The sequence below is a fragment of the Phascolarctos cinereus genome, unplaced genomic scaffold (genome assembly GCF_003287225.1).
Source record: "Phascolarctos cinereus isolate Bilbo 61053 unplaced genomic scaffold, phaCin_HiC Scaffold_726;HRSCAF=1367, whole genome shotgun sequence".
Classification (NCBI taxonomy): Eukaryota; Metazoa; Chordata; class Mammalia; order Diprotodontia; family Phascolarctidae; genus Phascolarctos; species Phascolarctos cinereus.
In genome coordinates this window covers 68,791,895-68,936,073 of record NW_027556098.1, presented here as the reverse complement: position 1 = coordinate 68,936,073, position 144,179 = coordinate 68,791,895, and the positions used below count along the sequence as shown (strand labels likewise).

The 144,179-nt window shown below is 34.4% G+C and overlaps 1 pseudogene; it reads right to left on the bottom strand.

The window, feature by feature from the left end:
* Nucleotides 1–25,671: 25,671 nt before the first annotated feature.
* On the bottom strand, nucleotides 25,672–25,881 carry LOC110198778 (ATP synthase F(0) complex subunit k, mitochondrial pseudogene; annotated as a pseudogene).
* Between the last annotated feature and the right edge of the window lie 118,298 nt (nucleotides 25,882–144,179).

Genomic DNA, 144,179 nt, shown 5'->3' with positions numbered 1-144,179 from the left:
TTACCTTTTTTTTTTTCTAAGTGGTATGGAAGAAAATTACTCTAAATTTTCTTTACTTGTCCTAGAATGGAAAAGATAATCTCAACAGCACATGGCCAGCTATGATCATTGAGTTGTTGTAGGGAGAGATACAAAAATATACACACTATGGCTAGAACTTTTTTTCTTTGTCTAGGGATTTTCAAGTGTCAATCTGTCAGCAAGTACATCCTTACTGTGTGACCAGTGAATACTCTAAGTCATGCTCCTTTGGGAGGATGATCTTTGCCAAGGATTTTGACTGATCCCACAGAAATTTCATGTCTTGTATATAGAGTACATTCTTCTCTGTCAAATGAGTACATTTCTTATAAAATTTACGATCTCCATCTCCAGAGAACATCATCTGACTCACTAAATGGTAAAAAGAAGTTCAGTTTCATAGAACATAAAAAAAAGCAGCTGTTACTTCCTGCAGTGAAAGCACTGAAAGTAAAACCTTAAATATTTTGATAAAATAAGTTTTTAAACTTACATGTTAGGCACAGGATATAATACTAGATCAAGTCATAGAAAGATCCACAGAGATCCTGATCTAGGGAGGTAGGATAAAATAACAAGAGAGGAAAATAACCACTGTATTTAGGTTCAGGAAGCTTGGATTCAAGTGCTATTTCTGGAACTTACTGATTGTTTAATACTAGGACTTAGATTCTCATGTGTAAAATAAGAATGATCATAGTTAAACTATTTATTTCATAGAGCTTTTGTAAATTCAATTGAGATAATGTATTTAAGCACATGATAGAATACTGTATAAATGATTCATGTATTGAAAAGAGCACACAACAGAGTCAGAATGCCTCAGTTAAGTTGCTTTTATTCTCTGAGCCTCAGTTTCCTTATGGACAAAAGAAATTTCATTACATTCACCCTTACCTACTTTATGAATTTTTATGAGAAAAGTACTTCAGAAATTTTAAAATACTTTATAATAAGAGCTATTAATAGAATACTACAATCAGTCTGTCTTTTGATCATTGTGTGCTATCCTTCCAACAGCGCAGGGTGCAATCCATTTATACCTGATCCAATGTGATTTTTGCCCATTTTTGCTTTCACCAATACTCTACCCAACATACACGATCCCTTCCTCTAAGTCTTTTAACAGTCCTTGGATATTAACTAGTTATTTTTTTTTTCATTTCTATATGACTAGCTCACTTCCTTTCCTGATCACATAATTCCTTTTTATGCCACTTCTTTTAGGAAAGTCATCATCTGAATATGTTGCAGCCTACTCATAGGCAATAGTGTTTTTACATTGATTTCTGGGTCATCAAGAAGTTTGATTGTTTGGAGTCATTGACTGTTACTTGATTGTCAAGCACATAGCCTCATTGTAAATATATTGGTGCTAAGAAAGGTCATGAGGAAATTGAGGGGATTAGGGCAGCAAGTGGTTAATTGTGGGAATTGAGTGAACCACATTGACTCTCTCTTGTGATTCAATTCTGGAGTTAATTCAATTCCCTTTCTTTTCAACTATGAGTCTGGTCCAACTTCTGTCTTATAAGAAAAAAAATAATTATGGGAATTGAGAGAAAACCTTATCGTATTTTTTTGAACCTAGCCCTCCATAGATGGGAAGCTCTACCTCTCTCTGATGCTTAGAGACTCCTAACTAAGGACCTGGGTTATGCTGATCAGAAACCATATCAGATCCAAAGACTGATGCAAGGATTTTTCCTATAATTATACATCTCAAGCAAGCTATATGTCTTACTTGAAAACTGACCACATTATGATCAATCAGTTATTTTTTCCATGTTCCTTTGATTATTCACAGTAACTTGGGAGGAATGGGACAACTCTTTTCCTGATTTCAGGCAATTATGCCCATTCCCTCTCCCTGTCCCAAGTTGAAAAGTCTCTAATTTTCCTCCAATTAGAAATCAGATTACTAATTTATCCTGGTTGTTTTATTTTAATTGATTAATTGCTTTTTAATGTATAAATGCCTATCTCCCTCTCTATTTGGGGTTCAGTGACAGAGCTGAGGAAGGTGACTGGTCCTGATTTGCTAAGCAATTGTCATGCTTCGCTTAATAAATCAAAATGCTCAGAAGCTGAAACTTTGTTTCCTCATCCATTACCTACCACAGTCAATTGTCACTGAATGGGCACTAAACCGGTTAAGACCTGTTAAAGACCTTAGCTTAAAAAGTCCAAGGTCCCCCATTGCAGCCTGGGCCATCTCCAGTTGCCTTGATCCATATCTGGCCACTGGACCCAGATGGCTCCAAAGGAGAAAGTGAGGCTGGTAATCTTTCACAGCCCTCCCTCATTTAAATCCAATTCACTTACATGTCATGGCATCACCTCCCTAATGTCAAGGTCCTCTTTGAGAACAAAGGATAAACAGCAGCAAACACAGTCAATTGTACCAGCTTATGGTTATTAAAAATTCTATGCATTCCCAAATGTACTGGGCCTTCTATCATTATTCATCTGCAATGCCTGTCCAAGATTTGTGGACTATTGGACAAACTCATTGGCTATTCATGCAATTACCTCTCAAGATTTGAAAAAAAAATCATCCCTTATCCATTTGGCTTTTCTATATGGATTGTTGGGGCAATCGATTTTGAATGGTCAAGAATTTCATTTAAAAAGCTCTATTAAATAATAATAATAACCATGATATAAATACCTAAATTAACTACAAAGGACATATGAAGAAAGATGATATCTGCATCCAGAGAAAGAACTGGTAAAGAGATATATGTATGGAATAATTTTACACACACACACACACACACACACACACACACACACACCCCTATTTGTGTCAAATGGTAGCAATCTCTAGGGTGGGGAGGGGGAAAGAAAAAAATAAATTTACATGATAATTTTGTTGTATGTTTGGAAGGAATAGTAAGTAGCGCAGTTTCATATACAGTCATCTTTTATTATATTATTTTATGGAAATGCTAGTTTTATGCTATAAATTAAAAGAAAAACAATAATAGCATAAACAACAACCACAACAACAGGCTGCAGAGATGTTTTCAGTGTAGTGTTGTTCACTAACATGTGAAGTACCTCTCCATCTACAGGGGAATCTTCCTTACATTTGAACTCTTCAGAGTTGAGGAAAAGAATTTCTGAGTGAGAAGTAAATCAGGAAAAGGACAATAAAACAGTATCTTCTTCCAATGTCTGGCCAGTCTAAAAACTAGGAAACAAGCAGATAACCGGTTGCTCATGGTCTAATACATTTCCTTATCATTCAGCAGAAGGAGGTAGAATGCCAGGTAGATTTCTGTGACACTGGTGAACATATTTGCTGAGTCCAAATCTCATCATTTAATACCTTATTTGATATTGAAAAGCAAATTAGCTACATACAAATAATAATGTATGATTTTAATCTATGTACGCAAGAAACCTTGTTAGAAGACAGCCTTCAAGTTTGGGTGTCGCTATCTTGAAAGAAAATGCTTGTTTGCAAGCAACACACAATAAAATCAGGGGAACATTGCATTCCCTACCCATTTCCACTTCTTCATCAATTCTGTGACTACACTGCTATAGAATACGTGAAGATTCTCTTCCCGTATTTTCATGAAGGACATATTTTTACTACATGTGTTGATCATTCATATAGAGATTTTATAGAGATGAGAAATTAGTCATGTGTTAAAAGTTATTAATATCTTCTTGATCATGTTTTCATATACAATAATAATGCTCTTCCTAATAATTACATATGTTCTTGAGCTCCAATTAATTAGAAAAAATACATATTAATGCTTTATTCTTACATGTATTTGTTCCGTTACTACTGGTTTTCCTGTCCTTATTTTTTTAAACTGTTATTTCAACTTGTTCATATAGCACATCAACATCTGAAGTATTAGAATACCAATGCACATGATGATTTCATTGCCATCAACTTTAAAAAATTGCCATAGTTAGAAATGCTGACAGATCTGTTCTATCTTTGCATGTTCTTTTACTTCATCTATAAATGTTTTTGGAATGTTCTTAGTTGGGCAATATGCCATATTTTAGCTTTCTGCAGGCTTACTTTCTCTTTTACCAGTTTGATATTTCTTGAAATAATTGTAATCTTTTACCATCCTTCTATGTTTTTTCAAATGGGCTTATGATCTAAAGTTCTCTTATCTCCTATTGGCAAGGAAATACTTTTTCTTTTTCCTAGCTGAGGGCAGTTTCTAGATGTTTGGATCCCCTTATGGAGGCCACTGCTTTACAGCAGTTTGATTTCTGTATGAAATGTTATTAATGTGTATTGATCTTCCCTGCCCCCATCCATTTCCTACTATTTGGTTAACTTTACTTGAATTGGCCAGAGTTGCCTTCTTATATTCCACAAAGTTTTGTCTTCTTATTTTTTATCCCTGCTAGCTAACTATGGCTTATTTTGACCTAGGCTTTAATGAAATTATGAGCTGACTGCACATATAGCTATTTATTAAATGCTTCCTATGTCAGTAACTCATCATGAAGGTATAGCCAGTTTTGCTTTTTTGTGATAACTGTAATCCACCATGTTCAGAGGCTTTCATCTCTCTTCTCTAAGAATATGATCATGATATATAAACATAACAATTCCAAAAAGTTCACAGGTCTTTGACCTCTATCATTTCATTACTCTGAACCAAATTTTCTGAACATTCTTGTCACGTTTCCCTGAGGCTTACAATTTCATCGAAATCACTGAATATCAGTATATATGTTAACTTGGGTTTTGACAACTATGTCAATTTCTTTGCAGAATTTCTTTATCTTACAAAAGATGCACTGCATATACACTGGAATAATCTTCAGGTTTGCCTTTTTTTATGCTTATAATGAGCACTGCAAGAAAGTTAGCCAAGGTTTCATTGAGACAATCTCTCTCGACTGTGAGCTCCTTGAGAGCAAGAACCATTTTTTAAAAATTTTATTTTACCTTTTTGTACATCACAAGTGCTTAGCACAGTGCCTGGCAAATAGGTGTCATTTCTAGCATATTGTGCAAAATTTCTCTAACAGTTGTAGGTCAGTTCACTGGTTTTTGGATAAGAATCTCATATTTAGAGTACCAACAGCTGAATTCATATTATAGTCTCAAAATTATGTGATTCTTAAGATTCTTTTGACTCTTTTCCATCACTCCATCACTATTCCTGCAGAATCAGAGGGTATCCCAAAGGAATCAGGATAATTTACAATTTGTATTTATTTCAAAATTGCTATGGTCAAATACTTATTGATTAAGTATCAACCTACTGATAATAACCTTCTCCAACCATAGCTTTCCTGGTCTTCAGACAGTGAATACTGGTCTGCAGCTAGGGCTATACTCAAAGCCTCTTTAAGTTGTTAGAACATCACAGAATTAATTTACAGACTGTTGGCATAGCCAATGATTACTTACAGTGATCTCCATAACATGATAAGGCATTAGAAAATTACTTTCTTGGAGGTACTGCTATTATAAACATGATGTATCTCGCATTTTAAGTAAGGCTATCAAGCAAGCAGAAAGAAATACTTATGCCTAGATAATTTGAACACTTTGAAAAAAATGATTGTTTAAAAGAAGTGAATGTCTTAGGGTATTTTTAGTTTTTTTTTTCTCTTTCCACCTTAGTGTTTCTGATACTTATAATGGTGCATTGACAGTAAAAACATAATAACTCCTTCAGATATACTAGGACAAAAGGAGTTATTTGCTTCATAATATCAGAAAGGAAAGCAGCAAATTATGAGTAATATAAGTCCATTGGCACATTTTGTCACTTCTAGTTTTCCTAATACCCATAGAGTGACAGAAAGCCACTATCAATGAGGAATAATCTAGATGTGGTATTTGCTTCTTTATGCAGCTGAAAGTGGTACCAATATTACTTAAAATATGTGATTTTAAAAATAGAATAAATAAGCATCATGCATAGCCTATTAAGCACAATTTTCTAGTTCAATTATTTCTAACCTTATGTTGTTTCTTTTAAGTAGATTTAGAGAAAATATAGTTATTAGAAACTGATGTGACCCAGTGTAGCTTGTGAACATAATGGGCTTTATGGAATTATGAACTTGAAATAGATTTTGAGAAGGCTTTTAGTCAAGTCACAATCATACCTTAACTACCCCTGATGAATGAGCTGAATGGGCAGCCATATTATTATGAAATATCTCCAGGGAAGAAGATTCTATAACTTTTCTCAGTAATTCATTCTATTTGAGATGTCCTTCCTGAGCCTGAGTTTCTTCTGTTACAATTTGACTGTTATTTTCTTTTAATTCATCTACGGTAAAGATTGAGAACAGTCATACTCAATCCTCCTAACAGAAATTTTGCATGTTTTTGAAGAATGATTATAATTCACTCTTTAGTCTTTCTCTTTTCCCCAAGCCAAATAACCCAATTCAGTTAAACTTTTTGGAGAGATTGAATTTTCTAATCCATTTTGCACCTTCCTTTTTCTATTAACTCTTGAAAGTGCATGTTTAAAATGAGATACAAAGTATATTACCTAGCAAAGTCACAATATTCCAGTATTAGTGACAAATATATAATCAATACAGGCAATGTAGTATAATGGATAAAGAAGTGACCAGAGTTAGGAAGACTGGAGCTCATGTGTCTATGGCACATGCTGGTTGTGAGATGCTGGTCAAGTCACCCCTGTGCACCAGAGGTGTCAGCTTCAGGCAACATCTCCTGGTGCTGCCCAAATAAAATTAAAATGCAATTGGAAAATATTTGACAAAATAAATAAAAATACAACAGAACAAAGCTAACGTTAATATGTGATTTTCTAAGCCAATCCCCATCTGCAGGGATCCTAATCTATGTTTAGTGGCCTGTTTCTATTTGAGTTTGACATCATTACTATGAATTAGCAACTAAGGGTTTAAGTTGCACAGCCATTGCTAATATAAGTACTTAAGAAGAGGGAGTTTCTTATTTGGGAGAATTGAGAAGGTGATTTTGTAGCATTCCACAGAATTTCCAACGCTCCTCCCCCTTACTAGAATATGTCTTCTCTTAGGGAAGTGACATTAAAAGAAAGGCTTACCAATACCTTCTTTACAATTTCTAGTCTTTGCAAGTTGCCTAAAATTCTGAGAGTTTAGGTATTTTACCAGGGTAACACAGAAGGTATGTCTCAGAAATGGGACTTAAATCCAGGTCTTTCCAGCTTTAGAAACAGCTCTCTCCACTCTACCATGCTGCTTGTCACTATTGTATTAATATGCATTTGTAAATTAGGAGAGTTTTCACCAAAAAAATAATAAAAGAAGGTAAAAGCCCACAAATATATAGGGGCTTCCAAGTGTCTTAGTTCAGTTTTAATTTTTAATAGCTTCAACCCCCATTAAGACTTTTGGCATATCCTGTTCAGCAGAAGCACCAAAGGGTTTTGTTTTGTTTTGTTTTTGTCTGTGAAGGGAGTGTCTGATTAAGACAGAGGACTGGAATTGGACTAAGAAGTCCAGTTTTCCAATCTCTGCCAGTTATCTGTGTGAGCCCAGCCAATTCACTTGCTTCTCTGTCTCTTGGTTTCTTCATCTGCAAAATGTTTTTGGAGAGTGACGAAACAAGCACTAAATTCTCTTCCAGTTCTAAACTTCTATAATTTTTGGTCCCTGGAGAATAAAGAATCAATGAAAAATCCATGGAGTTATATTGTAAACTTTCAATAAACTCTCAGTGATTCAAGCCTGATATATATATATATATATATATATATATATATATATATATATATATATATATATATGTATATATACATATATATATACATGTATATATACATATATACATATATGTATATATATATGTATATACATATATACATATATATGTATATACATATATATATGTATATACATATATATATACATATATATATATATGTATATATATATATATATATATATATTGCCCTGTGAGGCCACACTAAATTATATGTTAACCTGAAAATATTAAATGACAAAATTCTGAAAAAATCTTTCTGTACATTAATTACTAGGTAGATTTACCAATTTTAAGGGCAGGTACCCTTTATCTTTTGGCCAACAGAATAGTGTTTGATTATTTTTATAACTTTTCAAAAGTATTTTTGAATTGTGAAATTTTAAAATTCACTTGCTTATTCTTTTTATGATGTTGGAATTACTTGTTAAAATTCATTTGTAATTAACAATTGGCCTATGCTTTATAACATATACAACTTTGGGCTAAACAAGAGTAACTTTTTTTTAAACAGTGACACATGAACATGTTTCATGTTATATAATTTATGCTTCATATTTGTTATGAAATATATTCACTAACTTCACAATATACACAATAACCTTATCATTTATAATTACTCCTAAACCAAACACATATCGTGGTCCTTCCTTATCTTTAACTTCTTAATATATTCTTCCCACTTTAAAATGTACTTCCATGGCCATTGTGGCAACCCCCTTTTCTCTACAGATATACCCATTTCATTCTCCATATTGTAGAAGTATTGTAAAAGTGAATGCATAATTACTTTATAAAATATTGTTAACAAATCACAGCATGGTGCATGCAATTAGCGTACAGAATTATTTTAAGCTCAATATAATAGTTATATAAAGAGATCCATATTTCCTGAATTCTTTTTAATATAGTCTACCAGTCAAATAAAAATCTACTCTCCTAATCTGAAAATTGTCTCATGACAGAACTACTAATAGAATCAGAGCCAGTACTTTTCAGTTCTATGATTGGTAATATACTACAGCTGTGGCACTGGAAAACACAGTGAAGTTAGGATTTTCCCCAAAGTTATATACAAGTGTATGAAATCCTGTAATTATTGGTATAGTGCACTTGATATATAGACAGCACTTAGTGCTGTCTAATCTACTCAGTATTCTAATTCAAAAAGGATTATTTCTATGGCCCAAGACATATCTCTTTTTTCCAAAATTTGGAAAACTTTTAAAAATACCATTAATTAGAAACATAAACTCATAGGTTAAAATATTTTTGCAAACATGTTGAGAAGATAGAGTTGGGTAGATAAAGGAATGTGGTGCAGTGGAAAGAATGTTAGACTAGTTAGGATAGATTGAGTTCAAATTTGATCTCTGACATTTTACTTTATTACCTTGACTAGGAAGTCATTTAAAATCATCTCCCTCCTTTGTAAAATGGGGATAATAATGCTTGAAACACCTATTTCATAAGATTGCTGTAATAAAATACACAGAGGCTTCCTAAGGTCTTTTAAACATTCTAAGTACCATATAAATGGCATCTATCATCATCAAACAATCATCATCATCATCATCATCATCATCATCATCATCACTGAAATAAGACATTCTCCAATCCTCCCCTCACTGATTCTTCATTGAACCTATGAATGTATTGTTCTAATTAATTACATTTAATAAGCAACTTTCTATATATTCTGAAAAATATGATGTGTCTTCTTATATGTTTTCTCTTGGTCAACTAATATTACTGTCTAAATTGGAACACTGAAGAGATTAGATAGCACCAAGTTCATGTATATCACCCTAATATATTTCACAAATATAGATTTTATTATTGTTAGGCCAGGTTTTTAAAATTATCCATAGGTCATGTGCAACATTAATGTGAAAGGGAAAACCCATCTTGACTTTACTTTCAGGATAGATTTGTACAGGTCTCTGCTGTGCAATCAGTCAGATTAGCAAGCTGATCTTTGAAAAATGTCAAAGTCAAAATGAGGAAGGAAGGATGAGGAAATAGCCTGTACTAATGTAATGGCTATACCCTGTACCTTATAGTCTTATAGAATTACTTACAGCACTGAAAGTTTTAAGTGACTTGCCCAGACTCACACAGAGGAAGTCCTTGAATCCAAGGCCAGCTCTTAATCAACTACTCCATGGTGACTCTCTTAGGGTGGTGGTGGTGGTAGTTGTTAGGGGAAAAGGGGAGGTAACTATTATTCACTCAGAAGTTTGCTTTTTTTTGTTTTGTTTTGTTTTTGTATTTTGTAATGCACAGGAATTTGTAATTAGACAATACCATTTTGGTTCCCTAAGAAGAAATGAATTTAAGGACATATACTGTGTCTGGTATCTAGAACAGAAAGTCAGAGCATCAATAAGCAAAATTAGGTTGCACGGTAGATAGAATGTCAGATCTAAAGTCAGGAAGACTCATCTTGAGTTCAAATTTGGCCTCAGATACTTATTAGCTCTGTGGTTTTGGTCAAGTCACTGAACCCTTTTGCCTCAGTTTCCTCTTCTGTAAAATGAGCCAGAGAAATGGCAGAACACTCCAGTACCTTTCCCAAGAAAATCCCAACTGTCATCATGGACAGTCAGACACAAGCGAATATGACTAAACAGCCACAATAACCACCCACCACAACAAAAAAAACTACTTTTTTGAGAAAAGTTACTAAAATCCAATAAAATGGCAAATAGAATAGTCATTTTTTCCCAGTATACCTACAATTCAATACAACTTACATCATTTCTTAAGTGGTAGAAAATGAGGCTATTCATGGAATAGTTAAGGATCTTGGAATTTGGAGTTCCATGTTGAAAAGAATACCTTTCCCTAGTCCAAGAAGAGATGAGATCTGTGGTTTAGGCAGGACTAGATTATGCCAGGTCATAAAACAGTAACAGGGGCTATGAAAGGAAAACTAAAAGAAGCTGATGGGCAGCAACAATGATGGATCATTTTTACTCATTTATTTATTGCTCATTCATCTTCCCACCCCTATTCCTACTCTGTATAAGAAGGAAGAGAGTCCTAAAGTGTGGGGAGCAGAAGTATGACCTGAGGGAAGGTAGTGCCCAAAGCCATGGTATTTGCACTTTCCCAGGAGGAAATGTCTTCCTCAGTCAATTTATGCTCCACAGTGCCATCTTCTGGTTAAACAAATAAAATATATTGTCTGGTTAAATGCTGAGCTGACTTTTGACAGTTCCCCTCTTCTTACAGGATTCTCTTAATGTAAGTATCTCATTAGTCATTTGTAATTAGACTCAAGTACTGACAGAAGCCCAAAGGGAATGTTCACTGTGAGCAAAAAGGTAACATTTGAAACAATATTTTATGCAAATATTAGACCTATGATAAAAAGTGGTAGGTGACAAGGCAGTTTTCTGTTAGAGACATAATTTTTACAAAAACAAAGATGTATTTGGCAATTTTCTTCATTTTTCATATTTCATATGAGGTCTCCCTCCTCTCAACATTTCCAAGAAGATCCTCAACACCATATTTTAAAATAGCTGAATATATTATAAAGACAAGAAAGCATCTGGTTAGTTACAAATATATGCTATGCTGAAACTAGGAACATCAAAATACTGGACCAAATGGACTTGTCTATGTAAAAGCCAATTCAGAAAGATATAATCCCAGCTTCTACATCATTGAAACAGCTGCAAAATTGAAATGGCACTCTGATTTTCTAGAAGAAAAAAAATATTGTAACCAGAAGATGGTACATTTAAAACATTTAGATACACAATTCCTTAAAAAAAATATCCAAAACAACATTTGGGACAGATAAATGTGCAAAACATATCTATGATTCTAGAAGAAACATTTAAAAGACAGAAGTAAACATTCTTCCAAAGACTAATCAGGTAGGAAAGATTAACTAAATATCACCACCACCATCATCATCATCATCATCATCATCACATCACCATCTTCACTGTTGTTGTCAATATCATTGTTGTCTAAATCTTAAATAGTTCTCATGCATCAAATGGCATTAAAACAACTCTTTTTAGAATTATTACTGCTGGTTTATAGAACAGACAGCATATGAAGACAATTTGGGTTAGTTATATACATCTTCAGTGACAAATAGTACAAATGTATATAACAGAAATGATAATGCATTCTTTGAGCTCATATAGTTGCACATTCACTTCAATGAAACAGTGGAATATTAAATTGTTTCCAATCTTAAGAGTAAATCAACTGGATAAATATATTGATACTTTGGACATACAACTACTAATATCAAGATAGAATGCCAGGCCTGGATTCAGGAAGACTCAACTTCGTAAGTTCAACTTCGTAAGCTCAAATATAGCCTCAGACACATACTAGTTGTGTGACCCTGGGCAAGTCACTTAACCCTATTTGCCTCAGTTTCCTCATCTGTAAAATGAGCTAGAGAAGGAAATGGTAAACCACTCCAGTATCTTTGCTGAGAAAATCCCAAATGGAGCCAACAAAGAGTCGGACATGACTCCAACAATTGAACAACAACAAAAACCTAAAGATACTAACCAATTGGTATACAGAGATGAAAAACAATGCATTTGCTATCTTTAAGGGGTTTATAGTATACTAAAGGAGAGGACAATATACAATTATTAAGTAAAATATGATACAAGCAAAGAAGAAAATCCAGAAAACATGTTTTAAGGGGAAAAACAGATAAAGGAGAGAATATTTTATAATGCAAAATAAAACCTCATCAAATTTCCAAGCAAATCATTAAAATTTTCCTATTCTTATTCTGTCACAAAGATTTATTGATACAAATTAACCATTCAGTAAAGCCGTCATTCTCCAAAATGAAAAGAAAATCCATATATTATTCTGCAAAAGACACAAAATAACAATCGTTTCATATAAATCTCATTTTTTAAGGTTTTGTTAGAGCTAAACTCTTCCCAGGGTTAAAACATGCATTTAAAAGTTTGAGAAAGTTGATAAATCTAATTTTTAAAAATCAAGTATCTGTCTTTAAGTTTCAGAAATATAAAGCAAAATTTGAGGTCATTACATACTACACACTCTACTGAAAGTTATCTCCATCATGCATCAACCTTTGGTCTCACAACCTTTCCAGGGTTGGAATGGTAGAAAGAGTACTCAAACTACAGTCAGGAAATCCTGGATTCAAATCCTGTTTCACACTTTCTAGGTATGTCCCTGAGTAAGCCACTTAACTTATCCTGCCTCAGACAGCAATTTAAGATATGCTTACCTGCTATATTACAGGTAGGTTGCGATATGTATTGGTTGCGAACGTTTCCACATTGAAAATTCCCTATCTCAAAGAAAGTACAGATGTTTTGCCTATTCCTATGCCATAGACTTCTAAATTTAGGCTAGAAGGGACCATAGAAGCCAATGAATTCAACCCCTATCATTTTGCAGATTTACATGACAACTCCACCATTACTAATTAAATATTTAAGGTACAATTTGAATTTTGGTTTTCTTGACTCAGAGACCACCAAGTTTGTATCCTTCTAGTGCAAACATTAGCAGACTGCTTCCTCATACTTACCCTTTGTACCTTTGTCCTCAATAGGGACAATGGAAAAGGGTTTTTTTTGTTTTTTATAAAGAATCACTATTTTTAGACCATCTATAAATACTAACTTAAAATGTTGGCACTATAAATGTTCAAAAAAGTGAATTGATATACTAGTACTAGAACTGCACAAAATCAATATTGACATTCTCATTATACATGAAACTTGAAGCTATAAAATATTTGTAGCTGTATATAAGGCTCCTAGATTCTCCTCGGAGATGTAAATAAAGCAGATAGTTTCACAATGCTTCTCAGGGTAGTAAAAAACTTGCTATGGCCACCACCATCTCGCCTTGCAGTGCTCATGATTAGAATAAGAAAAAAAGGACCACTGTAGAAATAATTGTACTTTATATGCCTATGTACCTGTAGTGGAGGATAAAGACATAGACAAAGTCTCCTAAAAACCTGATATAAACATTGAAGTTCAGTACATTCAAAATAGAAATGAGTACAAGAGTGGGTGTTTAAAAATATTTTGGAAATATAATTCAGGACTAAGGAATGAAAGAAAGTAAAGTTTTGTACAATACTTGGAAGCCTTAGGTCTATAGTTTAAGAGTACTTTATTCAAGAAGAGAATTGAAGAGTTGACATAATGACCCTAAAACAATGTCACAAAAATGAAAATGGCCATATTTTAATAGACAAAAGTGATTTATCATTGATGTCGAAGTTATTTAAAAATCAGTCATTTGTGTGAATGGAGACTACCAACTTATTTATGAAAAAATCAAAATCAATGTCATTACTATAAGAAAGTATAAACCTCAGAATAAGAAAATATACGCATTTATATTAGCTCTAATGTGACCTAACTAAAATGTTGATTCTGAAAAATGGGAAATCAATAAAGATTAAAACATTCAATCTGATAAACACTATTTCAAAGAAAAACATGAAAAACACAAAACATATATATATAACAAGGGGATCAAAAGGGCGCAGAAATCATCTCAGCTAGCATATATATGTTTTCTTTACCATGTGAAGAATATTGGTACCTGGGAAAAGATTATTAAGAATAAAAATCATTATTATATAAGTGAATTATGGATGATTTCTAGCAGAAAAGCCATATAAATTGTGAAAAGCACTGAAGGCAAATATGAAAGAGCAAAAAATAATGTAGTGAAACTCAACTAAGCCAAGTCATCCTAACCAAATTTATAGATATAACTGGAAAGACAACACATGGATACAAAACAATACAATGGTCAGTGTTTCTATAGTGATCTATTCTCATCACTGATAATAGTAGAACAATTACTTCTAATTTCTTCTGTCCCAGTATAGGATATGCTATTGAAAAGATGAACCAGACATTAGAAGAATTCCTTCCTGGATGAAAAAAAAAATTACAAAAGCTCTCAAGGATGAATTTTCTAGATATATCATACCATATGTTATATGGTTATAAATAACAAAAACTAATCTCCAATCAAAATGGTCAGTAGTCAAATGGCAATAGAAACATATTGAGAATGAATAGGCTGCAGTATATTACTACTAGAACCTTGTGTTCATGGGTACGCAGAGATCACTGGATATCAAGCAACAAACATTTTTAAGTGCCTACTTGGTACTAGACAGTCGGTTAGGAAATAGGGATCCAAAGACAAGAGGGAATCATCCCCTTCCCTCGAGTAACTTTATTATTTTGGGGGTGGGAAATAACATGTACATATATAGATATATTTGAAATAAGTATAAAGTGATGGCTGGGGGTAGAGTACTAGCACCTGGGGACATCAGAAAAGGTTTCACATAGGGGTAGTTGAGTTTTATCTTGATCAAAACCAGTGATTATATGAAGAGAGGTGAGACAAGAGGTGAGAGTACAGTGTTCCAGACATTGTCACAGTTTGGGCAAAGCATGATATATGAGCAACAATCAGAAAGTCTGAAGGTTGTAGAGTCGGTAAAAAGCTAGTAATGTAAAATAAGGCTGGAAATCAAAGTTGGAGCCAGATTGAGAGGGGCTTTAAATGCCACATAGGAGAACTGATGTTTCTAGAGATAAGAGATGCTACTGGAGTTTATTAAGTAAGGAAATGTCCTTGTCAGACCTGTAGTTTTGGAAGATCATTTTGACAGAAGTTCCTCGATGGCTGGGACCATTTCCCTTTTGTATGTCTATTCTTAGCCCCTGGGCAGATACTTGAAGTGCTACATTTTTAATGGAGATTCCAATGCATTGGGCATGATTCAGTGGAAACTAAAAGATATGGAGTCAGAGGACTTGGGTAAATAATGAATAATAATAATAAACTAGCATTCATTTAGCACTTTAAGATTTGCAAAGTACTTTATAAGTATTGTTTTATCCTCTCAACAACCCTTGGTGTGTGGGGGGGTAGATGCTATAAAATTATGTCCACTTTACAGATAAGGAAACTGAGATACAGAGAGGCTAAGTGACTTGCTCATTGTCACATAGCTAGACATTTATCTGAGGCCGAAATTAAATTCAATACTTTCTGACTCCAAGTTCAGAACTCTATTCATCTGTGTGGCTTTAAGCAAGTCATTTCACATGGGAATCAGTTTTATGATCTATAAAATGTGGGGGTTTGACACAGATTACTTCCAAAGTGACTTACTATTTATGACATGGAGAAAGATGAAAAGGCTTGAATCAATTACACATCTATTGAATGAACAAACGCTTTTATCTGTAGTAAGACTGATTTAAAAACCATCCATATATATTAGGTGGCAGGGAATTTTATTCACATATAGGTCTATGCTTAATTATGTTAATTGGACTTCTTAAAGGCTGTTAATATTTTAAGTCTTTAAGCTATTTGAGTTGATAATATTTTATTTTTTAAAAAATTCTTTTAAAACAGTAGATTCAAAGAAAGCTGCAATATACATATGGTACATATCTTAACAGTGACATTATATTTTTCTTTGACTGAAGTGTTGGGGCATAACAACTGGAGCTAAAGACAATGGTCAACTTATCAAATACAATTTATGTCACAGAAGAGAATCAGGATTAGCTACATGAAAACATGAAATTACACGAAACCATTTATCAAGAGTCTTAGTAGGTGAAACTATAGTTATAAATGGAATGTCTAGAACAGACAATTCAAATACGCATTTGCTATTCAAAACTCTTAAGTGCAGCTGAAACCAGATAACCAGATAAAAAAGTACTAGAGAAATATTTAAGAAAATACAATAAAATAGCAACATATTTTTAAACAGTCACTATATTCCTGTAGGAATCCTTATGTAGACATCAGTGGTCCCTTTTCTGTTTGTTTCACACCACTCCTGTAGAAACTCATTTGAAATTCAGAATGCCTATAAACATGTCTCTCATTGCTTAATAAATGAATTCATGGAAAGATTCCTGGAAAGTGAATGGCTAAATACTGATTTCTCTTTTTAAAACTGTCTTCCTTTATAAATTAGAAATGTGATTTTTTGAAAAGTAAAATATGGCTGTAAGACATTTTATTTACATATTTTAAAAGTAAAGAGACTTTTAAAATGTTCATTGTAAAAAATATTACATAGAAATCAAAATTCTGTTTACGCTTATAACAATAACTTAGTGGTCTAAAGGGGAAAAAAAGCAATTCTAGTCCTGAAAAAGAAACAGTTCTAACTATATAGAACAATACTAAAAACTCATTCATTCTCTATCAATCTTTCTTTCCCTCAACATGCTATTTAGTAAACTATAACACAATAGTTTACACATAAGACTTTTCTCATATCCTGAATCTTTGCACTCTGTATTTCCCATTTAGAAATCAATAGGCTAATCTGGTTCATCGAAGGAAGAGGCAAAGGTTTAAAAATTCAACAATAAATATAGAATATATTTACTAAAACAGCTACAACAATGAATGAGGTTAATTAGAGGAGCAAACAACTATAGACTCTACATCAGCAATAGAATAAATTATCTTTCACTTAACATCATTATTTCATTTGGCAAAAAATGACACTTTTAATAAACCTTTGTCTTTGAATTAACTGGTTTTATAGTTTAATGCTGACTTACAATTAACTTATGTAGGGAAATCTCAGGTAATCACCATTTTCTCAGTTTAACCCAAGACCCCCATTTCTGGTACCATTATGCACACTATTCATAACTCCCATTTCAACTGCTATAATTAATTTTTAAATGTTGCTTTTAGCAGTCAGAAATGGAAATACATGGTGAGAAATAGAAATCATTTACATTAAAGATCCATTTGTGGAACTGAATCCATACCATATAAAATAATGAAAGGTTAATTGGATTCCTTAAGTATATCATGGTGCAAATTGAATCTTGTGGTTTTTCAAAGAAGATTCACTTAATTTTCTCCTAAGAATTGTATTGATAGGTAGGGAATGCCAGACTCTGAGAAAATAACAATTTTGACAAAAACCCCTTTTTTAAATGAAAAGGTATTCATAAACCTTAATAAAAAGCATTATTTTATGTAGTAATTAGAGTGCTATATTCCTAATTTCCCTACAGAAAGGCAATTTTGGGGAAAAAAATTAAGCTAAAGTTGTACCACCACACATTTCAAATATATCAAAATGTGCATAATGCCTTACCGTACTTTTCTAAAAGAAGCAACTACATTTTATGAAAAAGCCTACTGATAACCTCAAGATGGCACATCTCATATATAACATGAATGATGAAAATATTTCAATATTATCTTCAGGATGGCTAATTAATGACATAGCATACTGAGATTAGGGGTGGGTGAAAACTCTACCTAAAGCACTATTCTGATGTCTCCTCATAGGGAGGCATTCCAATGCACTCTGACAGACTATCCTAGCAGAACACAACTTTTAGTGACAGGTCCTACCAATTAGGAAGGCTTTGAATAAGGCCCCATAAATGAACTGTATGTCTGAACTATGAAATTAGCCTTAGCTATAACACAGCATTGGATATGAGATGATCTTTTGGGTCACAGAAATTTATGAAGACCCACCTGTTCAGAAATGCAATATATGAAATTGGGAGAGGATGGACCATTTCACAGTTTTAAAGAAAATCATATGATTTATTAATTGCAAAATCCAATGGCCTTTTTAAAATCCTCATTCTCCTTGACCTCTTTGCAGCCTTTGAAACTATCAATCACTTTCTCCTTAATAATCTCTTATTTCTAGGCTGTTGCGATGCTACACTCTCTTGGCTTTCCTCCTACTTATCTAACTACTCTTTCTCTGTCTCCTTTGTTGATATTTCCAGGTCACTTCTAGAAAATGTGAATGTCCTCAAGTGATCCTTTTTAGGACCTGTTCTCGTCTTCCTCTATATTATCTCACTTGGTGATTTCATCAGCTCCCATGGATTCTAATATCATTTCTTATGCATATGATTCTGATATCTACTTATCTGTCCCAAACATCTCTCTTGAGCTTCAGTCTTTCACCTCCAACTGTCTATTGGACATCTTGAATTGGAAATCTCAGAAGTATCTTAAATTCAACATGTCTAAATCTTAATTCATTATCTTTTACCCAAAATTTTCACCTTTTCTAACTTCCCTATTATATTCTAGGGCTCCACTGTACTCCCGGCCACCATCCCAACCACCCAGGTTCACAACATAAATATCATTCTCTACTCTTCATTCTTTCTCATCTCCCATATACAGTCTATTGAAAAGTCTTGTGGAACATCTCTCCATATGCCCTCTTATCTCATCTAACATCACCACCAAGCAAAGTGGTATTCTTAAAGTTCATTTCTGACACCTATTCAATGAATTCTAGTGGCTCCCTATTATATCTAGGATCAAATATACTATTTTATTTTTTTCAAATTTGATGTAAAAATAGTTTCCAACACTTATTTTTATAGATTTAGAGTTTAAATTTTTCTCCTTCCCTTCTTTTCCTCCCTCCTACCCAAGATGGCAAGCAATCTGATATAGGTTATACATGTGCATTCATGTCACATATATTTCCATAGTAATCATGCATGAAAGGAAAAAAAAACAGAACAAAAGGGAAAAACATGAAAAAAAGTGAAAATAGTATGCTTTGATCCGTATTCAGACTCCATAGTTCTTTCTCTGGATATGGATAACATTTTCCATCATGAGTCTTTTGAAATTATCTCGGATCACTGTATTGCTGAGAACAGCTAAGTCTATCATAGTTGATCATTGTACAATATCAGTGTTATTGTGTTCTGCTTGACTTTTAAAGCATTTTAACCCAACTTCTTTTCCAGTCTTCTTATACCTTACTTTTTGATTCAATAACACTGGTCTTCTTGCTGTTCTCACATAAAACACTGTTTCTGAACTCATCATTTAATTGGTTGTCCCTTCATGCTTGGAACATTCTCCCTTCTCACATCTACCTCCTAGTTCTCTGATGTTCTTCAAGATCCAATCAATAAAACAAACAATTTATTAAGTGCTTAATATATGTCAGACACTTTGGGGGATAGAAAAGGCAAAAGAAAAGTAAAAAAATATTTACTGGTCTGAGGAAGATCAGTTTAATGTAGAAGACAACAGGCAAAAAACTATGTACAAATGAGATATGTGTCCATATTACATATATATTTATATACACATATATATAGAGAGATTATATATAAACATATATGTATGTGTGAATATATGTTTGTATATATATATATTCATATAGTTATATGATAAACTGGAAATAATCACAGAGGGAAGTTATTAAGTCTAAGAAGGAACAAGGAAGTTTTTTTTCAGAAGGAATGGACTTTAAGATGTCAATAAGACATCCACTTTGAGAGTCTCATCTAATACATTGTCTCTGAAATTATCTCCAAGTAATACTGTGTATGTTTTATTTGTATAAGTTGCATGATGAAGACTGAAAAGAACAGAAATGCAATTCCAGGATTAAGTAAAAACTCCTCAAGCACAGAAGTCTATCTTTGATGCCACCACTGAGGAAGATTTGTGGGAATAAATGTTAGCTACTATTCTTTATCTTGATCTCAAAAAATTAAGGACAAAACCAAAACATCTTTAATTTTATTTTATTACTTGTCATCCATAATTGACAATTAGGAATTTTAGAGGTGGAAAATCCTCATAGAGCTAATACACAACTTGCATTTTACATATGAGAAAACTAGCACTCTTAAGGGTGGAGTATTTTTTTCCAAAGTTACACTGCAAATTATTTCCAGAGTCTACATCTTACAGATAAATATATGTCAATTCAATTTGACATTCTCTCACAGAATGATTTTAACTCCCATGCCTACAATGCACTATCTCTTTACCTGGACTTTTTAGAATCATTAGTTTCCTCTAGAGCTTTCCTGAAAGGTCACCTCATGACGTTTTCTTATCTCAACCCCAGCTGCTAATGCCCCTTTAAATAATATTGTTTATTGGACATGGCGGTGATATATGTATACAGACATACACACAGAGAGACACACACACACAGATACACACGGACACAGACACACACACACACACCTCTGTGTGTGTGTGTGTGTGCGCGCGCGTGTATGCTATATTTCCCAAGACAACTCCCTGAAGGAGGAAAATGTTCTTTCTTCATTTTCTTTTTTTGTCTTTGTAAGCTTAATTACCTAGCACAGTGCTTGGAAAATCACAGACATTTCATAAATGCTCCTTGATTGGTCAAAGTATGCGATGACTTTCATCATGGAAAACAGAAGATACAACTTTTTTCTTCTATATTGACATAAGTGGGAAGTGATGATGGCAACAAATTGTCTAGTTAGATAAGACAACATAAGCATTACGTGTTGATTTATTGATTTTCCATTTCAAGATAATTTAATGGGAAATATTCAAGCCACGAGTGAAATAATCCTGCTGATCATCATGACTCTTACTGACAATATAATTTTTGTATAATTGAAATAGACAGCAGTATAAGAGCTTCTCAGAAAACGTACTCATATAATGAAAGAAGTGAAATTAATTTTGAACAATTAAGGATTTTTAGAGTTCTTCTCATTTTTTTCTCCACTTTTTTCTACTTGCCCATCACACTGCAGAATCTATGTAAGGTTAGATGAACAAGCTTTCTGGATAGTGCTTCATTATTATAGATATTTAACAACATCAGGGTATAACTAACGCATGTGGCATATACCAAAAATAGCCAAGAGGTGAAACTTTTTACCTATAAAATTGGCAGAAATGATTAAAAATGAAAATAGTTAATACTGGATATGCTGTGGAAAGACAGGTACACTAATGTACTCTTGGTTGAGGCATGAATTGGTGCAATCATTCTGGAATGCAATTTAAAATTTTGCTAAAGAAGTGACTAAATTTTGCTGTATGTTTTGACCTAGAGATCTCATAAATGGATACAGAACCTAAGAAGATCAAATGTAGAAAGAAAGTCCACATATATGCCAAAAATATTTATAGAATTGTGTGTTGTACAAAGAAATGGAAGGAAAGTAGATACCGATTTGTTCTATGACTAAATAAACAAACTGTGGTAAAGGAACATAAAACTATGTTGCTGCTATACAGTAAGAAGATCACAGAAAAACAAACGAGGAAGGCATGTGAAATGCTTCACAGATCATAAAACAACCTACACAATGATGATAACAGTAAGTAAAAAGAACAAGAAAACTATGGAAACTAAATTAATTATAATGGCCAAGCCTGTCTCTCCAAATCGATGAAAAAATGTAGCTCCCTCCCTTCTTTGTAGAGGCTGAAACTATAATTGTGGAATAATGCATATAATTTCAAATTCAGTTCACTTTTTGGTTCATTATTTTGAACTCTCTCTTTTGCTCAAGCTGACTCTTGAAAATATAAGTGATGTCAAAACAAAAAAGAAAATTTCAAATTTCAAATTTTTAATGATTATTAGTGACATCAGTTTATATTTCTTTCTTTCTTTTTTGTTTTGTTTTACCTGTTTTAAATGTTAGGAACATATTGATTTCATAAATGAAGCTAGATAACTTTTTTTTCTCATTGATTAAGGGAAATTTATGGTACATGCATATTAATAGCTCTTTAAACATTTGGCATAAATCTACTTATTAGGTTTTTTTCTTTGATTTCTCCTCTACCACTTTTTTCTTTTTGAGATTAGATTGTTTACAATCCGTATTTCATATTCTGTTGATATAGGTACTTTATATTTAGTAATGACAATGTGGCATACTTAATAAAGAACTGGTCTCAAAACCAGAATTATTTGGGTTCCAATCCTGCCCCTTGCACATCTAAGCTGTGTGACCCTATGCAAGACACTCATATTCTTAGTTCTCTAGGCAATACTTCATTGGTAGAGGGAGTTTCTTCCCACAATTGAATCACAGGTCTAGTCCATATCTCCATATTTTACATGTAATCATTGGTTTTTATTAAATTTTTATTTCTGCAAGCAGCAAATGATTAAGTAGAGTAGGTTTTGATAAATTATCTTTCATTACTTCTCTGTTTTGAATACATCTTATTAATTTTTAATCTCATCATTTTAACCACCTTTCCCCCACTTTGGGGGAGATCAGGACAGGAAAAGGTATATCATACGGCCAGTTATTGATCTTTTCAAATTTAAAATCAATGAACAGAGGGTTTCTTCTTGGTGTTTTTTTTTCCCCTTGTAACTCCAATGACTAGCACACTGCTTGGAATATTGTAGATGTTTCATAGATATAATGGCTGCTTTAGCAGTATCCCAAACATTGTAGTATATTATCTCATTGTTATTTCTCTTTCACATAATTGTTTCTATGATTCATTCTTCAACTCATTCATTGTCCAGAATGTAATTTTAAGTCTTCATTTATATCTGTATCAGATGGTGTTAATCTCCGTATAAGTTACAATTTCACTATGTTATGGTAAATAACTAATATGTTTATTGTTTCTGTCTTTGTTTATTCATATTTTTTGAGTTCCATAACATAATTGTTTTTTTAGAAAACTACTATGTGGACCTGATGAATTTTTACTCTTTAATGCTCCCATTTAGGAAATACCATGACTTTCTCAACTAACATTTCTAAAATTTCTTGAGTTCTAAATATTCTTTTTTTAAAAAAAAATTTTCATTGAAGAACAAAGTATTGGGGCAGCTAGGTGGCACAGTGATAGAGTACCAACCCTGAAGTCAGGAGGACCTGAGTTCAAATCCGGCCTCAGACCAAACACTTGGCACTTACTAGCTGTGTGACGCTAGGCAAGTCACTTAACCCCAACTGTCTAAAAATTAAAAAAAATGAAAATTTAAAAAAAGAACAGAGTATTTATTCAATCATGACATAAACTTTCATCATTATCCATGCATAAAGATGGCAGACTCTCTTAAGAGAAAAGTCACTTTATTCAATGGGGAAAATTGTCTTTCCATGATCTCATGGACATGACTGTATATATACCAATATTTACTATATGGCACGAATAATCTCAAAAAGAGGTAGGGCTCATTGCATAGTGGGTGGGATTAATAGAAATCCAAGTCTAAAATCATACTCTTATATAAAGGTACTATATCTGACATAAATGTATGTGTGAAATAATATGCAAATTCCTACCTCTTCCACTTCCTGTCTACTCTCTATGCCAGTCAGATACATTTTTGGTCTGAGAAAGGAAAAACATGAGGGTGGAGGGATAATGAACAATGTATAGCCACCCAGTATTCAAGACCATTCTATTTTCTTCCATCCTTGCCTAATCCCTTAGATCTACAGCCTAGAATGTCCCACCTGGACAGGTGAGAGAAACTCAGGGGTGTGTGTGTGTGCGCGCGCGCGCGCGCGTGTGTGTGTGTGTGTGTGTGTGTGTGTAGATCATTTCCATCTCACACAGCTTGGGTGAGAGGAGCATGAAGCTCAATATATGTCATAATTAGGCTTTATACAACATTTAAAATGCACTTAATACAGATTCCTCACACATGGAAATAGAAAGACAGAATAGAATAGAGTAGATTATTATGGTGTCAGTGATTTTCAGTGAAATAACACTTCCTGTACGAGCTCCAGTTTTAAGTGGGAGAAGGTAAAAATAACATAGTTCCTGAAATTGTTTTTCTTTTTTTTCCCCAAGGAGCCCTAAGATGAAGTTGAAATTCCTCTTCATGCTTCTCTTGAGTCTTGTATTTTGAAAGTCAAATTTTCTATTCAGCTCTGGTCTTTTTTTTTATCAAGAATGCTTGAAATTCCTCTATTTCACTGAATGTCCATTTTTTTCTCCTGAAGGATTATACTTAGTTTTGCTGGGTAGGTGATTCTTAGCTGAAATCCTGTCTCCTTTGCCCTCCAGAATATCATATCCCAAGCCCTGCAGTCCCTTAATGTAGAAGTTCCTAAATCTTGTATTATCCTGATTGTGTTTCCACAATACTTGAATGGTTTCTTTCTCGCCGCTTTCAATATTTTCTTCTTCACCTGGAACTCTGGAATTTGGCTACAATATTCCTAGGAGTTTTCTTTTGGGGATCTCTTTCAGGAGGTGATTGATGGATTCTTTCAATGTCTATTTTATCCTCTGGTTCTAGAATATCAGGGCAGTTTTTCTTGATAATTTCTTGAAAGATGATGTCTAGGCTCTTTTTTTGATCATGGCTTTCATACAGTCCAATAATTTAAAATTATGTCTCCTGGATCTATTTTCCAGGTCAGTTGTTTTTCCAATCCAATATTTCACAGTCCTCTATTTTTTCACCCTTTTGGTTTTGTTTTACAGTGTCTTGATTTCTCAAAAAGTCACTAATTTCCACTTGTTCCATTCTCATTTTTAAGAAAGTATTTTCTTCAGTGAGCTTTTGGACTTCCTTTTTCATCTGTCCAGTTCTGCTTTTGAAGGCATTCTTCTCCTCATTGGCTTTTTGGACATCTTCTGTCATTTGGGTTAGGCTTTTTTAAACGGTGTTATTTCTTCAATATTTTTTTGGGGGGGTATTCTTTAGCAAGGTGTTGACTACTTTTTCACTATTTTCTTGCATTATTCTAATTTCTCTTCCCAGTTTTTCCTCTACTTCTTTTACTTGTTCTCAGACTCCTTTTTGTGCTCTTCTATGGCCTGGGAATGATTTATGCTTTCTTGGAGGTTTTGGATGTAGGAACTTGGACTTTGTTATCTTCTTTTGGTTGTATGTTTTGATCTTCTTTGTTAATAAAGAAAGATTCTATGGTCTGACTTTTTTTTTGCACTGTTTGCTCATGATCCCAGCCAATTACTTGAGTTTTTTTTTTTCTTCTGAGTTCATGTTTTATTTCAAGACTTGCAGATCACATGCTAAGTTGACAGGAGGTCCTTCAGCCAGGGAACTTGATTATGGACAAAGTATACACATACACACATACACACACACACACACACACACACACACACACACACTGGACTCCATTTATGTTGCTTTCACTGCTGGAGTTTTTTTAGACCTTGCTTTGAAGTGAAGTATGAGTAAAGTGATTCCTCTGTAAGTGGCCAGCACACAATTCTTTCTGCCATTAAGGGTGTATGAATTGAAGTATTTCTCAAAACCAGTGAACTAAATACTGACTGTCTGATTCTGGACCTGCCATCATTGAAATCCCGATAGCTGAAGCCTCCACTGCCACTGCCCTTCACTGTCTACTGCCACTGCCTCAACCCTGACCCTGAAGAGCCAGTTACTTGAATTTTAAACTCCTTGTTAAGGTAGGCCTGCTTCCAGTGTCGAGAATGTACTGTCCCAAGCTTCAGGGGTTTTGTGCAACTGTTTTCACAAATATTTCTAGGGACCTGTAAGTTTTCAGTTCTTCCAAAGTGGTATGATCAAGGGTGAGGTGTTTACTCCTTTCTGACCAGAGCACTATGAGTGACCATAAGCACTGTTTTCTGCTTTGGAACTGTGAGGAGGATTCTTTCATCACCGCCACTACAAGCTCCACCATGCCAGAACTCCTCCTCGCCCCAGGGTTGCCACCCAGAACTGTGACCCAGATCCAAGCACAGGCAAAGCAAGAGATTCCTGCCTCAGTACCAGCAAAGAGATCCCCTGCAATCCCTCTCTGATCAGCCACTTGATTCCCCCTCTATCTGTGGCCCAGAACTTCCAGAAGTAGCCGCCGGCCCAGGGCTATGCCTGGCCTGGGCCTAAGCTTCTCTTTCACCATGGTCACAGACTTTTCCTACTGACCTTCTAAGTTGTCTTTGGTGTTTGTGGGTTGAGAAGTCTGGAAACCACCACAGCTGCCCATGACTCAGTACTCTGAGGGCTGATCCAGGTTCACTGAGACCTGGCATTTGCCTGCACGCCCATGCTGAACTGCGTTTTTCTCCCAGCCTGGTGCAATAGACCTTTCCAATCAACCACCCAGATTGTCTTGGGCTGGAAATTTATTTCACTCTGTCTTTTTGTGGGTTCTGCTGCTCTAGAATTTGATTAGAGACATTTTTACAGGTATTTCGAGGGCTTTGGGGGAGAGCTCAAGCAAGTCACCGCTTTTACTCTGCCATCTTGGCTCTGAACTCTAAATATTCTTTATCTTTTAGTTTTATCTTTATCTGAGAGAGGAACATTAGCATCTCCTATAGTTAGAGGGTTACTAGCTCTTCATAATTAGTTTAACTTTTCCTTCATGAAATTAGTTGTAATATTTTTTTTGCAAGTGCATGCTTAAATGCATCTACTATTAATTCAAAAATTGCCTCCAATGATTTGGATTACAACTAATTCATGCCTGCCTATATGTGATTCTTGTCCATGTATTCCCTCGATTTTGCCGCAGGGATCACCCAATGTAGTAATGAACTTCATTTTTTCCCTAATATTGAAAGAGTACCAAAGGAGAGTTCTAGCTGTTACTCTAGAGCTGTCATTCTTCAATCTTGTCAAATGATGCATGTGGTTAAGTAACATTCTTTAATGATGCAGTTTTCCCACCTATATCACTACTTATTCCTTCTTTATCCTCTCTCTTTCTTTCTCTCTCTCTCTCTCTCTCTCTCTCTCTCTCTCTCTCTCTCTCTCTCTCTCTTTCTCTTTCTCGCTTTCCCTCTATCTCTCCCTCCTTCAGTGAGGGATTTGGTTTTTTGAGTACTAAATTTTCATTGGTAGATTTGGATTTAAATCACCCACTAAATACCTATTAATTCTATACCCTGGGCAAGTCATGTAATGCATTTGAGCTTCATTTACATCACCTTTGAAATAGTATTAGTAATCACAATTACTTCGGGGGTATTGTGAGAAACAGTGAGGAAATATTTTAAAAAGATCAAATCTTAAAGCATTTTGTATCTGCTATTTTAATTATTGTTATTCTCTTTCTCTATTACTGATTTTATACATCTTACACCATTCACATTCTTCCCCTGTTGTGCCTCCCTTTTGGAAATATCAAGTTATGGAGGAAACAATGTTGAATTGAAGCAGTATACATGGTGGGGATCTCTATATATCTGGGCCCAAAAGTCCAGAATTAGCCCATGATCACTAATTGTTAAGGCCTTTGAATAATCCACCTTTGATTTTATGTCCCTCCCACAACCCTGTGTACTGGCTATCCCTAGGGAGCTACACATCATTCTTGGAGTGGTATGAACCTTGCTTTGAGAGAGTGATCTCCTATATCTGGCTGTGTCCCTGATCCCAAGAGGGAAGACCTTTTAATGGCCCTGTCTCTTACCACAGACAAAGAAAAAGCTCCCACCTCCTATGGCGGTCTTCATTTATGGTACATTTTCACTTCTCCTTCAGGGGCAAAGTGTCCATTTTAATTTCCCATATCCTAGTTCCTCCCCTACATTGCTTTTATCTTATTTATAAATTGTTCCCAAGACTTTCAATAAGCTAAATAAACATCATTTTTCTGTTTACCTCTGACTGGGTATACATTTCTCACTTTCTTTTGTATCTTGTGTCTGCTCTTCCCACTGTATTGATTTCTCACAATGTTATCCTTCTCACAAAGGATTGATTCACTTGAAGGGGAGTCTATAATTTAGTCCACAGTATAACTAATTCAGCTCTTCTTTCTCTTCTCTTGATTCCTTAATGTCATTTTAAATCATTAGTCCATTGTGTTTTTTTTTCCTTTTACTTTACCCCTAAATTGAAGGTCTTAAAAAAACCCAGCCAATTAATATGGGAAAATAAATTTCATCATTATATTTTCTGCTTTCAATTAAGTTTTATTTTTTAAAAAAATTAACATATATTTATCATCTTTCTTTACCATCCACTCCTCATTTTAGGAGAGGTGTGGGGAAGAAAAAAAGGATCCTTGTAACAAATATGCATAATCAAACAAAACAAATTTTCATGTCAATTATGTCCAAAAATGTGTCTCATTTTAGACATGTTAGATCATCCCTTCTCTTTCAGAGAGTAGAAAGCATCTTTCTTCATAAGTCCTCTGGAATCATGGTTGATCATGAATCGATGAGAATTCTTGATTCTTTGAAAGTTGTTAATTTGACAGTATTGTCAATCTAAATTTTTCTCTTGTTGTCCTCTCTTCACAATATATCAATCTCTACAAGTCTTTTGAGTTTCTGCCTTTCATCATTTCTTATGACACAATAGTATTCCATTATATTCATTTACTATAATTTACTCATTCTGTAATTGATAGATACTCCCTTTGTTTCCATTTCTTTGCCCCTAAGAAAATATTTTGTACACATAGGAGATTTTCTTCTTTAAAAATTTCTTAGAGGTTATAGTCCTGGGTCAAAGGATACACACACACACACACACACACACACACATACACACACACACACGTGTACATATATGCACACACATACACATATATAGTGCATAGTCCCAAATTTCTTTTGCAAAATGATTTGATCACTTTACAGCTCCATCAATAGTGTGCCTGTTTCACCACAGCCCTTTCAGCATTGTTCATTATTATTTTTGTTAACTTTGCTAATATGGTGGGTATGAACTGTAATTTCCGAGTTCTTTTAATTTAGATTTCTGTAATAATCAATAATTTGCAATTATTTTAATATGACTACAGATAGCTTGCATTTCTTTCTTTGAAAACTGACTGTTCATATCTTTTCACTATTTACCAATTGAAGAATGACTAATCTTTTCATGAATTTAACTCAATTTCTCATCTATCTTGGAAATGACAGAGAAATTTACTATATTTCCCTGCAGTTAACTATTTCCCTTTTAATATCATTTAGGTTAGCTTTATTTGTATCAAACTTTGTAATTTTATATAATCAAAATTGTTCATTGAATACTCTGTCATCTCTCTAAACTTTGTTTGGTTCTTACATTTAACTTTTCCTCTTTTCATAGATTTCAAAGATAATTTCTGTCTTGCTCTCTTTTATTTATAACATAGTCTTTTAAATCTAGTCATGTATCTACTTGCAGCTTATTCTGTTGTATACTATGAAGTCTTGGTCTAAACCTCATTTCTGTCCAACAGCTTTTCAGTTTTTGTCAAATAATAAGCCTTAACACAGTTGTGGATTCAGTTAGTCTTTTCTGGATAATTGTACTTTTTACATTTTCCCATATTTCTCATTTCTCCCCTCTCCCCCATATTCTCACTTAGAATATTCTAGTCATTACTGGCTTTTGCTGCTGCTGCATAGTTTTTTTTAATGAATTCCTCAAAAGCTTCACTTGTTGAAGGAACATCCTCCACCCCTCATCGATGTTTAAGCTCATTTTTGTTGCACATGTTATTTGGGATGATATATTGAGCTACATTTGGGGTGGTGGTGGGTAGATACACTGAGTAGAAGTTCTAGATGTTCAGAGTTTTTGTTATTATTTTATGAGGCTTTTTACCTTGTGGAATATTTTTGTTTTATCTTATGGATTTAATGTTGACATCTAGATTTGGCATATTTGCTTTCTTTTGAAATCATGTTGGAATGGATAAAAAAATATGTTGGAAAAACAATTACTCCATCATCTTGCTGATTATGATTTTCCTTTTCAAATAGAAATATTTGCTTGTTATCTGCTTGTTTAATTCCTGCTTGTTAATCTTAGATTAAAGATATTCAGTTTCCTTCCCCTATGTTTTTCAGTCTCAAATTCTTTGTGCCTTCCAAAATATCTAAAGGCATAATTGGAACTTTCAGTAAATTGTTCTATTGCTAATTAGCTAAAGGGAAGGGGCCAGAGGATAAAGATGCTCTCAAGAACAAGAATCCTTTACATTATTTGCAAGTATCACACATGCTGTGTAATATTGTCCTTTTGAGATTATATTTTTCTTTCTTTTTTTTTTGGTGATGCAATCAGAGTGTGAAAGTGACTTGCTCAGGGTCACATGGCTATTAAATATTTTTCTTGAGGAGCATCAGTGTGGTGAAAATTTGAGGACAATTGTGGATATGATCATAACTCCATCAAAGGTTTATGTATTAAAACTATTCAGACAGATAGTAGGTGGAGTGGCCAGAGAGCTGATCTTGGAGTCAGAAGACCTTAATCAAAGTCCTGTCCTTGACAATATGCTATTTGTGACAGGGGCAAATCCTTTATTCTCTCAGTTCCGGAGTTAACTCACCAAAACTTTAAGTGCAGGTGATTTGTCAGTCTGCATTGGTAAAGAGAATTACCCTGACAATAGTTCTCTAGACTGATAAAATTACAGGCCTAGGCCCCAAGTTTAGCAATGTAAGAAGTTACTTTGACTGTGTAGGGTCACTGCTATAAAACATTGAGGAAATTGGGAGGAAAGTGCTATTTACATAAAAATGTAATTGGGAAGTATTTAACAAAATAAATAAAAATACAGTAAAACATACTATTAAGGAGAGTGAGTTAAAAGAAGAATCCTAATTATGAAATAAATAATTAATTGTGTGGGGAAGAAAAAAAGACATTTTGTTAAAGTAAAAGATATTATATTTTCAGAACTGGAAAAGTTCCAAATATCAGTATTTTTGAAAAGGAAAATCACAAAGGGAAGCAAGTCCCACCTCCCCATTTTACAGATGAGGAAATAGAGTTTCAGACATGTGATATACCCAAGATCACATAGCTATTAAGGATCTGTGTTGGGATTTGAACTTTTAAATTGATGTCTTACGTGCACTCTAAGATATCATGATATGAAGCTACCTAACCATCACCATCAACAGAAGGACCAGCTTGACTGAAATAAAAGCAGGTGAAAAACTCAAGTTTATTAGGAACTGGAAATAATTATACTTAGTTATTCATTTGCAATGAAAACAGAATTTTATTTGGCATATATATTCATTTCCAAAAAAGATAAAGGAACTTCTTAGCCTATTCCTTTTTAGTTAGAAAAAAAACCAAACTCGTTTTGTGTCTTGTTTTTGCAAATAATAAGTTCTTTTTGATCTGATTCAATCAGATAATTCTGGATTCTGAGTCATTTTGAAATGAAGACAGAGCATCTGTGTTGTCTCTGGAGACAACATGAAATATGATAACACAAAAATGAGGATTGAAACAGGTTCCTTTCAGTGAACAAAATTAGGGTAGCCAAACTACGTACATGTCCAGTTTGAGGTAGCCATAATTCAATATGTAGTATTCCATCTGAAAGCTGATATGGAGACAAGGTCTTATGAGGGCATGTTATCCTTTAAACTTTTGTCAGTGGCAACTAACGTTCTTATTCTTAAGTCTCCTTAATTGGAACCAAGTCACATAACCAAAAAATACTTCAATTGATCAAAATAGAGTTGGAAACTCAGAAAGACAAACTGTTCAGAAAATGAGATGGAGAATGTTATGAAACAAAAACACATTAATCTTGGTGTGGCTCAAAATAAAGACATATGACCCCAGTATTTCTGCTGGGGCACAGGAATCTCAGACTTTAATATGAAACTACTGAGAGCTAAGTGAACCTAATACATTAAACACAGATTTTAAAAATAGCAATTTTTTATCTTTTTTCAGAGATACAAACTGCAGTAAGTACAGCAGCAAAAACAACTTCAGAGTTCCCAACACATCCCATTGACACACCAACATTCTACTGGGATCTTTGAATTTTGATCCTTCACAACAGATGACAACAATATTTGTCATGGAACACAAGGAATAAAGAAGCTGATGGTGACTATTTTCCCCTTTGTATAGATCAAATTTCTTATTCTTTTTTTAAAAAGATATTTCCTTTTTTTTTTCTTTTTGGTGAGGCAATTGGGGTTAAGTGACTTGCCCACAGTCACACAGCTAGTTAATGTCAAGTGTCTCAGGTCGATTTTGTACTTAGGTCCTCCTGATTCCAAGGCCCGAGCTCTATCCACTGCACCACCTAGCTGCCCCTAAAGACATTTCCTAATAATTCTCTCTCCTTTCCCCTTTCAAAAATGGAGATTTTTGCAAAACTAACCAACACATTAAAAAACTGAAATCATCAATAATAATGTAGTATACCCACAATGCACATGCCCTGCAAAGAAAGGAGGGGATATCCCTTTCATATACCTTTTTTGAGCCAAACATGGTCATTATGATTTCTAAGTATTTAGTTTCAATTGTTTTGCTTTTATTGCTCATTCCTTTTACATTATCCTATTCATTATGTCTATTTGTTTTATAGGCTCTGCTTACTTCACTATGCATTACTTCCTAAATGTTTTTCTCTGTATTCTTCATATCCCTTGTATTTTACTACACAGGAATATTCTATTACATACATGCACTTCCATGTTTTTAGCCATCCCTCCTCTGATCATTATATCCTGGCTTCATGTTCTTGGCTACTATGAGGTGCCTTTTTTTCTGCTATTGATATCTTTGGCCTATGTGCCTAGCCATGCAATCTACGGACATTTTAATCACCTTTTCAGCATAGGTCCAAACTGTCTTCCAGAAAGCACCAATAACCTGCTCCATAAAAGTGCATTAATGTGCCTGTCTTCTTGCAATTCGTCCAATATTATTATCATTTTTTTTCATCTTTGCCAATTTGTTAGGGTGAGGTAAAGCCTCAGAATTGTTATAATTTTGAATTGTCTTACTATGGATTTTTCAGAATATTTTTGTGACATGGCCATTAATAATCTCCATTCTTTAAAAAAACACTTGGTCATATCCTTTGGCCAATTATCCACTGAATAATAGCTAGGCTTCAATCTCCTGTATTTGTGTTAATTCCTTACATATCCAGGTTCTTATGCTCAATGTTATTTGATTTGTGATATATCACAGAAAGAGTCGCATTATTCATTTGTTAGTAATGCCTCTACATAACATATTAAAAAAATGTATGAGTATAATGAGACAATTGCTTATATTATTTCATTTAAGGAAGTCGTGTGTGTGTGTGTGTGTGTGTGTGTGTGTGTGCGTGCACGCGCGCATGTTTGTGTTTATGTGTGTGTGGCATGTTTTAGCTAATTGTTGGAACTAACCTTTTTTGATAACCAAGTGCAACATTTTTTTGTGTGTGATAACAGACCTTTTCTATCTTTGGCCAGATCTTTAGGGCATCTATCTAGCTAAACAGAGACAAATTTAGATATTAAGCTTAAAGTTTAATCTACACAATGCTGAAGGTCTGGATATTCAGAACATCCAGATAAGTTTGATTTGAACAGACTAAATTTTTTTTAATTCTCATATTAATATTTGGGAATATTCATCCAAATTTTCTGTCTAATCTAATTAATATGCCTCCTCCAATAATATTAAGTGGTTAACTATGTAAAACTTATTACTCATTTTTTATCACAATTTTTTGAATATTGTTCTTCCTGATACATTTAGGATTAGGGAAAAATCACAAATGTATGCTTTTAAAGATTTAATTATCACATGCTTATAAATTTCACTATTTCAAATTACAGAGTGAATAGCATTTTAGAAATTCTAGCAAGCTTTCAATTACCAGTGTACTTTACTAAGGCAATAGTTGTTTGCGACCTAAGTGACATTCTGAGATTTATAGTTTTGAGAGAGAAGCATTCCTTTGTAGCTCTGAGGGCATTTGGACTAGCATGATCTTTGAGCCAGAAGAGTGACTTGAGTTATATAAAAGCATTTTTACAGGGTCACACAGAGCATAGAAGAGAACAGATAGAAAGGAAGGGACAGTTAGATATCCTCTGGATAAAAAGTGCAAATCTGTTTTCCTTAACTGGAAAATATTGCTGGTACAGGTGTGGATCAACAGCAGAAAATGAACAGAGAACTGAAAATAGATCTGAGGAGGATGACAGGGTCTCTGTTGCCATCTTGGAAAAGCTATTAGTACTCCGGCTGAAGCAATTGGCCATATTTAATCTTCAAGGAATTATGGAAGGCTCCTTCCCCATTCCTGCCCTGCCCCCCTGCCCCACAAAGTCTGTTTTCTTCCAACATTTATACAACATTCCTATATGGTAACAGACAACATAATATAATTGCTGCTGTATTATTCTACTTAAACATTTCCTGTATCCTGAACTTGCCTTAAATATAGACTAACTAGGAATTAGCTGAAGATATATATAGATTTAAATTAGAGCAGGGAATCAACTTCTATCTAACTGTTAAGAATTTTCATAACTGGCCATCCAAGTATAGGATACTAGGATTGGAGTCAGGAAAACTTGAGTTCAAATCTGGTCTCAGTCACTTACTAGTTACATGACCCTAAGAAAGTTAACTAACCTCTGTCTGCCTCAGATTCCTCACTTTTAAAATGGGAATAACAATAGCATCTACCTCTCAGTTTGTTATGTTTTTCTTTGTACCTTATTAATACTCAACTAGAAAACCTGAAAATTCACAATTTCTGCTTGGCAAAGAAATAATTGAGTATAGTTTCAGTGATACACACACATACACACACACGTATATATAGACACATGTATGTATGTATGCACATACAAACACATACATTTATACACACATACATACATTTTTATGCTTATATACATACACACACATATATAAATCAAGTAGTACTTTTACTTTTCTACTCGTAAAAATTTAGGGGCATGTACTGTGTCCACATATTCTAGAAAGTTATAATTGCTTAAATGTTTACACTATAATATAATAAAATACCTAACCTGAAAGAATTGACAGCTGTCCTTAGAACAGATCCTGAGCCCCTCCTACCTCCTTCAATTTTATTTTCCAATACTGACCAACTATTTACCAATTGTCCAAAGCTTTGTTTTGCAACATTGGGCCAAATTGCATTAGCTTAATCAATCAAACCCTCCTATTTAACAAGCCTAAGCAAATAAACAGAACAATTTTTCTCCACTTGAACACTACCAATATAGTTTATGTAAATGATCAAGGAAAACAACAACAACTGTAAAATTTAAGTTTAATGAACAAATTTATTGCATTTCTGTACAGATCAGAAAGTATGTTGGGGGGGTTTTTTGTGTGTGATACTTCACAGGAAAGACAATCGTAAAACACCTAATTGCTAAGAGAACCAAATATATTCCTATTATTCAATAGTGAAAAGCATTCCTTGTTGTAAAAAAAAAAAAAACCTATCCTAATAGATGTTACCTTATTATTTTAAACTAAACTAGAAATAAAGATGAGCCAGAATTAGGATTTTTAGTCAGTGTAGAATAATGGACTTTGGGGTCAGAAGAATGACTATATAGTCCTAGTTCTTTCTTTATGTAGCTTTGAAAACATTCAAATTTCTTTTTGAATCATAAATTTTGACCATTTTAAAGTTGAAAGGACCTTGAGAAATCACCTGGTCTAACCCCTTTCCTTTCTATATGAGTTAAGTAACCTGTCTGAAGTCACACAACTAAGTACCCTGACACCACAGGAAAAGCAATAAGAGCTCAGATCTCGAGGTTCTTAGCTGAACATTCTTTTATCTACACTGGCAGTTTTCAAAATTATTGTTCTCAGGACACTTTTGTTACTTGAGGCTCCCAAAGGGTTTTTTTTTTTAATATGGGTTATATCTATTGGTATTACTTTATTAGAAATTAAAACATCTGATTTTTTAATTATGAAAATCGTTTTGACCTCACTAATGCCCTTAACATTTCTCAGGGACCCTGGGGATTCGCAGATCACACTTTGAGAACTACTGCTTTGCAAGTGTCTGAATACTTTTTTGTCTCAGTTTCTGTGTCACCAAAATGAGGTGGTTGAACAAGATGACTTCTGTAGCCTCTTCCAAATCTAAACACTTGAAAAGAGAATATAGAAAATATTTTTTTCTTTTATGACGTTATTGGACTTATTTCTCTTTAGCCTCATAGGAAGACCCTGAAGATAATGGCCAATATAAAACATCAAAATTCCTGATCCTTTCATTAAACACTCAAAAAAAAAATTCCATAGAAGGCAGTACTGTAGCTACACCAATTAGATGGGGCAAGTTTCAATCCCATAGGCCATGAACGAGAGTTGCCAAGGGCAGAGTCATACACATGATTTCACTGGCCTAAAATGTCCTTTCTTCCTCACTTCATTAATCTATTTATAGAAGTTCCTCAATGAAAAATTTAAAAGCTCATTTTTTCCCTAACAAAGTTCTCTGATTAGCCCTTCCGCACTATAACAATTCTTTGCTTTTTATTGATTTCCTCAGTACTCATGTACATTATTGATATTACAAAATCCTAACAATATTTATCAATACTAAAACCAAACTCTAGGCTCCTGGGTGCACAGTTAGAAAATATATTCTTCTGGGACACAAATGTATGTGCATGTATATATATGCATGTATATGCAGAAAGAGTAATATACACAAATACATGTGTTCACATACATATACATACATAACACATATCTGTGTATATGTTTCTTTGGGATATACATACATATGTAGGCATGTGTGGTATGCATATGTTGGAAATATACATACATATACACAAAATATATATGCATACATACATACATACATACACACATAAATATGTTTACAGTTATTTAGTTATATTAGGAAGTAAAATGAAGGGGTTAGATGATAGGATTATCTCTAAGGGCATAAATTCATAAATCCATATTTATTGGGGCAATAATATTTTTACATAATACATGCTATATAATTTCTGTCAAATAAATATGAAATTATTATTATGGAGAGTGGGAGAGGCATGGTCAAGTGCAGGATGGGGACATTAAAGGAAAGATCATTTAGGAGTTGGTCTCTGAATTGAGTTGTGAAGGAAACTAGGATTTCTAAGAAGTGAAGAAGAGGACAGAGTGGAGGTTTGCCTGTGCCAAGTTAGAAAAATGGGAGAACAAATACACACACACACACACATGTATAATACATACATGTGTATATATGCATATGTGTGCATATATGAGGGTGAGCAAGAAAGTTAATATAGGTCATAGAGTTCATAAAGAGGGAAGGATATGTAAATGGCTTTAAATTTCCAAAAAAGAAAGAGTTACCTTTGATTCTGTAGGTAGTAGAAAACTAATAAAATTTACTAAGCACACAGGCCTATGCTTTAGGAACATTATTTTGGCAGCTTTGTGGAGGATTTATCAGAGGTTATGAGACTTGAAGCAATTAGACAATTAGGAGGCTAATCAAATACCAGGTAAAAAGGGATGAGGGCCTGAACTAGCCTGGCAGTCTGTGAATAGCGAAAACGGCAATGTATAAACCATTTTTTTATGCTACAAAAAAGTCTTTATATTTAAATTTATATTATAACAATCACTCTTTTGGTTTCTTTCACATTACCTTTTTTTGGTTCTTTTGATTATTAAAACATGGCTATCAACACATACACACACATACACACACACACACACACACCTGCCCTGCTTCACAAATAATATTTTGCAGACATTAAATTTATCTTAAGTATGTATTTGTGCTTTTTTCAACCTTAGTTTTTCTCAATTTCAAAACTCACCACTCTTCTTTCTAATGGCAATTTCAGACCAAAAAAAATTGTATAAAAATGACTATTATTACAATGTTTTTTTAACCATTCAGCATATTACCTCATACACACATTAAGGGATCCCCAATTTTTTTTATGATTAAAATGTTATCTTAAAATAGCTTCATGCCACCTACAAAAGGAAAAGCTCTCATAAAGCAACCCAGCTCTACAATTGTTCTTATAGACAAATCTGATTCTTTCATCCTCACACACAGTCTTTCAAATCATCCAGCATACCACATTATAATGAATGTTTTGTTAGCATTTCTCACACAGATGATTTGACATTTTGCAGCTACATTTTTAATTGGAAAGCACATTCATACTGTAGATTTTCCACATTTCCCTGGTGCCATGCAGTCTACATTTTTGCTCTCTGAAATAAGAATGAGTTGTTTCTTGCAGTCAAACTAAACAGAACTACTATACAATAGAAATACTGGTTGAAACAATCAAATAATTCCTAAGAGAAGCTTCACCCTAGAGATTTAAAGATTTAGCATTTCAAACTTAAGGAAAACTATAAATCTTCTATAAATGTGAAGTATTTCAGAGTACTATTTGTCAAAGTGTTAAATTCTGCCATTCATTCTTCTGTTTTTGTTTCATTTTCTGATTATCTATAAAGAGTAATATGTAGTGGTTTGCTTCAAAATGCAAAAGAAAAGCCTTTGTAAAAGCTTTGAAAAGTGTTAAAATATTCAATGAAAATTAACTCAAACGTGTCCTTCAATTGATATTGGCAAAACTAAATCCTATTCTGCTAGGTTTGGATGATTAGAAGTGGAAACTATTTCGTTAGAGATTCCAAAAAGGAATAGATAGTCTAGACCCTTTCCTTTTGCAGATAAGGAACCTTAGGCTGAAAATGGGGTCCAGAACTTGGCCAGTATTCTTGTTAAAGAACATCTCCACAAGTGATAATGCAACATGCTTTCAGCTCATACTTCCTACTTCTACCAGAAACATATTTTGCACTGTTATCGATGTAGTAACATCCAATGGATTCCTCCTAATGTTATAATGCATCAGTCTGACATTAATGTTCACTTCTGCTATTTGGGAATCCCAACTGTGTGGAAAGCACTCTGTAGATTCTTAGTCCATACCTGATCCCTAGGTTTCATGATAATATACATACAAACTGAATCGCTTTAATACTTTGAACACAACTATTCTGAAACCTACAAATCACCTCTCTGCTTGGTTGCACACCAGTGGAGCTGCTCTTTGGATGCAGTTGCAGGAGATTAGGGAGAGAGAAGGAGAAAAGCATACATTGTTTAGGGGTGTATACCACTGGCAAGCAGGCGCTCTCTATTTTCATTTAGTGCAAACACTACTTTAATTTTCTTTAATTAAAAAAGAATCCACTACAGTAGCAGTGTGATGAATATAAGGGCTTTTCTCAATATAGCAATTAATTTCCAAAGCCTATTTTGTGTATAGAGTTGATCCTCCTAATAATTGTTTTTAGCATCACATTGTTTTCGCTTAGAAAGGTCAGAGGGATTCTTTGTTTAAACCAATGATATTTCCTTAACGGGCTGGTGGTGATGCTAAGTACGCCATTAGAATGTGCTAATCAGAGTGGTAGACGCAATACCTCAGAGAACGATTCTTTGAATGTTCATTCCTGGACTAACTTTCCTCCTGTTTGCTCATTTTAATGCGTATAACATTAGGTATTCACCAAAGTGCATTTCTCATTCACTCCTCACTATATGCCTTCTTTTTTTCCCCCAAAATTATCTGATGCAGAGTAGAGTCAACTATAAACTCTTGTACTTCAAAAACAATTCCAGTTACAAAAAAATCATGCATACCCAATTCAATGCATATGTATATTCATAAAATGTGTATGTACATAAATGTACATATGTATTATGTGTTTATATGAATACACACAGGCCGCTATTATCTCTAACAAGATAGCTAATATACTATCCCACCTTATCATATAAGCATTCCCTCTCCTGTTCCCTCCAATTGCCACATTCACCCAATAGTCAATTTTATATAAACATAATTTTATTTTCCCTATGGATCACGAAGATGAGAAGAACAGTGCTATCACTAAAGATGCCAAGGGCAGCAAATGAACTACTCACGACAGTTGCGTTACTACAAATTCCTTGCAGCATGAGAAATCAAAGATTTTCTTTCCAGACCTGACCAGAAGGCCTCTTAAGGATTTGTTTACTTCAGGCAGCTTCACTACCTGATAAATACTTCGAAATAAAAGGACAGAGAGGAAAGAGGGAGAAGAGGAGGAGGAGGGGGAGCGAGAGAGTAAGAGAGAGGAACATTTTTCTTTTTTCCATAATGTTGTGAGCCTGTTTCCCCTAAACAGTATTATGAATACATAATTCACTATGGTGTCTGCGCAATGTTTTATGCATGATATTTTAAGAGCTGTATAAAACATAATATTAAAATTCTAAAGTGAAAAATAATAGCATCATGGCTCATTACATATTGTACTGTGGTAGTCTTAACTGTGAGTAACAGAACACCCTGTCATCCAGTTCTAAAAGATCTGCTTTGAGGTTTTACACAATACCATTTATCTCCACAGATAAAACTAGACTAAAGTGTTCCAGTTCTGAAGTAGCAGACCATCGATGTTTAAGAAATATTTTCATAAACTCATCTAAGAACTAGCTGCTTTCAAAACTAAATCTTCGACTACAAAAGTTAAAAAAAAACTGTATAAGACAATATTTCCATGACAGAGGTTTCTCATGCTTACTAATAATTTTTTTTAAACAACATTTCATGACCCCCATTAGTAATGCTCTGGTGCCACTGTCTTCAACATTCTTGTTAGCTTTTTTTAAATTATTTTTTATGGTAGAATTTTGAAAGCATCTCCAAAAGCCTGTTGTACATGAGAATTTTTTCACAGTAATGAGGATGGAAATTTCATACCCACCAAATGATCATTAACATGCTATTACATGATTTCAACTCTGTTTAGTGATGACTAAGTGCATATGTCAGGAAGTTCTGGAACTCCATTCTCTTCCCTCCCATACTGTTCCCTTCGACCAGAGCATCTTTAAGGACCTTGTAATATTACATTACATTAGCTGCAAACAACTATTTTACCATTATGCCATTTACTTTACATAATCACTCCTGCCCATTCTTTGCTCAGAACAGAGAAGGATCATCTGCCATTAACTGTTTGTTCTGAATTTAATTCTATTATCCAGCACATGTTCAATTAAGACTCATGCTGGGACAGGACTCTCTTGACTTTTGTGCCGGCTTATTAAATAGACAAGATGTTGTTTTAGGAACAATTGACAAATTAACAAACATGCACAAAGCTTTGGAGACAGACTAGAATAATACCAGGTTGACTCTATTAGCATGTTAAATAGATACAAAAGGGAAAAATAAAATGCGTGAAGAGAAATCCTACTTAGAACTCTTGTGTTTCAAAATAAGCACTGCTGGGTAGATATCAGCCAACCATAAACACTTACATCTAACATGATAGTAACGACATAGAATTCCTTCCAAATTAAATCCAATATTCATTTCTCAAAAAAATATGTTCTTAAGCATCTTTAGGAAATATTGATATATTTAAGAGATCAGTAATTGACTATACATGGAGGAAGATTTTATTCTTTGCCTTTTGACTCCCATTTTCCAATAACATACAACCCTCCCAATCCCCCACCCTACCCTCCACACACCAGCATTAGTGAAAACACTTCAAATGCGGGTATCATTTCCAGTGTTGCAGAAATCTTCAAGAGAGGATTGAAAAAAATAGAATAGGAACAATCACTAATTAAAAAAAATAAAGATAAGGCCTGTTGTAAACTTCAGTACTTCCTATAAAAATAGAGATGCCATTCAAGAGGGTTATCACCACCAAAAGCTAAGAACAAAATTGCAAGGAAGTGATATTTTGCCAGAATATTGGACATTTTATATCAGTGTAACTATTCTTTATTTTATTTTTTAGGCAATTGGAGTTAGGTGACTTGCTCAGGGTCACAGCTAGTAAGTGTCAAGTATTTGGTCTGAGGTCACATTTGAACTCAGGTCCTCCTGACTTCAGGGGCGGTGCTCTATCCACTGCACCATCTAACTGCTCCAATACAGCTATTCTTAAGGGTCACTTCATAAAGTTAAAACTCTTCCCACTTCCCCCATGGCTCCATAAAAAGAAGAAAAGTAATAATAATAATAATAATAATAATAATAATAATAATAATAATAATAATAATAATTAATGTTAACAATGATAATAATATCATACATTGCTATAATATTATTTTAATAACAGCTAGCATTTATACATCACATATCAAATGAAATACTATTTGAAAAGTGCTTATCACAGTACTTAGTACACAATAAGTGGCACATAATTAGCTGTAATAATAATAATAATAATTTTTATCACACAATTGTTTTTACAAATAACTCACTTTTTTATTGCATTATCCAGTGCTGAGAGGTAGGTGGTATTGTTTTCTATACCCTTTATAGATGAAGAAGCTGAGTCAGATAGAGGTTAAGCGACACACCCAGAATCTTATAAATAGTAAATGTGTTTGGTCAGATATGAATTTAAGTCTTCCTGCCTCTAAGTCCAGTGCTCTTTCCATTGTACCACCTAGGTATTTGTACATCTTTAGAACTGCGAAGAAGTAAGCTAAATTTAAGTTCCAATACCATTCAATATTTAATTTTACAGTTAATTAAAACTTTATTTTAAAAAGACAATCTTCAGGACTGATTTATACATCTTAGTTAAAACATAGTTTAAAAGTTTTTAAAGGATGAAAGCAATTCCTTATTACGAAGTTAGCTTTTATAAGTTTTTATTTAATCTTTCATAAAAAAAATTATGGAGGTGATTAAAAGCAGTACACTAATGAAAACTAACATGGCACAAAGTGTCCTTAATATATTTCATATTATTATGTATTATCATCTCTATGATTTATATTTTTCTTGCTTTCTGAAGTTAATAAGTAGTATATAAATCATAAACTTCTCCCATTAAAGAAGGCTTATTGACAGGCATCACTTAACTCTTGGAACTCAGTCAATGCAGCCAGAAATAAAGGTGATGGCAGCATAACTAAAGGGGCAAATTGATCATATACAATTAAAATTGAATATATCATATATGAACCTAACATTAAAAGGGGATTGAAATGGAAAAAAAAACATTCTTCTGGTGAAAAATCTAGTTTGTTTATTAAGGTACCTGGTGAATATTACATTATATTCTTTATCGCATGATACAAGGCAGCTAGCAGGTACAATTTATAGAGTGATGGACCTGAAATCAGGAAGAACTGAGTTAAAATCTTGCCTCAGATACTTAGTAGCTGTGTTATCTATTCTGAGCAAGTCATTTAACTTCTACTACCTCAATTTTCTCATGTGACAAATGGAGATAATAAAAATCACCTACCTTTTGAAGTTGTGGGGATGAAATGAGATATTTATAAAGTGCTTAGGACAGAGTATGACATGTAGTAGATTCTACATAAATGTTTGCGAACTAGTAGCAGTAGCAGTAGCAAAGTGCTTTGCAAACCTTAAAGTTATCTATTGCTTTTGATTTTGAGATATGATTTTGAGATGCTGGCAGTTTCTTTAAATGTATTAAACATATATTACTTTTTTATAGTTAATTAAAGGGCTACTAGTGGTTAGCTAGCTCTGTAGCCTACTAAACGAGAAGAAAATCATATAGGATACCATAACTATTCAAAGTTTCCTGGTCAAAATTTCTATCAACTATGTCTATGAAAAAAAAGATAAAGATAACTCAGACACATTTGAAATATTTATTAAAAAAATATTAGAAGTGGAAAAATTATTTTATCTATGCCAAGAAAGTAGTAAGAATTATTTTGCTATGTATTATTGAGAGAAATAGAACTACAGTTAAATTTTTCATAATTATTTATAAAGCTCCAGTATTGGGGGAGGGGGTATTTTAAAAGGCAACATTTTGCTACATCTAACTGATTACACTAATGATGTGAGCTTTCTCATGAGGTATTTTTTTTAATTCCAATGTGAGATTCTTTTACCTGCAAAATCCTTTGCTACTGTCTATACTTCATTAAATTCTATCTTCAAGGTCCAACTTTAACGCCAGCCATCTCTGGTGGCTCCTGTCTCTACCTCTAAGGCACTTACACTTTTGAATTGTAATAACTTTTCTGCTTGTCACATTTCCCCTATCTCTTCAGCTCCTCAGCAGCAGACTCTATACATTCATCTTGGCATCACTTACAGGCTTCTTTGTACTTGGTAGGAACTATATATGTGTGTGTGTGTGTGTGTCTGTATATGCATGCACATATATACATATGTGTATATATAATGTGTGTATGTTTATACATGCATATATAACATGTGTAGGTATGCACATATATGTGTGTGTATGTATATGTATCTATACACACACAGACTCACCTATTCATCATTGTTATCATGTCTTCTGGAGCCACACAGAATAAATGTCTTTGTACTCCACATGATAGCCCATGTGTGTATATAGATATACGTGTGTATATGTATTTGTATGTATATTTGTAAATATTGAACAAATGGATGAATGAGGAGAAATAAGAAGAGACTGAGAAAAGCAAGAGAGGCAAAAAAAGTGAGGTATGATTCAGAAAAAAATGCCTATAAGATTGTCTTGATCAATGAAAAATATTTAGCTTTAGATCTCTCTGGCCACTAATTTCTGAAGTGCCAAAACAATTCAAGGGCTGATTGATTCTAACTACTTAGTAGTTATACCCAAAGTGTAAGCCCTACCTCAGATATCTATTTATTTAGGTTATTACTGAGAGGTGGTATTGTGTAGTGGTAGTGCTGAAAAGTTAGGAAAATCTGAGTTCAAGAAATTCCTCTGATGCACATTATTTATATGACTCTGGGGAAGTTACTAAATCCCTCATTAATCTGTGCAGCATTGTAAAACTATATATATTAAAGAGAATGTGCTAAACTTCATTGGTAGAAGGAACTTCCTCACCTAGAATTCTATAGCAATGAAATCAGAGGTCCACTCCCTATCCTTTGATTGATTCAAAAGAGTCTGGGATTTGAAAAGAAATTGTCTTCCTTCGATTCTACCTGTGAAACAGATTAAAGGGAAACCTTGAAGAAATTCCAGAATTGGTTTGCCCTCCAGAGCATTATTATACACTTGCTTTTAGTGAAAGTCTCTGTTCTCATATTTTTACCAGACATAGTGAATAATCAGTTAACAATTCCTTATGACATGGTGTACTGAATTATAAACACTGTTCTCCCTCTATTTTTATTTTGAATGAAACTAAAAAGAAATAAAAGGCATTGAGAGAGAGAGAGAGAGAGAGAGAGAGAGAGAGAGAGAGAGAGAGAGAGAGAGAGGGAATGAGGGAGAAATAGTGAAAAGAGCAGTACTTTTAGTGTCAGAAGACTTTGTTTTTAATCCTGTCTCTACTTACTACCTGTTGACTTTGGACATGCCACTTAATCTCTCTCTGGTCTTCATTTTCCTTCTGTAAAATGAAGCGGTTGAAACAACCAGATGAACTAGATGGCCTCCACTGTCCTTTCCAGTGATAACCCTGTGATCTTCTCAGTTAATCAGACAACTGCACAAGACGCTGCATTAAATGCATTCACATCATTTCAAATTTCAAGTTTGCCAAGTGGGTCCAAAGTAAGCCCTGATAGAAAACAAGTAATATCAACATAGTTCTACCAAAATAGATGTAAAAAAAATTCAAGTGTCATATTACTTCATTTAGGATTCCTTGAATTAGGTGACACAGTTCAAAAATCAAGGGATCCTTGGGTAATACTGTTGTCCTTTGGTTAAGTTTTTATAAGCAATCAAAAAATTTTACCCACAGTGCAAGGAGAATAAATTTATATGACAATGGCAAGCTTTTACTTTATTAATTTTTTATATAGAACAAAATTAAATACTAATGAGTTTTATTTAGCAGTGGAACAAAACAAGCAACTGAATTAGTAACTTTTTTCTAAGAAATGTTTAAAACATTAGTCTCACCATAAATTCTTTGAAAATAGGTTGTAAGATCTATTATTGTAAGGATGTTATTGTTGTTCTGCCATTCAGTTGTGTCTGACTCTTCACAACCCTATATAGAGTTTTCCTGGAAAAGATACTGGAATGATTTGCCATTCCCTTTTCCAATGTATTAATAAGGCAAAAAGAGGTTAAGGGTCTCACAGCTAATAAGCGTCTCAGGCCAGATTTGAACACAGTCCTTCCTGATACCAGGAGCATGCTCTATCCATTATGCCACCTAGCTGCCTTATGATACCTTTCATTTTCAATGAAAGAGATGTTGCCAGGATTGATGCTTCCCTTCTCCACTTCATTCTTTATATAACAGCCCTTTACTGGAAGATAATCAAAATAACCAGTGATGGTCTTCTTTTAAATCAGCCTTAAACAAATGAATAAATGGGAAAATGGCATTACTTTATCTCTTTTAACCATAACAAGAAATTAAGATATGATAGTCTAAGTACTTTTAATGGAGAGGGACAATTAAGCAATTTTGCTGAGAATAGAACTATCTTGGACATTATCTGATAATCTGAAGATTTTTTAATGCCCAGACATGCATTTAAGTACACATGTGATACACTACAGTTTGTGAAGACTATACTGCACAGAATTGTTTACCATTAAATTTTTAAATTGTGCCAATGAGAAAATAAGGCTTGACTGCTTAAGAATATGAATTGTAGCTTAAAGGAATACCAGCTTAAACATTATATTTATTGTTCATTCCACATTATGCATTTTCTTAAAGGGTCTAAAAGAATTATATACATACATACATATATATATATATATATATATATATATATATATATACATACATACATACACACATACACACACACACACACACATATATATATATATATATAAACATAATTAGTAAACAATTATGAAGCCCCATGAAATGCCAAAATATTACGGAATGTATTGTAGATTAAAACTATTTCTTTGCAATTTATAAGTACCTCAGAATTCATCTAGACCAACCTCTTACCTGATACCTTCGGAGAGTCCATTTGAAGACAGTTTTAATTCTTTGAAACATTTTATATTGAGTTGATATCCCTTTACCTGAAATTCTCACCTATTCATCATTGTTATCATGTCTTCTGGAGCCACACAGAATAAATGTCTTTGCACTCCACATGATAGCCCAACTCATCAGTACCACTGATTTCATATTTGAGCTCTGCTATTTGCTACAATGGACAGATTGGTGGTGTAATGGATAAAGTGCCAGGCCTAGAGTAAGAAGACCTGTCATCTTGAGTTCAAATTCAGCCTTAGACACTTATTAGCTGTGTGACTCTAGGCAAGTCACTTAATCCTGTTGGCCTCAGTTTTCTCATCTGTAAAATGAGTTGGAGAAGGAAATGGTAAGCCACTCCAGTATCTTTGCCCCAAATCGGGTCATGAGGAGTCAAACACAGCTGAACAATAACATTTTATTACCATTTTGATGATACAACAAACTTAAACACAATGGGTCTCATTTCTCTCATCTATTAAATGAACTAAATAATATGTTTCCTTACATTTTTATACATTTTTTCTCTGCACAGTTGAAATTGATATTGAATAACTGATTGAGCACATACTATATGTAAAATACAATTCTAGGCACTGTGGTGAATATACAGAAGAGCCTGCCTCTGCCCTCATGGGGTTTAAAATCTATCAGAGACAAGTCAATAATATGTGAAAAAAAATGATAATAAAAGAAAGTAATGCATATACTTTATCCCATCATACTTTTATATCGTGTTTTAGACCTTCAACAAGATTCGTGCCTCTATTTGTATGATCCTAACACTTTAACTATATAAAATTGGAATGGACAACCTCAAGACTTAGTAGATTCTCTATTATTAGAGGTGAATTTGGAGTTAAAAAACACCAGGGATAATAGAGAAGGCAAATTCTTGTTCACAAATAGGCTCAATTTCATCATTTCTAAGATCTCTTGTAAGTCATAATTATTCAACCCTTCTTTTCATCCAAATGTTGAAACACTTCTTTGACATCACTAGAGACCTCCTAATTACTCATTCCTCTGCTCTTTACACTTGTAGCATTTAATACTATGGAATGTTCTCTGTGAAATTCTTTCTTCCTTGAACTAGATTATACTATGCCAAAAAAAGGTTTTCTCTCATCATTCTCAATACTCTTTTGCTTTTTTTTCTTCTTATCTTTTCTTTGGAAAGAACAGTGGACTTGGAACAAGCACATGATAGGATTCAAATCCTGCTTCTGACACTTAGTAGGTGAGTACTTAGTGGGTAAGTCACTTAACTCTCTGAATCCTGAGCTTTCTGTGCAATGACCCCAAAAATAACTCTAGCACCAACCTCATATGGTTATGGGGATCAAATGATGAACTATGTATAAAATGTCTTACATATCTTAAATCACATATATAAATGTCAGCTGATGTGATTACCTCCCCCTTCCTTTCAAAAACCAGCTAAATTCCTACATCCTCCATGAAGTCTCCTAGCACAGACTAGTACACAATAATCATATCTTCATTTGAACTAATATTTATTGTAGATGCTTCTGATACAGCAAATATACATTGCCCTATGCTATTACTTGAATCATTGTCTCTTAACTGTCATTTATTTTCCACTGATTACTGAATTATCTCTATAGTAGATTTTAAACTTCTTAAAGGTAGAAGTCAGATCTTTTTTCACATTCATCACAGAATAGTACGTTAAACATAGTAGGTGTTCAATCAGTATCAATTTCAACTATACAAAGAAAAGAGATTAAGAAGTAAGAGAAATGCATCTATTTTTTATATATTAGACCTTCAACAGTGTTTGTGCCTTGAAGGAAGAATCAATGAAAACAATAAAAGTAGGTTATTTTTCAAATACATTTTCCTAATACATATTATAGTTGAAAAGCAAATAATTTTAATGTGTACATTATAAAGTAGAGAAAGGCAATTATATAGAGTTTTCCAAAAGTTTTCATGCAGTTTTAAGTGATTACAGCTTAAATCTTCACTAAGACTTTGGGGAGATCCTGTAATTGCTTGTATATCTATAAGGAAATGAATAACTGTGAATACACAATAGAAAGCATTTATAGTTGGGATTAAAAACAGAGAAAAAGAGATGGCAAATTGTGAAATTATACAATAAACACCTGGCTACATAGAGGCTATAGTAAGACAAGAAAATAGAAGGAATAGTAGAGATTGATTAAAAAAAACAATTGTGCCCCAATGGATATACTTAATATGGTGGATGAACGCAATGAAGCTTCCACTGAAGCAAGCTACAGCGGTGAAATACATACACATACATACACACATATTACATTATATATAAACACACACACACACACACACACACACACACACACACACACACACACATATATATATATATATATATATATATATATATCTACATGCATTGATACTATTTGCTGGAATTATTGTTTTGCTAAAACCATATCACCTGAAAAAGTTACAATTTGTTTTACTGAAAGTTTGATCTCTTACGACTCAGCAGATGAACAGCAAAGTGGTACTCTAAATATCATATCATTCTGATCAACAAGGAGGAATACACTGTTGCTGGGCTAGTGCTAGAAACCTTGGGAGAAAGAGACTGTACTTGGAATAGATTTCAGAGAAATAGCCTGAATCTTTTAAAGGAGACATATGATCTATTCAGAGGAAAAGAATTGATTTATTTCTCTGAACTTTTTGAAATCTACTTTCTTTACATCAAAAGTACACATCTGACATGTCCTTTCATAGTTTTTATAACTATAAAATCTCCCAAGTCTCTTTTTCCCAAGATTCACATCAATTTTATAGGAGTAGGGAAAGAAGAGTGTTATTTAGGCTGTGTGGGGCCAGATTTTTTTCACTGTAGACACTTACCAGTAAAAGAACAAAAAGAAGGAGAGAATATACAGGAAATGTCTTGGATTGTCAGTTTTTGCTGCATCCATGTGCTCATGCATTGATAATTAAGTATATAAAACATTAACAAAATATAATTTTAAAAGATAAAGATGAATAGTGATACTAGAGACATGCATACAACATTATTTGCTAAAGCTGTCATTTACTAAAGTTTACTGAATGTATAATAATATGGTCAGACTTGCACCATAAGAAAATAATTTTCACAATTATTATGAATGATGGATGGGACAGGACAGATTTAATGTAGGGAGAACAATTAGGAAGTTCAAACAACAATCTAGATGTGTGCTGGCAAAGCCCTCCATGAACATGGGTGGTAGCTGTGAGAACTGAGTTTAGGGCATGCTAGACATATGAAAGTAGAAATTAAGAGATTTGGTAGCTATTTTCATATGTGGTGTGAAGGAGAGAGAAAAGCTAAAAATGACAATGAGGTTTTAAAGGTTGGTGACTAGAAGGAAAACTCATGTGAGACCATATTGTTCTACTCAACAAATTATATTAGCTCCCTGTCACCTACAGGATTGAATATAAAATCCTCTGTTTGGCATTTAAAACCTTGGTAACCTGTACCCTTTACATACATACCTGCATACATACATACATACATACACACACACACACACACACATTCCCCAAAACCTTTCCAGTCTTCTTACACCTTATACTCTATTCTCTATCCCCAGGTACTTTTCAATCCAGTGCCACTCCATCACTGGGCATTCTTCTGACACTGGGCATTTTCACTAGCTGTTCCCTATGTCTGGAACCTTCTCCCTCCTCATCTCTTTCTCCTGGGTTACCAGGATTCCTTTGTGTCCTGGTTAAAAACACATATTCTACAGGTAGCCTTTCCTTCTTAAATTCTTCTTAATTCTGGTGCCTGACCTTTATCAATTATTTCCAATTTAACCTGTATATAGTCTATTTGTACATAGCAGTTTGCTCACTGAATTTTCCCACTTCATTGTGAGAAGATCAGGGACTGCTTTTTACCTTATTTTGTATCTGCAGTGCTTAGCACAGTGCTTGCCATATAGTAGACGATTAACTTTTAATGACTGATGGAAAAATTTGGAACACAACAGTTTAAGGAGAAAGATAATGTAGTGAGATCTAAGATGTGTCAAAAATGATCTTTGCCTGTTCAGTCTATGCCACTCATTCTGTCCTATCTATAATGAACAAAGAAGAGGTATGTATAATGACCTGAAAGCAGAAGATGGTGACAGAGTGGCAATCACTGAGTAATACAATTTGAATATGGTAAAGAGTACCAAAAGTGGGTAATAAGGCTGGAAATGTAGATTGAAGCCAACTGTGGAGACCTTTGAATACCAGGGTAAGGAATTTGTATTTTTCCTAGTAAATAATAGGGAGTCACTAAAAAATAACTATGATTGCTGCTAATGGGTGATAAACATGAATATGTGTTGGTCTAACTCATGATGGGGCAACTAGCAATTGTAGCTATAACTTCTTCGGGAGAAGAGTTATAAAGATGGTAGGAAAACTCTTGAGCATATATTCTGAAGCCAAGTTTAGATTTATGGGAGATTTTCTTCATGTTTCAAAAATAATTATAATGCTACAGCTGAAATAAAGGAAAATCTCAGCTATTACCCAGTTTGATGGTTCTTGTCTGTTCTCCTGATACTTGCCTTGTGGACATGTCATTAGCATCTCTACCAGAAGTCACAGTAAGAAAAGCTTGAAAATCAAAAACTTAAATCCATCCAGTATTGCTACTTATGGAAGATCGTAGGACTTAATTATTCAAACAGAAGTTTTAAGCATCTACAATGTGTCAGGCATGGTACTAATGATTGGAAATACAAATAAAGTTGAAATCAGTCTATTATTTCAAGAATTTCACATTCTAATGGAGAAGCCAACATGTAACTAACTATATAAAAACAAATTATATATAAGATAAATTGGGGGTAATCTCAAATGGAAGACACTAAGATTAAGGAGGACTACAGAACTCTTTTTCAAAACCTGGGATTTTAGCCAGGATTTGAAAGGATCCAATGTTGCTAGGAGGCAGAGATGAAGAAGGAGGGGCATAGCAGACAGTCATACACTTTGTTATTGTTGTTGAATTGTTTCAGTTGTATATGATTTTTTGTGACCTCATTTGGGCTTTTCTTGGCAAAGGTATTGGAGTGGTCTGTTATTTCCTTCTCCAGCTCATTTTACAGATGAGGAAACTGAGGCAAACAGGGGTAAGTGACTTGCCCAGGGTCATACAGCTAATAAGTAACTGAGGCCATTTGAACTCATGAAGATAAGTCTTCCTGACTCCAAGCCAGCACTCCATTCCTTGTGTCACCTAGCTGCTCTGATTAATACATACACACTTGTGAAAAACATATATTTTTTGAAATTTTTAATTGTTCCATTAAAGGAATGTTCTAAATTGGAACACTCCAGAAATATAAGGACCTTCTACGTATAAGGTACTATACAGGGAGGTGGGGTATTGAATATTGCCTTTTTTTCAAGAATTAATTAAATAAGTAATAAAGGTTTAACATTTGAACTGTCTTTTGGTTATTTTAATAGCTACACTTAAAACTAGGCTGTAAGTGAGAGGCAATTCTCCATTAAATTACCTATACTGTACTATACTATCTCTGAGGAAATGTTAGAGAGTCAGTCACAGAGTCAGGAATTGGAATGTCTTATGGGAAGAAAAGTAAGTAGTTCAGAGTCACTGGATCTAGTACCTGGAAGGGAGTATAAGGTATGACAACACAGGGAAGGTAGGAAGGGGCCAGTCCTAAAACTTAGAAAAGTTTTAAAAGCCTGAAAATTTTGTATTTCCTTCTTGAAGTAATAGGGAAACACTGGATTTTCTTGGGTAGGTTGGGTGAAATGGTTAAATGTGTTGTTTAGGAAGATGTTTAATAGCTGAATGGATAGAAGCAGCAAGAGATTAGAAAAAAAAACAATGTGGTGTAGTACAGGAGTGAGGTGTTAAAGGACTGCATCATGGGAGTAACAATATCAATGGAGAAAAGGGGACAAATATGAAAGATGATAAGAAGTTAGTACCAACACATCTTGGCAACAGTATATTTGGAGGGGGTAAGAGAGTGAGGAGCTGAGGAGGACACCTAATTTGGGAGCCTGGGTGCCTGGGAGAGTGTTAGTACCAATGACGGTAGGAGAAATTTTAGGAAGAAGAGATATTTTAGGTAAGATAATGAATTCAGTTTTGGACTTGTTGAATTTAAGGAGGCCATGGAACAGTCAGACTGAACTATCCATCCGTTAACTGAAGATGTCAGCTTTGGGGTCAAGAGAGAGATAAGAGATAAAGTCTGGACAAAATAGATACGAGAGTTATTTGCATAAAATTGACCATTGAAATGATAAGATCGTCAAGCGAGATGGTATAGAGGGAGAAGAATGAGGAGAATAGAGCCTTGGGGGATCCCCACAGTTAGCAGGCATGAAAATCCAGCAAAGGAGACAAAGGGGAATCAGTCAGACAGGTAGAGGAGAACCAGGAGAGAGGTGTATATCAGAAACAAAGAAATCTAAAGAGAAGAATGCATAAACTTTTTATCTAAAGGAGACATCAGATTGAAATCAATGCTTGGTGGTGAGCAAATTTGGCAATTTGGTAATATTAAATTTATCCAGGCTATACCACTTCCCTTCCACCATGCCCTAATTAAAATATTCAAATGACCACTGTTTAATCAAACTTTTAGTTACTCATGCTAATTCTCTTATTCTCATTTTCTATGGTTATAGGGGCTCAGTTATCACACTGACAAACCCAGACAACTGGAAATTAATAGATGACATAGTTGAAAATATTTGAGATGAAATGAAAGACCATCCACCTAAATTTCAAGAAATATTTGATAGGTCTCAAATTACTGATAGTTAAACCATTCTTTCAGTTTTCCCCATAAAAGTCTCTGTTACAGGACCAAGGTTTCCCTGATACAGCTTCCTTCATTCCACCCATAACATAGGGAGTCCTAAGCCCTTCTTCTTTCAAAATATTTAGGGAGTTGCTTTCCAGAAAGAAGAGAAAATTGCCCCTGGGAACTTATTTGTCTTGGCTTCCCTGGTGCAGTTTCCTGATCATCTAAGAGCATTAAAGCCTCAGCCATGTGAATGTTAATCCTGGTCCTCTAAGATTTGGTGGGTACCTAAGACCACTTGAATCCTCATATCCTAATGAATCAATGATCTTTTCTATTTTTATGAGGAAGAAGGAGAGGTTGCCTCTTCCAAAGCTCAAGTTAAATGGCACTGTATCTTTATTGTATATCCTTGTCATGTTAGGGCAAAATAAACCTCATTATTTTCAACCATTCAATGACTTACTAGTGTCTCATTTTGTCCCCAAACTGAACATGAACTGAGAGAGTGATGGTGTTACAGTTGTCTCTGACAGCCCATAACATGAATCTGGGAGAGGTAATAAATTTTGTCATTTACACCAAGTAGCACTGACAAATTAGTTACATTAGTTAGCTCCCATGAAGCACAAGATAAGGTTCTCAGGTAAGCTGCAGGTTAATTAAGATTTGATTAGAGTAGGGAGGAATGTTGTAGAAGGAACTGGAAGATCAGGAAAGAGTCCCTGGGTTAATAAGCAAGATTCTTAGTTTGAGGCCTTTATATGCAGTTGTTATAGAATAAAAATAAATAAATAATACAAACAAAACCTAAATAACTCAACTAAAATTTTCTTATATGTTGTTATCAAATCAACACCTCAGATTACAGTCAAACTGTAATACAGAACATTATTTTGCCATTTAGGTAGTAGGGCCCTTTAAGCCATGGAAAGCAAAAGTCCGTGCTTAATCTTGCCCCATACCTCTTTCCTCCTAAACCTAACAATAGTGAAATGTACTCTTGCATAGCTCAGCGTAGCCCGTACCTCCAACGCAAATGGATAAGAAAGCTTGCAATATAATTGCTTTAGATAATTATGTTTATACCAGAGACCAGGACACCTGGTCTGGTTTGTGTGATCTCTGATCCATAATAATGGGGTGCTTGGGTGCTTGTGCTTGTACTTGTGCCCCAATTTCTGCCTAGTCTCAGAAACACTTTTTCTAACAACCATTCCCCAGCCCAAGGACACTGTGCCTAGCAGTTATTCATGCATGGGCCTCAGCATGACCCTTATCTCTCTCCCTGTACAGCTACACAGAGCTGGGCTGCTCAGGCCCCAGCCCTCAGATCATGTCTCTGGAAGCCTCCCAATTCCTCAGTAAGTTCCTGTGTTGTGAGAAAGCTTTCCCTTGTTGCAGAGCATTCTCTCATCAAGACAGAGTGTCCTTGACCAGCCCAAGAACTCTTCCTCTTGCCAGACTTCAAAGATCCATCCCTGTCCCTGTCCTGTATACTCCCTGTACTTTCCCATCCATAGCCCCAAAGACACCTGCATCTTTGGATTACCTCATCAGTGTTCCTCGCATTTCTTTCCCATGCTCTTTTCTATATAAACCCTAGCTCGACCCCTGATGGGGGCTGCTTGATTTGGATGTAAATACCCCTGGCAGTCGCGCGCTAATAAATCCACATCTTAAATTGCACCTGGATCTCACTCGCTGATTTCTTGGTACAACAAAATTAAATCAGTCATGGTTGCTGAGTAGAAGTAAGGTTACCAAAGGGTAAATTGTGCCTATATAATTTTGCTGCAGAGTAATCCTTAGATAAAACAAATTCACATGATCTAAAATATTGTAATCTATTCATTTAGCCTCCTCACCCTATAACTTTTTCCCAGAGAAATGAAAATATAGTAAAGGTCAATGATTGGAGAAGTGCTTCTTCCCTTCATCCTAGTCTCAAGTGAAGCTATTAAAATAAAAATCAGTCCAATTGTTAAACCTTTATTACTTATTTTAATTAGTGCTTGTAAAAATCCAATACTCAATACCCATCACCCAATATAGTATCTTTCACTTAGAAGGTCCTTAATAAATTTTTTTTTAATATTGAAATTAACTCCAACTTCAGATAATTCTTTAAATGGAGCAATGGGAGCAAACATATTACATATTTTACAATATACTATACAATTTGGGTGAGGAAAGAAAATATAAGGAAAACAACTTAATTATACAATTAGATGTGCGTGGCTTTTAGAATTGCAAATCACATTCATTTTTGACAGAACATTAAAATACTTTAATCCAGGCCATTTTGCAGAAACCTTGCTGGAAAGCACTGAGAAATTATATGGGTTGGATAAGGTGCGCTTTGGATGTAAGTTGGTTGAACATATTTTTCATTTGCTAGGTAAGAAAGAATCATGTTGAGAAGGAAAAAGACCAAAACCTATGTTTTAGTGAAATTAATCATACAGGAATGCACAGGTTAAAATGGAGGAAGAACAACAAATGCAAAGATTTAGAACCAGATATTATAAGGAAATTGGATTTGAAGTTTTCAAAAGAAAGCATGGTTCAATGGCTAGTCAATTTTTCAAAAATATTTATAATCAGTCAACAAACATATAATAAGTATCTATGAGGCAGTGGATTAGGCATTGGGGGTAAAATGACAAAAACAAAACCGTCACTGCCCTCATAAATTATAGACAGGAGGCAGCACGAACTATACATATTGTTTTATATATATATATGTGTGTGTGTGTGTGTGTGTGTGTGTGTGTGTGTGTATACACACACACACACATATGAATATAAAATTGTGTACAACATAAATATTACATAAACAGGCAGAATTAGCTAAGGGGAACAGAGAAGACCTCATTATGGTAGGCTGTATTTGAGTTGGGCCTTAAAGGAAATCAAAAATTGTTAGGGGAAGAAGTAAGTATGATACATATTTCAAACACGATGAACAGATTATGTAAAATAACAAAGATGAGAAATGTAATGTTGTGTGTGAGGAACAGGAAGGTCAGATTTTTTTGAATACTAGAAAGCGTGGAAGGGAAATGTGCACGATAAGTCGAGAAAAATAAGTTGAAGCCAGGCCTTGCAGAGTGTTAAATGCCAAACAGAAGAGCTTCTGAAGTTTAATGACCAAGGGATTAATTGTCACATTTGGATCTGAGCTTTGGGAAAACCACTTTAACAGCTGTGTGTAGGATGGATGAAAGATAAAGGACTCTATAAACAGGGAAACCACTTAGAAAGATCTTGCCAGGAAAGAGGTCAGAGGAGGTCCTGGTCTAGGGTGGTGGCTGTGAGAATAGACAGACAAGGACCAACACAAGACATGTATAGCTACAGAACTAAAAGGACCTGGCAATTGATTTTGCATGTGAGGTGAGGGAAAATAAGAAATCAAAGATGATTGCAAGCTTGTGATACTTGGTTAGTTATGTCCAATACAGTAATAGGAAAGTTTGGAAGAGGAGTATAGGGTGAGATAATGAAATAATGACTTGCTTTGTAGGCATGCTGAGTTTAGGATGTCTAGGAAATTACTGTTTTCACCATTTTGAAAGGTCTAATATTAATTTCTGATGAGGTGCTCAGAAAACAGACAAGAAGTCATAACGGAACCCAAGGAAATTAAGGAGAGTTCCTAGTGAGAAAACTTGTGAAAGAGATCGCATAAGAGAAAAGGGCTCACAATTTATCCTTTGAGTACAAATAAATGGTGGGAGGATATGAAGGATGAGAAAGGAAAAGGAACTGAGAAGGAGCAGTCAAAAAGGTAGAGGCAGCAATGCCATGACAAAGTAGAGAACAATGACATAATAAACCAGAAAGGAAAGCGTACGTCAAGGTGGTCAAGACTGTCAGATGATTCAAAGAGGTTAAAAAAAAAGATTAGAATTGAGAAAATGTCATTGAAATTGTCAATTCAGTGATCGCTGTTAACTTTGGAGAGATGCTAAGTGATGAAGACTTCAATAAATATATATAGAGAACTATAAAATAACATAAGTTATGTATATAGTTATAAAATAACTCCATATATGCCACCATTAGATTATTCCTCACTCTAACATTTCACACTATAGTCATTTTTGTTTTTGTTTTTTAACATGTCCTCATTAAGAACAAAATAATGAAAATTCATGCTATTGGATCATCCTCAACGTTCAGAGAAGTTGGAAAATTCTCTGTCTAACAACTCAGGATTACTTATGAACTCAAGTCTAGCCTAATTCCCCTCAATATGACAGAACACTAGAAATCTCAGGCTAAGGAGAGAATTAGGAAACCTCCAAGACTTTTAAAGCTATGTCCCATTTTTCAAAGACTCTTGGTATTGCTTGTTCTGGATATGATTCCTCTATCTAAAAATCATAACAGTACTTTGAGGTAAAGCTTCCCCTCCCAAAGACAGCCCACTTTTTGGATCCCAGCCTCCCACGTAGAGAAGCCATTTTCCTATTCCTTAAGGAAGTCTTATTATCATATGTTCATTTACTCAGAGCTAGAATGGATATCAGAGGTCATCTATTTCAACTGCCTTATTTTGCAGAACAAGAAGCTGAGGTCCAGAGAATTTAATGGACTTGGCCAAGGTCACACAAGAAGTAAACAGTAGAGTTGAAATTTGAATCTTCATTGTCTGACTCCAAATCCATTAATCTTTCCTCTATGTTGCGCTGGCATCAATTTCACAGGCTACCTGTCAAGAGCATTTTGAATAGTGGCACCTTGTTGATCCCTTTTAGTATAATAGAAAGAAGTACAGCATTCAACAGAGATAAGAGAATGTAAATGTTACTACACTCAGACCAGTGGAATGGAAGAATACCGTGCCTTGACAAAGAGACAGGGTCCAAAAAAACAAACAAACAAAAAAGGCGTAGCAGGGTCAAAGCTACCGACTTTCAGTATATAAAATAATAAAAATATAGAAAGAAAAAACAGCAGCACAGCAGGACTTATAGTACGGATAGCAGAATCCTAGGAAAGGCAGGAATAGAGAGCAATGACAGTAGACCACCTGAGGGGAGCTAGAAAACTCAGGTTTCCAAAGAACAGTTGACTAACTCACTTGGGCCTTGTTTGTTTGGTTGGTTGGTTTTGATGCTATATATAGCCTAGTCATTTGACTGTTTGCTTAAGTAACCAACACTTTCCATTGGAGATCAGGGGAATAGAGAGAAAATGCATTTATTTAACGTTTACTATATTATCTAAAGCCATTCTAGGCACTGTGGATACAAAGAAAAGCATTCTAGATAGCCTAAACCAGAAGTAAACTCAGATCTAAATTAGGGAAGAAGATAATTCACAAAGGGGAGCTGGAATGGGAGAAGGAGGGTGGCATGGTTAGAAAAGTCTGGAAGATGCTGTAAAGGCCTGAAACTGAGAGAGATAAGGTCAAAGCCTGCCTATCGATGGCCAGTGAGGTTCTAGGTAGGAGAGGAGTACAATTTTATGGTTGAGAGAGTGGAGAGGTGATAGTCTAAATGATGTAATATAATAAACATTTCTCCTGAAGTGGGTTCACTAGGAGAGAGTCAAGTCCACTAGCCTTCATCACTGTCCTAATTCAACAACTGTAGCAGTAATAAAGTTTCATAGCCACAATATGGCAAAATGTAGAGGAGGTCTGGAAGGCATAAGCACATAGGTGGCATAGTGGTTACAGTGAAGGACTTGGCATCAGAAAGATCTGCATCCAAATCCTGCCTTGGACACTTATTAGCTGTGTGTTGCTGGATATATCACAACCACTCTGAGCTCCAGTTTCCTCATTATCTGTAAAATGTGGATAATAAATAAGGAGCAAATGAGGTGATATATCTATATCTATACATCTACATCTACATATATATTATATATAAAATTTATGAACATTAAGACATTATGTAAATGTAAGCTATGATTATTGAGATAAAACTAACGACTTACAACATTTTGAGATTTGGCAAGTTAATTTGTTATTCTCTGGTACTCAGTTTCCTCACCGATAGTTAAAGAGTTTGGACAAGATAGGCTTCTTTTAATTTTATATGAAAAGAATATTGAGTCATATAAAATGCCTTAGACTTCGAGTCAGAAAATCTGGAGTCAGGTGTGGCTCTGGGATCTCGGAGAAGTCATTTAATCACAGACTTAATTTCTTCAGCAATAAAAGAGTGAGTCAATATTTGTCCTACCTCCAACACAAAACTGTTGCTTTAGAAACTGTAAAGCAAGCATGTTTGGGTTATTGTTAATAAGTGCTCTTTGGATTTAGTTTTTCAACTTACTAGTTATATATCCACATAACTATACTGTCCATCAATCCACCTTTATCCATCTCTGTAAAAGGGTTATCATGAAGGATTTGGTGAACATATTCGTGGTTGAAATCCAGTTACTCTGTATTTAGGTCATTCCTTCTGACTTCCCAGCCTATTAAGTCCATCAAAATATGAGACAAAGGTCACTATGGCATTACTGTTCCTTTAGCATGTTCTAATTTTCTTCAAATCTATTACCATATTTACCTTTTTATCTTTGTATAGGGAATGGTTTTTTTCTTTTTTTCTTCTTTTTTGCTCTCTTCCTTTCTGAAATACTACGTAATCCTTTAAGCTCCAGGTCAGTTGCCACTTTTCTTTTTTTTTTTTTTAATTTTTTTCCTGTGAATCTCTAGTCAAAAAGCAGTATCTTCTACCTCTGAACTGTTGCATTGCATTCTTTGTATCTCCTTTGTGGAACTGAGGGCATTCAACTTAATATTATAGTTATTTGTGCACGTCATCTCCCCTATTCATCTATAAACTGTGTGAAGTCAAAATCATAAATATCTTTGCCATGTACCTTTTTGCACTAGAAACTGGATCCTATACAAAATAGACACTCAATTTTTATTTATTGAAAGAATCAATATGTTGGTTTTAGTGAATGAATTCTGACTCAGAATTATTATTCCTTTCTTTTCTATGTCCTCAAAACCTATTTCCTAAATAATTTATTCTAAAGTTTTGGTAAGAAATATCAGGCTTACAAGCTGATAGCTTTCAAAATCTACCTTTTTAGACAATTAGTATAATATTTACCTGTTTTCAAGTTTTGTATTATCTTTCCTATTTTTTTCATGATTTCCCACAGATTGTAGATCCAGTTTCATGATAACATCTTTAGCTTCTTTTAGCATACTGGGGAATCATTTGACTTGGCTGAAATTTTTTTTTTTTGCATTTTTAAAGTATCCAATTACACTGTTATTATCTACTGACCTAACTTAGACTTTATCAACTCATCACTGCTCCCTGTCCCTCTGGGGAGTAAGACCATGAACTTCAATCTTTCCATTTAAGGGGGGAATTCACCTAACATTTCATTTCTCACCTGGTTATACTACTTTGGGTCTTCTTTGTCTTCTCTAACATGCCCCTGCATTGGGCAACTTCCCTATTTCCCCTCCTTCCGTTTCAGCTTTCTTTTGTGTGTTGTCTAACCCTACTGGACTGTAAGTTTCTCAAAAAAAGGGTGCTGTCTTTCTTTTTTTTCCTATCTGTATCCCTAGCACTGTGTGCAGTACCTGGTACATAGTAAGATGAAGAGGTGGCAACCAGTACAAGTGAATGTATTACCAAACCTTGGAGTGCCTGCCCTAATGAAGTTGCAGGTTTTGTCTCTATCTCTTTCTCAGTGGAGGGTGTTGGTAGGAAACAAGCAGATATTTGCAATTGATATTCAACAATGGAATGAATGTTTACCATGCCATAATTAACTGAAAATGTAGCAAATCTGAAATTCTCCTCTGTTTATACTTTATTATTATTATTTTTAATTTGGTAGTACAAAACATTTCCTCACAGGTTCTTTTACAAGGTGTCTCCTGGTTATGTGTCAAAATGATTTAAGGCACCTTGAAAGACATAAAAATAAAATAACCTTGTTCAACAGCCCCTTGTCATAAATATTAGGTGAGGCATAAAATGGGAAGATGTATGTTCATCAGTTGTTCATAATTGTGATAGAAGAATCCATCACATTTTCCAGCAAAGAGCTGAAGTTAAAGAAGAATTCCAATTAAATGGTGAGGTCTACTAGATATTCTTTTTAAAAAATAATGTTACATAGAATGCATCAAGTCACAGAATACAACAAAAACTTACAAAATAAATCTATAGTTCAAGGATTAAGCATTCAGGAATGAACAGATGAATAAAAAATGCTTATTTGTCCATATCACAATATACGTTTTGATTGACAACCTATAAAACTTGTGTATCAATGTATATATCTCCTACAGATAGTATTGATGAACAACGATTTGGACCAAGAGCTGAACAAGAGAAGACAAGATGCATTGCCTTCGGGAAATTGCAAAGCTCTTTTAATGACCTCAAAATTCCCATGAAAGCAAAGGGCTCACCCTTTTATTTTTTTAGTAGAAACACCCCTTTTCATGTTGCTATGTAGCAATGAAACATGACATGCAATAGCCTCCACAGAATTAAAAAATGAAAAATATACAAAGGACATTGTAAAGGGACATAATTGTATAAGCAGGCTACATCATATTGCATACAGATACTAACTGACTTCAGCCCTACTGCATCTGAGAACTCCAAAACACAAGTGATTCGGTAGCCCCCGGGTGACAGTACCCACATCAGAAGCAGGGAATGTAGTCATTTGACACAATGTCTGGCTACTTATTGTTTTTGAATACCAAAAGAGTAACTACTAATTTCCTTAGATTGAATCTTCAGTATTTCTGAATGTATCTTTAGCGGGACAAAGTGTACCTTTTTTAATAGCAGGGGATTTAATATGTTTTTTTAGAAGAATGACATGTAATTGAATAATTAAAATGATATCCTATTCATTTTAATAAGGCTTACCTTATTGTCATTGAAGAATTTCTGAAGTATCAACTTATTTTTCTTTCTTTTCCTAAGTTGATGAACAAAAGTCTTCAGATGAAGAGTAAAATAGCAATGGTAGTTAAATTGTATATATTTTAAAATATTATTATATTTGGAATTTAACAGAAAAAAATCATTACCAACAGCAAATATAATTTTATTAATAATAGCTAACATTTATATAGCACTTTAAAGTTTGGTTGATTATTGATAGTGTTACTTAAAACACTTTGTTTTCATTTGGGAATCTACTTTACATTTTAGAGTAACATCTCCTGTGGATAAATGATTTGCCATTCCATTGACATTTTTAATGAAGCCCTATTTTTAATTCTTTGAGGCAGTAGTGGATTGGCATCCTGTACTTCAAAGCAACAACATCTGTGGTTCTTTGGAGTTCATAAAAGACATGAATAACCATAAGCTATTTAGTTTGGATAAGGGCATCACACTGTGGCCTGCTAGCTAAATCATTCAGATTTCTTGCTTTGAAAATAGACTGTCAACCCCTTGAGCTGACAGAGTGCCTTGGGATTCATTTTCATTGTCTTAGAGTTTCTATTTTTTCTCAATATGGGGAGAGGGAGATTCAAATTCATCAGTGGGATATAGTTTCAATTTATAAGATGTTAATGTTGCAACAAGGTGTTAACTTGTGAAGCATGAATACTTTTCTTTTGGTCATAAGGGATAATAAGATAGGCCCAGCTGAAAACAGGCCATGCACTGGGTGCTAAAAATAAACAAACAAACAAAAGAATGAACAAATGAATGAATGAATGAATGAACAAAGAAAAAAAGTTAATAAATAAATAAACGCAAAGTTCGGCTTGTGTCGGTAGTTCAAATTTCAGATAACAATGGAGGCAGGAGCCAATAGTTGCAAAGAATCCAGCTATTCACCTCTTGGCAGGAGAGGGGAGAATTTGTTTTTCTCCTGCAAAATTCCCACTAGACACAGTATATAACAGCTGCTCTGCTTACCTAGAAGAAGATAGGCAGTTCAACAGCTGAAGAGCCAGCATAAGAGACTTTGAAGCATATCTCAGGGAACCAAGCCACACACAGACACAGACAGGCAGGCACTTACAGATGGAAGAAGCTTTGAGTAGTATGGTGCCTGATTGTAAACAAGGGATACAGCTTAAGGGCTTAAGAGAGAGCAAGGCCTGGAAATTAAGAGCCAGGGTTTGGAGAAGAGCAGATGCTAGTAACCCAGCTAAGTGCCCTGCAGAGATACTGCTCACTGTGAAGTCTCCAAGTAACAAGGATTCCATGAGGAAAGAAAGTATTGAGTTCCACCCCTACTCTTTTTTTAGGGCAGAAATCAAACCCTGTCTTATAAGGCTACAATGTCCACTGTTTGCTTCTCAGCTGGGATGACAGGCAAGCAGAAGAGTAGGACACATCTGTCTCCTTACCCTTTTTCCAACTCCACCATCCCTCTAAGCCCCACAGAAACTCCCCCTCTAGAACGCAACCTTTTCCAAGAATATTCTGACCAGTGGCAGAGTGGATAGGGTTCTAGCTCCAGGCTGGCCAGCAAGCCAGTTCCTATGATGTAGCTACCGCTAGTGCTCCTAGAGGGGGTATGGGGTTAATGGAAGGAAGTTGATCATGGGTTCACAGAGGAAACAATGTTGTTGCTGCCTTTGGGGACTTAGGGAAACAGAGACTCAATACTTTGAGTTATGTGTAGCCTTGGTCATATGTGTTCCCTATGTGTATATTTTAATACCACTGTACTCTAGATTTGTGGCCACTCTTCTGTTGTGTATATTTTCTGGCAGAGTGGGATACTATGCACCAATATTAAATATCTTTCTATATAACAGTTGTGCTTTATATTATCTGGTTTTATAGCTTTATTCTTTTTTTTTTTTAATACTGAAAGAAGGATGTTTTATAGCTACTGTTCTAATTATACCATCTTATTAAATGCCTTTGCTAAGAGCTAGTTTTGTCTACTGCCTCACTGCTAATGAAAAGCATGCCATTGGAGGCATGAGGATTATAATGTTTCAACTGGGTACTCACACTCTCCTCTCCCTTGAATTTAAGATTAGCTCTGCCCTCTGGGGACCAAACCATAAGTATAAATTAGAGAAGTAGCCCAGAGTGGGTTATGTATCAGACCTTATCATGGAAATTCTAAGGAAGAATTTTTAATATCTTAGGCCTTGTGTGAAACTGAATCCCTGTCTAAAGCAGTAATGCCTTCTCCTGTCTTTCTCCTAAACCAAATTATGCACATTTATATTTTCATAATTTTGCTCATCTTAAGATTGAATAAAACAGCTTTCAGAAAAATCTACCTGCAGCATTTTCATATGAAATTGTTGGTAAATAAAAGTTACAAAGTTATAAAGAAAAGTGATAAATAGGACTATATTTGATTGTATATTAAATAAATATTTGAAAATAAGAGAGGAGTATTTAGATAACAGAACTTTTTGAGTCTTAGCAAATTCTATAAAAGACCAGGGAACATATGATGTAAGGAAAAGAAACCAAAAATATATCGAATAAAAACTTATCTAGCATTTTCAAAGACAAAGGAAGATGATTTTTTTTAAAGTAAATTTTTTTTTGCTAAGGTCAACTTCAAGAGAACATCAGATAAATATAGCTTGCTGTATATATTCAATAATATTCTGTGAAGAAATTATGAGGGTGTCCATATTTCTCCCCATATTTTCCCAAACAGCGTAATGGGAAGGCTATGCATATTTGTAACACATTTGTGTACACTTCTCTCTCTGTTCCTGCCAAATGAATTATTATTTTGGTGGAGGTTTTCTCAAAAAGGCATTATATTCTGACTGTTACTTTACTTTTAAAAAGATAGCAGAGATTTCTTCTATTTTGCACACGAATTTAGTGTGAATTAATACAGGTAGGTTCTATGATTAATTTTTTCCAATTGTTTAATTTTTTTACTTAAAATTATATTAACATCAGCTGTGCATAAATATAATTTTTTTCCTCTTCAATCCATTAAAATAGATTTAACTTGAAAAGGCACATGGAGTGGGAACAAGAATAAGGCTAGAATTGGGAAAAGACAATGGTGGAGTTACTGTGAAACAAAAAACAAATTACATGATTGACTATGCAACCATTAATATCTCTCTAATGAGAATATATTTAGTTCTTGATCTTGAAAGGAATTGAGGATGTGAATGCTCACGGGGCGTATCAGATATAATTCTGGTATAAGTCCCTCATTCTAGAGCCAATTCTCTCTCTCTCTCTCTCTCTCTTTTTTACAATAAATTTTTACTTTTATAATTACATATAAACACAAACATTTAACATTCTTTTTTTAAAGATTGTGAATCACAAATTCTCTCCTCTCCCCTCCTCCCTCCTTGAGAAGGCAAGCAATTTGATATAGATTATATATGGGCAGTCAAGAAAAACATTTTCATACTAGCCATGTTGCTAAAGAAAATGCAGACCCCCCAAAAAAACCCAAACAAACAAAAACCCAACAACACAAGAATAACAAAGTTAAAAAAAATATGTCCTTTCAATCTGCATTCAGATTCCATCAATTCCTTCTCTGGAGGTGAACAGAATTTTCTTCATAAGTCCTGAATAATTTTGGATGATTGCATCATTTAGAAAAGCTGAGTCATTCACAGTTGATTATCATATAATATTGCTGTTACTGTGTACAATGTTTTGATTCTGCTCACTTCACTTTGTGTGAGTTCATGTGAATCTTCCCAGAATTTCCTGAAAGCATCCTGCTTGTAATTTCTTATAACATAACAGTATTCCATCACAATCACATACCACAATTTCTTCAGCCTTCCCTGAATGATGAGCATCCCCTCAACTTCTAATTCTTTGCCACCACAAAAAGGGATGCTCTAAATATTTTTGTACATATAGATAATTTTACTTTTTATTTGATCTCTTTAGGATAATAGACTTACTAGCAGTATTGCTTGCTCAAAGGGTAAGCACAGTTTTATAACTCTTTGGGCTATAAATTTATACCCTTTTAGATTATAAATTGTTCTCCAGAATGGTGGGATCAGTTTGCAACTCCAATAGTGCATTAGTGTCCCACTCAAGTTTTTCTCACATTCCCCCAACTTTTGTCATATTTCTTTTCTGTCATATTAGCTAATTTGAAAGATATGACATAGTACTTCAGAGTTGTTTTAATTTGCAATTCAATAACCAAAGTGATTTAGATCATTTTTTCCATGTAACAATACACAGCTTTGATTTCTTCTTCAGAAATATGCCTGTTCACATCTCTTGACTGTTTATCAATTACAGAATGACTCATATTTTTAAAATTTGACTCAGTTCTCTATGTATTTCAGAAACAAGGCCTTTATGAGATAAACTTGCTATAATCCCCCCCCCCAACCCCAGCATCCAACTTTCCTTCTCATCATGGCTGAATTGGTTTTGTTTATGTAAAACCTTTTTAAATTTGGTATAATCAAAATTATCCTTTTTTTTTGGTGAGGCAATCAGGTTAAGTGACTTGCCCAGGGTCACACAGTTATTAAGTATCAAGGGTCTGAGGCCACATTTGAACTCATGTCCTCCTGACTCCAAGGCTAGAGCTCTATCTACTGTACCACCTAGCTGCCCCTAAAATTATCTATTTTATATCCATAATGTTCCATATTTCTTGTTTGGTCATAAATCATTCCCTTTTCCATAATTCACTTATGATATCACCTTTTATGTGTAAATCATGTACGTGTTTTGACCTTAACTCAGTATTTATTGTGAGATCTTGGTCGATACATAGTTTCTGCCCAACTGGTTTCCAGTTTTCTCAGCAATTTTTGTGAAATGTTGAGTTTATAGACCAAAAGTTTGAATCGTGGAGTTTATCAAACACTAGATTACTATTGTCATTTACTACCATGTATTACGTACCTACTCTATTCCACTGATCCACCACTCTATATTTCTTAGTCAGTACCACATTGATTTGATGATTACTGCTTTGACTGTTAAGCTACCTTTTTTCATGTTACTTTTTTCATTGATTCCTTCGATATCATTGACCTTTTTTTCTTCCAGATCAATTTTGTTATATTTTTTGTAGTCTTATAAAATATTTTTTTAATAATTTCACTGGTATGGTACTGAATAAATAAATTCAGGTATAATTGTGTTTTAATTATATTGCAGAGCCAATTCTCTTAACACTACACAAGGAGTCATAATATGGGAGTTGCAGTTCTGCAAGTGAAAATGGTACCTTTGGGTTGTGAGAGGTTTAGGAGTCCCAGGGATCCAAAAGTGAATAAAAAGAAAAGATTATGTGGGTACATGAATAGACAGAGACAGGAAAGGTAAAGGATGAAGGATGTACCAGAGGACTGCTCCTACTGCCACCACAGATACAGACACGAAATCAAAAGTGGAAGAAATAACGTGGGATGAGACAAACAAGACGTAAAATCTACTGGTAGCCTGAGTTACAGAGAAAGAAAATGGTGATGATTTTTCTTACTTGTCCCCTCTCATCTTCTCTTTCTCCTCTTCCAAGGAAAATGATTTTATATTCAAACTCACTTATTTTCTTTAAAGTTATCTTTATAAAATCTGTTAAGTAGTTTGAATCTGACAGCTACATATAGGACTGTATCTGATTATATGATTTATTATTATAAGCAGAGAATTTTAATGGAAGGGAACACAGTGATTTGTACACTATGTAGAGACTGAGAAAGTTACAACTGTAAATTATATGAGATTAAACTGAATTGCTGAAGCAGGGCAAAAAAAAAGCAATATTTTCTTTATCCTTGAGAAATGAACTCCAGGAAGAAGCATTCTATCGAACAGCTAGTTCAAGAATTAAATGAAAGAGAATTATATTTAATTATTATTAATTTCCTTGAAATGTCTCAAATATAGAGATTGTTTGACTAGGCAAGTAATCTTTTAACATTAACAAACAAATATATGACTTCTGCTTCTGGGAGCCAAGATGGCAGAGCAAGAGGTGAATCTTTCTTACCCTCCCCTATCAACCTCTGAAAGCCCAGAAAATATCAACCCAGGAAAAACCCTGGAACAGCCGAATCAGAAGAAAGATGGGGTGCAGCAGTCCAGTAGCCCAGGTAGCTTGAGGAATTAACTGGAAAGGCTCCTCTTACCTGGAGGAAGGGGAGCAATACAGAACAAGAGGCATCCCAGCAAGCTCGTGGAAAGCCCCATCTCAGCATACTAGGAAGAGATCCTGAAGCCCAGGTGGTGGAGCAGGCAAACACCAACACCTGGACCCCCGAGTGCCTCATTGAAGGTGGGGGAACTGGTGGAAACTGGCTCAGAAAACCACCAGGTGCCTCAGCAAAACTAAGGGAAGCAGTGCTCCAAGGAGCCCCAGGTGGATAAATACCCTACAACATCCATCTGCAAGGAGCTGAAGAAAGCCAAAGGAAGGAAAGGCCTCGATGAGCAGGAAATCTCCAGAAGCCACACTTCCCAATTCCACCCCTAGAGTTCCAGTGTTGCTGATTCCAGCCCAACACCAGGTAAGCTGCCAGAATCCTACAGCCTCCAACTGCTAACTTTGGAGGCCTCAGCACACAAAGCCATTGACCAGGCCCTAGGCTCCCAACACAAGAAGCTTGGGTCAGTGCCCTCTGCTCCCCAGCAGGAGAGCCCAATCTCTTTAAAGGCCAGGAAATAAGCAAACACCATGAGAAAAAGAAATGTATGACAGATTCTTATTATGGGAAGAGTGAAGATCAAGGCAGAAATCCTGAAGAAGACAACATTGTCAACAAACCCACATCTGGAACTTCAAAAGGAAAATATGAATTGGTCTGAAAGCCAAAAAGCCTTCTTAGGAGAGCTCAAGAAGGATTTTAAGAGTTAAATGAGAGAGGTAGAAGGAAAAAAATGGGAACAGATATGAGAGGTATGCAAGAGAAAGTCAATAGCTTGGAAAAGGAAGGAGAAAAATTAACTGTAGAAAACAAGTCCTTAAAAAATACAACTGACCAACTGGAAAAAAAGTGCACTGAAGAAAACAAGTCCCTAAAAATACAATTGGCCAACTAGAAAAAAAAAGTACACTGAAGAAAACAAGTCTGTAAAAAATACAATTGGCCAAATGGGAAAGGAGGTACAAAATATAGTAGAAGAAAACAATTTTTTAAAAATTAGAATTGAGCAAATGGAAGCTAATGACTCTATGAGAGAGCAACAATCAAACAAAAACAAAAGAATGAAAGAATAGATGAAAATGCAAAATACCTCATTGTCAAAACAAATGACCTGGAAAATTGATCCAGGAGAGACAATTTAAAAATTATTGGTCTACCTGAAAATAATGATGAAAAAAAGAGCCTGGACAGCATCTTTGAGGAAGTTATCAAGGAAAACTGCCCTGAGGTCCTAGAACCAGAGGGTAAAATAGCCATAGAAAGAATCTACCAATCACCTCCTGAAAGAGATCCCAAACTGAAAACACCAAGGAATACAGTAGCCAAATTCCAAAATTACCAGATCAAAGAGAAAATACTGAAAGCAGCCAGAAAAAATAATTTAAATATCATGGAACCATAGTCAGGATTACACAGGACCTTGCAGTTTCTGCATTAAAAGACTGTAGGGTCTGGAATATGATATTCCATAAGGCAAAGGAGCTTGGATTACAACCAAGGATCAACTACCCAGTGAAAATGAGCATGATCGTTCAGGGGAGGAGATGGAAATTCAATGAAATAGGGGACTTCCATACATTCCTGATAAAAAGACCAGAGCTCAACAGAAAATTTGATCTTCAAATACAAGACTCAATAGAGACATAAAAAGTTAAACGGGACAGAAAGAAACAACATATTATTAATAAGGGCATACTGTTTACATCCCTACAAGGGAAGATGACACTTGTAACTCTTGAAAACTGTATTGTTATTGCACCGTGTTAAAGGGGTATGCAAAAAGGGGGAGAGTATAAATTGACTTTGATATAATAATGAAAAAAATCTAATCAAGTGGGTTAAATGGATCTAAGTAAGTGAATTAATCTGATTTAACTAAGAAAATGTACTGAGAGAAAAGGAAAGGAGGAGGCAGACAAGGGTAAATTACATCCCAGGAAAAGGCACAAAAACCTATTACAGCAGAGGGAAAGAAGAGGGAGATGAGCACTGTTTGAACCTTACTCTCATCAGATTTGGATCCAGAAGGGAATAACATAATCAGTTAGGCATAGAAATCTAACATGCCTTATGGGCAGTAGGAGGGAAAAGGGGAAAGAAAAGGGAGGGGGCTAATAGAAGAGAGGTGGGACTGAGGGAGGTGGTGCCAAAAGCAAAACATTAGTGAGGAGGGAAAAGGAGAAAGAAAGAAAAGCATAACTGGGTGGGGGGAGAGGATGGAGAGAAAGACACAGATAGTAATCATAATTATAAATGTGATATATGAATGTAATGGAATACTATCATGATATAAGAAATGACAAAAAGGCTGATTCAGATAAACCTGGAAAGACTTGTATGGTTTGATGCTGAGTGAATTGAGCAGAACCAGGAGAGCACTGTACACAGTAACAGCCACATTGAGTGATGACTGACTTTGATAGACTTAACCCCTTCAGCAATATAAGCATCTAAGACATCTCCAAAAGCCTCATGATGGAAAATGTTATCTACATCCAAAGAAACAACTATGGATTTTGAATGCAGATCAGAGCATGCTATTTGCTATTTTTTTCTTCTGTTGTGATTTATTTCCTCTTTCTGGTGTTCTCTCCTATTAGTTCTAATTCTTACTTAAAACATCACTAATATGCAAATATGTTTAATAGGAATGTATATGTATAGCCTATATTAAATAGCACACCATCTCGGGGAGGGAGGAGGAGAAAAATCTAAAACTCAAAAGTTTATGGAAGTGATTGTTGCTAAATTAAAATAAATAAATAAAAAAATTTTTTAAAAAAAGAAAAAAAATACATCAAAAAAATCATCCTTGGACCTGGATGGCATCACTATTAGAATAGAATATCAAATTAGCACTTTATAAACTAAAGATAATTTAATATTAATGCTCTATTAGCATATATGAATATGACTATTTAATTTAAATTTAATTATATTAAGTTCATTTTAATTTTAAAATTGAAGGAAGAAAATTTTGTTGCTTACTTGGATCAGGACTGGATATGTCTCTTTGATATTTAGATCATCTTTTAGATTTATAAGATATTAGAGGATAAAAGAGAATTTAGAGGTCATCCAGTTTACTTCCTCATATTCACAGAAATGGAAACTGAGGTTCATGATTAATTTGTCCATACAGTTAGTTGGTAGAAGATGCAGACATTTAAATAAGAAGTTTCCTGACTAGCCTTTCCAATATATTAATAGATCAATACAATCAATTTCATCACATTTTGAAGATTTAAAGACTAAGTACAATTATAATTGTTACACTAAGAGTCAGGAAGACCAATGTACAACTTTTGACTTAGGCATTTACAAGTTGTTAACCTAAGTCGTGTAAACTTTTGGATCTTTATTTTATACTCATCTTTAAATGGGGATAATGAGAGCACTGATATTGGAAATTTATAAAAATCAAATGAGATAATGTATCTGAAATGCTGTACAAAACTTAAAGTTACATAAATGTGAACCATCGTTACTACTACTATTATTGTTACTCTTTATTTTTTCAATTATCAATCATTTTTCTGCATTCTGCATCTACAAAGATGATATTCATAATCTATATATACAAAGAAATTAATAACCTCATAACAAACAACTACAGTCAAGCAAAATAAATCTCCATAGAAGACAGGTCTAAAAAAAGTTTATATGTTTTTGTATATAACTGCTTCATCATTTCTCTAGTATAAGAAAAGCATTATTTCTTGTCATTAGTCCTCTAGAATTATGGTTGATTATTACATTGATTATAGTACTTAATTCTTTCATAATTTTCAGTTTTTTTTTTTTTTACCATATTGATGTTATGGTAAAAAAAAAAGTTCTCCTGCTTTCATTCACTTCACTGCCAATTCTCAGATTTTTCCTACAGTACAATACTATTCCATTGCATTCATAGAATTTGCTTAGCCATTTCCCACTTAATGGGCACCACCTTAGTTTCTGTTTATTTGCTACTTCAAAAAAACAGCAGCTATAAATATTTCTGTACATATGGATCTTTTTTTCTCTTTAAATGATTTCTTTGGAGCAATAGGCCTTGTAGTGGTAAAAGTAGATCAGAGGATATAATTCTAAGTTGCTTTCCAGAATGGTTGGAACAATTCATAGCTTCATCAGCAGCACTGATGTATCTTTTTTTCTGCAGCCCCTCCAACATTTGTTGTTTTCCTTTTTTTTTTCTGTCAACTTTGTCCATATAAAGTGGAAGTTAAAAGTTGCTTAATTTGTACTTTCTTCTTATTAGTGAAATGGAGAAATTTTTTTTCATATAGCTAGAAATAGTTTGGATTAGATCCTTTGGAATGTTTATGTGCTTTGGCAATTTATAAATTGGGGGATGGTTCTTATTCTTATAAATATGAATCATTTCCTTATATATCTTGGAAATGAGTCCTCTTTCATATTATTAGCTTGCTGCCCATATTTTTCCTAGTTATCTGTTTCCTCCCTCACATCAGCTGCATTAGATTTATTTGTGTCAATAATTTTTAAAATGTATGTAACTAGAATTGTCCATTTTGTATTCTGTAATTTTCTCTATTCTTTACTTGTTTATGAACTGCTGTGCTATTCATAGATCTGTAATGTAATTTCTTCATTGCTGGTTGAATTTCTCTGTGATGTGACCTTTCATGTCTAGGTCATATAGCCTTTGCAACTTAGCCTGGTATGTGGAATGCAGCATTGATCCAAACCTAATTTCTGTAAGACTCTTATGACTTCATTGTTTTTCTCCCCAGAAGATTTTGTTAAATAGTGAGTCTTTACTATAGTAGCTTACGTCTTTGGATTTATTAAACAATAGACTACAATTTTTTTTCTGTATGCTATGTAGCTAATATGTTTCACTAACCAGTCTGTCTGCTTTTAAGCCAGTATCTGTCGGGTTTGATGATTATTCCTTTCAGTCATGGTTTGAGATCCAGTACTTCTAAGCCCTCTTCATTTCCACTTTCCCCCCCATTATTTGCATTTATGTTCCTGACCATGTGTTTCACTAGGAGAGAAATTAGGTAGCACAATGGGTAGATCACTAGTCTTGGAGATCTGAGTTCAAATCCAGCCTCTGACACTTACTAGCTGTGTGACTCTGGGCAAGTCACTTAATCCCTATTTGCCTCAGTTTTGCATCTATAAAATATGGAAATACTATAGAAGGAAAAGTCAAACAACTCCAGTATTTTTGCCAAGAAAACCTCATAGACAAAGATCATGGAGTCTTGTAAAGTTAGACATGACTGAACAATGGCAACAACAACAAAAATACTTTTTGCAATTCTATAAATTAATAATTTGGTGGTCTGATATTAAATGATAAGAAATTAATTTAGTTAGGATTACACTTGCATTGAATTGTCTCATCCTATTCATGAACAATTAACATCACCAAATATTTTTGTCTGCTCATTTCTACAGATAGTTTTGTAGTTGTATTCATAAAACTTCCTTGTATATCTGAGTAGATTGTCATTACTATAAAAAAAATACCATATAAAAAATATAGGAGCCTTCGTCCATGAAGTAAAACCTCCCAAGATCACTTTCTCTGGCCATGTTTATAATTTGAAACAACAACAGAAAAGAGTAGATCTAGGTTTTCCTTGATTGCTTAAGATTTATTACACATATAGGTATTTATCCTTGTGATGAACAATAAACAAATTAGTGTGCTTTTTTCTCTCATAAAGTCAATGCCAAGCCAAAAACAAGGTAAGATTACATATTTTTGGGTCCTTATTTTAAATTATGTGTTCTAGGAGAAGTTGAATCAAATCATGATGTAATATTAGAACAAAATGATTTTTGGGATTTATAATTGTTTCCATCTTCTGAGGAATGACAGGCTGCCTAAAGAATAACTGTTTTCCATTACATTGGCAAAACTAAGAGTATATTGAACTTGATTCAGTATGATCTCATAGGAAGAAATTGCCTCTGCAACAATAAACAAGTTCCCGTCAGTCTTTTCATTGGATGGTCACATATTCACTTCAGCAGGTTAACATACTAGTCATAATTTCCTAAATGAAAATGCTAGGGAAAAATAACAGTTATCCCTTATTTTGTAACAATGCATTTAGAATGATTTAGATGTATATACATGTATGTACAACATACTTCATCTTCTCACTCAACATGAGCGATACACACACACACACACACACACACACACACTATTATATAGGCACATATTGAGTTACATGAGGTGGTCATCCATTTACAAATATCTATTTACAATGCTTGAAAGAATTTTGATTGAAGGATTATTACTAAATTAGAAATCTCTATTACTTGAATAACCTTCGCTACCCTTAAATAACATGTGAAGATTGTTATGTAAAACACTACATTTTTATATCTTGCAATAGTGACATTCTCTTATTGGAGATTAGTTATTTGAGTTTTCTATATGTAAATATAGTATGCCAGATGGCTTTCCATTTCACACCTGAATGAATTTTTATATCACTCTCTGTGGAAATTAAGAACAAAATAAACACCTTCAATTTGATTGTTTTCTGATTTGTTTATTTTGGCCTGATAAAATAAATCACATATAGTCTAGTTATAAAACCATGACATTCAAGGTCAGTTGCCCTTTATTTCATGAAACCCAATGCTTTAAGACACTCCTTCATCAAAAAAAAAAGAAAGAAAGAAAAGAAAAAACAAAAAAAAAGTACTTCCTCCAAAAAAGACATTATGATTTTCCATGGAAAATAAACGTTATTTAATTCAATCGTTGTTTTCCCCTGTCAAGCAACTCTCTAAAACTTAGCTACTGTTATAACTGAGCTGTGATTGCTTTTGGAGGAGGGCATTTTTACACTGGAAATTACCTACACTGATGAAATTATACATCCTTCAATATTGATATAACTTAGCTAAAAAAAGTAGCTCATTTTTCTCATGCCTTAAAATATATAGGATTCTCTGTGACTTTCTTAAATCAAGTCAGAAGAGGAGGAATAAAAAAAGGATTGGCAAGTTCCTCTCCCAATCTTTCCACCCCTTTTCTGTATCCTAAAACAAACAAACAAATAAATAATAGTGGATCAATACAACAAAAACAAAAACTTTTTTCTTTATATTCTGTTTGGTTTTGAATCCATAATATGGGGAAATTTCAATTATCTAAGGTAGATCAGTGATTGAATTATCTTGATCCATATATGTCTTATTTCCCCTAATGACTGAAGCCAAAGATTGTGGCTTGTTTTTATTTATTCAACACATACATACTTAGTAAGCAACTCTATGAGTCTAACATTATCCTAGGTGCTGTTGGTATAAAACAAAGCATTTATCCCTAGAACAATGATTTGCAAAGAGCAACTGAATGGATATAAAGATAAGAATATGGGGTTAGGAAAAGGAAACACAAATATCTATAAACTATGGCCTTCTTGATATATGACAATTATTTACAAGTTAATTCTATTAGATAAAAGATCACAATTGATGCTATAATTTCTGCCGCTGCCATTTATCACAGCCTTGGTTAAGATATTTGCATTCCACTTCAGATTCTTCAGTGGAGAGTTCACTTTTGAACTTTTTGGCAGGATGCCTATAAGGTATCTAGTGTGGCTAGGAATTATCTGTCTCATTGATCATCTCAGCTACTTTGGTGAATTTGAAAAGTAAGATAGGGACAATGCTAATTATGTGATGTATTGACCAGTTGAAGTTCTTTGGGATGAAGGTTTCTGTGTGGAAGGTGAATAAAAATTCATAGTGAAGACTGACTTAAGTTTTTAACAGATGTCAATAAATCTATTATAAATATAACAATGAGTAGATGAAATCATTCAGGAAGCAGATACAAAAGGATAACAATGGAGTAATGATGGAGGCAGGGTGGGAGAGGACAGAGGAACAGAAAGCCAGAGCAAGAGAGAGGTAGAAAGTGAGAGAGACAGAGATGGAGAAAGAAAAATGACAGAAAGGGAGACAAAGAGACAGAGAGAACAGGACCCTAAATGACACAATAAATTGCCAAAAAGGCAGGCAAACCAGACAACAGATGTACTAAGCCAAATTATGGGCTGGTCTTGGGCAAAAGAAAATTAGGTGTTTTATCATTATTATCTTCCCAAATCTCATTGGATACTTTCTTACACCTTCTAAAGCTCTTCTCCTCAGGTATAGACTGGCCTTTTATTGGATTAAGCTTCCTATTTGGGCTCTCCCTACAAATCTTCATTTTCTTGTGTCCTATTGTGCAAAGTTTTCCTTCACCTCTACCCCTCCCTATCCATGGACAATTTCTATCCCAATCTACTGATTTCAACCATGACAGAGAAAGTATCTGAAACTAATACATACTGAAGTATAAATAACTGACAATTGTAAGCCTCCAATGAGTGCTTGTTCCGTTTTTGTTTTTCAAAAAAGGAAATTGCTCTTGAAGAATATAACAGTGAAAACAAGAAGATATTTCTGGTCAAGAGAGCATGACAACAAAGGTAAGGGGTCTGAACCCACAGCTTAAATTGTGGAAGATGTTGCTGGTCTTCCCGTTTTTTTTCCTTTCTCCTAATTTTAAAGGACAGATCCTCTAATAGAAAGTTTGCAACCTAGGTTCTGTGAAATAGATTGATAAATACATACATACACGTATACATACATGCATACACTGCACGTGTACAAATGTATTTCACTGTACTTCATAATTAATTTGTAATTATAGATATTTATCTTTATTAATTTAAAAACATTATTCTGAGAAGAGGTCTATAGGCTTCACCACACTGACAAAGGGATCTAAGACACAAAATATTTTTAAGAACCCCTGATCCAAGCATTTCAAGTATTTCTGAAGTAAATCCCATGGCAGCAGCAGTGAGTACTTCTGAGTGACAGCAGTAGAAAAGGAGAAGACAGTAGAAGGGTTTGTATGTATGAGATCCTTGTAAATTGGGGACTGTCTCTATTTGCCCATAGCTTTTTACAGGCACAAGTAACATGTCAGTTTGGAGCTAGTGCTTTTTACTGGTGTTATTTTCTTATGTTTCATTCTATGTAGTACATGTTTAATAGTTAATGATGAAATATCTTCTATTAGAAATATTTTGCTGAGGAAGTGTCAAAGCCTCTATTTCACAGCTAATACCCTTTTACCTGCCATATATTTCATCTTGGGCGAACAGCATGATTTCACACATCTTAAGAGAAAAATAGAATCACAGAGTCATAAAAGGCTGCTGTTATTTGGAGACTAGCTTTCATGACTGTAGGCAAATATGAGTGGTAGATGCATTTTTACAAGCACCATATTCTACTACAAATGCACAAACAATAATAAAGCAGGCTCTTGCTTTTTATTAAAGTTTCTACTGTGTACATTCTTAAGGTGGCATTACTCATTACTTATCTAAGTTCACAGATGTTGAAAAAGGCATAAAATAACAGATAAAGTATTAAGCACACTGAGATGTGCAAACACAAGACTTAACATTTGTCAGTCTCAATTAAACCAGCATTTAATTTTAATAACCTGTAAGCTTTTAAACTTATATCACTATATACCATAATTATATTGAAACCAACAATCCTTGCTGGGAAGAACATTGATAAAAACCATTTAAATAAATAGAATGATGGGCTTATAGCTTCAAGGATCCAAACGTAAAGTTGACACAAAAAATACAATTGTAAGTTTGACTTCTAAAGCATCTAAATAAAACAGTCAAAATGTTGAAAAATAAAATAACAACCTTTCACAAAACACAAAACATAAAAACATAACCAACTAAACACACACACACATATAGATCCCCAACAGGCTCTCCCCCCAAAAAATGTAAAAAGCAGTAGAAGTTTTTCTAAGACAGCTGTAGTACAGAACAATCAAAACCTGTATTTCACCTTTGCCTTTTATTCTCCATTAATTATATTTATAGAGTTATGCTTGTGTATTCGTGTGTGTGTGTGTGTGTGTGTGTGTGTGTGTGTGAATGTGTGTATGTACCATATATGTGTATATGCACCTATGGGAAAGCCTAGATTATTTAGCAAATAAGATGATCAGTAAATACCTTCTGTTTGCAAAGTCATTATTAGGTATAAGGATGGATTATAAGAAACCTTCACAATTTAGGCTTAAAAATCTTTAAGCACAAAGGAGAAAGTAAATAGAGATTTAACAGAGAATATAACATAGCAAAGTAGTTGTTTGAGTAAACTATATGGATGAAAGTAGAAAGATTTGCCATAAAAATTAAGGTGGGCTTTAAATAATCTAGTGGCCTGGTTCATTTAGATCCATGAGGTAAGACTAAAACACTTAAGTAGCGAGGTGACCCAGTGGATACAGTATGGGACCTGGAGTCAGAAGACCTGACTTCAAATGTGACTTAAAAACTTATTATCAATGTAACTCTCTCAAGTCGCTTAACCTCTATCTGTTTCACTTTCTTGTTTGTTAAAAATATGCCCCTTTTGGCCTAATACAACATGACTTCTACAAGAATACCCTTCAGATATCTGAAGACACCTATCATATTCTACCTCCTCCTCAAGACATCACCCCCCTCAAGGCTAAACATATCTTATTTATTTCCTAAGTGTATAACATACTTTTGAGATTCTTTATTACCTATTCATTATTTTATGGAAATTCTTATAAAATATGTGGGGATGCTAAATTTAAAAAAAGTCAAATATTAGTGGGCTGCATTGTCTCAATCTGTAGATAGCAATGTTAGTTTATAGAATAAAATACAAAAAGTGGTTTCAAAGCAAAATCATTACATTTTATCATCTATGTTACAATGAGATTAAAATGAATAATTTGTTCCTTGCTGAGATAATATACTTTTTTGGCTTAATAAACAGAAAAAAGGTTTTACTTCACTTGACATCAGCAGAACCTCATTGCTGTGGTGCAGCTAGACAAGAATCAATTTTGAGAAGAAATATAGTGCAACAATGTGGAGTCAAACTGTATAGCCAATTGATGATTTTTACCGTTATAATTCAGTCACCAATCATTTGTCAAAATGAGAATAAAGCATTGTTTTTTAAACTCACAGCCACCACTATACTTCTTATGTATCTTTTCCAAACTATATCATTGCATATAACTATAGAAGAGACATGATGAAAGAAAAGGATGTTAGATTTAGTGAAAGAAGCTGGGTATGAACCTCTGCTCTGCACCATATTAATTAGGCAACTTACTTAAGCTCTTTGGCCATCAGAGTGACTTCTGCAGTTATTTTTTAATTCAAATTCTATGATGTGGTGATCTTTTTCTAAGTAAATTCAACCCCCCATATGCTTCAAGAATCCCCTTTTATCTAGCCTCTGCTGAATTCATGCAGCAATATGGAATTCACTACTTATCAAAGTAGCCTACTATACTGTGGACAGCTTATTAGCATGTGACTTTTTAAAAAGAATTATTTATTGGAAGCTGCAGATTTACAGGGGTTCTTAACCCTTTTGGTGCCTGTAGACCCTTTTGGCAGTCTGGTGAATTCTATAAATTCTTTCTCAGAATAATGATTTTAAATGCAAAAAGAAAAAAAAGATAGGATTACCAAAGAATTAAATTATTTTAGAATAGTTATTTATATATATATGTATATGTATTTGTGTATGTATACACATTTATTCACACACATATATGCATGTGAGTATATACACATATATACATAACTATATGTGTGTATGTATGTATATATACACATACATACATTTACATAAATGCATATAACTATATACATACACACATGGTGTGTATGTATACAGGTATGTATTTCTGTGTGTCTGTGTGTGTGTTTGTGTGTGTGTGTAATATAAGTTCAGAGACCTCAGGTTTAAGAACCCCTGATGTGGAATCAGTACAAAGTAAATTCAGGGAAAATAATCTAAGGACTATACTAGGATTTGGGTTTCTATCCACTCTGCTCTGTCAATCTTTCCTTTTCTCAGGGGTTGGGGAAGTAGCAGAGGGGAGAATAGTCCTTTCTTCTCACTATGGCTTACTTTTTCCAGAAGAAGGATCCTCAATATTGACTTTCCTGATAGAGTGTTTTGGAACATAGGAACATAACACCTATAAATGCAGTGTATTTTAAATGTAGTCATATATTTTGAATTAAATCAAAATAACATCTAAGGTCTTTTACCAATTTAAAGCTATGATCACAATCACTTAATTGCGTAATTCAATGAATTTTCTAAAAAAATGTTAAAATCTTTAATGACTTGTTTCTGAATTCGAATAAAATTTTAAGAATAAGGACATATTCTCTGAACAAATAGTATGAAAATTCATTTATGATGAAAAGCTACCTTTAAGTTTAATGACTAAATACTTATAATCTCCATAGCATACCTTTTGTCTAGTATGTGGGGCTCAGTTTCTCCACCTGTTAAATTTGGATATGAGACTAGTTGATGTCTAAGATTCCTTCTAGCTCTATAAATCTATGGTTATGTGACTCTTAAGAACTTTTGAGTTGTTATATATTATACAAAAAAGTAAATAGAATAGAAATAGGGGTCAATCCTTGGAGCATACAAATACTTCCCACTGGTTTCAGTCCAAGAGACCAAAGAGCAATCCAAGTCTGCTTATTTGTGGCCGCTATGACATAAGAGTTTGCAATAAGTGATGATATAAAGTTCCCTAATTGTCTACAAAGAAAAAATTATGACACAGAGGTTGCCAAATCAGGTATGTAAAAACTCAGTGGAGTATAAAACCCCACTTATTTGATGTCAGCTTTCCTTTATCTCTGAGTCCATTTGTCTTTAGTGCGTCTCTGCTCGCAGTATAGGCACTTCCACTGATAGCAGGCCATGACCCCTCTGGTGGGCACTATAGCCATCTATGTAATTCAGCTCCAACTGCCAATGGAACCTCTCAACACTAGCAACTAACAGTTCCTGACCTCATGAGATCATTTGTATACCATCATGAATACTCACTTACAAAAAACAACTAGGAAAAAATAAAATTAAGATACTGGCAGACAAGTGCTCATGAGCACCATGGAGACTTTGAGGGGAAAAATTGTATCAGAAGACAGGACAGCCTCTGTCCCCGACATCTCTTGAGGCAGTTCAAAGTAGATCTTTTGCACCTCAGTGATATAATGGTGTATCTAACTCAGTGGGTATACCCACTGAGTTCCTGCTGCTCAGCCCCTGAATTGCCAGTTCTCTAGGTCCACAAAAATTGTAAAAAAAAAAAAATTGTCACCACCAATTGTAGATCGTTGCCTCATCATTCCTGGAAACAGCTTCACCCCAGTTTTGATGTCTTCACTTGACCTATGACTAGTCAGGGGAAATCTGTGCATACCCCCAAACCAGATAGTCCACCCTCTTACATTTAAAATAACAACTTCTGAATTCTACTAAAAGCAAAACATTTACAGACAGGCTTTATAGTAATAAAACTTGGTTGTTGATATCTAAGAATTCAAAAAGAAATCTAAGTATCATTCCCTAGCCATGTATCTAAACAGCATTTTCCTGTTATGATTCTTTGTTTATATCTGAAAGATGAATTACAAAAATATATCCAAAAGATGTGAGGTACAGACTGATTTTTTACTTAGTTAGATGGAGTATGTCAGAAAACTATACAGTAATAAAATATGGTGGGTCCCTGAAACAACAAGCTTACTTAAGAATTGGAAGTAAGAATACAATTGCAGGGCACATAGACTCTTCATGGTCTGCTGACTCCTATACTGGTAAACTGAAGAAAAGTATACATATAGTTTGCTTGAAGAAATGGTTTAGTTGATTTATGGATTTTCTGTAAGTTAAAATGTAGTATAATTTTCAGATCAATGAAGTTTTGTGGTTTTGATTCCTCAATTATGGACTACAAAAAAAATTCCTACAATATAATATACTTCCATTCATTGTGAAAAGGAGATCAGAAAATTGAAGTCATAGGAGACCTGTTCATAAGAGTAGACCATTTTCAGGAGATAAAATTGTAGGGGAGACAAAAACCATTTTTTTTTAAGGCTTAGCAACTTCCAAGTGCTTCCTTATAGATGAGGAGGTGAAGGGTAAACAATGGCAGTGTTAAAACTTATACACTGAATCTGATTTCTCCTGTCAGTAAAGATGTCTTCCCATGTAGAATTTACATTTCTCTAATGCACTTAATAGATAATACCGGGAACTACTGAACAATAATAATAAGAGTGATAACAGCATTTATACAGCTCATCAAAGTTTACAAAGTGCTTTAGAAACATTATCTCATTTGACCATCAAAACAACCCTGTGGGGGAAGTGCTATTATTATCCGCATTTTACAGATATGCTATGAAAGAAACAGTGAGGGGCTGTTTCTACCTAGACTTTTTGTCTTCCTTACTGGTTAGCAGACTACCCATAGCAGGTGATTAATAAATGTTGAATGATTCTTTAAATGAAAAAAAATCTTTAAAAAATGGTTCTATCTTAATTAATGAAGGATGTCTCCAATGGGACCACATTTTAAAAGTAGAGAGAACTAAAGTTTCAAATTGAATATGCCTAAGGACAGAGAGAAAGAGAGAACATAAGCTTGAAAATCTACTGATGGAAAACAAACAAACAACCATCAGTTGCTCATGGGTAGGCCGAACCAATATAATAAAAATGACAATTCTACCTAAATTGATTTACTTAATCAGTTCCATACAAATCAAGCTACCAAAATTTATTTTATAGAGCTAGAAAAAAAATAATAATGAAATCCATCTGGAAGAACAAAAGGTCCAGAATAGCAAGGGGATTAATGAAAAGAAATGCAAGTGAAAGTGGCCTTGCTGTACTAGATCTTAAATTGTATTGTAAAGCAGCAATCATCAAAACAACTTGGTACTGGTTAAGAAATAGAATGATGGATCAGTGGAATAGGTTAGAAACACAAGACAGTAGTCAATGATTATAGTAATCTACTGAAGACCCCAGATTCTGGGATAAGAACTCACTATTTAACAAAAACTGCCGGGAAAACTGGAAAAATAGTATTGCAGAAACTAGGCATAAACTGACATCTTATGCCATATACCAAGATAAAGTCAAAATGGATACATAATTTAGATATAAAAGCTGATACTGTAAGCAAAATAGGAGAGCAAGGAAGAGTTTACCTGTCAGATTTATGGATAACGGAAGAATTTATGACCAAACAAGAGATAGAGAACACTATTAAATGCAAAATGGATAATTTTGATTACATTAAATTGAAAAGTTTTAGCAAAAAACAAAGCCAATGCAACCAAGGTTAGAAAGGGAGAAGAAAGCTGGGAGACAATTTTTAAAACCAGTGTCTCTGATTAAGGCCTCATTTCTAAATTATATAGAGAATTAAGTCAAATTTATAGGAGTACAAGTCATTCCCCAATTGATAAATGGTCAAAGGATATGAAGAGGCAGTTTTCAGAAGAAGAAATTAAAGCTATATATAGTCATATAAAAAAAATGCTCTGAATCACCATTGATCAGAGAAATGCAAATCAAAACAGCTCCGAGGTACCACATCACACCTATCAGATTGGCTAACATGACAAAACAGGAAATGATAAGTGATGGAGAAGATGTGGGAAAATTGCAACACTGATGCATTACTGGTAGAGTTGTGAACTGATCCAACCATTCTGGAGAGAAATTTGGAACTATGCCCAAAGGGATATAAAACTGTGCATATTCTTTGACCCAGCAATATCACTTCTAGGTCTGTATCGCAACGAGATCATAAAAATGGGAAAAGGACCCACATGTACAAAAACACTTGTACCATTCTTTTTATGGTGTTCAAGAACTGGAAATTGAGGGGATGCGTATCAATTGGGGAATGGCTGAATAAGTTGCGGTATATGAATGTAATGGAATACTATTGTTCCATAAGAAATGATGAGCAAGTGGACTTCAGAAAAACCTGGAAAGACTTACTTGAACTTATGTTGAGTGAAATGAACAGAACTAGGAGAACATCGTACACAGTGACGGCCACGCTGTGCAATGACCAACTTTGATAGATTTACCTCTTCTTAGCAAGGCAGGGATCTGAGACAACTCTAAAAGACCCATGTTTGAAAATGCTATCCACATGCAGAAAAAGAACCTTGGAATCTGAATGCATACTTTTGGCATTTTTTCCCCTTCTTTCTCATGGTTCCTCCTATTGGTTCTAATTCTTCTTTGCAACATGATTAATGAGAAAATATGTTTAATAAGAATGTATATTTGGAGCCTATATGTCATCATGGAATGGAGGGAGGGGAAAAGAAAGGGAGAAAATTTGGAATGCACAATCTTATGGGAGTGAATGTTGAAATCCAAAAATAAATAAATTAATTAAAATACATACTGGAGAGAAACACTAGTTATAGTCAGTAAAATTGATAAAAGTTGGTGTACATACATATAACAGAACAACCATTTATATAATGATTTAAGGTTTGCAAAGCACTTTATATACATATGCAGAAATTAAACACAAAACAAAGCAAAAGTAGCCCTAAAAAAAAATAACCGTTTTGACCCAGGATCAATAAGAACAGATTCTACACAAATGAGACATGTAAACATGCATGTGGTCAAATGAAAGGAAGAAGATTATATATAAATCTTATAATTTTGGTATTTTTTACAGTTTTTTGTATAATAGAATTCTCCAGTTTAAGTCTTCAACATCCCTTACAATGTTGGAATGGCACTGAATCATTATTCTTCATGTTTTTGCTGAAAAAGTGTGAGTCTAATGTGTTATGCCCCTTCTGAAGGTTTTCTTAGATGATACTGTAAGGCTTTTATCCGATTTGGCTTTCAAGCTATGTTGTTTAACAATTAAACAAATAAACAAAAAATCCCAAACAAAACAGATGACTCAAAGTAAATTTCAATTGAGAGTCATCATTTTCATGCCTTCCATAATTAAAAACAAGCTAAAATTATAAGCTGCCTAGTGCCAACATTGAAACAGGACATCTGCCTTGGCACTCTCTTGTGAAAAACCTGAATGTAAAGTAAGAAGGATTTCTAATCCATTTAGAATAGCCAACATTTCTATTGAAATGCTCATAGAAACAGCAGTTTTAATGAATGCCACCAGACCAATTCTTGTAATCCTTTGGGTGTTCTCATATTCTTTAACCTGAACTCTACTTCTTTTTCTTTTGGTCATTCATTACTTGTTTCTATTTTCAAATCCATGTATCCTATGATAAATTTTCATTTTAACCTCTTAGATTTTCAAAGCACAGTAATATTTACATTAAGTTAATATGAATATAATCTAGTCTTTCTCTTTCTGAAAAATATTGGATTCAAATGAAGAAAAAATTCTTGAAGAAACACTGAGAAAGATGACAGTTGATTTAGGTGAAACTCTGACATACTATACTTTTCTCTCACTGCATGTGAATATTAATTGAAATAGGAAATCATCTTTGTGTTTAGGCATTATTTCAAAAACAATGAAAATCTACATGCATATTATGTTTGGTCAACATCATTAAGGAGTTTTCTTAAATATACTGTCATCCATTTTGGTGTTACGTGCAAGTTTTCACTTTGAATCCAATTCTTCATCTTCTAATTAGAAAGCCTATGCTATGGTGATGGCTCTAACAATGCCCTTATTACAAGATTTCCCCAAAGCAGCTAAATGGTACAGTGGAGAGAGCACCCGATCTGGAGTCAGAAAGACCTGAGTTCAAATGTGGTCTCAGATACTTATTAGTCATGTGGTCCTGTGCAAGTCAGTTAAACTCTGCCTCAGTTTCCTCATCTTGTAAAAAAAGAGTGAGGGACTGTTTCTGTCCTAAACTTTTTGTAAGGATCAAATGAGATAAAAATTGAAAAACACTTAGCACTATGTCAGTGGACATAGTAAGCACTATATAAATGTTAGCTATCGTTATCTCCAGAAGATCATCCTATCCAATGATGAAGTATAAGGTAGTCAAAGTCTGGCTTCCAACACTCACAAATATGATAAATCTAGACATGAAAGCACATGGATTTTCCTACCCCTTATATTTTTTTCTTGCTTTATGTATGTATTTTTTTGTCTCTCACTACTTCAAACCTCACAGTGAGACAGAATACTGAACTATAATTCTGGTTTTAAAGGAGAATAATAGATTAGAGTTGGAGAGGTAAATGCCTCACTGCACCCTCTCATTGTGAATAAACTTTGATATGGCTACTAGCAACTGAGAAGAAGTGTTACATCATATAACAGAGCTAGACGAGGTCTTCCAAATACAAAGTACCTTCTCCCTTTACAAATAAAGAAACAGAGGCTCTGAAAAGCTGTGGCTTGCCCTACCCATACAGCTGCTTAGTGAGTGAGTTAGATTTAGAACACAGTTCTCCTGTGCTCTTATTTATACCCTCTTTAAACATCCTTGTTTACAAAACATTTTATTTCTTTCACTGGAAAAAGAATGCTACACTTTGATTGCACTGACAACTGTTTGATCTCGACCCTGACAGAAGCAAGACTGAACCAAACTCTGGGAAATATATACACATATCTAATGGCTGTAACAGTATTCTAAACAGTTGAGTCTTTACAGAAGATATGTTTATATAGTGAGATATTTGTGACAAGATCTAATAAGAAAGTGACTAGGTAGGTGATGTCATGATATTAAATGCCCACAAACATTTCAGGAAGGAGAGGAAATCAGAAACTTGACATTTGGACACTGAAAAAGGTTCACTTTTTAACTATTTTTGAAATTTCTTATTTTATAAAGGAGATGACGGAATATATTTGATATAGAAATTGAAAAGTTAGCTTAAAGTGCTTTGTGGCACCAAGTCACTTTTAAAAATATTTATATTTTCTTTTGAGGAACAATTTCCAGTTCTTTCAGATTATTAATTATACTTCATCATTTACATAATTCATGGTTTTAAATAACACATCTACATTTACATTCATAATTCTCTATCTCAATAATGATATATAGTCTAAATATAATAATATTCAGTCAAAAGGATACAATCACTTACCAGGTTGACACATAAGACACTTCCAAACACTGCAGCTTTAAGATAAAAACATGATTGCAGTGAAAGTTTATAATGATTTTTCAAGAAACTCTTAGATTTGTCAATGGGCAAGACTTGAAATCACAAATATTTAAATATTATAATTTAATTAAAATTAGTTTCTGTATTTGGGAGAATGAAATTTAAAAAAAATAAGAGCATTTGTTGTATTTGAGGGTTTTCTAAAAAAAGAAATTATTTCTTTTTAATTTGCCTGCCTTTAAAATGCATTATATCTTTTAAAGGTCAGATTTTTATTGAAAAGGGCATTTTATTTTACAAAAAGACACAGAATTTGATTTGGAAGAGACTTTAGTTGCAATATGTAAGTCATATGCAAAAGGAATCCTCATGGTATCAAGTCCCTGCTTGGAGATCTCCACTGAATGAGAATCCATCACTTCTTGAGGCAGGCCATTCCACTTTCGGACAGCTCTATTTATAAGGAAGTTTCTCCTGACATCAAGCCTAAATTGGCCCATTTACAACTTTCACACACTGCTCCTCATCCTGTCCTCGAGGGCCAAACTGAACAAATCTGATCTGTCCTCCACATGACAGTACTTCAGATACTTGGAGAGAGCAATCAAGTCCCCCTTGACTTTTCTAGGTTAAACATCCCCAGTCTCTCAATACTAATTTTATTGGGATTCTTTCAGGAACCACAAAAACTTCCTCTGTATTCCCTTTATTAAAAATGTATATAGACTGCTGTCATTGGCTAATAGTCTTGCATGTGTTTTTTTCTCCCTGAAAACAATTATTTTGTTACTAAATAAGCTCATTTATGGCTTTAGAAATATTGAGAATTTAATTGCTGAAACTACAAGAGAGAAAACATTTCATAGCAAATTATTAAGTAAAAAATGGTCCTTTGCCCTTACCAAAATATTCGAGTAGACCGTAGTTATTCTATGTAGTATTAACTCCCTTTTTTTTTTTTTGCACAAGTAGCTATCAAGAGATTATGCCTGGAAACTTATCAACTGTTATTAGGCACTAAAAACGCTTAGACATAAAGGCTGTAATAATACTGAACTGATGATTAAATAAATACCTTTATTTTCCCTTGGATAAGGTGTTTCTTTAAAACATGGGCTACATTAAACTGCATACCTCTAAATTATTAATTTGTAATTGCCTAGAGGATTTTTTCTTTTTAGCAAGCATTGCATTTATAAATTCTCCATATTACTTTTCTAACTTCGCTAGTAATTATTTAGTTTCAACATTTATTCATTAAACTTTCATTAAGCACCTACTGTGTGCAAGGCATTGGGGACATAACAATTTATAATGCAGAGACTATGTTCTCAAAGTGCTTACAAGGCGTATATCCATGTTTCTACCATCATCAGCAGCAACATCATTTCCAAAGAACAAACACTAAGATTCAAAGCCATTCATCCCTAAATGAGTTTAACACTGTCAATGTGAGACATGGGTGTTTGGGTTTCAGAGAAACAAACAAAAAAAAAAGAACATAGTGGAGAGTAACAGAGAAGAATGCTTTATAAGAGGGAAGAGTGGTTATTGTCCTTGTACAGTTGTATCAGTCATGTCCCTCTATCTGTGACTCCGTGTGGGGTTTTCTTGGCAAAGATACTAGAGTGCTTTGTCATTTCTTTCTCCAGTTCATTTTTACAGATAAGGAACTGAGGCAAATAGGGACAAGTGACTTGTCTAGAGTCACACAGCAAGTATCTGAGGCCAGATTTGAATTTATGAAGACAAGTCTTCCGGATTCCAAGCCCTTTGCTCTATCCACTGAGCAACTCAGCTGCCCTAGGGAAGAGTGCAGTATAGAAAGCACATTTTCAAAAACCCAAACCCCTGGCAAAAAGTTGTCATCAGAAATCTCTACTATTTCAAGTCAGTTTTATGAGGAACCATGAAGTAGTCGAGCTGAATGGTTGCTTACAATAGGAAGAAAGATAAATTATAAGAAACACAGTATTCTGAATATTTAATGGCTAGTAATGCCCATGGCATTGATAATCACAGATCTTTCTTTTGATGATAGTACTTCATTTATAAAACGAAACAACAAAACCACTCTAAAACAAAAAACAAAACAAAACACCACAGCTTTCAAATGGGATTTAGATAATTTTGAAAAGAAAATTATTTGTGATATAGATTTGAACGACTCAGATCTTGTCAACATCAAGGCAGTGACAGCTGGATTGGTAGGAGCAGTTTGATATTATAGACAGTTGGGGGGGAATTTTTTAAATATCAAAAACTAGAGAAATGTGAATGAAGAAACCTTTTCACAGATGCCAAATAGGTATGACTAATTCAGTTAATTTGCATGAATATGTTTTTTTTTTAAATGGGATTGTTGATTAGATAAGGGAAATTTGGAGACTTAATTTGAGTAAAATGTAAGTCTAAGTCAAGAGTTTCAAATATAAGCAAATCTTGAGTTACAGTCTTGTTAGACACATAGAACATAGTCAAAAATTACCAATAGTAATACAAATACTAACAAACTGGTGGAGAGAGGCAGTTATGTTAAGCAAGAAAAAGAATAGCTAAATTAAAATGGAAAAACTAGAAACAGAAGAAAAAGAAGGGAAATGAAAGGACAGAGGAAGCAAGCAGAAAAGATGTGACATGAAAACTGGAAGGAGAAAGAGAAAGGACACGTTGTTGGCTATCCACCAAAAAAGCATTCTCAAGCAATTCTGTGTCACACTTTTGGACAAAGGAAATGACTTCTTTCAGCTTTATGAGGCTCGTGGAACTGGCAGTTCAATTTCTATGCATCACCTAAATGGATACATTGTGTAAAGAGAATAAAATATAATCAGAGATTTTGAGACTTTTTCAGATACATGAACTTTTCCAGAAAAAGGAAACATGAAGCTTAAACCAGAATGATTCACATACCAAACTTCTACAATAGACAAAGGAAATGGTGGGTGTAATGTACACCATAAAATAATAAAGATACTGTAACTAGTATCTTTAATTGAAACTCTTCTAATATTGACTACTATATTTAAGTAAATTTAAAATGATTTAGTGCTCCTTATTCCCTACCCCCTCAGGGTATGGGAAGATGCTTGTACAGAAAACTGAATTAAAAGCTTCCCCAAATGTTTCACCATCTTCAATCATTCTTTTGAATGATATGAGTGAAGACCAACCACCGTGCCAAATTGTGTCAAATTGCATGTTGCACTTGTATCACAGGTGTCGCGCCAAATGCTAGGGTTAAGGAATTGAATCAGATCTGGTTCATTTAGATTTCTGACCAAGTGGTTATAGGGAGAGATGAAAAGATTTCTTCTGTATCTGTCATGTCACTCAGAATAAGAAGCAAATGCCAAATGTCTATTAGAATCAAGTCTATGAATTAAAGTGACTTCTTATTAATTTGGTAATACAGAGATCTACTTTTAAAACTGGCAAGAATTTCTTGTTAAGTTAAAATGGCTTTTAAGCAAACAAATACGCAGAAGGATCCTAAGAAGAAATTTCTGCAAACATAATGCTGCATTTCTCCAAAACAAAGACTGCAGAACATCACAGTATATGCAATTCTCTGCGAAAATGCTATGAAATCCAAATTTCAACAGTAACTGTCAAGATGCATCCGTAACTCAGTCCATCAGTGCAGTAAAACATCTATATGTCTATCTGCTAAAATGAAGCCTATCTTGAACTCTAAAAACTAGGAACATAACAGATTTCATATGGGAGAGATCTGATTGAAGTGAGTTTTTGGTTTAGGGAGTATTATTTATATTTCTTTTTTGTTTTGTTTTGTTTTGCAGAGGGGTGGGTGGGAGAGGGGAAAAAGCAGCCTGAAACAAAACAAACTAAAAATAAAATTCACCTTTGAGACCTTAGCTCTTCTTTAACCATAATATCAAATGAATGTGAACTAAGACAGAAGAGAGACTCCATTTTCAAAATTCTGCTTTTTCGTGTTTTTATTTTCCTTTAACTTTTTGACATCAGTACTTTTGTAAACACTATCAGGTTTAGAAAACAATGGTCTTTTTTGGGTGAGGAATACAATTTTCACTATGTTTCTTATACTGCCATATCTTGAAACGTGGTTGACATTACCATATCGCTCCAAGAAATGTTTAACCCATTTCCAGATTAATATCTAGTTATTCTTAGGCTCCCGTATATGGGACATACTTATTTTTAAATGGTGCTCATTTCTAGTAATTATGAATTTTAAGTATGGTTATGAAATAACATGTGTTTATCCCCCTAGTTAGTGAGCACAGGAGTAGCTAGGTGGTGCAGTGGATAAAATGCTAGGCCTGGAGTCAGGTAGACCTGAGGTCAAATCTGACCTCAGACATTTACTATTTATATGACCCTGAGCAAGTCACTTAATCCTGTTTGCCTCAATTCTTCATCTGTAAAAGGAGCTAGAGAAGGAAATGACAAATCACTCTGGTATCCCCAAAAGGGGTCATGAAAAGTCAGATGCGACTGAACAATACAAAAAGAGAACACAGCTCTCTAATGCTGGGCTGGGTTTTGAGGTCCCAGTCATGCACTAAGAAAAGTCATTCTTCCTGTCTCCTATTATGTTCTCATGCTGCAAAGCAGGCACCATAAAGAACAGGGTCAACACCATAGATCTTTATGAGATATAATATCTTATCCTGCAAATTTCATATAATCAAAACAAAACAAAACAAAGCAGATGTATGGCAAGGAATGCTCCTTCTTGTGTCTGACTCTTTTTTTTCCCCTTCAGAACTCATGCTATTGGAGTGAGTACAAGTGATAAAATAAAACTGAATCACCCATCTCTCTGCTGGAGCGTTTAGAAGCCATCTCATTGATGGTAGATAAAGGTGGCCATGGGCAGCCTGCTACCATAAGATGACCTCACCCTTTCCCTCCTCTTTTCCTCATGCACCCTCAAGTTCCTCCAAACATCAGCTATAGCTGCACATGAAAAACCTCACCTTGCTCTCTGAGGGCTAAACTCCAGTTAATTTCTTTTCTTTTCAAATTCGGAATAACTATAGACCTCAGGGTCTTTGTGGCCAGCCACTTCTTTGTAGAGGTTAATATACTAGTATTTGTCCAAGTATTTTACTGAGTGAATGTAGAACATGAAAGGAAAAATGAAAATGTTATATTATCTTCTAAGATAACTTCTCAATGAATCACCAAATGATCAAGGCTTCTAGGGAGATAATACTTATACTGAAAAGTCATGTTAAGGCAAGAGTGTCAATAAAAACCATATTTTGCAAGATTTAAAAAATCCCCTAAAAGTTTTTTTTCTTTTTTTTTGGCAAGGGAGAGGTGAGTAGAACAGTTCCTATGATTTCATCTGTGTAGGGAACCTTCAGGAAGGAAATTTCCTCCATAAATGCAGATCTCTAACACATGTCGTAGAACACTTTGTGAGTGAAGAGAAGGTAAATGACTCCCACGGTTTGCTGTTACTTAGTCATTTTAGTTGTGTCCAACTCTTTGTGACCCCATTTGTTTTTTGTTGCTGTTTTTGTTTTGGCGAAGATACTGGGGTTGTTGGCCATTTCCTTCACCAGCTTATTTTACAGATGAGGAAACTGAGTATTTGAGGCTGTATTTTAACTCTATTCATTATGCTACCTAGCTGCCAGTCCCATGGTCAGGTCCTACATAGGATACATTCTAACTATGGGACTGGCAGCTAGGTAGCATAATGGATAGAGTTAAAATGCAGGCTCAAATACTCAGTTTCCTCATCTGTAAAATGACTCTTATCACCAGCCCTCTCTTCTATATCACCTTGCTTCTTTGCTCACAGTATAAGAAAAAAGGAAAGAACTGAAGCCTCTATTTCAAAGACAACACCTCTACCGTAGTTAAATCAATTTTCTAAAGTCTTATGAACACTAGAGTAAGAAACAACAGAAGAGATGAAATACCTCTTTTCTAATCATCTTGAAATAGGAAAAAAAAAAGCAAGAGAGTAGGTAAGAACAACCAAAAGATTCCAGAGCAGAGAGCAAAATAAATGTAAAGCCTCTAGGACACAAATGAAACTCCTGGAGAATGCTTTGACTTCAGCTTAAGCCAAAGCAAACTAGCTGCAGTAATTGTGTTTGCACACACAAAAAGGAAAGTACTGTACTGTATCTATGAAATGATTTACTTGACTTGTAGTTGCACACCCTAATGCATAAGGAAGAGGTGCCTTGATATCTATTTCCGGTAGCTGTGATTTCCTGAGAATTGGAGCTAATTGCCTGAAGAGCTGGAACAAACTTTCCTCTTTAGACAGAATTGTTTGAGAATAGGGGATGCAGGAAAGGAGCCAATAGGAAGAGAAAAAGCAATCAACCTCCAGGGAAAATGTATCAGGTAAGGAGGCTAAGCTAAAAATAGCTCAGCAAAATAATAGTATAAACAATAGGCTGGTGAGCTGGATATACGTTTCAGAATAAGCAGCTCCCAAATCCTGAAAGAAAACACCCATGACCAGATATGCACATTCTGGCCGCCCTCTATCCCTTAGCTTAATAGTCTCTGACAAAGAAGGCACTGTGGGTGCTGAAGTTCCCAGTGATGGTATCATACCTTCCCCTGTGCTGTCTTGCACTGACTGAATCTAATCTCGCACAACATCACATAGGATGACAGCAGCATACAAAGCAGGTTGATGTGGCACATAAACTATGCATGCCATTTCAGGTTTTCTTTGAGAGTTTTGGCAGTCACTCCTCCTCCTCCCACCTTTTTATATCACTAGAAAAAAAAAAGATAGCCAACCATCTTCTCTAGGATACAATCAAGTGCTCCAAAAATAAAGCATCATGCATCATGCATAGAAACAGCCTCAAAAAGGCCATCACTCTTCCCCTTGGTCACTGAAGACAATCTATTTGGGGGTCACCTCTTAGAAGCAAACTAGAAACCTAGAATATTAGCATGATCTTGGATACCATTTTAAAGTGTTAGATTTCTATTTTGAGATCCCAAACAGCCTTGATTCTTGAAGCTTTTTATATTATCATTAATCTCTCCTTAGGTACTCTCAGAGTTGTGGAAGGAAGGAAGGAAGGAAGGAAGGAAGGAAGGAAGGAAGGAAGGAAGGAAGGAAGGAAGGAAGGAAGGAAGGAAGAAAGAAAGGAAGAAAGAAAGAAAGAAAGAAAGAAGGAAAGAAAGACAAAACAACTTTTAGTATTCTAGTTATGACAAAACAGCAATTTTTTTTTAGAAATGCCCATACAAGGAATGCATTAATAGTGATCTATGTTTCTTTTCTAAAGGACAGATGAATACAACATTTGCCTGATATGATTGTATTCTTATTTTCTCTCTTTATATCTAACAGATTAAGGGTTTTAAAAAAGTTTTAAAATATTACTCAGGTCAACACCATAAAATGCAACTTCAAATGTCCTTCTCAGTGAATAAAAAAGAATGCACTCACATTTTCCAACTTTATAGTCATAGAGAGTTGGAATAACTTTTGAAATTATCTACTCTAACCCCTGCTGTTAAACAGGGGGAAATGGAACCACAAAAAGATCACAAACTTGCCCAAGATCACACAGGTACTGTCCCTAGGTAAAAAACCCAGCCCACTCCTCTGCTTGCTACATTATTAACCGCTACCAAGTGCAAGCCTTCACTAACTGTAAGCACAATGCAGAGGTATCAATTATGAATGTTTTATAAATGTACCCCCAAAAGAGTTCAATATACTTAACAGTTCCTTTTTTTTATATCTCTTGCATCAGATTTCTATTTCTATTATTTTATAGCACCTCCATTGTAATCAGCAATCCTGAAGTTCAAGCCCTTTCAATGAATAATGGAGAAAATTTGCAGATAATATTTAAGGCTTTTCTTTTTAGATAGACTATTCACAGAATCACAGAACCTTACACTTAGAAGACTGTTAGTCCAACTTTCATCTGGTCAACAATCTTTTTTTTTTTATGATATTCCCAGTATTTAAAAACCTCAAGTTTAGAGGGAGTCCATTAACTCTCAAGGAAGTCCACCTCATGTCTGGAGTTAGGAAGAGGCAAAGGGCTGCTCACATGAAAAAGGATGACTGGTCAGTAATCAGGATGCTGCACTGGTATGCCAAAAATGTCAGGAGAAAATAAGGCAGGTCTCAGTATGTTGAGTGGGCTTCTCCATTGCAGCACATGAATGGATGGCTTTCAATATGCATTGATTTTAAGATCACCCAACTCGATCAGATCACAGATCCATCTGAATACTGAGAATACTTCCATCTATCCAAAACATATTTGCCCTTTGCTCCTAGTCCCACCCTCTGGGGCAGTACAAGTCCCAAGCAGAACATGCTCAATCCCTTGTCAGTATGATGGCCTTCCGATACTTGACGAAAACTTGAATCTTCTCTTTTTTCAGACTAACTAATCCTACATCCTTCAACAAATGTTCTTATAAAATGTGACCTCAGACCCCTAAGGTAGTCATGCTTGATTTTTGAATGTTTGGGGGACTCTGATATCCTTCCTGAAATGCAACATCCAGAACTGAATGTCATATTAGAGATTTGGCCTGACCGGGTCACTATGCAAGGGGATAATTATAACTGTGTTCTTGATGCCATTTCTAACCTAAGTCTGCATTGTTTGTGTTGAAGTGTTTGAACTTTGAACCTCCAACTTGTTTTGCGCATACCAAATACTAAAACCCGAACATTTCTTTACTTGAGCTTGGAAAGTATATTTTCAAAACAAATTGTAAGACTTTACCTTTGTCCCTATTGGTGTTCATTTTTATTGAATTCTATTTAACATAGTAAACTATTAAGTATTTTTAGTTAGTGTCATCCAACACATTAGCTTACCTCTCAATTATTCATGCCATCTGAAAATTTGATAAACATACCATCTAAGTTTTTATCCAATCCTGGATTAAAAAAAAAAGTATGCATTTCTGAGGCATCTACTAGAGGCCTACATCCAGAATGAAACTGAAACACTAGCCAATAATTTTTGAGCCCTTTTGTTCAACCAGTTCTAAATCATACCTACCCTCATCTAACCTACACATCCCCATCTTATCTGCAAAGTCTATTGTTTATACTATTATTTTGCTGAGTCATTTTTAGCTTAACCTCCTTACCTGATACATTTTCCTTGGAGGTTGATTGCTTTTTCTCTTCCTATTGGCTCCTTTCCTGCATCCCCTATTCTCAAACAATTCTGTCTAAAGAGGAAAGTTTGTTCCAGCTCTTCAGGCAATTAGCTCCAATTCTCAGGAAATCACAGCTACCGGAAATAGATATCAAGGCAACTCTTCCTTATGCATTAGGGTGTGCAACTACAAGTCAAGTAAATAATTTTACAAACATGATATTCTTTGTAAAATTATTTGCTGAAAATTATATATTCTACATCTACAGCATTTGTTTGAGCTACCTGTTTATTATTCCTGTATCAAATTGGGGAGGAAAAAAAAAGTTAGCCTGGGGGGACCTGTGCTTGATGAAGCCAGATTGGCTTTTAGTGATTACTGATTCCTTTATCTAGATATTCATTAACCACTCCTTTGAGAAGTCAAACTATCTGGTGTCTTGTTTTCAGACTCTACTCTCTTCTTTAAAAAAAAATCATCTGCCTTTATTTGAATTTGCTAACACAATTACTTCACACAGTACACTTCAATGTAGTTCATCTGGAACTGATCATGTGGGGGGGATACAAAAAACAAAAACAAAACAAAAAAAAAAAACCTAGGTGTTATCTCAATGCCTCTACTCTCTCTCATCTTGGATTTCAATTCTTTCTTAATCTCTCCTTTTTTGCTTTGTTTTGTACTTTCTACTCCCTAGATTTTTTTCCTTGGCTAAGAAAACAGAAGGAAAAAGAGAGTCTAGGACTTTTGCCTTATCACCATCATTGAATCCACCCCAAGCAGTAGGTCATCTCCATTTCTTTTGTACATACTTTTTTTCTACCCAGCATTTAGAAATAATCTCTTCATTACTGCTGCTGCTGCTGCTGCTGCCTTTATCATTCCTAGACAAGTTCAACTCATCCTTAGTTTTAGGACTACTAACATTATCTTTGTAGGATGATATCATGCATTATTTTGGTAATTTGATCTTCTCTGCATCTTAAAAAAGAATCCAACTTTCTCAGTGATTTCTCTGTGTGTCATAGTGCATTCTTCTGTCAGCTACCCACAGGGAGGAAATTAATACTCCATCCTAGAGTTTGTGATAAAGGAGACAAAATCTTAGAAGATGATAACATGTCCCATAGATTTTAGAAAAACAGATTTTAAAAGGTTAAAAAGACAGATAGGTAGGATCCTATAGAATAAAATTTTGGAGGAGAAGTCAGCCTAAGGCAGAAGGGAGAGGCTCAGGAGTGAACTTCTGAAAATACAAAGGGATACAATTTCAAGAGGGAGGATAAATAGGCATTTATCTGAAGAGAATGATGGAAGTGCACAGGGAACTCAGTACCTAATTTAGATTTTTTAAAAATGTACAGAATATAAAAAGCAAGGTCAGGTAACAAGGATGAATTCAAGAACTTGATACAGTCCTGTAAAAAGAGTCAGGAATATTTAGTCCTATAAAGAGAGTCAGGAATGTTAAAGCTCAGAAAGAATTTTAAGATCTATTGGGAGAAAACAATCAAAATCAAGATCAAAGAAAGATCTATTTTTGGTTAGGGTAGATAAAATGAATGTAATTGACAACATAGATAAGACAGAGCTTCTCAAATCTTCATTTTTGAATCTAATTTTTATTAATTTAAACACAAAATAAAATTTTATATGCATACAGAAGATGAATATATATGCATATATATACATATATGAAACTTAATCTCAATTATGTAGATCTTACTTTTCTTTTTATGTGTGTCATAAATTCAATATGAAACTTCCAAAGTTGTCCCACTTGTCTGTTATTACTTCTAGCCTTTCTTCTCTTATCTTCTGTACATTAAATAAATATTTCAATTACTCTCTAGGCTTTATTTTCTTTTTCATCTTTTGAACAGCTCTGTCCTTATCCCCTTTCCCACTTCCAACTCCCCTGACCACTGAAAAGCAAACCACTTATAAGAAATATGCATAGTTAAACAAAACAAATCTCCATACTGGCCATATCTGAAAATGCATGTCTTATTCTACATCTTCAGTCCATCAACTCACAGTGAAGGGATAAGTAATGTGCTTCATAATTGATCCCCTGGAGTAGTGGATGGTCATTGCATTGATTAGCATACTTAGGTCTTTAAAAGTATTTGTCTTTTTTATTGTATACATTATTAGCTGCTTTATATTTATTTTGTTTCTGTTTTCTCTGTAAAGCAGAAAGACCTCTACACAGAAAATGACAACAAAATACTAACAAAGAGTAGATATTACAGAAAAGTAAGGAGATTATAAGAAAGCTCCTAGTTCCCCTTAATGAATTAAAGTCACTTGGCCCAGATGGACTACATCCTCTGTGCCTGAAAGACCTGATAAATGCAATCCTTGGATCACTATTGGTGAGGATTGTAAGTTCATGGAAGATTGGAGTACAAATGTCCAATTTTTCAAAACAAAGAAGAGAACAGTGAGTTTGACTTCAAATCCTAGGGAACTTTTTGAATAGATCATGTTCAAACAAACAGAAAATGAAGTTGTGTTTATTTGTTTATTTCAATAGCCATCACTCTATGTAGCTAGCCAGGTATTGGCTGGGTCACATTTTTTTCACCCAGGTAAGATATGCAGTGCTCAATAATATTGGCTAATACTTATATTGCACTTGCTATGTTCCAGGAACTGTGCTAATTACCTTTCAATTACGTCTTCTTTGATTCTCACAACAACTCTAGGAACTAGAGGCTATTGTTACCACTATTCTACAGATGAAGAAAGTGAGGCAAACATAGGTTAAGGCACTTGCCCAGGGTCCCATAGCACATAAGTATCTGAGGCCATATTTGAACTCAGGTCTTTCTGACTGCAGACCCAGCACTCTATCCACTGCACCACCTAGTTGCCCTCTGTTTCAGTCCCAATATGAATCAGTACTAAAGCTTAAACGAGTTCAATTTTTTTTCTAATGTGGACTGGTTCGCACCTCTTTAGAGAGACAGGGATCCTTCTACTCCCAGGAGCTCATGATATTAGTGTTAGACTTAGTGTGGACACCAGGTCAGCTTTAGCATACTATAAATGAACTGAGTTCAAACCAGCTGTCATCCTCAGCCTCCACCAGTAACAGAGATCACATGTTTGTGCCCCCACGTCCAAGAAAATTGTGATTATAAAAAGTAAGCATGGCTTCATCAAGAACAGATGATACAGACTAATCTAATTTCTTTCTTGGCCAGCCTACTAAACCAGAAGCAATGTGGGCTAGTGGATAAAAAACAAAACAAACAAAAACAACAACAACAACAACAAAAACCTGGTCTCAAAGCTAGGAAGACTTGTCCTCAAGTCCTTCATTTACCATATGTTATCTGTTGGACACTGGACAAACCATTTAAAATCACTTTATGCTAGAGGTGTCAATCATATAGCCCACAGGCTGCAGGACTCTGCTAGGTCATATTAAAATGAAATTGGGAAATATTTAACAAAATAAATGAAAGTACAATAATTACATATATATATATATAATATTATATTATAAATTACAATCAAATGGATTTAAAACTTGTTGGATTTTGCAGGAAGGCTCTTGGGGATAAATCTAAGGATCTGTCATTGGCCTTGTGAGGCCTAATTTTTTTTTATTTCTTATTCTTTTTTTATTTAAATAGTTATTTTTAGTTTTCAACATTCACTTACACAAAATTTTGAGTTCCAGATTTTCTCCCCATCTCGCCCCTCCCTCACCCCAAGTCAGCATGCATTCTGAATAGCACTTCCCCTAATCTGCCTCCCTTCTATCACACCCCCCTTCTCTTATCCCACTCTTCTTCTATTTTCCTGTAGGCAGGATTTATTTCTATACTCCATTGCCAATATATCTTATTTCCCAGTTGCATGTAAAAACAGTTTTTAACATTTGTTTTTAAAACTTTGGGTCCTGAATTCTTCCCCGTACTCCCTCCCCACCCACCCTCATTGAGAAAGCAAGCAACTCAGTACAGTTTATACATGTGTAGTCATGCAGAACACTTCCATAATAGTAATGTTGTGAAAAACTAACTATATTTCCTTTCGACCTATCCCACTCTCTGTTTATTCTATTCTCTCTTTCGACCCTGTCTGTCCTCATAAAATGTTTGCTTCTAATTACCCCCTCCCAAAATCAGCCCCCCCTTCTATCATCCCCCCTGTCTTTTGTCCCCTTCCCCTCCTATTTTCCTGTAAGGTAAGATAGATTTCCATACTCAATTGAGTGTGTATGATATTCCCTCCTTAAGAAAAATCCAATGAGAATAGGATTCACTCATTCCTTCTTACTTTTCCCACTTCCCCTCCACTGTCTGTTTTATGTGAGATAATTTACCCCACTCTACTTCTCCCTTTCATCTTCTCCCAGTATAATCCTCTCTCACCCATTAATTTTATTTTTAGATATCAACCTTTCATCTTCAACTCACCCTGTGCCCTTTATCTATCTATATGTAGATAGATATATGTATGTATCTATCTATATATCTATATATATATATATATATATATATATATATATACATAGAGAGATTCTATCTATCTATCTATCTATCTATCTATCTATCTATCTATCTATCTATCTATCTATAGATATTTTTCCCTCCAATTGCCCTAATACTGAAAAAGGACTCATGAGTTACAAATATCTGTACTGGAATGTAAACAGTTTAACTTTAATAAGTCCCTTATAATTTCTCTTTCCTATTTACTTTTTTATGCTTCTCTTGATTTTTGGGTTTGTAAGTCAAATTTTCTATTGAATGCTGGTCTTTTCATCAAGAATGCTTGAAAGTCCTCTATTTCACTGAATTTCCATTTTTTCCCCTGAAGGATTATACTCAGTTTTGCTGGGTAAGTGATTCTTGGTTGTAATCCTATCTCCTTTGACCTCCAGAATATCATATTCTAACTATTCTAGTCCCTTAATGTAGAAGCTGCTAAATTTTGCATTATCCTGATTGTGTTTCTACAATACTTGAATCATTTCTTTCACACTGCTTCCTATATTTTCTCCTTGATCTGGGAACTCTGGAATTTGGCTATAATATTCCTAGGAGTTTTCTTTTGGGGATCTCTTTCAGGAGGTGATCGGTAGATTATTTCAACTTTTATTTTACCCTCTGGCTCGAGAATAAGGGCAGTTTTTCTGATAATTTCTTGAAACATGATGTCTAAGCTCTTTTTTTTTGATCATGGCTTTCAGATAGTCCAATAACTTTAAAATTATCTCTCCTGGATCTATTTTCCATGTCAGTTGTTTTTCCAATGAGATATTTCACATTGCCTTCTATTTATTCATTCTTTTGGTTTTGTTTTATAATGTCTTGATTTCTCATAAAGTCACTAGCTTCCATTTGCCCCATTCAAATTTTTAAGGAAGTATTTTCTTCAGTGAGTTTTTGGACTTCCTTTTCCATTTCACCAATTATGCTTTTTAAGGCATTCTTCTCCTCATTGGCTTTTTGGACCTCTTTTGCCATTTGAGTTAGGCTATTTTTTAAGCTGTTATTTTCTTCAGTAATTTTTAAGGGGTCTCTTTAGCAAGCTATTGACTTGCTTTTCATGATTTTCTTGCATCACTCTCATTTGTCTTCTCAGTTTTTCCTCTACTTCTCTTACTTGCTTCTCAAAATCCTTTTTGAGTTCTTAAATGGCCTGGGACCAATTCATGTTTTTCTTGGAGGCTTTGGATGTAGGAGCTTTGGCTTTGTTGTCTTCTTCTGATTGTATGTTTTGGTCTTCTTTGTTACCAAAGAAAGAGTCTATGGTCTGACTTTTTTGCACTGCTTACTCATGATAACAGCCAATTATTTGACTTTTAAACTCTTTGTTAAGGTAGGGGTCTGCTTCTGGTGTGGAGAATGTACTGTTCGAAGCTTCAGGTGTTTTATGCAGCTGTTTTCAGAGATACTTCTTGGGTCCTGTAAATTTTGAGTTCTTCCTAGGTGGTATGATCAGGGGTGAGGTGTTTACTCCTTTCCTGGCCTGTGCTCAGGTCTATGAATGACCACAAGCACTCTTTTATGCCTTGGAGCTGTAAGGAGGATTCTTTCTTTACTGCCATCATAAGGTCCACCACACCAGCACTCCTCCTTACCCCAGGACTGTCACCCAGAACTGCAACTCAGATCCAAGCATGGACAAAACAAGAGAATTCTCTCTCAGTACAAGCAAAAAAGATCCCTGCAATCCCCCTTTGATCAGCCACTTCATTCCCCTTCTGTCTGTGGGCCTAGAGTTCTAGAAGCAGCTGCTGACCCTGGGCAGTTCTGGGACTGTGGCTGGACCTACTGACCTTCTAAGTTGTCTTTGAAGTCTGTGGGTTGAAAAGTCTGGAAACTACCACAGCTGCCCATGATTCAGTCCCCTGTGGCCTGCTCCACGTTTACTGAAGCCTGGGCTTTGCTGGCCTGGCCCATGCTGAACTGTCTTCTTTCCAGGCCCAGCACAAGAGACCTTTCCTACTGACCTTCTAGGTTGTCTTGGGCTGGAAATTTGTTTCATTCTCTCTTTTTGTGGGTTCTGCTGCTCTATAATTTGTTTAGATCCATTTTTACAGGTATTTGGAGGGGTTCTGGGGAGAGCTCAAGCAGGTCACTGCTTTTACTTTGCCATCCTCACTCTGCCCCCAAGGTCTAATATTTTTATAAGTGACTTTGATTAAGACACAGAAGGTATGCTCATCAAAGCTGCAGATGACAGAAAGTTTAAACAACGGGAAACAGAGTCTGGATTCAAGATATAGAAAAGCTAAGATTGTTAGGCTGAATATGGTCAGAATAAACGTAACGAGGTGGGATGTCAAGTTTTACATTTGGCTTAGCTTAAAAATTAATTTCACAATTAGAAAAGGGAGGCATAGATAGAGGTTGTTCTGAAAAAGATAGGTGGATATAAGTGGATGACAAGCTCAATATGACTCAGCAGTGTGATGTGGAAGCCAAAAAATTATAATGGAACCCTGGGTTATATTAGCTTCTAGGAATAGGGAGCTGACAGACTTATAGTATTCTATGCTCATCAAACCTTATCTTGAGTTCTAGGTTCACTTTCATGTTCTATGACTTCAGATGGATAATAGTAAATGGAAGAATGTTAAGAAGAGAGCAACAAGGAGAGTGAGGGACCATGTATGCTTGGTATATAATGATAAACTTAAAGGAACTGAGTATGTTTTGCCTGGACAAGGGAAGACTAAGAAGGTATGATATGGTAAGGCTGCCAAGTGAAAAATGGATTAGGCTTGCTCTTTTGGCCACAGAAGGCACAACCAGGAGGAATGGGTAGAAGTTGCAAAGAGCCCACTAAAATAATTTCATATCAATAGAGTAATTAGTTCAAAAGTGGAACTGGCTACTTTTATAGATGATGTTGTCCTTCTGTAGGCGTCTTCACTCAGAGATTAGAAAACACCCTGGATTCCTTTCAGGTATGGGAATAGCACTCCTGTGTTACCTTCTACCTCTCAAATTCTATGATTCCATGATGGAGTTTGCACTCCATTAGAAGAATAAAATATGAGGACACAGAAGTATAATAAATACTACTGCTGCACACTAGAGGTGTGAGACAAAGTGCTACATATTTAAAAAGATTAAAAGCTCTAATTGCTTTCAAAGTGACTAAATTGTTAGACTCTAAGAAAAAAAAATATTAAAATCTTAAAAAATAATTTCTGTCCAAAAGCAATCCCTAACTTTTCATAATTAAGTTTCTCTTCTTATGTGTAGGGATATGGGTTTGGATACACATACATATATATAAATACATATGTATATATCTATCTATAGATATATCTATATATAATTAATTTACCTACACTGAAGCTGGATTGTTTTTTTTCCAACAGAGATGGATAGTTAGATAGATAGATAGATAGAATTCATATATATACTATATACATAATTTAATATTTATATATGAATATATTTTATTTTACATTGAGCAGGAAGATCCTCTATGCCTCATGGGATTTTAATTCATTCATTTTAGCAGTAAATACCATTTGCAAAAGATTATAGTTTATAAATTAGCAGAGCTACTAGACAGTAGCCCTAATTAAACTCACTATGAAACACAGGAAAGAATCTGAATAATGTAGTTTTCCATGTAAGAAATATGCCACTAATTCAATGAAAATGTAAAATTGTACTCTAAGTGTAATACAATTTAAAAAAAAATAAAGAAATTAGAAACAGGCAATCCTTATTGTCTTTTGAGAATTATATCATACTCAAATGTCCTTCCATTAGATTGTTAGTTTACATGAAAAGTAACATTAGCATAATTAACTATAATGCTAGCTGGTCACTCTCCTGATAATAGACTTAACAATTTCTGTTATAAATCTTCCCACGTTCCCAAAAGCCAAATGGTCTTAATTTAGAGTGGATTAAACTTCATATGCGTACATACACACAAAGTTTACCAAAGATCTGCCACTTCACAACTAACAGCAAATAGTTAGATAAGATTATCATGGCATTAAATGTGGAGTGAAGGAAGAAGAAAGGAAAATATATGGAATATTATGGCAATTCTGAGAAATAAAACAATTATTCATTTTCCAAGAAACCTATAAGCTATCCACATTTTGATTAAAGTTTGTTTTCAATGAGCTAGGGAATGAAGAAAGTCTTCGGCAGTTAAAAGGAAAAAAGGTGCCCACATCATCATGGAGAAGTACTTAATCTCCAAACTGGTTATTTTTTAATCCTCATTTATTTTCTTTTCTTTTTAAGAGGATGATTTTAAAATTTCAAAAACAGATCCTACTTTCTCTCTTTTTTTCTTTATGACCATCTTTTCTCAGAAAGCATAAGACTATAATGGTCTTTTTCCCCTCTTAAAACATGATAACTCTTTTCCCAACACCCACATCTTACCCTATCAACACTGTTAATACAGTTTCCTGGATTCATTCACAATCTATCACCCACAGACAGCTGATGGTTATAACTCTTGCTTAGTAAGCAGTATCCCTCCACTCCATCTTTCCCATAATAAAAAAGCTAAGAACAAAAGAGGAATAACAGAGGAAGATACTGGGGGCTGATGCTAACAGAAGGTCTGAATATCAATTCTATATGTTAATAAGAGGAGTTAAACCTTTAAGAAAACTTTCTGGTAGCTAATAAAAAAAACTTTGAAAAAAGTAAATATCCATTTGATTTTTTTCTAAAGAGAAATAAATAGAAAATAATAATCCTAGGATCTAGAATATTAAACATTATCTAAATCAACCATTCTACTTTACAGATAAAAACACTTAGGCCTAAATGCTGTGCAATGACTGGGACAAGCTCAAAGGGCTAGTTAGTAGAAAAGACTGTAAGAGCACAAACCCCTCCCACCATTTTTCAGTGTGTTCCTGCTAATCCAGCATACTGTCTCTTCACTATCTACATGTTCTTTTAAAAAAGGCATGAAGCAAACTGAATAAATTTCAAGAGCTAAGTATTCACTTTGGGAGGATGTAGACCTCTGATTTCATCAGTGAGGGAACTCCTACTGGGGAAACTCCATTTACCAATGCAGATTAGCAACCCTCTATAATTTGTAATCTAACACACTGCCCTAAGGTTAAGTGACTTTCCCATGGTGGCACAGCCCAATAAGTATCAAATATATGACTTAGACCCAGGTGCAGTTCCCCTGCCTTCAGGACTTATTCTTTAACCATTATACTACACTGATGCTCAAGTCTTCATTAGTGCTATTTATATAGGGGTTTATACCCTTTCATTAAAATGAGCTTTAAAATGATTTTAATGATACTTTTAAAAAAGCAAACTTTTTCATAAAGTTACAGTTGATATACTGATTCATAGGTCCTCTAAAGCACTTTGAAATGCCTCATGTTTTTTATAATTACTTTGCCAAAATATTAGGCCCTGGGTCCTATGTTGGCTTCTGAATTTTGATCCTGATAATAATGTTTTAATTTTTTAAACTAATTTTGTTTCACCCAAATGACCATATCATTAGATACAGTTGTTCAGAAAGACTTTTTACTTGTATACACTGAGCAAATTGTGAGCTGGCAGACACTGTCATTCTACCTGAAGTAGCAATGGGGTTAATTGGTCCTAGAATATAATAATATTGTATTTCTTATACACCTTAGATCTGTATTGAATGTGCTGAGAAACTGGACACGTAAGTGTAATAATCTGTGAAGGTTACCCATTGATCTTCCCAACAGTATATATAAATAGCTACAGAAGCACATATAATTCCATTATTTTAAAAATACATACATATACATGCAGACATAGATACATATATGTGTATGTACATATGTGTGTATATATGTGTGTGTATGTGTATGTATGAATGTATGTATGTGTATGTATGTGTGTGTGTGTGTGTATATATATATATATATATATATATATATATATATATATGTAAAAACTGAAATAATGAGGGACTTCATTTAGGCTCTGATGACTTTCCCAGCAGTGGAGATAGATGATAGATAGATAGATAGATAGATAGATAGATAGATAGATAGATAGATAGAGAGAGAGATAGACAGATAGATAGACAGACAGATAGATATAGATATAGTATACACACACACATACATACCTTGAGCCATCCACATTTCCTTACCCAATTTCCCAATTTACATAGTTACAAAACATGTATTGTACTGATCTGTTAATAAAACCAAACCTCTAATTTGTTTAGATCAATTCCATAAAAGAGAGCTTTTTCATTAATAACTCTGTAACTTGAATTAGATCTATGGGCATGGGGGTGCAAATGGCGCTACCCCAGGACTTAACCATGAAGTATGTGCTCAATTCTTGTGTGTGTCTGTGAATAAATTTGTCCTGATGTAATTTTAAAGAGGAAAAACTTTTCTCAAATATCTAAAGCACAGTTATATTTTGATAAAAATTAATACACGTGCGAAAGTATCGGAGAAAAACAGCCCTAATTCATTTGTTTTCCATCTCTTCTTTCTCCTTTTGAATGCTTAACTGAGAAACGCTCAAGATATTTCAAAACCAGACAGACTGAAGTTCTATCTTTGAACTGACTTGCTATTCTTAGAGCTTTATTTCCTTGACTCTAACATGAGACACAGAAAGAATAAGTCTGAAAACATAAGTGAGCCTATGCAACTTTAAAAAAAAGACAGAATCTACTTCTTTGCTATACAATTGCTATGCTTTTCTCCAAATTTATAGTTGTGTAGAGATAATTGAACATTTCTACTTTGGGAAGTCAATGTGTTGAAAGTATTTGTTCCTCAGACAAAATGTTATAAACATGCTTTTAATATTTTAATACAAAAAGATGATTTGTCTACCCCTTCTCTGTACAGACATAGATTTTTAAAAATTTCTAAATGTTAGAGAACACAAGGTCAAGAGGCTGTAACCAATAACAACTAAAAATGATCACTCAGAAGAACTGTTTTATATCTGCGAGAAATATAAGGAGGAAACACCAAACACTAATAATATGTCATAAGTAAATTTTACAATGTAGGATAAAAAAAGGACCCTCATAGTTATGCTAAAATCTGTAGAAATTTTGGCTATCACAAGCAAACTGGATTGCTTTTCTTACTTCCAACACAGATGCTTTTGGGGGAAAGCACACAAATAGAATGTCTTACAATGATCAGCATATTATGGTACTAACCTGGATATTCAGTGCACCTAATGAATGCCACCAAGAATTCACTATTCCTTCCTTGGATTCAGGAAAAAGAAAATCTTTTAAAAGATTAAGATCTGTGATAGAGATAGCAAGAACTAAATTTTCCAGGATTACAAAGGTGCTGCTATCAATTTGAAGCAAGGAGAAATTTTCTTCTGTTATAAAAAGCAAAACTAATGAAAAATCTCTTTATGCCTAAAATTATACAAAATGGGCTGGCTGGTTGACAACAGAACTCATTTTCTTCCAGTTGTATGTGTGGGATTTTATTTCAGTCTAAGATGGATTAAAATGGAATGAAAATTATTGCTACAAAAAGAAAAGACTTCCTTGTGGATAGTTATCTTCTCAGTTGCCTCTTCTGCCTCTGTTTAGTTTTTTTTTCTTTTTGTTCTTCCTCAGTGAGCCTCCCTGTTCTCTCCTCATTTCTGAGCCAATAGAAAGAATTTCCTTCAGACCCTTCAGTCTTGTATCTGTTACCATAGAGACAGTCAGCACAAGAAAGCTGCTCAGTAGCATCCTCATGGAAATGAAATAAGAATCCAATAGGGCTTACTGCTATTTCCAGGGCAACTGGTGAGCAGAAAGGATGTCCCTCCCATGAGAAACAAAACAAAACAAAACAAGATAACTTTAGTTGCATTATTGTAGGAAAGAGAGGCAATTTAATTTAATGCCTTATGCTAGTAAATTTAGGGTCCTTTAAAAGTAGTGTTTATGATTTTCTATACTGTTTGAAAGAAATGTTACTACCCTCTCTCTCCTTGCAGGGAAACTTGTCATCACCAAACTTTTAAGTCTAATATATACTATTTATATGCCTATTCCTAACAGACTTTCATGTCCTAGTTCTTCTAGAGTCTGTATTTATCTTTAGGAAGAATAAGTAAAACAACTAGAACTTTGGGGCAGTTAAATATTTGAGAAGTAAGTTCATTTAGCCTTTTCAAATTGTAAAACATATAAAACCCACTTTTTGCAATGTAGGCATGACTTGAGGAGTATTTATGCCTTTCGAGGTTTAAAAAACAGAATTAGGAGTGATTGTTCATTGCTCTGACCCTGGTGTCTTGCCCTTTTTTTTTTTTATTTTGCAATTTCTCTATTCAGAGAGAACCTGCATAAAAATTAAGCCTCAACAAAATAAATAACTGGTTTTCAGCAAGTAAAGAATTTCAGGAAATCATAGGGTTTAGCCAAAGTGATTATTGTATATAAATAAGTGACATAAAATTCTTATAAAATCAGAAATTATCCTTTATCCAGTTATCAGAATCTCCCAATTTGGATGGAAAATATGAGAGGAGAATACTGAGTTCAATTTTGGTTATTTGGGGCCCCTTTAGTGTCTGTCTGAGTCCTGAGCTTCTCCAGCTGTGTGCAAGACCTCAGCTGCTATTTAACTTAAATCTAATATTCTCTGAATCTTTGACCTTAAACAGCAGTATCTCATCATAGCACAACAAACTCAAACAGAATAGTGGGAATTGGGAGGTGGAGAGAATCAAAGCCAAATCTGAGGAAAGTAGTAGCTTCCCAATAAACAGAGGAGAGATCTGAGAATGCTGTCTTGTCATTTTCATGCAGAGAAATCGTAGAGACTATTAGCCTGCAGTATTTTTAGTCTTTTCAATTTAGTCTGATTCCTAATGAAATCCCATGGTGCAGGAAAAGACTGTGTATACTCTCTGGAAATGTTTCATTAAAGATAATAATAATTTGTCTTTCCTAAAGATACCAATGACCCTCAATTTTACTACCACCTATCTGCCAAGAACAAACCAAAAATCCTAGGGTAATAAGTAAGAGTTGTTGATGAAGGAGAGGCAGAATGACACATTTTCATTTTTAGCCTCTGAAAAACCTAATAAAAAGGAGAGGGTGTAGGGACAAAGGAAAAAGGTATAATAATCTCTACACATGTCTACTTAAACAAATCAAAACAAAGGACAAGGATTTTGTCAGGAGAAAGTTTTTTGCTAATAGCCACAGTCAACACTAAATAGCAACTGTTAACAGTCATTTATAGTCTTCTTACCACTCAACTGATCATGATAACCAAATTTTGAATATAATATATGGGACTGTCCTATATTTCAGGGGCTTCCACTGATTTTAACTATGTCAAGACCCACAATAGTTCAATATTTGAATCTGGGTCATCAAATGTAACCTATATTCTCTAAATAAAATCTGTGACAGCCTTCAGAACCCAAATTTTCAATGGCAGGTGAAGCAAGTTTCCCATAAAAAAAAATATAATCCCTGCTTTCAGTGAGTTTATTATTTAGAAAGAAAATTTAGAGAAAACAGGGATAGAATACTGGATTCCCTTTTTCATATTACCCCAAAGTGCTCAAATTATTACCAAGAAGTTAGCATTGATCAAATGCTAAGTCAGTGCTTGCCCTTCAGAAGGGTTTGTTTTCATTTCAAAGAATATGCATCAACCCTAGATTTTTCACTGAAATCATTATTGTCTCTGCAAAATAAAAATTCAGACAGGTAAACATATTCTCAGGATCCATTATCTCAGTTCAGCAGTTTAGTACTGAGATGTGATTCTAACAAGGCAGAACTCGCTAGTTCTATTCCTCTGCATTCTAAAGTCAATCAGTGTGGTGTGAAAAGAATATCAGACTCAAAGTAGTAAGAAACCTGAGTTCAAGTCCCACATCAGGCCTTTAATTGTGTGAATTGGGCAAAACTATTTACCTCTCTCAATCTCAGTTTGTTTATCTGTAAAATTGCAATAATACTATAACTATTTAATTTACAAGATTTTAATGAGGAAAAGTACTCTACATGCTTTAAAATGTAAGTGATTGTTATTATTATTATTATTTGCTTGGGACATACTTAACAGGATCCTCAGGAAGGTATATTGCTAATGTATGTCCTTAGTTTACAAAGTGAATGGAATAGCCACATCTACTGGCCAGTGCATGGAGAAATCATCAGAACCCATGCCTTAGATTAAGATCATTATTTTTATCAATAAAAGAGAATACTTCAAAAGCAAATTTATGACATTATGAATTTACATATGGAATCCTCATGTGGTGCTTATATGAATTTGGTAGCGGCAGAGCATTTTTAAGAAGAAGAATGAAGAAAATGGAGAGAAAACACGTATTGTATCATATTTTTGTTAAGTGCAACTTCATAGAATATTTTCAATACATTTATTTCTGTTCCACTGAGCAAATTGGGGTATTAAAACAGAACACTTACTTTTATGGAATTAAAAGGGTAGCAAAGCCTATTTGGAGTGTGTATAACTTTGCAGCAGTATCTACAGATATCTGGGCAATGAAAACCTGGCAAATGATAATCCTAATTAGAAAATTGTATCCCAAACTTGATAGTCTTCCTCTTTTCTTTTTTTCTTCTTCTTCTTCATATGTTATCCTGCCTTTCCAACCATACAATTTCTTATCTGATTCCTGAATTCTTTCTCAAACTAATGGGTAGAAGCAGGGATAGAAAGTTGGAAGAGAAGAGTCCATACAAGTCAGCCATTTTGAATACTAAAGTTTTGCTAAACCCACCAAGATTGGCCTGTGTTTTTCATTATAATGATGTGGTTTATAATAAAAGTGATACTGCTTTCCAGGTGTGTTATCCTAAGCTTTTTTCAGTTCTCTGAAAAATCAACTGCTAGCTCCACCTAGTGTCCTCTTCATTCATTAATGAGATAAACTACAAAATCACTTTTAAGTCCCAAAATAACCAAGTTATAAAAATAATGGTTTTAGGTGGCTAGGCTTAGGGGTCATTTTAAATCATGGCATCTCAATTGCAGCACATACCTTTAAATTAATAATAGTAACTGAAGCAAGATGTTAGTTAGAAGCAAGAACCATTTGGACAAGGAAGAGATTGAATTCTCATGGCAACTAATAAATGTTTGTAGGGCACAACAGCTTTTATCACTGATGAGAGATGTCACTTACTTTGTTGACAAGAGTTCATCCTCAATTTGCTAACTGCAAAAGGAATGGACTGAAGTCAAATCCACCTAAAAATATCTTAGTGATAAAGTTGATTGTTGTCAACAAATTTTGAAATAATTCCAGCACAAGTGAGTGGAAGCATTGGCTATCAGTCTTCTGTCTTTCCTGACATTAACCAAATAATGGAGCATGGTATTCTAAAAACCTCAAAAGAGGTCTGATTAGAGAATCATATATAACATAACTCATTAACTCATCCTTATTTGACATCACAGACAACTTGCTTGCTATTAACATTTCAAAGCTATGTGGTTTGCTTTACCGTTTCTCCCCCTGTATTGATGGAGTATATATTATGTGACCAGATTCATGGATATTTCAAGGTTAAAAGTGTTCATCTAAGTCCTTTGTTATTCACAAATACATTAGGTTGTTGATAATTTGGGAAAATCCAAATGCTATAGTCATCCCTCAGCTTTTATTCAGAGTACTAATAAATACATGACATTTTAATTCATTCTTAGGAGGAATATGTAATTGAAAAACATGGACTAACATTCGGGGGGGAAAGTTATATAACAGATTGAAGTGGTATTTGGCAAAATGATAGAGACATTAACATTTTATAAAGAATAGATAGCATCTGTGAATAACAGCATTTATTAAAAAATCAAATTAGTATGATCAGCTGAAAAGCTATTAACTTTTCTAAGTTACTTGCATAGAATATTTAGAAGGGGGTAGGAGAGAGTTTTGGGAGATTTGGGAATTGGTAGCTAGTTTCTTAAGAGACTTTTACTTTTTTCCTCTTATGACAATCAATACTAATATTATCTGACAACTGTTTTAAACAATCATCTGTTAAAAATTGCTTCAGGATTCTTTTTTCACCCTAGTGGTGATGAAAAAAAAATCATTATATCCAGTACAATATAGACTTACTGGCCAATCATCATGGCAATTCATGTGAATGGTACAAGAAAACAAGGTTCATATTCAACAGAGAAGCTTATAATGCACCCCCAACCCCAACTTTTTTTTTCTAGAGCCAGTTAAAATTCATGCTTATGAACTGTTTATTTTAAAGTATTTTAAGTTCAATATAAAAATTCTGTAGTAAGTAAAAATATTGCAAGGCAAAATGCAATTTGACAGAAGAAATTCAGGAAATAATATAAGGAAATAAAAACTCAGTAAGATTCTCACCCCTAATAAAAAGAAACTCCAACTTACCCAAAAAAACCCAAAACAATTTAGCAGTTTGTATCATTCCTCATTAACAGCTTTCAAAGCCCTATCTGAAATAAGCTGATACAGGGGAAATTAAGACCAGTGATCAAGTGAAAAATGATAGACCAGCTGGGTAGATATCAACTTGGCAAAACGTGAATACAGTTCAATAGCTGAAACAGATGCTGGAGTTGTTGAAAAACCCTGCAGGAGATACTGATGTATTTTCTTCATATAATACAGAACAACTGAATAAATGTCAAGATATAAAAACTGATGGGGAGCAAAGACAGACAGCCAAACTCTTTTCTAAAACAGAAACCCACTTTAATATTTTTCATCCTATGTCAACATTCCATACATGCATCTTCATTTCTGTCACTGTCTGAATATGCCAACATATCAATCATCCTCATGCAACTACGCTGTTTGAGTCTGGCTAGTGGTAGAATTCTTGAAGATTTTTTTTTTATGTTAACATATACCTAGAGCTACCCAGACTCTGAGGAGACACTTTATTCCAAAATCTCCTAACAATGATTTCTATCATAGAAGTGCTTCCCAAAGATGGGAGGCAAAGTACCCTCCTCCCAAAAAGAATCTAACGTAGAAGAACGCAATTTAGAATTCTATTCTCTGAAAGGAACATTGTTTTCAGAGTTTGGGGACCTCAGCCGCAAACCCTTAACCAACAACAGCTGCTTGTTCTAATAGATGCTTTGTCATGGTCAGTTCCTAATTGTATTCATAATGATGTAATAGCTTTAATAATCCTACCTTCCATTGCCAGCTGCTTTTCCTGTCACTCCATCATGCCAATAAGTTGGCTGCTGTAACAAATCAAGATAGTGCAAAACAGCATCTTTTCTCTGATTCTGTCATCTTCCTGAAAGCATTCTATTACTGCCGACTGCTGGGGACCAGAAAGTCTATTTGAATTCCAACAGCTCCCCTTTCGCATGATTCAAGTTAGGTTAGGTGGGCATGCCTAACATGATTCTCTCAGTCATTTATTATGCAGCTGCTACATCGTCAGTGTGGTAACCACTTCGACTATCTGATACGTCAGTCTAACAGAACCTACATCTCAGTGCAAACACACGATACCACAGCAAGCATCCTGCCTCCGTTTAATGAACGAACATTCTTCCTGCCTCAAAAGCAGAGTATCTGCAAATCTCTTCCAGTTCTCTGTGTTCACTCTATCCTCCACACTGATGCAATGGTTTTGCATTGTGCTCTCTAATTACATGGATAGCACAATTCTTTTGGTACACTCTCGAATTATATATGCTTAAGTCAAACGTAAGCTCATTCCTACTGAATTACACTATACCTTTGTTGAAAAACTCTCTTTTGATTTTACTTCAGAAATAATGATTCTGGTGTGTTCAGCACCTTTCAACTGTACTTCATGAAAAAAAAAATTTGTCTTTAGAGTGTGTTGGTTTGCAAATGACATTCATTCTAATAAAGTCTTCTCAGAGAGAAAAAAAAGTTTTTGCATATTTTCCAGGACAAACAAATGTTATTTTTTTAATACTACAATAAATTTAAATTTCATATTTGTGTTTTTCCAAAGGATAGAAGAAAAAGAAATACATACATTTTTGTAGGTAGGAGGATACTGAAGGCTAGAATGGTTAAATAATTTACTCAAGGTCACAAAGTCTAATTAGTGGCAGAGGTAGGACCACAGTTCTGGTCTCTTAGGTTCTCATGAAGTATTGCTCCCCTTGGAGGAGAATTTAAGCATCAATGATTTCCAACTCAAAATTTATATATATATATATAATATATATATATATATATATTATAATATATATATATATATATATATATATATATATATATATATATGTATATACATATATATATACATATATATACATATATACACATACACATATATAATGTGTATATATACACATATATATTGTGTATATATATCATGTGTGTGTGTATAAATATATATATATTTACATATATATCTATATATATATTTATATATATGTTTACCATATAGAAAGAGGTACTGTGAACCATATACTTCTAAATTAACTTCTCTCAAATACTATCTTGAATCTGTTAGAATCTGTCTTGAGGTCCCTCCCCCTCCCCATCCCAGGGAAGGGGCTACTTGATTAGAAGCCTCAAGGAGACAGATATTGACTTCATTACAAAAAGGGGAGGGGGCTGAAAATCAGATTTATACAAAAGTAATTTCCCTTCTTCTAGATCTTCAAGGGAAGGCTGGGTGCTGACAACCTTTCAGAAATATTTGTGAAATTAAATATTGTTTAGCTATTAGTTGGACTAGTTAGATAACTCAGATTTTATGATTCTTTCATTTATTCTGAAAAATTATCGAGACTGGGCATAAAAGTTAAGATATTTCTTACTTTAAAAGTCTGAACTATGAAATCTAACAAGGGATATAACATACATAGACATTAACATGTTCACAATTCAACACATAGAAAATAGAATGTCCCTATGTCTTCCTCACCAGAAATATTTTTTTGTTTAAGCAGGACAAGGCTTTAGCTTTGTGTATCTCTTTCTGTATCTTTCTTTTATGTAATCCACTTTTGTTTTCATCCCCAAAGGGAAATAATTTTATGTACCTTGAAAGGAGACATCTATAAAACTCTTTATACAGAAATGTAGACTGTCAGCACCTTTCTATTTGTTGTTCATGTCATGTAAAAACTCTTGAAATAAACCAAAATAGATATCCTGAGTCCATTTTAAGATGAAAAAGGTTATTCTATTAATATCATATACATTTATCTATATCACATATTTGAGACATTTTATTATTGTTACTTAACAAAATAATAGTTTGATTTGACAGTATACATATGCATCACATGATTTATGATGAATATGGTATGTTGATATATTTTAAATAATTTTCAATGAGTTAAAATTTGAAATGGATCTATTAAAAAAATAACAGAATCAATATATACCTTTATTATGCTATGTAGCTCCAAACTGTAACAAATATCTTTGCTTAAAAGAAATTCAATTAACAAAATTACAACTTATGAAATAATTAATGCTACGAAATATAATCTAAAAACATTCTGTATTTATAGATTATAAATGCCACATCATGATCTTTGTAGTTAGTATGTCACAACTCTACTAAATGACCCATCATGCCTTTCTCACTGACCTGCAATTCTATATTTCAGGAGACATTGGGATAAGCCTACTTTGCTAAAAAAGGATCTAGAAAGTTGATGTTTAGCTGTTGCTCATTCGCCCAATAATATAATTTCAAATTACACACTCACTATTGGGGAAGATGACTTTAAAGAGTCACAATTTAGTGATAAGGTAAATGCAAGTCAGGTTATAATGGCAAATTGTCAAAGCATTAGGTATTATTGTTGCTGTGATGAGAACGATGGGATACTGATATCCATAATTTCAATGATTCTGAGACTAACTTTACTTTCATCTACTTTGAATATTATTGTTATTATTTTTATGTGAATTGAAAATACTCTCAATATTCTTAAACATAATTTTATCACAACTGGGAGCATTTTTTCTACAAGAATATATCTCTGATTTAAAAATATAACTGTGTAAGTGTAGGATTCTTTTAAAAGAAAGCTAATTTTATGAAAATTTTGATGACATGTATCTAGTCTGGCAATCAAGGGAGAACTATACATTTTAAAAATGCTAAATTTTTTTCTCTCTAAACACAGGCACATCATATCTCAAATTTTTAGCTAACTTTTCATTATTTGTTCTGTTGTCTGAAAGATCTAGCTCTTACACAATCATAGCATATTCTCTGGCCTAACTTTAAACTTTCATTTCCTTTGCAAGTTGAGTTCCCAAGGGGCAATGAGAGTTTTCTCCTTGGGCTCCTTAGTTTAACCTTGATGACTGGGGTGAGAAATGGTTTTCTATCACTACAGTTCATAAACCCTCACAAGTTTGCATCCCCCTGTTAATTAGCTCTTATACTCAATTAATCTGCCAGACAATTCACTTTTAGAAAGGGATATTTATTAATGTGGTATAGTAAAAACAGTTAGAACAAAACATCCCCCAAAATGTGTGACAATTAAAGGTAATGTAAATTAAAACAACTCTGAGATATCACTTTATACCCATCAGATTGGCTAATACAACAGAAAAGAAAAATGACAAATGCTGGAGGGAATGTGAAAAAATTGGCACACTACTGCACCGTTGGTGAAACTATGAACTAGTTCAATAACTCTGGAGAACAGTTTGGAACTATGTCCAAAAGGCTATAAAACTGTGCATTCCCTTTGACTCATACCCTACTGGGTCTCTATCCCAAAGAGATTATAGAAAAAGGAAAAGGTGGCGCAGTGAATAGAGGACCGGTCCCGGAGTCAGGAGGACCTGAGTTCAAATCTGGCCTCAGACACATAACACTTACTAGCTGTGTGATCCTGGGCAAGTCATTTAACCCCATTGCTTGCCCCCCCCAAAAAAAAAAGAAGAAGAAAAAGGAAAAGGACACATATGTACAAAAAATACTTATAGCAGCTCTTTTTGCGATGCCAAAGCATTAATAATTGAGGAGATGATCATCAATTGGATAATGGCTGAACAAATTGTATGTGATTGTTATGGAATATTATTGTGCTGTAAGAAATGACTTAGTAAATGGATTCAGAAAAACCAGGGAAGACTTACACAAGTTGATGCAAAGTGAAGTGAGCAGAATCTGAAGAACAGCAACATTGTGACAATAATCAATTGTCAGAAACTTATCTACTCTGATCAATACAATGATCCACAACAAATACAAAGGACTCATGGTGATAAATGCAATCCACTTTTGAAGAGAAAAATGATGACTTCTGAGTGCTGACTGAAATATATTTTCTTTCACTTTATTTATCTTGCTTTTGTTTTCACAATGTAGCCAATGTGGAAATTTGTTTTGCATGATTTCATATGGGTATATGAGTATCATATTTCTTCACTTCTCATTGGGTGGGGGGATGAGCTGTAGGGAGGCCAACATTTTCGAACTAAACATAAAAATTTTAAAAATTAAAATATTTTAAAAAACCACTTTAAAAAGTTATGTTTCATAGTGCCTCACCAGTATATACAGAATCCAGGGGAAAGTGGGCTCAAATTTAGTGCATGTATGTACAAAAGAGTGATTTACAACTTCTGGAAGTTACTAGCAGTCCTTGCCTTCCTTTCATGTAGAATTTATTGAGTTCCCCTTAGGTATGGTATGGCTTTCTGCTGAGGTGTTTAAAAGTCTTAAAGCTGATTCCCCTTACTGCATCTACTTTGTTCTCAGCTACCAATGCCAGCAGCCACAGCTGTCCTGGGACTGTGGCTAGGGTACTGATCATACAAAACTTACAAGTCCTTCTCTCAGATCAACAGTAGGGGGAAGAGAGACACTCCAAGTGGTTGCCTCTCATTGGAATGATCATTCTTTCCTCTAACCCTTAGCCTGCTTAAATGTTGGTATCTGAATTGGCTTACTATTTTATTTTGACTGAGTTTCTTCACTCAATCCCAACATACTTCCTCTAATGTCTAATTGAAATGTGACTATTTCTTTTCCTGGTAGAAGTGTCTAGGCCTTATTAAAACCTAGTCCATACCTCTGATTGATTGATTCAACAGAGAAATGACTCTAGCCCATACATCACTGTAGTACAATTCAGGCAAATAGCTATACTCCAATATTGACAAATGCAACAACAACAATAACAACAAAAGTTTTGATATATTATCAGTACCTAAAGGTGATAATAATAACCAGTCAGGAAAAATGCAATTGAGTTTAAAATTGAAAAAACATATCAATATATACAAAGTCCTATAATTTTGTGATCAGATGTTAGCTCGTTATTATGCTATAATTTGTTCCAGTAGACACTGGGGTAATTTTTCAATGTCTTTAGTTTTAATAAATTTCAAAGAACTTTAGATTAGGATTCTAGAGATCTGGGTAGTCCTGGCTCTACCAAAATTTTGCCATATGTATATCACTGAAGAAAACATTTCTGAGATCATACTTGTCTGTAAAACAACGAAGTTTCAATATATACCTTCATATCTAAGGTTATATGATTCTATCTTTAAAACAACAAAAACGGCAATGAACTTTTAAAAAGCGTCTATTATGTACAAAGTATTTGGCTAGTTAATAGGGATACAGAGGTTAGAAAAAAAACATAAGTCTTAGGAAGGAGAGACATGAATAAGAAAGGAGGAGGGAAAGGGGAAAAGAGGGCAAGAATTAGGGAAGTCTTTACCAAAGTGACAACCAGGCTGTGCTTTGACAGGAACTGTCAATATTTAACTGGAAGAGGGGGAGATTTAGGGGGAACAATGTTTATCTTCAAATTTTGAAGGGCTGTTGTATGGAAGAAGGCTTAGCCTTGCCCTATTTTGCTGTAGCAATTAAAACTAGGGGTGATTAATGGGTTAAAGTTGATTAACAGTAGATTTTGGCTCAATATATTTATGGACAAACTTCCTAATAATTCAATATACCAGAAAGTGGAATATGCTTTCTTAAGATTGAGTTTATTGAACTTCAAAACAGGTCTTCGAAAAAAAAGGTTGGACTTAGGAAAACTGAAGAGGGGACGGATTTGAAAAAGACTGACTTACGGCTCTCGAGGTTCCTACCAACGTTGGGATTCTGAGACAAAAATTCTGGAAGTTAGAGTGCGAGGCAGGAGTGCATTCCAGTTGTGAGGGATAGACTGTGAGAATGCTCAAAAACAGAAGAAAACAGGTTTAAGAAGCATTTAGGAATCTAGTTTAGCTGGAATATTACATGTAATATGAAATAAGGCTAGGAAGGCAAGTTGTAGCTAATGTGCAGAGGATCATAAATGCCAGGCTAAGGACTTTGTATGTTAACCTACTGATGATATAGAGCTATTGACATTGTCTACACAGAAGGATGACTTTGTGAGACATTTCTATTAGGAATATTATTGATCTACAAAGGATATTTTGCAGACAGGAAAGACTAATGAGTAGATTATTATGACAGTCCACGTAAGAGCTTATAAGCAACTTGCATTAAGATGGTGGTGGTTAGAGAGGAAAAAGGGATGCACTGGAGATATATTGTTAACTTTTAAAGCAGTTACTGAATCTAGTCTTTCTTCTACAACTAAACAGTTAATTTCTTGGCCACTTTATTCCTTCCTGGAGCCCTTGCTTCAAGTATCAGTGGTCAATTCTAAATCTTATTGTCAAAATTGCTGTATTAATTAATTAAATCAACATTTTTTTCTTCAGCATCTGATATGAGTGCAATACCATGCTAAATAGTACTTGCTCTCTAGAAGCACTGTTGTCTTATCATTGCACTACTTCTGCTAGGCCTTCTCCCAAAGAATACCTTATGACTAGGGCTGTCTTTCCTTCAGCTGTCTTCATCCCCTTATTCAGAGTTCTTGAAACCTTTGTCCCTCTCTTACTAATTATCTAACTGGAAAATCAAGATAAAACATAAATAAGTGAATCAATTAGGTAAAGAGGAAAGCCATTCCATACATTGCATGTCAAGATAAATAATATGGAAAATATGATAAGATTTCTGCTACCATTATTTCTGCCACCCACTCCTGTGAGTCTTTCAGTAATATCCTATTCTATTTGGAGTCCAAGATTCAGATCTACTTACTATGATTTGAAGTCATAATGCAGATGTGCTATACCAAACATCTCAAGCATGTTGTCTGAAATACTCCTAGACCAGATTAAAATGTAATTGGGAAATATTTAACAAAATTAGTAAAAATGGTATAGAACATAGACAATATTAATATGTAGTTTGGTTTTCTAAGTCAGTATGACGCCTGTAAGTATCATCATGTGTGGTTTAGTGGTCCCTGTTTTGATTTGAGTTTGACACTACAAGTCAATATCATGCCTGTTCTGCCAGCAGGCAGCCTGGGACTGTGGCAGGTCCCAAGTTATATTATGCAGCCTATTATCATTTTGTTCAGATGACTAACTAATGAATAATCCTTTGTAGAAACAAACAAATAATGTGAGGCCTCATTTTTATGGTTGCTGTTGTTCTCATTATTTTTATTTGTAATGATTATAGCAATTTAAATATATTATATGACATCATAGAATATAATTATAACTAATATTATTAATAATAACAACAACCAAGATAGATATAATTTAGTTGTCTTGTTCAAGCTTTCCCAGTTATTAATGAGAAGCATATGAGAACTCATGAAGCCTAGCTAATTCATTGGTCTTACCTGTTCTTCCATTTTATAGTTCTGCTTTTCTGTCCATCTTTTTCATTCCTATCAGGCATATTTGATTAATGACCCACTGTTATCTTGTCATTGCACTACTTCTTCTAGGCCTTCTCCCAAAATATACCTTATGACTAGGGTTGTCTTTCCTTCACCTGTCTTTATCTCTTTACTCAGAGTCCTTGAAACTTTTGTCCTTCTCTTACTAATTGTAAGAGGAACAAGGATTCCCTGGATTGTGAGATTCTAACATGCATCATTCTGCTTGTATTTCACTTATTCCAATGATTGTTTTATATATATATATATATATATTATTATATATATATATATATATATATATATATATATATATATTTATGTGTATGCATTTTATATTTATGGCTATTAATTTGTGACTTAATATATAAATCATGGAGATTACATTTAACTTGCATAAGGATTATATAAGCAAATGTACTAATCTACAGTATTCTGGTGATAATAGCGTATCATTATGAGATGATTAAAATATATTCTAGCTGCTAATGAGTAAAGACTGACCATAGGGTTCACATGCAGAATGAGTAAATTTGGCCTTTGCATCTATTATTTCCCTGTGCTCAAGGACTCATGAACCAAATTTTTCCAGAATCATATACCCTGGATTAATTGTCCTTGCTGGTTTGACTAAAATAATGTTTTGCTCAGTTTTGTTGATTTTTTTCTCTTTTAAAATATTTGTTATAAGAGATGGTTCTGTGAGAGGGGATGACAAAGGGAAAATATAGTTAATAAAAATAAAACATAGCAATAAAATTATTTTTAAAAAGAAAAATAATAATAATTCTGTATACTAACCATAGGCTTTTGGAGGCACATATGATGGAGTGTACTTTGGAGAACACCTGGTCCAATTTCTACATCTTACAAGTATAGTGTAGGTTGTAAACTTGCCAAAAGTAGCATGGTTAGTTGTGAGAAAGCCAGGATCAGAACTCTGCTGTAGATTCCTATGCCACTGGTATTTTTACTTATGTTGTTTAAGTTTTTGATTTAATTTGATTTAAGCTAATTCTAGTGAGGAACTCCCCATGTCAGTGGGGATGGGCACCTTCTCCTGATGTCATACTCTTAGAAAGCTTCATGGTGCTCTGAGATGTTAAGTGACTAGGCTAGGGTCAAACATCCATTAGATGCCAAAGGTGGAGACTGAACCAAGCATGTTGCCTCTAACTGTGGTTACCTGGAGACAAAACTACCCAAAGGAATAACTTTCAATGTAGAAAATTCAGAGTAATTGGAAAAAAATAATTTAGCTGCATGGAAATAGCTTTAAATCTGGAGACAATAGATAGGCTTGGTTTCAAATCTAGGCTTTGCTACATACTAGTGGTATAATCTAAATCCTGGTATTGTATTTGCTAATGACAAAACAGACATTTGGGCAATCAGAGCCTTGCAGCAGGGCCTTTCAGTTAAATGGTGCAGTAGATAGAGTGCTGGGCTGGGAGTCATGAAGATCTGTGTTCAAATTTGGCTTTAGAAAAGTAACTGTGTGACTCTCGGCAAATCACTTAACCTTTGCTTACTTCAGTCAGTTTCCTCAACTATAAAATGAGGATAATAATAACACCTACCTTGTGTGGCTGTTGGGATCAAATTTTAAAATATTTGCAAAACAGTATTTAGCACAGTGCCTAGCTGCTAGGCATCCTTTTATTAAGGGGATTTGTTCTGTGAAGTTTGGATTTAGTCAAAGGGCCACACTTAGGGACCTAGAGGGCCATGTGGCCTCGAGGCCACAAGTTCCCTACCCCTTTTCTAACACTTACTAGGCACTATTTAGATGCTTATTCCCACCCTTTCCCTTCATATTATGTTTTTAAGTATTCACTAATTATGCCTGCATGTGTTTTCTTGTAACAGACAGTAGTTTAAAACAGAAAACTCCATCACAAATCATCACAGCTTCCCTAAGAAACATTCCATTGCTATGTATCTTCAGTGTTTACTTATTAATGAAATCTCAAATTTATTTAGTCTCTGATGCCTTACTGGATCTATTGTCATTTATTAATGCCTTGATTATACCTGTGATTTCACTGGTACAGAGAATTCCCAATAACAAAACTCCCTCTACCAATAGCTACTTGATCTATAACTAATTGGTTTAGAGAAAGATGTCTGGTGCACTGACAGTTAAGAAATTTGCTCACGCCCCTAAAACTATTTTTGTCAGAAGTGAATTTTGTCTTCCAGAATCCCATGTTACTTCTCTGGAATGAGAATCTGAATGAGAATATGATATCTATGTGTTTACATTTTTATCTTTTGCCAGTAAATTTTAGAAAATCAATGATTATACTTCCCTTGTTACACAAATAAAAATTTAAGTACTCCTTACAACATAGTAGGCATTTTAACAGTTGTGGCATTGAACCAAAGTCCTGAGTAGTCATTCAGGGAAACAGGAGTCAAATATCTCAATAGAGTCGAAATAATTGACTTTTTTCCTCCTCAATCTTTGAGTGTTTTAAATAAACTCAATTCTTTTAAGCTGATAGAACATATAAACATGTCTTAAAATGGAAATTTTAAGGAATCATGGAAGTAGAAGAAAGGCACTTCTACCATGAAGAGCAAAGCTTAAGAGGAAGGATCACATTTACTGTGAGTAGGGAACACTGTGTATTAATGTGATAGTTACCTCAGCCTTACTTAACAGAGATAATTAGTGGCTATTATTGCTTTCTTCTTCACATCACTGCTCAACCAAAGATTTATTGTAAATAAAAGATACAATTTTGACTTACAGGTCTTTGCTCCAAGACTGAAATGTAGCCACTCAAAACTACTTTTCCTTCCTGTTCTTTGGAAATAAAGATCATATCCTCTGCTATCCTGAAACCTGAAACCCTTGCTTTTCTCTAACAAGGATTACAATTGATTGCTGGATCCTTTATCTGTAGACACATTACTAAATTTACCTTCTAGAACCATTGATTCATTTCTTCGTAACTTTTCTTGCTACCTTTAGACTTATAATGATTTAGCATCAGTGAGAAAGGAAAACAGATTACAGGGAAAGAAGCTGAAAGCATCAATGATGGCCTTCTGCTCTATCTGGGGAAGGCTGATGATCTTTGTGGTTTCTGTAAACAAAAATAACTGCTACTCAAAAATGGAATGTGCCTTTGATTCAGGGCTAACAGCTACTCCCTATGCAAAATGTGAGCTTTCATTTCATCTAAAAAAAAAACCTTTTTGTATTTGTGTGTGTGTTCATGTTTCAGACACAATGACCCAAACAAGCAAGTGGAGTCATGAAAAAAAATGTATAGAAAATCCCCTTTAATTAATATCTCTAACTCAGAGATTTGTCTTCCTTTCCAACTTCTAAATGTGTTGGACATTTTAACTTGTAAGATTTCTCATAAATCCAGGGCTATCAGCTTGATTCCTTACTCAAGCAAAGAGTTACAGTTGGGTTGTGAAGCAGCCAATTTGTTTCCATGACTTCGATTTATGTGACAAGTCTGAGATTTGTTTTTAATTTAAAAAGTCAGATTGGGTGCTCAGCTTCCCTGCTTTCCCTCATGTTCCCCCAAGGTATCCAAAAAAGGTGATAAAAGTAGGTAAAAGTTTCCATAAATAGAGGGGCTTCCTATTGGCCAAGCAGTCCAGGTAATCAGCTTGAATAGGCAGCAGAAGATACAGCTGTATGATGAAGAGTAGTGCCATGTTTATCTTTGTAGCTTTATTAACTCCTGATGCAATTCCCTGAGTGAAATCAACCCTTAACAAATGTGGAAGACTTGTTCTTTTTGGTCCAGAATTATGATTTCATTGTGGTAAGGAGCAGTCTGGTGAGGATATTCCCTCTGTCAATGTAGATTAATGACTGTTCTGTAATTTATAATTCTTCCCTTGCCACTGAGAAGTGATTTGCCAAGGGTCATATAAGCAGTATATGTCAGAGGCATATCCTGAGCCCAGGTCTTGACTCCCAGCTTTCACTCCACTATCCCACACTTCCTTCCACATAGTGAATAAATGAACTAATCAATCTACTTGATAATTTAAAGAATTAGAGATACGTAACTGGTTATAACTCATACATGTACAAACATAATTATTCTGAATTTCTGTTGATACCTCTAACTTTTTTGAGACAAAATCAGTTCTTTTCAGTCCATTTATTCAGTTCCCTCATGGGGCTTTTTCTTTAAGCCTATAAAATAAAAGCAACCAAGGAAGCAAAGTATATCCAGAATGTGAGTGAGAACTGGTAGCTGCCTGCTTTCCTATTCTCTGTTAGCACAATTACTAGACAGAACACACTGACAAACACTAAAGCACTATTTTGTAATAAGCCAGACAGCTTTCCCTATTTTTTTTTACTCATTAGACAAAAAAATCACTAGGAAGCACTACTTAAAGGAATTCTGTCAAATGGGAAGAGAGAAAACTGGGGAAACCCAGCAAACCCATCACAGGAAAAGGCGAGGAAAAAAAAAAGAATAGAAACATAGTTGTGTTAAGTCCCAAATATCTGATGTATACTTTATTGCTCAAAATGCATGCTGGCATGTAAATACATAGCCAATTCATTATATGTAATGGTTAGGTAATGTGGTATTATTTGGTGCTTTCATGATTTACTATATATAATAGGCAGCTGAAGAGGAAGTGGATAGATGCTGGGTTGGGAGCGAGGAAGCCCTCAGTTCAAATCTGACTTCACTCAGACACTTCCTAGCTGTCTGACCCTAGCTAAGTCATTTAACCTCTGTTTGCCTCAGTTTGCAACTGTAAAATGGGGAAAGCTATGGTACCTACTTCAAAGGACTGCTGTGAGCATTGAATGAGATAATATTGTAAAAGTGCTTAGCACAGTGCCTAGAAACTAGTAGGCACTACGTAAATACTATTTACAGGTTTATTAACTATTTTATAACACAAGGTAGCAAATGCTCATTCTCTTCTCTTCCTCTCACAGTTCAAAAGCACCCTTTCTCCAGACATAAATTAAATCATGAATTTTATGAAAATTTGAATTAAATCAAATACACAGTATCAATACTCCATCTCACACACACACACACACACACACACACACACATACACACACACACACATGTATTCCCCGCTGACTGGACATATGTGATAATTCATAATGTTGAAATTCCATGTAAAGAATGAAGGACTCAGATTTTTGTACCTTCTTCTAGTCTTCACTCTGGTCACCAATCAGTTACATAACCTTGCAATCACCATCTATTCTAGTCCCCTCATTTTACATATAAATAGATGTGATATAAAAGCAGCATGGTATCATGAAGAGAACATATGATCTTAAGTTAGAGGACATGAATTTAAATCTCACCTTACTAGTTACTATGGGGAAGTGACCTTTGTCAAAAAACTCCACCTCTCTGGGCCTCAGTTTCTTCATCTGTAAAATGAGTGGTTTGGACAAAATGGCCTCTAGGTCCCTTCCAATTCCACATCTTTGACTCTGTGATTCAATGCCAAGTGATTTGTACAAAGTACATGAGTGGAAAATATCAAAACTGGGATGTGAACCCTGCTCTGATTTCATATAAACCCTCGAGACCTCCCTCTGTCAATTTGAAAAACGAAGAGGAAAGATTAGTTGATCTCTAAGGTCTCTTGCTAGTTTCACTTACTATGTTCTGTATTCTGTGACCTTTAAGATCATGAAGTACCTTAGAGACAGCACTATAAACGATTATTACAACACTTCAAATATGATCGAGCCATAATTGCTTATGCTCAACAGAATGTCAAAATAAACTTTTTTACTGAGTTAAAAGACCTCATCAGGATATATATGACTGTAAGATGATTAAAAATCAATAATCATTTGTTAATTACCCACTATGTTCCAATCCATGTGTTACTTTGCTAAGAACTGAGGATAAACAGGCAAAAATTGAAATTCTTTGCCTTCAAGCAGCTTAGATCCTAATATTATTATAATGGCAGCTTGTTGGTATGATGGATAGAGTTCTAGATTCACAATCAGGCAGACCTGAGTTTAAATCTTGTCTCAGACACTTACTGACTGTGTGACTCTGGGCAAGTCACTTAATCTCTTTCGGCCTCAGTTTCCCCTTTTATAAAATAGGGATAACAATAACATCTACCTAAAAAGCCTTTTATGAGGACCAAATAAGGTAATTTACATAAAATGGCTTGCAAACCATAAAGCATTAATGTTGGCTAGTAATATCATCATCATCATCCATATTAATATCTACTAATACTGGCCCATTTGCTAGAAGTATATACCCAGATAAGGCTAGTTTATCTCGAAGTCAAAAATAGAAACAATATCCTTTCTGGCATGTGTGCCCAAATTTAAGCTCAAAATAACGATTTAAGGCTGCATATTTATTTCTGAACACTGAATGGGTATGAATTAAATACTACCAAGCAATGATGGCACCTATGTCTAAAGTAACACAGGAATCCCCTTAGAGCACACTCTAGGTGGAATATGAAAATGAAATGACTCATAGTTGGAATACAGTGCCATGACACTAAGACCATTAAATCAATTTGGTTTAAATCAGCATTGCTGGCAGTCTCTGCTCAAGGGATACCCAGGGCTTAAATGGTAGTTCCAGTGTTAAACGTATTTGCAGAAATTCATAGCAATTTATCCAGATTATACAAAGTAAGTTTTATTTAGTTACCTCCCTCAGTTTGCTAAAAAAAATTTGAATTTCTGAAAGCTTATTATTCCCTTAATTATCATAGAATCATAGCATTTAGTGAAGGACAGAAATCTAGCATCATCTAATTCAACCCTCTTATTTTAGAAATGAGGAAACTGAGGTCCAGTTATCTTGTATGGCTTATCCAAATTGAAAAGGATGACAAGTAGCAGAACCAGGATTCAAATCTAGGTCTTCTAAATCCAAATTTAGTGCTACTTCCACTATGATATTTTGCCTACACATACTTTAAGATAAGCACATTGCCAAATTATTCTTGACCCTTCCACTTTCAACTATCCATGTCTAAATTCTTTAAAAGTATTATCAATTCTATGAGCACAAAATCTCCAATTTTCAACTCCTTATTTCCACTTACAAAGTCACAGCCTTGTATTATACCTCATCACCTCTCACCTAGACCACTGATGCTTTCAGTTTCCCTCTTCTCTAATACATCCTTCAGACAGATGACAAATTAATGTTCCTAAGAAACAGGGCTGACCATGCCAGTGCATTGTTCAAAGACTTTAGTGTTTCCCCATTGCCTGTAGGACAAAAAAAAAATTCAGTCTGACATTTAAAACCATACTCTGCCTTCCATATAACCATAAAGACTTATCTCATATCATCCCTTTTCACACAATATGTATTAGAGACAAACTAACCTTCAACTCCACAAACTCTCCACCCTGTACATTTTGACAGTCTAAAATGTCACGTTTTGGAATGTGTCGCCTTCTGTGTGTCTGTCTCTTAGAATGCTATCTGCTTTTTTTTTTTCCCAGGTCAGGCATTATCCACATAACAAATTTTTCCTGATTCCCCTCCTCACCTTATCAGTTCTCTCTCCCTCCTCAAATTATCTTATATTAAATTATTAGTACAGGCCTCTCCAGAGCAACATAGGTTACTTGACAGCAGAGACTGCTTAATGTTTGTGTTTTTATCCCAAGCACCTATAACAGTATCTTAGACACAGTAAACATCTAATAAAAGTGTGCTGAATTGAGGACAGAGAAGTTTCATTTACAATGTAACAAATATAAAAAAAAATTCTGTAGAATGCCACAGGGAGGCAAAGGACATTCCTTTTCCAGTGAGCTACTTTACTCAATTTGTAACTAAAGCTCCAACATGGTGATGGGAAGGATAACAGCCAATATTCCACGTTTGCACCCTTGAGATTCCTCTGTCTGTTCTATGTTTTTGTTTGCCAGGAGTTCTTTCTGTAGCTCTCTGTCAATGATCTATGGTACCATCATGATTAACTTTTACTTTGGACTTGTATCTTGAGTCCATTTGTCAGTGTTATTACTCAACTCCAGTGCTTCTGCCAGTTCAGCTGTGTTCTCTAAACATGATACTCCTTACCGCCTCTATAGGGTATTAACAGAAATCTTACAGGTCTTTCATGTCCCTAACTCATATAGATTCAAGAATTTTGAAACTATTATGGCACAGACAAGGCAACATTTTTGGTTACCATGAAAGTTTATTTGCCACAAATAAACCCATCAGATTGACTTATTCCCTTTTTAGAACAGTGGATCCCAAAGTGTCAGAGAATGGGATATTTAGGCAGCTTCAGATATAAGGTGATAATCAAGAATGTGAAATTAACAGTCTTTAGTGAGGTCAGAAGTAGAAAGAAGGATAGGGGATAAAAGGACAAATGTGGTACTCATTCCAGGGGTTCACTGTCCTATGAACTGGCAATGATAAGTAGAGGGGTCTGAGACAAAGATGTACAATTCAGCTGTCCAAACAAGATAACGTCACGTTTGTGATCACATGCATGGGGATGATGGAAGGTAGATAGGCACATCTGAGAGATTATAAATTCTTGAAAGGCAAAAGTTGAGGGAATCCAAGGAAGAAACTATGGTCATAAATATCTGTAAGAAACAACATCTTTAAAAACTATAAACAGAAAAAAAGGGCAGCAAGGATTAAGGAACTTATTGTCTCAGATAATATGATTGTATAAATAGAAGACCATACAAACAAGAAGAAAGGGATAGTCAAACTAGAACTACTTAGAACTCACATTCATTTGAACAGTCAAAGTGGCACAAAATGTGCACAGGCCAAAGAGTGTGTGTGTGTGTGTGTGTGTGTGTGTGTGTGTGTGTGTGTGTGTGTTGAAAATACCATCAATTCAACAGGGAAGTGAAAGGGAACTGAGAGAGAAGAGGAGAGTATAACAGGGATGATTAAACATAAGCAAATCAAACCTTTAATCTTGGCAGGCAAATTGTGATGAAGGATTACAGAGAAAGACTAAGAACCTTTGCTTAGGGTCTGGGAAATGGGAAGAGAAGAAAGTTGGGTGAATGGAAGCAGACTGAATCAAGCAGAAATTGCCAGGACTGAGCACATTATTTCTTTCTCACCGTTTTCTTCTTCATATGCAAAAGGTGTGAGGTGGGAAATAATTTGAAAAAAGTACAAGTGAAGAGGATGAATGGAAATAGACAATTAATGTTCACAACTGTGGATCTGAATGATTGCATTCACTCACAAAGCAGAAGAGGAAAGCAGAATGAATTAGAAAGCACAATCCAACAATAGGCTCTTTATATGAAACACTCTTGAGACACAGAGGTTCACATAGATTTAAAATAATTAACTTTAAAGAAAAGTCATTTATCTTTCATCTGAACTTAAAAAAAAAAGAGAGTATATAACTTCCAGGAGCTAAGATGGTGGAGTAAGCAGTAAATTGCTGTATCTCTCCCATACTCACCTCTAAAGAACCAAACAACCATAAAATAGCACCCCAGAACAAAGGAACAGCGGAGCCATCAGAAAGATGGAGTGGAGTGGTGTTTTAGCCCAGGAGATCTGGAGGATTATCAAGAAACGTCCATCTCAGGTAAAAGACAAGTGCATTCCAAGACAGAAAACATCTCAGCAATCCAGCAGCAAGCCCCACCTTAGCACACCAGTGGGAGATCCAGTAAGTTGGAGCCAGCAAACACCAATGCCAGGACCCCCCACGTGCCTTAGCATATCCACAGGAACCAACAGACTCCAGCTGAGGGGACCACTACACACTTTGGCACATCTTCAGGCAGGCAGGTATCCTGAAGTGACCCGATCTCCATGTGCTTTAGTGTATTCCAGGAGAACCTCAGAAAAACCCACTGGGCCTCAGCACATGCTAAACACCACTGCAAGAACCCTAGCGCAACACCGAGTGAGTTGTCAGACCCCTATGGCCTCCAGCAGCACCAGCCAATGTCCACCCCAACCCAGAAGTGCAGCACCAGACATAAAAGTCCCCTGGGGGCCACAGGGCAACATCAGTGCAGCACAAGGTAAACAACCAGGGCCCCTGATACACGACAGTACCCCTTCCAGTTGGAGCAGAGATCAAATTTAAAAGAAAGGGAAAAAGTAAAAAAAAAATGGGGGGGATGAGCAGAAAACAACAACAACAACAACAACAACAAAATCTGACTATAGAAAATTATTATGGTGACAGGGAAGATCAAGACACAAACTCAGAAGAAGACAACAATGTCAAAACACCTATGGGTAAAACTCCAAAGAAAAAACAAGAAGATGTCTCAAGCCCAGAAAGAACTCATGGAGGAGTTCAAAAAGGAGCTTAAAATCGTACAAGAAAGATGGACCAAAAAAATGGGTAAAAGAAATGAGAATGATGCAAGAAAATTATAAAAAAGACTCAACAGCTTAGAAAACTGCTTAAAAAGTACAATTGACCAGAAGAAAAAGGAGATACAAAAATCCATTGAAGAAAACAATTTCTTAAAGAGTACAATTGGCCAAATGGAAAAGAAAGTACAAAAACTAATTGCATAAAACAATACCTTAAAAATTAGAATTGGGCAATGGAAGCTAATGACTGTATGAGACATCATGAATCAATCAAACAAATTCAAAAGAATAAAAAAAAGAAAGAAAATGTAAAATATTTCATGGGAGAAGTAAGCAACCTGGAAAATATATCCAGGAGAGACAATGTCAGAATCATCGGACTACCTAAAAGCCATAATCAAAAGGAGGACATGGATAGCATCTTTCAAGAAATTATCAAGGAAAACTGCCCTGATGTCCAGAACCAGAGGGCAGAATAGGCAGTGAAAGAATCCATCAATCACCTCAGGAAAGAAATCCCAAAATAAAACCCCCAAGTAACAATACAGCAAAATTTTAAAACTATCAGGTGAAGTTAGAAATAATGCAAATGGCCAGAAAGAAATAATTTGAATATCAGGGAGTCACAATCAGTATCATACAGGACTTGGCAGCTGTAACATTAAAGGATTAGAGGTCATGAAACATGATATTCTGGAGGGCAAAGGAGCTAGGACTACCACCAAAAATTACTTACCTCAGGACATTAAGCATAATACATCAAGTGAAAAAATGGTCATTCAGAAAAACAGAAGCATTTCAAGCCTTCATAAGGAGAAGACCAGAACTAAACCAAAAATTTGACCTTCAAAATCAAGACCCAAAAGAAGCATAAACAGATGAAAAGGGCAAAGAAAACAAGGGATTCAACAGAACTAAAATGTTTACAGCCCTAAATGGGAAGATGATACTTGTAAGTGTGAAAAATTGTGTCACCAACACTTCAGATAGAAGGAATAAACACAGAGGATATGAGCATAAGATGTATTTGAGGGAGTGACATAAAAAAAATAAGGGATGAGAAAGAGCAGTAAAATGCGTACACAAGGAAGGTAGAGGTAGAATGAGGTAATTTATCTCATATGGAGAGGCGAGAAAGACCTATTACAGTAGAGGGGAATATGGTGGTGGTGGGAGTGATGGGCTTTGCTTGAACTTTACTCTCATCAATATTGGCTCAAAGATGGAATAAAATACGCATTTAGATAAATACAGAAATCTATATTACCCACCATGGAAGTAGGAGGGGAGGAGTTTAAATAAAGATGGGGATGGTTGACAGAGGGGAGGGCAGATCAGAAGAGTGGTAGATAGAAGCAAAACATTGGTGAAAGTAGAGAGAGAAGAGAGAGGGGGAAGAATAGGATGGAGGGAAATAACACAGATAGTAATCATAATGGTGAATGTGAATGGGATGAACTCTCCCATAAAATGAAAGTAGATAGCAGAGTGGATCAAAAACCAGTATCCTACATTATATTGCTTATACAAAACACACTTGAAGCAGAGAGACACATACAGAGTAAAGGAAAACCTAGAAAGACTTGTACAAACTGATACAAATTGAAATAAGCAGAACCAGGAAAACACCATACACAATATCAGGAACATCATGTGATGATTAACTATGAAAGCCTCATCTTTTTTCTGTAACATGATGAACCAAGAAAAGTACAAAGGACTCATGAAGAAAAATGCTATCCATATCCAGATAAAAACCGATGGACTCTGAATGCAGATCAAAGGACATGTTTTCACTCACTTTATTATTTCTCATGTTTTTTTTTTTACTTTTGATCTGGTTCTTCTTGCACAACCATGATGAATATGGAAATATTTTACATGATAGCATATGTAGAAACTATATCAAACTGCTACCATTTTCAGAAGAGGAGAGGGAGAAAAAAATTGGAACTCAAAATCTTGTAAAAATGAATGCTAAAAATTTTCCTGATTTGTAATTGTGGAAAGAAATAAAATGCTATTTGAAGCAAAAAAAAAAAGGCAGGGAAAGTAACCTTGATCTCAAAAAAAATTCAATAGTTAAAAATATGATTGACTAAAAGGAATAAGAAGGAAAGAAGTAAATTGCATTATGCTTAAAGTTATCATCAACAATAAATATCATTACTTAACATATATGAATCCAAGAGCATAAAATTTATAGATGGGTAAAGGTACACTAGTTAAAAGGACCATATATAGTCAATATATGTTGGATACCTCAATGTACCCCTTTGAGATCTAGAAAAATCTTTTTAAAAATAACAAAAAAGTTGGAAATGTTAGGTAAGAGTAATTATAGAAAGGGGGTAAAAAAAAGAAGCTATCTACAAAAAAAAAAAAGATATCCCTGCCCCATCTCCTAAAGAGCCTCCTTTAGTCTTAAACTGGGAGCACCTCAGCTAAGAGTATATTGCTTAGAGCCACACCTACATATGAACAAGCACGGCCTTACAAATTCATTGATGGAAAGCAAGGGTGAGCAGCTGAATTCCATGTATTCTCTCAGGAGATGTTTTTCCTTTGAGTTGTAATAAATAAATTAATAATTCCATAAGTGAACTGATAATTCATAGCCAAATAATACTTTAAAGGAAAATTTATATTTCTAAACACTTTCATAATCAGAAGATAGAGAAAATTAGGCATGCAACTAAAAAATAAAACCTAGAAAAGCAAAAAAAAATTAAAATAAATCATATCAAATCACCAGATCAGGAACTGAGGTCCTGCAGTCCTGGGTCAGCAGGCCAGTGGCACAGTAGGCCAGCTGTGAGGCCTCCAGCCTCAGAACAGAAGGCAAACTGCCATTCCTGGAACCCACACCAAAACAGGCATGACTAAGCTGGGCCACTCTAGCTCAATGGGGAAGCCACAAGCATCTGAGGCCCTGGCACAGAAAGCCAGTGACCAGGCTACTGGCTCCCAACACAAGAAGCTTGGGACTGCATCTCTTGTACCCAGAAGCAGAGCTCAACTTTAAAAGTTACAAAATAATCCAATGAGCAAAAAAAAAAAAAGAAAGAAAGAGCCTTGACCATAGAAACCTACTATGACAAAAGAGAAGATCAAAACAAAGTGCAGAAGAGGACAACATTGTCAATGTATCTATATCCAAGACCTCAAAGGGATATATGAATTGGTCTCAAGCCCAAAAAACCTTTGTGGAAGAGCTCAGAAAGGATTTTAAAAATCAAGTATGAGAGGTAGAAGAAAATTCTGAAAAGAAACGAGAGTTATTCAAGCTCGGGAACAAAAGGACAAAAATTCACTTAAGAAAACAATTACTTAAAATATATAATTGATCAAATTAAAAAAAAATCCACTGAAGAACATAACTCCTTCAAAAGTAGAATTTGCCCAATGGAAAAGGAGGCACAAAGCTAAGTGAAGAAAATAATTCCTGAAAATTAGAATTGGGCAAATGGAAGCTAACGACTCTATGAGACAGCAGACAAATTGCATTTTTTTAAAAATAAAAAAAAATAGAAGGAAATGTAAAATATTTCATTGGAAAAATCTGACCTGGAAAACAGATCCAGGAGAGACAATTTAAGAATTACTGAACTATCTGAAAGCCATGATCAAGAAAAAGAGTTGGACAGCAACTTTCAAGAAATTTTCAAGGAAAACTGCTCTGATATCCTGGAACCAGATGGTAAAACAGTTATTGAAAGAATTCACCAATCACCTCCTGAAAGAGATCCCAAAATGAAAGCTCCAAGGAATATTGTAGCCAAAAGTGCAGAATTCTTACATCAAAGAGAAATTACTGCAAGCAACAAGAAAGAAATAATACAAATATCAAGGGGACACAATCAGGATTACACAGGACTTAGCAGCTTCTACATTAAAGGATCAGAAGGCTTGGAATACGATATTCTGAAAGGCAAAGGAGCCTGAATTACAATGAAGGATCAACTACCCAGCAAACTTGAGCACAATCTTTTAAGGGAAAAGATAGATACTCAATGAAATAGGAGACATTCAAATTTCCCTGTTGAAAAGACCAGAGCTGAACAGAAAATTTGATCTTCAAATACAAGACTCAAGAGAAACATAGAAAAGGTAAACAGGAAAGAAAAAAAAAGACGTGTTATTCAATAAGGTTGAAATGTTCACATCCTTACACAGGAAGATGATACTTATAACTCTTGAGAACTGTATTTACATTAGGGTACTTAGAAAGGGTATACATAGAGAGAGGGTTTGGGTATACGTTGACTTTGATGTGATGCTATAAAAAATTAAATGATAAAGGGATTGTACTGGGAGAAGAGTAAAGGAGGAGGCAGAATAGCGTAAATTATGTCACATGAAGAGGCACAAAAGACCTATTGCAATAGAGGAAAAGAAAGGAGATGGTGGGCATTGTTTGAACCTTATTCTCTTCAGATTTGGTTCAAAGAAGGAATACATACACACTAACTTGGGTGTAGTTATTTATCTTAGCTCATAAGTAGGAGAGCAAAGGAGAAAGAAAAGAGGAAAGGGGCTGATAAAAGGGAAGACAGAAGTAGGAGGGGAAAGGGGAAAGAAAAGAGAGGGCAGATTGAGGGAGGCAGTGGTAAAAAGCAAAACAGTGGTGAGGAGGGACAGGATGAAAGGAGAGGGAGAAATATAAGTGGGGGAATATAGGATGGAGGGAAATACACAGTTAATAAACATAGCTGTGAATGTGACTGGGATATAACAGAAGTGGAGAGCAGAGTGGATTAAAAAACAGACTCCTACAGCACACTTGTCTACAAAAACCATATTTGAAGCAGAGAGGTACACACAGAGTAAAGGTAAAAGGCTGGGGCAGAATATATTATGCTTTAGCTGAAGTAAAAAGAAAAAAAAGCAGGGGTAGGAATTCAGATCTCAGACAAAGTAAAGGCAAAAATAGGTGTAATTAAAGGGAAAACACATCTTGCTAAAAGGTACCATAGACAATGATGTAATAACAATACTAAACATATATACACCAAGTGGTATACCATTCAGATTCTTAGAGGAGTAGTTAAATGAGTTACAGGAAGAAATAAATGGCAAAACAAAATAGAGGGGGATCTCAACCTCTTCCTCTCAGAACTAGATAAATCTAACCACAAAATAAACAAGAAAGAAGTTAAGGAGGTGAATAGAATGCTATAAACATTAGATATGATAGACATCCAGAGAAAACTGAATGGAGATAGGAAGGAATATACCTTTTTTCTCAGCAGTACATGGCACCTACACAGAAATTGGTCATGTAATAGGGCATAAAAACCTTACAATCCAATGCAGAAAGGCAAAAAATATTAAATGCATCCTTTTCAGATCATGATGTAATAAAAATTATGCATGATAATGGGCCATGGAAAGATAGATAAAATATTAACTGGAAACTGAATAATCAAATTCTAAAGAATGAGTGGGTTAAACAGCAAATCATTGAAACAATCAATAATTTCATCAAAGAAAATGAAAATAGTAAGACAGTATGCGAACATTTATGGGATACAGCCAAAGCAGCACTGAGGAGAAATTTTATATCTCTAAATGCTAAAATAAAATAGAGAAAGAGCAGCTCAATGAATTGGGCATGCAACTAAAAAAATCTAGAAATAGAACAAATTAAATATCTCAAAATAAATACCAAATTAGAAATTCTGAAAATCAAGGGAAAGATTAATAAAATTGAAAGTAAGTAAACTATTAAACTAATAAATAAAACTAACAGCTGGTTTATTGAAAAAAATAGATAAACCTTTGGCTCACTTGATTTAAAAAAGAGAAGAAAACCAAATTACGAGAATCAAAAATGAAAAAGGTGAATTTACAACCAATGAAGAAGAAATTAAAAATAATTAGGAGCCATTTTGCTCAACTGCAAGCCAATAAATCCAACAATCTAAGTGAAATTGATGAATATTTACAAATATATATATAAATTGACCAGAGGAACATAAGAGGAAATAAAATACTTAAATCCATTTTAGAAAAAGAAATAGAACAAGCTGTCATTGAACTCCCTATGAAAAAATCTTCATGGCCAGAAGGATTTACAGATGTATTCTACTAAATATTTAAAAAACAATTTATTTCAATGCCATATAAGCCATTTTGAAAAATAGGTGAAGAAGTTCTACCAAATTCCTTATATGTCATAAATATGGTGCTGATGTCTCAACTAGGAAGAGCCAAAAAAGAGGAAAAAAAATTATAGACCAATTTTCTTAGTGAATATCCCTGCAAATTTTTAAAATAACATCGGTAAAGAGATTATAACAATTTATCATGAGGATAATGCATTATGATCAGTGGGATTTATACCAGGTATGCAGAACTGGTTTGATACTAGGAAATCTACCTGCAAAATTGACCATGTCAATAACAAAACTAACAGAAATCATATGATTATCTCAATAGATGCAGAAAAAGCTTCTCACAAAAGGCAGCACCCATTCCTAATAAAAATGCTAGAGAGCACAGCAATAAAGGGAGTTTTCCTTAAAATAATAAGCATTATCTATCTAAAACTACCAGCAAGTATTATATGTAATGGGGATAAGCTGGAAGCTTTCCCAATAAGAGCAGGGGTGAAATGAGGATGTACATCATCCCTGTTATTCAATATCATACTAGAAACATTAGCTTTAACAATAAGAGAAGAAAAAGAAATTGAAGGAATAGGCAATGCATAGAATAGATGATGCAATGACACACTTAGAGAATCCTAGAGAATCAGCTAAAGAGCTACTTGTAATAATTAACAACTTTAGCAAAGTTGCAAGATAAAAAACAAACCCACATAAATCATTAGCATTTCTATATGTTACCAACAAAGCCCAGCAGTAAGAGATAGAGAAATTCCATTTAAAATAACTGTAGACAACATCAAATGTTTGCCAAAGTAAACCCAGGAACTATATGAACACAATTACAAAACAATTTTCACACAAATAAAGTCAGATTTCAACAATCGGAAAAATATCAATTGCTCATGATGAGGCTGAGCTAATATAATAAAAATGACAATTCTCCCTAAATTAATTTACTTATTTAATTCTGTAACAATCAGGCTACCAAAACTTACTTTACAGAGCTAGAAAAACAAAACAAAACAAAATTCATCTAGAAGAACACGTCAAGAATATCAAGGGAATCAATGAAAAGAATGGAAAGAAAGGTGGATTAGCTCTATCAGATCTCAAACTATATTATAAAGCAGCAATAATCAAAACTATTTGGTACTAGCTAAGAAATAAAGTGATGAATCAGTGGAATAGATTTGGTACACAAGGAACAGTAGTCAATGACTAATCTACTGTTTGATAAACCAACTAGCTTCTGTGATAAGAACTCACTTTCATAAAAAAAAAACTGCTGGAAAAACTGGGAAACAGTATGGAAGAAACTAGGCCTGGAACAACATTTCACACAATATACCAAGATAAGACTGCAATGGATATGTGATTTAGACATAAAGGTTGATACCATAAACAAATTAGGAGAGCAAAGAACAGTTTACCTGTCAGATCTATGGAGAAGGGAAGAATTTATGGCTAAATGAGATGGAGAACATTATTAAGTGCAAAATAGATAATTTTGATTACATTAAATTAAGTTTTTGCACAAACAACAACAATACAAATACAATTAGAAGGAAAGCAGAAAGCTGGGAAATAATTTTTACAGCCAATGTTTCTGATAAAGGTGTCGTTTTTCAAATATGCAGAGAGCTAAGTCAAATTTATAAGGATACAAGTCATTCCCCAACTGATAAATGGTCAAAGGATATGAACAAGAAATTTTCAGATGAAGAAAATAAAGCTAACTATGGTCATATGGAAAAATGATTTAAATCACTATTGGTTTAAAAAATGCAAATTTAAACAACTCTGAGGTACCATCTCATATTTATTAGGTTTAGTAATATGACAGAAAAGGAAAATGAGAAATGTTGGAGAGGATGTAGAAAAATAAGGACACTAATGCACTGTTGGTAGAGTTGTGAACTGATCCAAACCTTCTGGAGAGCAACTTGGAACCATGCCAAAAAGGCTATAAAACTGTGCATATCTTTTGACCCAGCAATAGCGCTATTAGGTCTGTACGCAAGAAAGATAACAAGAGAAAAGAACCTATTTGTACAAAATATTTATAGCAGCTCTTTTTTGTGGTGGAAAAGAACTGGAAATTGAAGGGATACCTATTCATCGAGAAATGGCTGGACAAACTATGGTATATGATTGTGACGGGATATTATTACACTATTAAGGAATGATGAACAGGATGCTTTCAGAAAAAAACCCGGGAAGATTTACATGAACTGATTGATGCTAATTTAAGTAAGCACAACCAGGAAAACACTGTATACATTAATAGCAACGTTGTGCAATGATCAAATTTGACAGACTTAGCTCTTCTCAGAAATACAACGATCCAAAACAATTCCATGATGGAAAATCCACATCCAGAGAAAGAAGTATGGAGTCTGAATGTAGATCAAAGCACACTATTTTCATTTTGTTTTGTTTTGTTTTTTCTTTCCCGTGGTTTTCCCCTTTTGTTCTGATATTTTTTTCACATCATGGCTAATGTGGAAATATGTTTGAAGTGATTTTACATATATGACCTATATCAGATTGCTTGCTCTCTTAAGGTATGGGAAAGGAAGGGGGAAAGGGAAAAAAATTTGGAACAACAAATCTCATAAAAATGAATGTTGAAAACTAAAATAAAGCATCAAATCAGAATCAGTATTCTGAATATTAAAGAAATTAACAAAAATAAAGGCAAAAGTCATTGAATTGATGAATAAAATGTTTTTAAAAAAAAAAGACCATTAGTTAATTTAACGTGATAAATAGTATCTGTCTTAAATGAGAAGCCAACATCATATGTGATATAAATGTTCTAGATGCATTTACAATAAAATTGGTGGTAAAGCAAGGATGTCTGTTATCATCAATATTTTTTGATATTATGCCAGAAGTGATAGCGAAAGCAATAAGACAAGAAATAAAACTTAAAGAAATAAGGAAAGACAATCAGTAAATGCATTATTGCTATTTTTCAGATTAAATAATTTTTTGCTTAGAGAATCCAAAAGAGTCAGCTAAAGTAAAACTGAAACAATATTTCATCAAAAGTTAGAGGACATAAATCTTCATTAATAATCAGCACTCCTGTATGTTACCAAAAACATTTAGCAAGAAGAAATAGAAGATAAATTCTATTCAAAATTACTACAGAATATACAGAATACTGGAGAGTCAAGCTACCATGATGCAAACAGGAACCATATGAATAAAACTACACAACACTCTATATAAATAAAGATTAACTTAAACAATTGTAGAAATGATTTTTTAAGTTGTTTTTCAGTCATGTCTAACTTTCTGTGACTCCACTTGGAATTTTCTGGCAGAGATACTGAAGTGGTATGCAATTTCCTTTTCCATCTCATTTTACAGATGAGGAACTGAGGCAAATGGGGTTAAGTGACTTGCCCAGGGTCACGCAGCTAGTAAGTTTCTCAGGTCGTATTTGAACTCAGATCTTCCTGAGTTCAGGCATAGTACCCTATCCACTGTGTTACCTAGTTACCCTAATTGGAAAAATATGGTTGATTTATTATCTAAAACAGAAAAATCCAGGCACAAAACTACTGAACACAATGATTTAATAGCAATGTTGACAAGTTGCTGGTAAATCAGGTCCTCTAATCCCTCAATGATTAGAGACTCAGAACAGAGTTTACAGAGTATTCTTATGGGCAAAAATTAGGGACATCAGAAATGAAGCTAATTGGTTAGGGTATCTTGAACTTCCCATTGTGATCATGGAAAATAATCCTATGTCAATAACAGGGAACTTCCACAGAAATGGGGAAACTTGGATGGGTGAGCAACACTTATGGCATGGAGGTTTTTTAGCCTAAGGTAATCTACAATGCCTATTACATATTAGTTACAGCTTTTCTTTTACTGGAAATGAAAAACTTAGTGTCTTATCTGAGCTCCACAGGAACTGTTAAAAGGGAAGTTAGCTAACAGACAGGCTGGCTTAAGCTTATAACATCTTGTCAGCCTGAAGAGAATATCCTACACACTTCTCAACCTACTATGATTTATAAGAAGTAAACCAGATATGTACTTTAAAAATGTGCCTAAAATAGATGATTGATCAGTAATTGAATAATTTTCACAATATTCATTGTTCATGAGAAGTCTGAGCCAATATGGAAAAATAAACACTCATAAGCAAAATAAACACTCATAACTTATTCAGTATCATACCTCTCAGACTCTCAAAGAATTACTTTATAAAACTAGAAAAAAATAATAAGGAAATATATCTTGTAAACAAAAAAAATGAGGGAAATAATAGGAAAAAAGTAGAAAGAAAGAAAAACAGCAGTATAAGTTCTCAAACTATACTTCAAAGTAGTAATCATTACAGAAATTTGATACTGGTTAAAAATAACATATAGAAATAAACATAATAGAACATATAGAAATAAGCATGATCACATAGTATTTTATTAAACTGAAAACCCCACATATTTGAGTAAGGATTCAAAAAACAAACAAACAAACCCCCCAAACCTGGGAAAACTAAAAAGCAGTTTGGAAGAAGTTAGGTATAATCCAAATTTGATACCGTATATCAAGATAAATTCCACATGGTTACATGACACATAAAAAAGATAAAGAAAAATGGTCATATGCTAATCAGATTGGAAGGGTTAAAAATAAATTACCTCTTGGAACTATGGTATTCAGGGAACAGTTCATGGCCTATCAAAGAATAATGAGTTACATAGAAAATCCAATTCAAATTTCCAATTACATAAATTAAAAAAAAAAAACTCTTGCATAAACAAAATAAAACACAGTTAAATTATATTGGAAACAGTTAATTAGAGGAAAAATCCCTTGCAGCAAGTTTACCTTATTTCTGAGATATGGAAGAAACAATTTAAACTTCAAAATAACAAAAATGATTCCCCAAATGATTGATGAAAGGATATGAAGAGACAGTTTTCAAAGGAAGAAATTCACGTTCTCAACGGACCTCACTAATAATTGAGGCATACGAATTAAAGTGGCTCACAAGTTCCATCTCACAATATGAAACTGATAAAGATAAAAATGAAAATGGAAATTTTGAGGGAAGGGTGGCAAAACAAGCACATTAATGCACTGTTGATTTCCACCCATTCTAAAATCTCCTTTGTTTAACTCAATGATAACGCTGATATACTTATAATTCATAGAGATTTTAAAAAGTACAAAAGCGCTCATATGCTACAAAATACAGCCCTTTCAAAGAAA